The following is a 144,179-nucleotide window of genomic DNA, read 5'->3' as shown; positions in this document are numbered from 1 at the left end:
TATTGGGAAAGCACTTTATTAACTGTAGCTGTTGTTATTCTTTTACAAATGACTGAACTTATTGTACCCATACTTATATTTGCATGACTTTGCATAAATTCAATAAATATTAAAGTTCAGCGAAGTTATGGTCTGAATCGAATCAGTTAAAGGAAATAATTAGTGTGAACCCTAGTCTCAGTTATAGAATATTTCAAACAAGCCGTCAAATTGCAGGTGGTACCAACAGACACAGTTTTAGTCTGGTTTAGACCACATAGTTGAACATGCATAAGCGTTTTGTAGCTTTGGATTGTTAATACGTGTAGCGAAAATAACATTATTCCTTAATTGCATTTAACATAACGATAAGTGGGTGTTATAGAGCATGTAAATGTTATTGTAGTGAAAGAGGTGTGTGTCCAGATTGCAAGTGAATTTACAAACACAACAACATATTCATTAAAGTACGTAATAATTTCACCTATTTCTACACAAGCAACTTGTCTACCATTCGGTGGTTTTCTGATTAGCATGTTATCTCATGCATTTCAGCTTTATAATCTAACTTTCCTTTAGGAGAAATGACTAAATCTTTCCATGCTGGCCGATACTGACAAATGAGGAAACACTGACCTAGAAATCCATGCATATATATATATATTTCCTCTTGTGTCTTCATAATGGTGCATAAATAGCTTCCATACTTCGTACTTTCAGATGTCAAAAACATACACATATGGAGAAGAACAAGTATGAATACATTTTTGAAACATTTCTCTATAATTCTAGTACTGATTTGTATACCGCCTCTTCTTTTAAACCACCTATAAATGGACAATTTTTTTATATTAGTCTTAGAGCTAAAATTTTATGCTTTACCTAACAGTAATATATTTCAGGTGTACATCATGACGCATAAGAAATTTAGCAAGTATCACAACTAAAATACTTTCAGTTTTATACATATACATATTCTCTACGCAGTTTTTGTTTAGCTTTAATAGTAAATAGGAGAAAATCAAAACAATTTTCAACGAGTCCAGGAAGTTAGACGTTATTCTAAATGCTTTTTGCGGTGCTGTATAGTTATCTCTGATCTCACATGAAAAGCCTCAAAGAAGTATTCATCCTTGAAGTTCATGTTGGTTCGTAATGTTTTATAGATAATTTGAAATATTGAAATAACAAGTCATTCAAAATAATCACTTTTTTCTAACCTGCTACATCTGCAGAATTCGTAGAAATAAACTCAGTATATAAATAGAGAGACGTAGATAAATGTAAAATATATACATAGAAAACTAACACGTAAATACATAGTTCAATATTTAGGTAGTAAAAGTAAAAAAAAAAAAACCTAGACGGAAATATTATGCAAAATATTGGAAGAAAGCTCTAGTTTTAAATATTTTAAATATATACACTGTGGAAGAAAGTTATGGATAGAAATATTGTATGTACACTGTGTGGGTATACATATATATAATAAAATGTTTCTGGTTATATAATTATGTTACAAACAACAATACTTTGGTTTACTACAATATTTTGGTAAAATTAAAAGAAACATGTTCAGAGCCCGTTTTAAGAGCTAACATTATTTAGACTTGCGATAACTTGTATATTTATAATTATTTTGCGGTGCTCGTGGAAAAGTATAGGAGCGTGAAGAAGTTGAAAAAAAAATCTAGAACAGGCTTCTATATTCCTGGTAGGCACTCAATCAAAGAAAAGAATCACACGAGAAAAATGAAGACTATATGAGAATTAGATGTAAATCTAACCCTTAATGTCGCGTTCATTCTCAATTCTAATTCATGTAGTCTGCAGTACCTTAAACAAATGTGTCTTTGGGGCGTACGTCGTTACTATGGCATCAAGTGGGCAGTTATTCACGTCATGATGTATACGAGCAATTAAATATACATAGGTATGTTCAATACTTTTGTCTTATATCCATATGGATATAATATACAAATCTATGTACTAAGCGATACATGTATCTACCGCTCATCTGATTGGTATAGAAATACCAATACTGAAAGGAACATTAACTTTGTAATAGATTCCACAAAGCAATCATTCTTAATTCATAAATATTAATTCGTTTTTGTTTGTTTTTTTAAATCATGGTTGACAAAAGAAAATTTTAGCCATATAAACCGTAGCAGTGAAGGAAATGGTCACATGCTATATAAATATTACATCTCTATCTTTTACGAAACATATTTATAAAATGTTTAGTATATAACTGGTTCGTAAACTATTTTTATTATGTTAGATGTGTATTTGACAGTGTATTAACTTATGTACAAATATGATTTCCACAACCTTACACAACTGTGAATAAATCATTACTTACCTTTGTTCAGTATCAAGTCACAAAACACATAATCTCTTTCGCTACTAGTTATTGTCTTAAGCACTGCCTTATTAGATTACAATATATGCAATCTTCTGGGAGAGTAAACATTAATCAAAACCATGTATTTCAAGTGTAGGGTGTCCGAAAATTACTATATCTAAAATATAGTTTAAAAACTTTATTCTTTCTTGAGATAACAATAAAAATTGAATATAATGACAAGTAGTAGGCTCGTAAGTTATAGTTTTAATAATTAATTAACTTTTACATGTCATGTCTTCCAACATTCATTATAATTAATTTAATTCCGTGTCCAAATTCTGAAAAAATATTTTTCAAGTTTTTTTGACAGCCATGGTAGACTTTTGTTTAAAAAAAAAACCCAGAATGGAAAATTTCAAGGGTTGAAATAGGACGAACGAGGCCCTCCCCTACCAATCCAACGCTCCGAAGAACTTTGGTTTGAAAACTTTAACAATTCGAGTAAAGAGAGATGGTGCTCCATCTTTTGGCATATTCGTTTCCTGACACCCTGTATATTGAATGTAAATCAGTAGGAACATTACCTTAAGTTTCCTAGCATCCTCGTTGATAATATTCTGTGGAGAAATATTACCTTAGAAATCTGAATGTACAACGGTACACTTTGTTGACGAAGCCTTGTAATGTCATATTTGATATGTCCCTAGTTAAGCGCAATCCGTTCTTTGACAGTTGTTTTATCATCTACGTTTACATTTTCAGTAAAGTAAGAGACCTTTACTTTATTCTGAAACATAATGAATTATATTTAAATAATTTTAGTAAACACAGTAGCTTTGACTTGCCAGCTACTGGACTAGAAAATATGACATAGGAATATCGAGTTAGCTCAATTTTAATATTGTTTAATAAGTAAAATTAATTTTAACTTGTTTAACTTGAAAATAACTTGTTAAAACATTATTAGAAGACTGAATTGTGTTTACAGTGATTTATTTACAGATCTCATTGTTGAATTATGTTTCAAAATATTTGTCACTACTCATTGTTTTCTTAGCTATTGATTGAAAACGCATTAGACTGACAAAAATAACATGTTAAAAACATTATTAGAAACTGAGTTGCGTTAACAGGGAATTTTTTTACAGATCTTATTGTTGAATTATATTTCAAAATATTTGTCACTACTCTTGTTTTCTTAGTTATTGATTGAAAACACATTAAACAGAAATTCAACAGAGAAATAAAAAAGTGATATTTAAAATAGCTGACAACACATTAAAGACAAACAAATAGGGCATAAGCATCATTGATTCGGGACCAGTGAATGCCTTTCAGCTATTTTTGTATTAGCTAAATATGGATTTATGAATCTCCCTGTATGTTAACCGTAATCTTTGGAAACTTATTTTAGACAACATAATTAATACCTAAAAGGTTACTTCGGTTTTAGAGGTTTTTATCACTAGTTTAATTGAAAGTCTCAAGATTTCCGACATGGCTACGCTTCACAGCTGGACACGCTATATATCTATCCTCAGTTTTGTTTTTTGCAAAGAAAACAGACAAACAAATGAAACAGTCCAGATATAGTGGATTTTCTAAGACATGAAATGAGCCATCAACTTGTACGCATTCACGATCACGTTACTTATAACTAGTTTCTGATTGTAGGGATGTAATGCCTTTAGCAGACTGTAAACCACGTGATAAAAATTTTGAAATTAATAATTTGATATTTTAGTTTTACACTTCATAGTTTCACACTCCAAAATATTTGAAAATAACTAATGGCTCAGCTGTTGCAAATATGATATTCTTGGAAGTTTAGTTTTTAAAACTAAGGAATTAGGAAAAAAAAAGAATGTTAATAATTACACTATGTAACAAAATTTTTACTTTTTCTTGTTCCTGGGCAAAAAGTGTTATTTCCCAATTGCTTATATCTAAGGTAAATGGAAAAGGATCTTCCAACTTGCTTTTGTGACCTGGGAGCGCATAACGAAAACATGATGAGAGACTATATTTGGAGGCTGATACGTGAAAGTGATTTACATTACAGTCGCAAATCTCGAGAAACTACTCACTTCTAGACATTTTTGTATAACTTTAGTACAAATACATGTAAATCTTTATTCATATGTTGTTTTATTCAGACCTTATGTAAATGAAAATGTGCAAATTTGTCCGTTTTTACATAGAAAATAGGTTAATTTCTAAATTTCATTATTCAGCTCACAAAAGCAAAGTTTGAAGTGAATAATGGCCATTTTCTGTACTGCTAAAACATAAGCATCAAGAAATAACACATACTATCCAGGAACAATATCTGTGTTACATAGTGTTATATTATCAATCAAATATTTCAATTATTTCCACAGATTAAATAAAAACATAAAAATTTCTTATTTTTCTGTTTCAATGCGACCAATACTTACTAACTGTAATGTAATAAACTAATTAGACATAATGTAGACAAACAAGCTAGAAAAAAAACCGGCAGAAAAACCACCACATATTTGAAACTATTATGTTTACCTACTTATTATAGAAACAGCGATTTTATTCATGCTACACAGTTCTATTAATTAAAATCAATATAGTATTTAGGACTATCTTACAAAAGGTACACGTTTGATTTCCTTTGTTTTTACTACATCATTACCTATCCTGGAATCAGTGGAGCGGATAAGAACTAATGTAGATTGAAACCACAACTCTAAGCCGCTGTATTCAGTGTTGTAAGTGGGCAATTAGGTTTCATTGAACAATCATTTTTATTTATTATACCTTTAAAAACACATTGGCATTCTTGATTTTATTTTAGTTTGTGTAGAAACATTGTAGACATTTTAGTAAAAGTGATGCTTCAGGTACAAAAATCAAATATAAAATGGAGTGAAATGTTCAATGAAAGAAATGTGATATCTCTCAAACACTTTTTTTAAATGTGGAAAAGTGCAATGATATAATATCAGTAATAAATGTATCTGAATTACCATAATAAAATTGTCAGGTTTAGGCCTTGTGGTAACACCTGTTACCAAGCAACATCAGAGCATATATATGGTATTCATATATATTGTTGCTCTGTATCCTGTAAAAATTTGAATAATATGTTTGATGGCAATGTTGCAGTACTGTAACACTATTTTATTATGAATCAGTAACAGTTGGTTTTCTTATTACTTACTGCTTTTTCAGCCAGTGTGGAACAAGAAATAACCCAAATTATAATATTTTGTGCTCCATGTTTTAAATCAAATGTGGTCTGGTGCAAGGAGCGACTACACACATGCAAACTGAATGGTTCACTTATGTTAATTAATAATCATACATGTTTTATCTATTTCAATGTTGAAAAAGTCATATTTATATTGTAACCAAGATGAGATTCTCTAAAACAATCATAGTTCATATATGTTAATTAATAATAATACTTGTTTTATCGATTTCACTGTTGAAAAAAGTTATATTTATATTGTACCCTAGAAGAGATTCTCTAAAACAATCACTTTGCTATCTGATATGTGTAACATATTTTGTTTTTATGTTCAAGTAAGATGGCTTCTATACTGGTAATAAGTAGAATGAAGATTAACGTTAAGTAAGGATGACAAGCATCAATCCATAGGTATATAAACAATAGGTGAAACATTCCTAGGTAGACAAATATGTAGTGATCAATTATTATGTAGGCAAATAGATAAGTGAGCAATTTGCACCAAGATAAACAGATAGATGGACAATTCATAAGTATATAAGTAGATAGGATTATATTTTCCAAGTAGATAATTAGATGAAAAGTTCATAATTAGATAAATACAGACAAGATATGCAACAGGCAGACAGAATATTTTATAAATTTTAATCATATATCCTGAAACGTTCAATGGACTTTTTCTTGGGTCTACCAAAAGTATCGTTGATAAAACTGATGAAACAATGCACTGAAATTTTTGTAAGGAAGAAGGTCACAAGAATATATTTAATTAGCTGAACTCATTATCGGGTTATTACTTGGTTCTGAGAACTTGTGTATTGTAAACTAAAGTTAATATGATCTTAGAATGCGTACTAAGACTTAAACTCTTCTCATATTACAGTTTTCTTAACATCAATACCGATATTAAGAATGTTTAAAGTTCAGTCTGAGACACTTGTGCATACTCTAAAGTACAATATCAACAGGTATTTACCCTAATAGCTGGAGTATTATCCTTTATTTATGTACAATAGTCGTAAAATCTATCTAACCATGCGTCAACATTTACGTTTCTTTTATTTATTTATATAGCGATATATATTTTTTTATTTTCATTTGCTTCAAGATGGTTTTCTGTTATATGTTATTTTGTAATGCTAACCACTCGTTCAATAATTTAAACTAGTTTAAGCTAGTGAAAAGCGAAAATATAGCCTTAAATAGCCAAACATATAGCAGGATAACAATTAAATGCAATTTTAACACTGAATATATTCTACAGCAAAAAGTAAATACAATTACGCTGAATAACGAGAGAAAGCAATGGAAGACTGAAATTATGTTTAACACTGACGTTTACGTATTCCATGTAAAGAGGATGTGTGTGTGTTATTGTAGTGTATATTATTGCAAAGTAGGTTTATATGTGACTTCAGCCTGATTGTATGTACTTGAGTGGGGGTGATTATGAAATCCAATATAGCTATGTTTTTAGTTTATTTCTTACAAAACACAGCATAATCTTTTGTTTAAAGATATAGTGTGTAGTAAACAAAATAGGTATAACCATTTGGTATAGATCTTTATAAATATAAGTTTCTTTTAAACACTAGGAATTTTATGGAACAGAAAAAAACCCTCAAAAAATGTTGCATGGTTGAAATACTTACCTAAGATATGTTGAAGATATTAAAATAATTTTAAAATTATGTACTACAGTACCTAGAATAAACTAGTTATCATATACACTACATTTATTGTCTACCAAAATAACTGCTATTCGTTTACAAGCAATGTGCTGAAAGAGATATAACAGATATAAACAGATCATAACTCTTTAGAATTAAATGTATTCTCCATTCTCCATGCAGCCCAGAGGTGGAATTGCAAGGTTTATGAAGTTTAAAATCGAGACTCAATCCACTGGAATGGCACAGGCAAGCCATGGTGCATAACAAAAAAATAAATAAATGAAATGAAATTCACGTATTCTTTATAATTGTAAAATGATCAATTGTTAGCACAGTTTCCTGGATTTAATTTGGTAGATTTCTCTCTTTTATTAGTCATTGTCTACAAATACCTGACTCAATAAATATTTAGGCCGCAATACTATGCACTTTTCTATGAATTTGGGAAATTCACGTTTGATTTGTATTGGACAATATAAGTCTTTGCTCGTTTTATTGAAAATTTTCACAAATCTACTTGAGGGCTATCTGCGTTATCATTCTCTAATTTAAAAGAGATATACGAGAAGGAAGCAGTTAGTTAACATCACTCACCGCCAACGTTTTGGCTACTCTAATTGGCTGATGTGATTGAATGTTATATTTTTATGCAGTCATGGTTAAACTGAGAAAATAGATTCGAACATGCAACATGCAGTTTAGCTTACAACATATAGAAATATTAATTCAGCATATTATAAGATAAATAAAAAATAAACATGTCTTAAAACTGTTTTTGTTTTAGTTTGAAATATTTCATTCGATAGCTAAAATTTCAATAGTATATGTTTAATATAAAATTATATATATGTATTAAATTTAGTAAACCCTGTATATTTATAGATGTAATAACCGAATTAATTTATTTATTACTTAAATGCTTCTCTGTTTTAAGAAAACTCAAATTATTAATTTTGTTAACCCATTAAATCAAAGCTGCTAAGAGCTCGTAGATGTATATCGTTGCTTCTTAATTAATTGCAAGAGTTGGCATAGTAAGAAGGCATTCTGTCATAAATTTATTTATAATTCTACTTTAGCTTAATCAAAAGGTAGAAAATGGAGCCATTAATTTTGAAGAAGAAATCTGTGTTATTGTAAAGCTGTACGTATATCTACACTTTTCCGTATTCCAAAGGCACAATGAGATATCATATAAAAAGTAAGCACGACAAAAACTTAGATTGATTATTATTACTATTAAACCTTCTGATTAGAGTAAGATATTTGCCTAGACTGAAATTAAAAATAAATCTATACACCAGTGTACATAATTAAATATATATATCTTGTGTTTCTATTTAAAAAGATAAACCGTATTCTTTGATAGATTGTTTAGGCAGAGTATTCATGATGAAACTTTGTGGAATGGACGACAACTGCCTGTTGTGGAGACACAAGACTTTCGAAACGTCGTCCAATACACTTGTTGCAGTTGTTGCTGTCCATTCAACAAAGATTCATCATAAACCGTATTAATTCATCTGCTGAGTACCGCCATACGTTCCCGCTGTTAAGGATACTGTTGGCTGAAACCCAACAACTGACCACGATGTTCTGACAGTTTAGAACATGAAGTTTAGTCCTAAATATAAATTCTAAGCTAACAATGCAAAGCAGTTTTTATAATAAAAGTATTATAATAATAATCAACAAATGAAAATAAAAAGTAATTAGATTCGATACATTAAGTATATATATATATGTTATAAACATTTCTTTTTTCATTGTAAAAAACTATTTTTTGTGATATATATTGCATAAACGTCGGTACCATTTGAAGCTAGTATATAAATGTTATATAAGCTATTTCCTCCACGTACACACAGAATAAGAATATTCATTCTGTCTCATTTTACATGAGCTGGGCACTTTGATCACTTTATATTCATTGGAACACAGCTTAATAATAAATGTTTAGTTATTTGTAGTTTCTGTATTGTTGATTTTGCCCATTTAGCACTCTTCATCCCTTGTGGGTGTACAAGGGTTTCTGAAACTTACTGAGGAAATCTGATTATTTCATTCTTATTTACGAAAAAAACCCATGAAGGTTTCCTATTTTCTGAAATATTTTATCATGTGAAAAAGCTAAGATTTTACTATTTGTTTAGTGAGCATTTAAGCTACTGTTTTTCAAGTAAAATTATTGTATATTGACACCAGTTTTATGTTTCACTTTCATTGCGTTTATTCTCATTAATACTCTCTGTGGCAACTATGGTATAGAATTTCTGTAATAAAAATAAAATAACCACAAAAACTAATTTTGCTGTTTCTCAACGATTTATTTACAAAACAAAAGATCCGAACAATATTTACATATGATTTTGGAACATGACTTATTGCTATATATATATATATACATAGAATATATTTAAGAAATTTGCATTAGAATATTCTATCTACTATCATTAGTCCGTGTATTTAACACAAAGTGTGAAACTCAGACTAATTTGCTCCTCACTTTTCTTATTTTTAATTCGAGCCATAACTAGGACAAACCATAATATTTCAACTTACTGTGAGTTCGAAAATTTTAAAATGTTCACAGTGCTTTCTAAACAAGACTTTGTCTAAGCAGTTAACCGTCATATTTGCAATTACGACATTACTGACATGGCACTTAAGATTTGGAATGTTTTCCCTATACTTTGACAAGAGTAGTGAATTCTGCACTTAACAATTAAGCATAAATTAATTTAAACACAGAACCTATACACATTGGTTATTTACAGATAAAGATTACCCGCATTGAATGCAGATTTGCTATCATAATATCAGTTCACAGTACATTTATAGGCTAATATAGCTTTATTAAAGAGCTACGCCTAACACAACAGTATTTAAACAATCATGCAAGCTTATATCATTTTTTTACATTAATATCTAATGGTTCAATATTGTGAATTGCTAGTAAGTTGTGTCTAAAGCCTAACCACGATAACATAGATTTTTTTTGTCAACAAATAGATATAGAAGCATCACACAAAGCCTGAAAACGTTGTATTTTTCTGTAGCTTGTCGGCTTTTCTACATGCACGTGTAATGTTATGAGAGTAGACCATTGAGCGTAATTACGGTTAATTGTTCTGCTCACCTGGAACTTGAATGTTCTTGCTTATTTTGACGAGTCGTCTGAGATGATGTCCAGAGATTTCGCAGAGGTGTCACTGGAGGCAGAATCGATTCTCATCGGAGGTGAGCACGAAGTGTAGGTTACAGCGGGGAAAGAACCGAACACTGCTCGATCTGAATGAAGGCCCGGGAACTGCAGAGCAGGTAGAAGTCCCGGTTTTAGCGAAAGAGACGGCATAGAGAGAGGGATAGTCGTAGACATTGATCCTGACATTGTGGAGATTGTATGGGGTAACGAAAGTGTCCCTGGTGATTTAGGGTGGACTGCCATAGTCATATTGAGAAATGGAGGAAAATTCCTTGAATGGAGTCCACCTGACGCAAAGGTCAAATCCGTGGAGGAGACAGAAGAAGCCCACGACACCGCTGAGACACAAGGTAGAGAGCAAGGAAACGACGGCAGAAAGTTCGGTAAGATGGGTTGATGAACGATTGGTGGGAGACCCTGATGAGGCGAAGGGTGGACAGGAACTTTGTAATCTGGAGCAATCAAATTCTCGATTGTAAACGGCTGTTTGTATGTCGTGGCTGCAGTCCTCGACGAATCTGTACAAAAGTGCTGTAAATGTGACGGCGCTGCAGCCAATGCTGCTAATCGAAGCTTAGCTTGCTCTTGGACTGCGTTGTGCGTGGCACTCTCTAACTGTTTCAGTTCGGCAAACGCAGCTGCTGTTGCATGCCTCAGTCCACGGGGCAACTTGAATCTTTTTCGACGCCGGAGAAAACTTCCGTTCTCAAACATGTCTCCACAGCCAGGGTGGAGAGCCCAGTAGCTTCCCTTACCTGGTCGGTCGGGACGTCTGGGAATCTTGATGAAACAGTCGTTGAATGAGAGGTTGTGTCGCAAAGAGTTCTGCCACCTTTGTGTATTTTTTCGGTAATACGGAAACCTGTCCATAATAAATTTGTAGATATCGCTTAACGTTAGCATCTTTTCTGTCGAGCTTTGAATTGCCATAAAAGTCAGAGAAATGTAAGAATACGGAGGTTTTTGGTCTCCGTAAGTATTTCTGCCGGGTCGAGGCATCGTCACCCTAAACCTACTGGATTTGTAGAGATTTTAAAGTGTAAAGACGATCCAAAACTCAGTATGCTACTTTTGGTCTCTGTTGACCAGTGACTTTCTGATGAAGTGTTCCATTGGTAACATAAATAGGGCTGCTTGCAAAAAGACTTATGCACAAACAAGGGGTGACTCCGACAGCGTATTTTCAGCACCTTACTTAACTACCACGCGCGTTTGGCCCGCTGGCAGACACACGATTGATGCAAGTAAAACAAGTTGGGTAACACCTATCCAAAGACTCGGGTTGTTATAGCCACGCTTCTTTTAATAAAGCCAAGCCTGTAATACAGAGGCGGGTCTATCTTAGCCAATGAGTTTTACTAAAAGACTGTCAATCTATTAGAAAGGCGTTACCCTAGGCACGCACGTTGACTGTGAGGGCGCATCTCACCAATGCACATATCAAAAGAACATGTCTCAAAACGTAAGTACCTCTGTTTATATCTTGTAGCTGTTGTGAGTGCTTTTTGTGTTTTTCAATGTTACACTGAACAATTTCTCTTTACTTCCCTTCCTTCAAATTAGCTGCGGTCTGTGTGTGTCCCCCCACTATTACACAGTTGATAATACTTAGAATGGTAGCCCTTTTTGATTTCAAACTTTCAGATCGGTCTTCTTGTGGGCAGAGTACCCCCATGAGCTAGTCTTTTCATGTCCTAACAAATAATAGGAAATACTAAACATTACAAGAGGCCACAAGCAAAATGTGCAGAGATCTAGAATAGCTCCATTGTTAATCGGTTGGCTTTTTGTTACTTTTCACCACGACACCAAGACCGGTAAAAGATGAATTATATCCTGGGAAATTTTCTGCTGAGAGAACTGGGTGGCTTGGGTCAATGCATATTTGAGTTAGCCCCACCGCAGATTCATCCTGAACTGTAAGCACATGTGTCATATTCACCATACTTTTCAACAAACTCTTGTACGAGAAGTTTCTTACCAGAGGTTATTTACAGATCTTACAGTATTGTGAGAGACTGTTTAACAGCCTCAGTTTTCAAGAGGTTTCCTTTCAATTACGGTTAACCGCGTGACAAACAAATAAGAAGTAGTCGTTCTTATTTTTGTTTTTCTGGGGAGGGAGGAATGCTATTTTAAAAGTAATATCCACATACGAAAATGTCTGTAGTTGTACATTTTTGCTTTCAATAGCTATGACTAAAAAGAAATATATATGTGCATATATAATATGGGTATAAATAATCTATTTATTTTAACAGGTAAACATTAGTAAAATATTGAACACGTCCCACAGCTTTAAATTAACTTGTAAAACAGTGTATCTATCCGCATTTACAATTCTCTACTTAATAATTCATATTTTTATAGTATGGTGCTATGGAGCTTAAACTTTTTATGTAGTGACGATAATAAGCAAATTACGTCAGTAACCAAGTAAATTATTGAGTTATTTTACATTGTGAAAATTGAAAGTTAGCATCTGATACTTTCGAAACTTTCAAGCAAGAAACTGCTCAAAAAATTATAGTTTTTCAAAGATTTATTGTAATATTATAAAAAAACTTAAGTAATTGAAATGCGTAACGTATAAATTAATAAAGTAACCAATCCAAACTTTTTAAAGTTATCCAATTTAAGAAACTTACCAATAAAAATTCAGAAGAACCATTATAGAACACATTTCTACAAAATCATTCCAATTAGAGTTATATAAAACTGGTAAATACATAGTTTAGTACTAGAAAAAACAGTTTAGATTTACTTAAAAATACAACATAAATAATAATATTTTATCAAATTTCATCTTTATTCGGTTGAAAACATATACAGGTATATAAAAAAATTTGACGTTTAACATGATCAGTATTATAACACAGTGAATTATCTGAACTTCTCCTTTTCTCGATAGAGTTCATGTTTTACTCATTTCCATTTATGCATCTTAAATTTTGTGATAATTTTAACATTTCATTAAGAACGATTGTTGTTTTGCGCTATCTGTTTTGCTCAGCTTACTAATGCTGCACCTGTGCCGGTTTGGTTGTTATCTTGGAAATTCTAAAGTAATATATTCAATTATTAAACTTTGTATTTTAATGTTTTAGTTGTATGTAACACTTATAAGATGGAACAGTCTTAACATCTTATTTTAAACAAAGTCAGTAATTTATCATACTTAAAATACCTTTTTTATGTGAACAACTCATGTTTTTAGAAATTAGAATAAACTTTACTTTTAATAACCGAGTTCAACTAGGAAGACTCCGTGTTCATTCATTTTGTAGACATGAATAATCTCAAGTAAACATAAATATTTCACAGTATAATGGAACATTAAGGTCATATTTTCTTTTTTTTAATCACTTAGGGAACCAATCCTTGAAAAAAGTAATATATTGTGAATATTCACCATTTAAAGTAAAAGATCCATTTAGCAATATTATTTTTCTTTACAATTACAGTTTGTTATTAGGCTTCCATTTTGGATTATAGATAAATATAAATACTGTAACTTAAACAATAATTAAATTCCAACAAACTTATTCACCATTTATCCTTTTTTCACAAACACGCGCACACACACACGTTCTTTGAGATTACGAAGAATTCGGTTTTTACACATGCTTCTATAAAGCGTTATAATAATAAAAATAATAAGATGTTATATTAGTATATTATCAAGCAGAATTATAGACTTTATCACACATGTGATGACACCCAACTGTGGTTTAACTATGGTTACAAATCTAAGTATTAGAGTTTAGTCTTGAAACACTACATTACTACTATATTTTATGCAACGGATTTTATACAGCTATCAGTAATTTATGTTTACTTTTATAAAAAGGAAAAAGCTATTTGCACCAGTTTTATTTACCTTTCAAATGAAATAGGTTGCTTTACAGAAATTAACAAAAGGAATCTTTAGATACTATTAATTATATCTTACAGATAGATAAAAACCGTGATATTTGACACCTCCATAGAATCTAATTAACATATGGTATACATTCGTTAATTTTGGCGCTGTAAACTGTGAATGCTATGAATGTTGTTTCACGTTTAATTTGTTTATATATAAAGCTATATACATATAAATGTATAACATATATCCTAACTTGTGTATATATATTGTATTTGTAAGTTGATCTTGCTTTAATACCAAAAATGTTTATTTAATGTATGTTAGAGCTAATCTGTTTTCTTGATATGCCTTGAGAAAATATTAATAAATACGTGGCAAATGCTGCATGTTCCATTATCCTTTGTTTGTTTCCCTTCAAAACTACTTATTATCATTTTATAAACAGCTGTGCACGATTGTAACACTAATTCCAATTGTAAGTGTGAAGTTGACACAACTACAAAAATGAGAAAACTATAAAACGCATTTCCACCATCAGTAAGTTATACCTTAACTAAAGATGAGACAGGTTTGTTTCTTATCGAAATTTGTTCTATATAATTAGTCATAGGTAGCTTTTATAAATCAATATACAAAAATAGCTATTTATGGTTACACGTAATAACAGTGTATACGACAAATACTGAATTATGTATGGAATGAACCGCTGATTAAGGATCTATTATTTCTGTACAAAGCTCTGCCCATGAAAAATATTGAATAATGTATAAAATGAACCGTTGATTAAGGATTTTTTTTTCTGTACAAAGCTCCGTTCACAGTACAGAATTGGAGAATTATCAAAACTAGTTTTTATAAGTAAAATTGGTCTGCAGTGAAATACATTGGACTTAAATCAATTAAATAAAATACGTAATGCATCCAAGAAAGTCATATGTGTATCGGAAAGTCTTACCTTTAGTTCCCAAGCTTAAGAAGCTAAAAGGTTTTTAATTTGTTGATGAAGAAAGAGAAGGCTTCCGATTGGTCTCACCATTCTTTCAATTAGTAAGAACCATAAGTTATACTGCACTTCTATGCAACACTGTTTTTTTTCTCAACCAGCGTACTTTATTTAGTGAAATATATGTACAACTTGATTAGTAGCTGTAGTCTTTGTGTTTGTCATTATAACCTTTTGATAAGCAAAGAGGTTACTCCACGGAATTTATTAATGACATTGTATAAAACTGGCGGAAAATATTGTCTTTTCATATAAACATTCCGCATAAATTGAAAAAAACAAAACAAAGATGGGGTGATCAGAAAACCTGAAATGTTAACGAAAAGAGGATACGGAAGATAGCTAGGTGCATATATATATTGTTGTTTTTTCCCTAATTGTCTTATGCAAACACATACGTATGATTTTCTTATATTTATTTGCTATATATTATATTTAATATTACTTAATATGAGCAAAGTATTCAATGGCCTTTAAAATTTAAAAAAATACGGTTTGTTTGGAAATTTCACTTAAATGTCATTCATCTGAAAATTAGATTTCATAGATTAATTTAACAGAATATTCCCAGTAGAAAGAAAAGGTTTATATTGAACTTACTCAGTCGTAATTTGCAGATATCAAATATCTTTGAAAATCTAACTTTTAATGTATGTGTGTTATATTCGTATCGATCAAGCAAAATGTGAGTAAATGAGATATATTCCTAACAATATCCCACCTCAAGAGACCCAGCGGCATGTCTGTGGACTCACAATGGTGGACTTCTACATAAGTATATTATATATGTATAGATCCATAGAAACACGCAGATATGAAATGTTGGAAACCATCTAAGTACATTATAGTATCTATTTCTAAACACTATGAACAATTATTACTAAATATCCCTCCAAACATGAAGTAAAATTAAAATTCTCAAGAAAACTCAACATTGTTTTACACTACAGTATGAAAAATGTATATAGTATTCACATAATGACCAAATACAAATATTGGTGAGACAATATTTTAATTAAGTTTCTAGAGGTTTGAGTCTACAGACATACCGCTGTGTCACTGGTGATGGGGGAGAGGAAGTCGCAAGTTAAACATGGCGAATATCAAAACTTTTACTTTTTTATTGGGTTACACAAAGATTTATTTACAAGTAAGAAATCAAAAGGTTAAACATGGCGAATATCAAAACTTTTACTTTTTTATTGGGTTACACAAAGATTTATTTACAAGTAAGAAATCAGAAGGTTAAACATAGTAAATATCGAAATCGCAAGTTTAAGCCTTACCAATAAGACATTGATATTTAGACCTGCACATGTGAATAAAAGGCTTTGGATAAACAGTTTTTTTTATTATTATTAACGGCTAGATCACAGATGATGATGATTTATCACAAGACCTAAGAAAAAGTTTAGTGTTGGTCTTATCTTTATATGCTTGTATTTTGTTTATACTTCACCTGGCACATAAGCATATTCAAGCATACCTGCATACTTTACAAACTCTTGAAAGATGCTTACGATGAAATTAGGTTTTCGTTAGGCAATGCTCTCGGTTTCAGACTTTTGACCAAACTTACAACATGCTTGTAGTTCTGTTTGACATGTAGATATTTCTTGTGTGTACATTTGTTTAGCATGTAGGTGTCCATTACTTACTAAAATACTTAGATATAATTATATAAGACGTAATATAAAGCTGGTCTTATCTCAATCACAGTCAGTACTTTCTTATTAAATAGCCACAAGTTTGAATGTTTCTACCTCATAAAGTCCGCACAAAGATAGTCGTTATTGGCAAACTAGTTTAGTACCAAACAGTTGTCAGAAAGCTTTACATTCTCAAATGCAAGTTTGTTTTCGTATGAACATACACTGATTAATTTATATACAAATTATTTCTTTACTATTCAGTAATGGTTGGTCTTTAAACTTTAGTAAATGTAATACGTCCAATGGATTATTAGTTCGAAAACGTGGGAATAACTTCATCCAATATTTAGTACACACAAATTTATTAATCGAATTTTAACATTTTCTTATAATTAAGTATTTGGTAACTAACTGCTTTCCAATAGTACTGACATTTATTCGGCAAAGGTAGACCAGATGTTTCAAACACTTTATTTTATATGTTTTACAGCAATATTTGGTTAATTTTAACGCGTTTATTGCGTGTATTAATATTTGACTAAAGTAAAACGATTTGTATCCAAGTAAAGCCTAAAAAGTAATTTATATAAGACTATTTTGTTTGCTACTTAGTGACTTATTTGTGTATATAAATATATATATATTGGTACTTGTTTGGTATATGTGTAGGTATATATATATATTTATCTTATTGTTACCTAAATTATATATGTAGACTCTATGTTTAACGGACTTATAGAGTTTGTTTTATCAAAGGAAACTAATAGAATATCTAAATACAAAACATTTTCCAAACGTAAGTTACACAAGCATTTTATCTTTAAACTTGCTTTTATTCAACATATTTCGATCAATAGTTGTACGTTTAACGATATGTGAATTTCTATTTTATTCTGTATAAGTTGGTGATTATTGTTCACAATGAAAGCCTCATCTTTGAAGAATATGGTGTGAGATAAATTTACCTTTTTCAAAACGAATCATTCTGCAGCTCCTAATTTCCTGCCATAAGAATCATAAAGCTTTCTCCTTTTGGGAGTTAATCGAGCAATCACTCCACGCACAGCCATAGAACAAAATCATCAACAAATGAGAAATGTTTGGAATTGAAACGAGCTTGAAATCGACGCGATGAATTTGTAGAGTTAGGTGTTTTGCCTCGAGTGACAAATCTAACACAAGAAAGCAAGTGATACAATATATATTACACTCCTACCTAGACTTACATCGTCTTTTGATCTCTGCGTGAACACGAACTCCGACTGAGTCGTGTAGATCTGTTGACAATGAATAAACACACCGCTTGTTTATTCTCGCAGGTGTAGCAGTGCCTCACCTGGCCGACGTCGCCGTTCACGTGTCGCTATTGTTGTCATAATGATCGTCGCGCCTGTATAATTATATCAGACGTGGGAAACAAAACTAGTTTTAATTACAGGCGGTTAATGTAACACAATATTCTTTTAACAGAAAATTGAAGATGTAACAAACTAGTGCAATTAACAAATGAAATTACTTATTCTGTTTGCTTATTGGTAGCACGAATAAGCTTGCACTAATCTGGTTATCTAAACGATTTCGTTATCATTTTAATAAACAACTTCCATATAATGTAATTAAACGTACTACCTCTTAGCCATCCGAATAAATAAACAATATTTTTAACCACTGGAGTAAATAAGCAGATTCACAAACATTTTATTAAACGCAAGTATAAAATGTGCATATGTTAGTCAAGTTGGCACACAATAACAAGCTGAACAGTTCGATTAGAAATGAGAGCACGTAAAATGATAAATGAGCTTTGTCGCAAATCAGTAGCAGATCGCATATTTTGTAAGCGATCGATTATTAAAAAAAAATGATATCCGTATATAGATACTTTCGGTGAAAATACTGTTGCAGAAGGAGTAATACGGTAGTGCAAATAAGGTTAACACATTATTTTTATATGGAACTGTAACGCTGGACACAGTGCAGAGAATTTTAACATAATGTTTGTTTTCCACATAGTGAAAATACTGTTTAATACCGAACTCCGTGCAAAGTGTGTTTACGTACTGTTTTTCGCACCGGTACCGTTAGCAACGAAATGTACGAAAACTAACATGTATAAAAACAAAACTAAACAAAAATAATGATGTTTGTGAATTAGTTGAAGTTTTACACGCTAAACGGTATTATTTGATTTCTATAAAGAGTTAAGTACAAAACCTAACTGCCACTTTCAGTTCCAATGTGTATGTATGTTTACACTTGCAAAGTGAGACCGGTGATTGTTTATATAATTCGAAACTATTTAGTAAATATTACTCCTGTAAAAGTGAACCTTCATTTACAGACACGTATTTCTCAATGCGTTTTAAGTATTAAACTATTTATGTAAAAACTCTGTAATAATTCACTACACTTACTGGTTTGCTATTGTGCCACAACTGTTAAATATAGCAGTATCACTGAGGCAACTCGTATCCTGTAGGCAGTAGACTAAGATCCTTAGGTGTGAAAAAAGGTGCGGCTAGAAAAAGATACTGCGTGCGACTTAAAAAATGAAATAATAACTGGCGGCCAAAATTGTAACTACATTTATAGTTTGATCAGAATGAGACAGGAAACATTCACTCATTAGCTAGCCAAGTCGCATTTTTTGTTGAACTTTGCGCATGATGTTGGGTAAAATAAAACCAATAGTTATGTATCTGCACGTTCTTTTACCTTATAGTCTTACTGCTCCATATTAGACGTTTTTAATCCGAGTGACAAAGACTAGAAATGATCCTCTTTTACTCTCAAGTGAAAGTGTAGTAAAAATGTTAAAGCGATAAGTTACGTGACTTTTATGTAAGCGTGTGCAAAAAATTGCGTTAAATACGAGTGGTTTTTGTTGAATAACTTTGCACGTGTGACTTACATTTAGACCAAATGAGACTCCTAAATGTATGTTGAAGAAACCAGTTGATGTAGCATATTTGAAAAAAAAAATCATAATGGTTAAGTATGTTTTTACATCAAATAGTTTTTGTACTTCTTAATGGATTACCTCGAAACTTAGTATGTGAAGTAAGAGTCCAGTGAAGAACCTCAACTGAAGATATATGATAGTTTGGATTAACACAGTCGGAGCTGCAGAAGTTGGAAAATCACTAAACTATCATTCCCGTTAATAACACACTGTGTCTGTCCTGCAGATTGTTTACTTGTGCGCAAGGCACACAATACTGTGTCTTGATAAAACGTAACTGGTTTTACTGTTTGTTAGATACAGCGGAATTTATTGTTGCGGTATATTATTTCTAAATATTTGGAAATCTCCGAAATAGGGAATTCGTAAGTTTTACACAAATATTTTAGCTTATGCTAAAAAAACCCATTACTCTTAGTATTTTCTGTAGCAAAAATGAACTTTATTTTACGTTTTAACTTTAAGATTAAAACTGTTGTCGAGTTTTCTAAAATTAACGGTTTTTATCTTGTCTTAGTACATCAAATTTAAATATGAAGCAATAGTCATAACGATATAGAAGTAACTTCTTAAGCAGAGATAAATGATAACTGATGAAAACTTAAAGAGCGACAAAAAAGCAAGAGTTTGTTTGTTTGTTTGTTTTTTTAATTTTGCACAAAGCTACTCGAAGGCTATCTGTGCTCGTCGTCCCTAATTTAGCAGTGTAAGACTAGAGGGAAGGCAGCTAGTCATCACCACCCACCGCCAACTCTTGGGCTACTCTTTTACCAACGAATAGTGGGATTGACCGTCACATAATAACGCCCCCTTTCAGCCTTTCAACTACTGCGACTCTCCTTAAGTACATAATTAGGTATGATTAACTCAAGCGACAGAGATATTACCTTGTAAATATAAATATATGATAATAGCATAAGATTTATCGTGTGAATACAGACATGTAATTATTAATGTAAGCAACAGAGATTTTACTATACAAATGTAGATATATGATAATTGTCTTAAGCAGCAAAACTTTTTACTACGTTAATACATATACATGTTAATATACCTAAATAACAGAGGTTTTACTGTGTAAATATCAATATGTGATAATTTAACCCAAGCAACAGAGATTTTAGTGTGTGTACATATTATTATATAGTAATTTAAGTAACAAAAGTTTTACAATGAAAATGTAGATATATGATAATCAACCTAAACAACAAAAAGTTTACTGTATTAATTATCGATACATGGAAGTTTTTATTGTATAAAAACAGATCAATGTTGTTTACGATTCCAGTGACACGCAAACTGTTACAAATCCTGAGACATGTCATATTAGCGAAACTCACTTTAATTAATATGTGTGTAATTAAACATCTGTTCTTGTATATAGAAAACATGTAAGACAATTAAGTAAAAAAAATCGTTTTAAGATTAACCACTATCGTAGTAGTAAACCAAATTATTCTTTCTTAAGCATATGAATGTTATGTTTTTAATGACTGAGTTACGTTAACTTTGAGCGGATTTTATTTTATAACTTTGCACACGTGGCTTATAATCACGCCAAATGAGATGTCAAATTACCTCTAATTATTTAAATTTGAATGTGAATTATGTCACTTCATTTTCTTACATAGAAGATTATAAATGTTCACTTTCAGTATGTTTCGATTCTTTAATTAATTACGCTATGTTTTGCTGGTTTCGTGGAGCTCACTGCACAATCCAGTAAACAAAATTGTCTTTTAAGCGTGTTTTTTAAAGTATAAGTAATGGATAATAAATATTTCTTTATGAACTCATTTGATTTTTATTCATACCATATTCTAAAGGACAGTAAACTTCTATGAAATAATATTCCATTTGAATGAAACTGAAGGAAATCGAATTCAACTTTTATTTATACTTTTAAATAGCGAATAACACTGTCAAACTATAAAATGCAATAATTTTAACAACCAAAAATATCATATCTTTTTGAGTGATATACGCAGCAGAAGTTACATGTATTGAAGGCGAAAGGATGAATGTATTGTTTGCTTATAATTATTTTCAAATGGTTGTTTTGTTTTTCAGCGCATAGCTACACAATGGGCTACATGTGCTCTGATATCAAGGGTATCAAAACTCGATGTTTTGGGTTATACATCTACAGTTTTATCGCTGATCTGCTGAGGCTTAACTTTAATTATAGAACTGTGTAGTAATTCCCGTCACAAATCTTAACCTCCCCTTTTTCTTACACCAAGAATATTCAACATAACATTTTACTTTCTGCGTTAAACTATAAAGCTGTAATGTAGCATTTGAATTATTATGAAAATAAATAATTAGTTTTATAAGACTCAGATATGTATATAAGTGTGTTTGTTTGCCTGAATGCTTTAAAAACCAAAATGAATTTCTCACTAGATGGCATTATAGTATGATAAAAGCGTATGTAGTTGGTTTTGTTTGTTTTGAATTTCGCGCAGCAAAGCTACTCAAGGGCTATCTGCATGAAGTATCAAGTATCTCCATGAAGAACCACGACCAAAATTTGGCCATTACCAGCACAAAAATGGTCCTTCTTGCATTTTCTCTGAAGGTGGCAACAGACTAGCAGCGGGAACGTATGATGAAAACTTGTTAGTAATAAGTATATATAAATTAAAAAGAATTATTAACTAATCACAAGTTAGAATTAGGTAATCGTATATTATACTAACCACGTGTTCTCTTTTAAATTCATGACATCTATAGTTAGGTTTCCGTAACTGATAATTAACGTATAAGTTATTTTTTGTTTATAAGATTTTGAAATAAATATTCTTAATCAACTTTGGATTAGAAAGTTTCCTAGCTGTTTCCAACTATAAACGTAGGTTAACAAGAACAGGAAGTGCCTCTGTACATCTAAAACGTACCTTCGTACATGAATATCAACATTAATAATTGAATAATTATTTATGTTGAAACGTTTTCATACGAGCGTCAGTGATAACTTTAAAATCTCAAGAACATCAAGCATTTTAAAATGCGGTTAAGAAAAAATGGGAAATATATTAATATCAACATATAACTTATCCCGTTCTGCCTTCAACACCAGACATCTCAACATATAACTTATCCCGTTCTGCCTTCAACACCAGACATCTCAACATATAACTTATCCCGTTCTGCCTTCAACATCAGACATGTTATTTGTGAAATTTTATTTATGAAATGTTTTACTATGTTTAAAAAATAATAATTGGGATTTACATAAATGAATATGCACGTTTAGTTGTCATTCATTATTCTAATCAATGTTTACATGTTTATTTTTTATTATTCATCACATGTTTCTATCTAACACCAATCATATGAAATGTTTTTGAAAGTCTAGTAAGAAAACAACTTTGCAATAAAATAAAAACGCTTTAGCATAACAGTACAAACATTATTATTAAACACAGTTTGGCTGTCGATAAATGTTAAGAGAAAAGATCTTTTCAAACTTATAATCCTTTTTTTTTTTGCGAAATATGCCTAAAATTGTTTTCATTTATGCAATTGTGATTGTATAATAGCTTGACATTTATATACAGTCCCAACAAGATTCACAATTTATCATGATACTGTTTTGTTTTTCTTGGCATTATTAGAAAGAATTATAATAACAGTGCGCCGAGGGCGTGATTTATAGACACCGTGCTTTCCTTAACCATTATTGTTATTAATTTTGCCTATTTTTCTTTCCTCTTTTGCACTGAATGATTTTTAAAGTACTTTAGACACGTTATTCCTAGTTAAGGATATTTCAGTATGTGAATAACTTATACAGGTTTTTAGTTTAAAAAATCATGCAAAACTCATAACAGTGTAAAATCCTTTTCGAGAAATTTTGAGTTAACAATAGATTTAATTTTTCATGTGTTATAAATGATACGACTATTAAAATATTATCCGTAACCCCGATTATATTCGAAAGTTATTGCTCACTTTAGTAAAGTAATCGTTAAAAGTAATTACCTAAAAGAAAGACTAAAAATTCCTTCGGTGACACTCACATTATATCATTTTTCTAGAAGTGAGTCCTAGCGAACCCAGTATTTGCGGTGATTAAGGCAACAACCTATTTGTATATGCTAATCTAATCGTTATGAATACAGTTTTAGCTTGACCCAATAGCACAACCATATCGTAAATCTCTGCGATAAACACCAGGAGCGCAACATTGCTTACATGTCACGAGATGTTGTAATTTCCATTTGATTAAGAGGGGAAGTGTACTTCTGTTCCATGTTAAGTTTGCAACTTCATGTAAGCACGTGTATCCGAAAACTTCGTGAAGACAGAAACCCGCTGTTTCCTGTCACCAAAATCAGCAAGGATTCGCGTGACTCGATCCTTAGCATATACATAAAATCATCTACTTAATACACTTCCGTTATGAACTGTTTTGAAGAAACATACCGGCGTTTATGATAAATTGTTTCAATCATCAATATTAGTTTTTACTCAACAAGTCCTGGAGACGCAATCTTGATCATATCGTTTATTTCTCTCTTTAATACGTTGGCCTGTAATACGTTTTAAAGTTAATTAGTGTCTTATCGATGGCGTTCAACAATGGAATACATATAACATAACTAAAGTATGTTATGACTGTTTGAGATAATAATTAATTTATCTTCTTACATGTAATATATATGTGGTTGTATCTCGGTGAAAAATAACACATAAATAGTTTTCGTTAAATCTGTATAATAGTTTAAATGTTTTGTATTGACGTTTAAAGAGCAGTTAAATGATGCTAGAATAAATTAACACGTTTAACTGGATTATAGTGATCTTTAAATATATTTGCAAATCTCAAAGTTTCGAAAAATCATATACAGTAAAACCTGTCTAAGGCGGAATCGCACGGGACCAAGTAAAATTTCCAGCTTAGACAGTGAACATGCATTTCTTTAATTATATATAATTTTTGAGCGGAATGTTATACTTGCTTGAATCAAAGGAAGTAAGATGTTTGTGAACAAAGTTATTGTACTGTTTATGCTATATTTATTAGAATACAAACAAAAATAGACATTCAAAATAAATATAAGTACACAAAATCTTGATCAAATTTATTTCAAGAAGGTGTCCAATTTCAACTGTTTCGTTCTTTTAATGGGCTTTCTCATGCGATTAAAAGAAAATGCCAGTTCTACGGCCTCTTCATAAAACTCATTATTCCCCTTCATTTTTGCATACAATTTGATAGCGTTAATATAACTTAACACTTGTGATGAAGTAGGAATTTCTATTTCCTCACTATCTTTTCCATTTTGTTCATCTTCTGAATCTCTGACACTGTTACCATCTTGCGATTCTGTTATAGATTTTAAATAAATTTTATCAGTTTCTCTTAAAACATTATTTTCAACGTTCGCAAAACTGTCCACGTTCACAGAATCACCTGCATCAATCTTCTCAATCAGAGTTTGGATTTCACTAGAATCGTCATAGCAAACAACTTCTTCACAATCTCCGCCATTGTCAAGAATAAATCCACAGTTTCGAAAGCGCTTTATTACGCATTTGATTGAAGGACTTTAAAAGTTCTACACGTCAATTTTCATGGTAATATCAAATGCTCTTTTACAGCCGTCCATGTTTGCAATAATATGCTGAAGCATCAGTTTTCTGTATTTCAATTTTATACACTGTATAATTCCATTATCTAGTGGCTGTAGAACTGATGTTGTACGTGGATGTAGAAAGACTAAACGAACATCTGAAAATTCAACTTTTGGGTGACAAATTGCATTATCTAGGAAAAGTAGAATATTCCTATTTTCTCGTTTCATTTTCGTTTTAATTTGTTCAAAAATTCCTCGAATATAGCACTTGTCATCTACGTTTTGTTCTTTGCTTTCCATTCCACAGGAAGTTGATTCTTCCTTAAATTTTTGAAACAGCGAGGATTTTCACTTTTACCTGTCATCCATGGTTTCTCTAGTTTTCCATCAGCAATTACGACCAAAAGTAAAGTCAATCGTTCTTTCGGATAACGACTTCCGGAATAATGACAGCAGAAAAAAAGAACAAAATATTTTAACCAATACTTACTGTAACAAAATGTCCAAGAATGTATTAATATTTAAATAAATTATTAATTAAATAAGAAATTAATATTTAATCAAAAACATATTTTACGTCTTACTCAGGTTCTAATCCTACTTGTTGATAGATAAGGTGAGTGAAAGATAAATTTCCAGCTGCGTTAGTCTCCGGCTAGTACAGCGGTATGTCTATGGATTTATAACGCTAAAATGAAGGGTTCGATTTCCCTTAGCGGACTCAGCAGATATTCCAATGTGTTTTTGCTATGAGAAAAAAAACACGCACCCGTCCGCCTTATGCAGTTTCCGGCTTAGACAGGTTTTACTTACATAATTTGCTCTTTTGTATGTATTCAGCAATAGTCCGTAGCTGTTTTGCTTTTACCTAATATTACAGTTTTATTTCATAGTGTGATATTTCTCTACGTAACAAAATTCATTTACCATTGCATAAATGTGTCATGATCAATAGAATTGGCAGCTGGAGACGTTGTGGACTGCGTTGTTATAAAATTGCACTACAGCTTTGTGGACATAGTTTTGATGCTGATATGTTTTATAGCGTGTCTTACAGGGTGGAAAACACAGTTTTTGTTTTGTGAGGTAAAACTTGTAAAAGAAATTGTGGAATATGTGTTACAGCTAATATGTTTAGTGCCTTTCAAAAATAAGGCATCCATTAAGAATAATCATATACGGTATTCTAAGATAATACCTGTAACCAATAGTTAGAGATTCGATACGACATGCTAAGAAGATTTCCAGTTGAGAGTTATTAACATATAAACAAAGTAATTGACACGTGACATTATGGTTTGTACAAATGTTTGAATATTAAATGATATTTTTATTTGTTTTACAGGTCAAATATCTGTGTTGGGCTTCCTAAAATAGTGACAACTTTAATTAAAATTATAAAAACATAAAAACAATTATCACAAACACTAAAATAGTTCATTACTACACAAGATAAAAATGAAGACAAAATTCAGAGTTATATATAGAGTTAAGTTGTAATGTGTAAGTTTTAAATTAGTACACAAACTGGGTTTCTTCTAAAACAGCTGGTACTTTAGAGCACAAGGACATGAATACCAGACCAGCAACGAATACAGCTAACTTAACGAAATATCAATCATAACATTTGCCATAGCAGTTTTTCACCAAGACTATTTAAGGAGTTACCATTAATACTTTCTAGAACAGCAACTCACCCAGGACAGCTTAGAAAACTAATAATAATAACAACTGCCAGACCAACAACTCACCAATGTTATCTTAGGAAATAACCAATAATAACATCTGCCAGGTCCGAATCTCACCCAGGCAAGCTTAAGTTACTATCGTTATAACATTTGTCAGACTATCAAATTACCAAGTCAACTTAGAGGACTATGAATAGACAAGTATTTCTCCCAGGTCAACTTTCAAAACAACCGATAACAACATCTGTCAGACCAGTAACTCATGCACTCAGCGTAGGGAACTGACTATAAATAACATCTACCAGACAAGTATCTCACTTAGAAGACACCCAATCATAACATCTACCAGACCAGCACCTCAACTTACTGAGGCACGTTTATGTAATTACATGCTCTATCATCCGTGTATTAAAAGGTGAATATGTCTTTAAATCATATTTGCAAGTTCCACCCAAAACACAAAGAACTGGTATAAGAGGTCTTACAGTAAAGAAAAACTACATTAAAGTATACCATATAGATAAATGCTGATGTTAGAATTATAGCGAAGTATTTTTTACTATCGATATATGCGGGTGATAATAACAAGATAATAAATAAGGTTTTGAAGTTTACAGTGATTTACAATTTCAATATTTACAAGTAACATCTCAAGATCAGTGTTTATTTTCAGGAGAAAACTTATAATATAATGTGAAAGTAAAAACAGAACAAAAAACAATCAAATTAATAATAAAAAACTGATGATAAAATTTTGTAGAGATGAGTTATAATATTAATTAAAATGATTAAAAGCAGTAACTTACCAACACATATCCTTCACAGATAATGATAACTTAAACATACTGATTCCCACTGCAGTTGTATGATAACATATGTGTGTATATATATATATCAGTTCATAATATAAAATCAGACTGATAAATCTAATTCTTAGTTAAGAATTTACAATGTAATTTTGCATAAAACTTTTATTAGTTCAATGAAATTGCATGTCAAAAGTGTATTTGTATATTTGTTTATTTTAAGAACTTAATAACTGAGTTTAAGAGGAATATGTTATATGTTGTCAACCCAAGTATGTGTCATATCCAGTGTCTGAGTTACCTTCCACCTAATACCAGGGCTCATCAGCCTCGAAGGGATATAATAGAAATAGCAGTATTTATATTATCATATTTTATGAATATTTCTGGTGTAAACTAGATTTAGTAAGTGAATTGTGATTATTATAGGTTTTATATAGGAATAATGTATAGTAAAGCTACTTGACCGCCACCATGCCCCAGCTGTAAGTCTGAGGAATTATGGCGCTAAAACTCAAGTTTGAATGCCCATGGTTGGCACAGCGCAGACGTTTCATGGTGTAGCTTTGCGTTTAATGAAAAACAAACAAACAAAGTTATTTATTATTGCCTTTAATGTTGTGTGTCAGATATATATGTTAATTACGTAGCACAACACAAAATAATGTACGCAGAAGTGTGATAAAACATATATATAGATAAATATATATATGGAAAAAAATATTACCACATTTTCAATCAATATAAATGTCTATAACATATCATAGACTGACCGGTACACCAGAGAACAATGAACTATGGTCACTGTTATTGACTATTATCATCGTTTGTAACAATTTTATCGGCTACCTTAACACCATCTATGAGGCTTAATACCCAAAGCTCTTTGTTTCCTAGTTACCAATCTGGATCATGTTTAACTCATGCTCCAGTCAGATTACAAAAATATTTCCAACTTCATACAGCTTTAACTTCCTTGCACTTTTTAATTGCTGAAGCTTCTTTAATGGTTTGAGATGTCAAAGCATCAGATGAGGTGTAGTCCAATCAGAACCCGGCTGCTTCTGTGCGACAGACATGAATACTAAAGACAAGCCCAATTTTTAAACTGTCATTCTCTTTTTATTTCATCATGTTGTTTTTTTTTCGATTTTTGAACAATTTAGCTAGTTATTGATGTAAATTTATGATAATCAACTAATATAGGTCTTAGCCATTCTAAGTATTCGTAAGAGTATTATGAAACATCTATATTGGGAGTAAACAGACTTAAAACACACCTAGAATGAGCTGTACGTTATATTTGAGCTTTTTGGACTGTATTCGAAAACAACTACATAGTTGTTAAGGCTATCAATTTATTGAGTAATGGTGGTACTGTTAACATTTACTAATTTACGATTGACCTTAATTTACAACAACTCAAATGTTGTTAGAACTAAACCATCAATATAATTAAATGATATTTAATTTAAAAAAATCATATTTTGCTGATTATATACAAAAGTATCCAAAAACGGTAAATTAGGTTCAATACATGTTAACATTAACCTGAAGATGACCTAAAAAGGTCGTAACGTTTTTCACTGCTTATCAATAAAAGAGTTAACACCCATATCAGCCGTTCTGAGATACACTATAAGAGTTTGTTTGGTAAGATCCTGATAAGTTCATGAACAAGAATATTCGCATGATATACAACTGCCATGCAAGGAAAGATAATATCCTTTCTACTTAGAGAATTAGGCCCGGCATGGCCTAGCGCGTAAGGCGTGCGACTCGTAATCCGAGGGTCGCGAGTTCGCGCCCGCGTCGCGCTAAACATGCTCGCCCTCCCAGCCGTGGGGGTGTATAATGTGACAGTCAATCCCACTATTCGTTGGTAAAGAGTAGCCCAAGAGTTGGTGGTGGGTGGTGATGACTAGCTGCCTTCCCTCTAGTCTTACACTGCTAAATTAGGGACGGCTAGCACAGATAGCCCTCGAGTAGCTTTGTGCGAAATTTCCAAACAAACAAACAAAAACAATAGAGAATGCAGTTTACTTGCGTGTATAGCCATAAACACGAGGGTTACACTATCAAGCTTTTAACTTGAGCTCGTAGATGGCGCTATTCTATACCAGATCGAATGTGCATTGTAACTCCACTGTGCCAGGGTCCTTATTGTAGAGTCGGTCCACATCGATATGTTTATTAGCACGAAATTTCAGACCCCCTACGTTTAGAAGCAAATATTCTATTATTTGCAACTAATTTCAAGTGTTTCATGCAATTAATGTCTTGAATTACTCCATACAAGTGTTCAGAGTGTCCTTGAACATCAGTAGATTAGATGCTTTATGTTGTTATGACTGGACGCGACAGTCAAAGCAGAGGATAGGGTATCAATATAATAAAGGGCACCAGCTACTATTGCTATCTAGAAATTCCAGCACTGAGTAAAGTGTGGTGCTTATAGTTTTAGTAGAACATTCAGATGACTACTGGCTTCAAAGGTTACTTATTCTCTTGAAGAGATTCTGGACTGTACCCTTCTCTTCTGAAAAGGTGTATTACGTTACGTAGTAGTGAGGTAGTATTTGGATAACAGGATACATTTTCCAGCCATAATGTTTTTTCTTCACATATGCACTTTATAGTGCCAAGCCTTGGACCCCTTTATAAATATTTCTACAAAATATCTCAGCATGTCCAATTGAACCAACATGGACACCAGCTCGCTCACATGTATGTCAGATACTCATTCTTTATTAGACTTAGTAGAGTATTGAAAATTATTCTAGCTAGCAGAGTTTTGATTTCATGTTTTCTAAGATCTCTGTGTGTGTTTTCTTATAGCAAAGCCACATCGGGCTATCTGCTGTTCTAAGATCTGTCAAACATTTTTCACATCACTTTTCTAGGCATGCATATAGTTTTGACAATGAAAAACTATTCATGTAATGTATGTGCTAAGTTACTTTTACATAGCTAGTTGTTATTTTAGATTATTCCTTTTTATTGTCAAATGCCCCTTCTCGCGGGAGAGCTTTCTTTATATTGGAATATACGTCGTAAATGTGAACATTGATATTTTGAATTAGTGGATCAGGATATATCTTGAGGATATATTCTCTCTACCTTTCTTTTGAAATAACAAAAAGTAATGTAGATAGAATCTGCATACTGAAAGTAAATAACACTTTATAATTTCATATAGAAGGATATATTATTCCAGTTGATGACAGTGGGTGTTGAATAAAGCTTTGCAGTAAAGTTTCACTGCAAACGAATCAATGATAAGGCTGACATGCATAAACTCACTCTTCTTTTTCCCCCAGCACTCATTTTAAAACAGTTCAACTACAGAGACATCCGTAGTTACTACATCTTGTGACTTGACTGATGTGTTTTGGAATAGAATAGCATGCATAACTTGTTACATTTTCAATTGCTTCACGTTCATAGTTGTTGAACAAATAAATCATGGAAGCAGTTTACATATATATCACTCGTGTCACTTCTCTAGACAAAGATCTTGGTTACAGTTTATATTGTTACTTGAGGTACGTGAGCTACTTATGCCACTGACTTTTATGTGTTTAGATTTTCATCTGTTTACTGTCACACTACACTTAAAATAGTTAGGATGAAATATGCTACATGTCTTTTTCTGGATGGTCCTTGTGTTCAGGGCTGATCCATATTAATTTGTTTCTTTCAGCGCCAGATGCCACTAGCTTACCTTTCAACTATTGAACTTTCGTTTGGACCTATATTTTAAATATAAGGAAGATTCTACCTTGTGCAAACTGTAGATTTATGCTTTTTTTTTTTATAACATATAGCTGTCTTCTATTAATTTTCATTGCATTTATTGAAGATTAGGATAAACATATTAGTTTTAACATTTTAAAAATATTCCACTACAGAGTGGTAAGCATAGGTTACTTATTGTTGTGGAATATTTCACTGAAAAGATGGTATGACATGCACTAAAATTGCACACTAAAAAGCGACTTGTTAATGTAATGCTTTTATAGATTCAATGAGGAAGTCAATATATCCTTATACTTTATATTATTTTCAATTACTCATCATCAACTTACTGCAGGAACATAACTAGAGACGCACTTGACAGGTGGAAGTGACGTAATAGAACAAGACAGATCTCCAGATTATCTTACAGTCGATTTTATTTTAAGTCTCGATTTAGTACACAGTTAATGTACTATAGTATAATTTTCACTTCTTTATTTAATTTGCAACATATACTTTTTATAATTATGTTTCTGAAAACGATTGATTTTTCTTGATAACATCTCTAAATAACATGATGTTATATTACCTACAAGTTTATAATTACATTTTATATCGCTCCACAATGGCATAGCGGTATGTCTGGAGACTTACAACGCATGAAAACGGGGGTCGATACCGGTAGTGGGTAGAACCCATATAGCCACTTGTGCAGCTTCGTGCTTAATTTGAAACAAACAAATTATATTTTAGGTATATATATATATATGTATGTGTGTGTGTATATGTCGCATGTTTTATTAGTTATAGTGTTTGGTTTAAATTATTCTAACCATTATACGTGTAATACGTCTTTTTTAATCGCAGTCTCTAATTTTAAGAAATGATTAACAAATTGGGTAGTGAATCATTTCGCTACAACTAAATGTGAAAAATGAGTGTCTTATTGTTTAACCAATCACGTTAGTATTATAGAAACTATTTAAAATAGCAGCACTTACTATTTTAAAATTTGATATAGAACTTTCACTTGAAGTGCAAATTGTAGTATACAACTGAACTTCATAAAACTTTGTGGTTTTAGAGTACACTTTATAAATGAATTTTTTATTAATGCATAAGTCGAAACGTCTGTAACGATTATGTTGGACAGATTTCTAACTTATGCTCTTTAAGAGATCCATGTCCAATGGCACTCATAAGGATTGATTATTAAAAACACAAATGGTCATTTACGGGAACGTTCGTCCCGTGTGCATATAACCTGTTCTTGTGACAGAATAAATGCCGAATGCCAGAAAACTTTGAAAGTTTGTTTGTTTTTGAATTTGCGCTAGCCGTCCCTAATTTAGCAGTGTAAGACTAGAGGGAAGGCAGCTAGTCATTACCACCCACTGCCAACTCTTGGGCTACTCTTTTACCAACGAATAGTGGGATTGATAGTCACATTATAACGCCCCCACGGCTGAAAGGGAGAGCATGTTGGGTGCGGCGGGGATTCGAACCCGCGATCTTCCGATTACCACTCGAACGCCTTAACCCGCCTGGCCATTGCCAACATTGAAAGTAAATCTTTGGAATCATAAACATTTGCAATATAGAGGCATATGCATTTTTGGTATATATGTTATTTCTAGTTTTTCAAATATTTGTTGACAAATCAGAAATTCTATTAAACTATAACATTTAATTTTAATATTTAACCAAAGTATCATGTACATTTTTCACAAATAATTTATAATCGAAAAGAGTTAAAAATCAAAATCTTTAAAATGACTTTTAGTTATGAATCAAGTTATTATTATTTCACGTTTTATACATGCAATTTACTTACTATTTTTAATACGTAATATATTTTATAATAGCAAATAAACATAATAGACTTGACAAGCCTACTGAATGATTTACTAACAAAACATCATCAACGCAACAACGTTATTAATATGATGTATTATGATTGATTTATATTTTATAACAAATCATAATCTCCAGTTATTTCAGTGTCGAAAGAGAAATGGGATATTTTGATGCTTTTGGCAAGGTAGAGTTAACACGAGTTATTGCACGATATCAAGAGCGGAGAATGTGTTATATACTGTGATGTCACATCACTCTATCATGGAACAGTACGTTCTGTGAATACCATAATGGAAGTATCCAGTATGGAGAATGTGTTATATACTATGATGTCACATCACTCTCTCATAGAACAATAAGTCTTTGTGAACACCACAGTGGAGGTTTCCAGTACAATAATATACTTTAAATGTTATTATTTTGTGTTAAAAGGTATAGTTCAAAAGAAAATAAATATCTATACTTTTTTACATGAAATCACTTTACAATGAGTATTCATAGAAATTAATAAAAAAACATGTGAGCCATTCATGAACGTGAATATATTTGTATCCATAAACTTCTTGTCAAATAGTTGCTATAATTAAATGTGTATTACACAGTCATGTGAAAAAGTTAGGACACCCTATGAATGCCTGTGTATTTTTGTAATATTTTTGGATATATAGATATTTAATCTCAATTTTAACAATACTGAGAGATTATAAGAATATAATTAAACAATTAAAACTGAAGAAAAGACTTTTCAAGATCTTCTGTAAATATAATTCTATAAAAATGCATATTCAAACTGAGGGAAAAGTTAGGACACTCCTACATTTATTCCCATTTAAAATGGCTCAACTCGCACACAGGTGTATCACACCAGGTGCACATGATTAGAAGATCGTTAATCAGCATTTTAATGAGGCTTGCCCTATTTAAACCTCAGACATTGAGTTTGGTGTGCTCCTGACTGTTGAAGTGAGAGTGAGCACCATGGTGAGAGCAAAAGAGCTGTCTGAGGCTTTCGGAAAGAAAGTTGTAGCAGCTTATGAGTCTGGTAAGGGATTTAAAAAGATCCCAAAAGATTTTGAAATCAACCATTCCACTGTCCGAAAAATAGTCAACAAGTGGAGGGTTTTCAAAACAACTGCCAACATGCCCAGGTCTGGTCGTCCAAGCAAGTTCACCCCAAGAGCAGACCGCACGATGCTAAAAGAGGTCTCCAAATACCCTAACATGTCACCACGGAACCTACAGCAGGTTTTAGCTGCTGTTGATGTGAAATTGCATGCCTCTACAATCAGAAAGAGACTGCACAAGTTTAACTTGCATGGGAGGTGTGCAAGGAGGAAACCTTTGCTCTCTGCGGTCTTACAATGCTAAACATTAGGTTTCGATACCCGTGGTGGACAGAGCACAAATAGCCCTTTGTGTAGCTTTTTCATTAACTTCAAACAAACAGGTCTGGCATGACGCGTTGTTTAGGGCGCTAGACTCGTAATCCGAGGGTCGCAGATTTAAATTCTCGTCACACCAAACATGTTAGCCCTTTCAACCGTGAAGTCGTTGTAATATTACGGTCAATCCCACTTCTTCTTCTTCTTCATGTGTCAAATCTGCGGCAGACATCGACGACCATGGCATGCCAGACTTCTCTGTGTCAATCCCACTATTCGTTTGTAAAAGAGTAGTCCAAGAGGTGGCAGTCGGTGGTGATGACTAACTGCTTTCTCTCTAGTCGTATACTGCTAAATTAGAACGATTAGAGTAGATAGTTCTCGTGTAGCTTGGCACAACATTCAAAAACAATGTTTCAGGTTAAATATTATGACTATTGAACATATATAAACATATAAAGTGAAACAATAAGTTTATACTTTAAATTTTTCAAGACAATAATTGTAAAAATTATGTTATGCAAATTAAAAAGAGAAGTAAAAACTGTACTGCAATGTGTTAAATGTGTACTAAATCCATACTTAAAAATCACAACCGGAAATAGAATAATAACGTAAGTGTCTGATTCGATATCTATTAAACTAAACGTTAGGTACGATAATTAAGTCAGGACAGATGATTATAATAGGCTATGCAATAATACTTGCTTCGTTGAAATAATGATAAATTAAAATAGTATGTGCAATCAAATTTGATACACCTATTACACTAAGCTATAATATTTGCTTCGTTCAAATAATGTTTTTATTGCAATAAGTTGAAACAAATTGAAATCTGTATGCGATCGTATGGAAATATATAATACTAATCGCCTTAAGAACCTTGGTAACACCTTCCGCCTGTACACTCACTACCCTTAGAGACATATCTTGCCTATAGAACCTTTATAACACTTTATGCTATAGTGAAGACCCTGTAATATCTAACCATGACATCACCACTACCCTAAGGCAGCCACGTCCTCTTCATGGAACTATGACTCTAACTGCACGCTCCCTGTTGATTAACACTCAAAGTACACTCACGTGACATATCCTAGCAACGCGATTTCTGGTTGTAGGCAACTTCCGACGGGATACACTTCTGCCTGTCATGTGTCTTTGCGGCATGACAACTTCCGGCCTCCTGGTGTTACTCCTAGAAACTATGACGTCAAGGGCAACTCTAACTACTCGTGAAAAAACAAATATACAAGCTTGTATTTCACATGTGTGTTCAGCTCCACAACATAAGATCACTAAACATTCTTCCGCTGTTTTGTAAAATATGAACGCAAAGCAGGCTTCAGTTTACACACAACGATCATAAACCTATAGTGGTAATTTTCGACTTGTATAGCGTAAGACATTTCATTTTCAAGCCAAAATTCACGACTTTTTCGTTTACAATTTTATGATGCTCACTTAATTTTTTCCTTATTCCGTTCATAATAGTCCGTTCTTTCAAATTATTCTAGTTTTTTTAGTATACAAGCATTTATCACCAATAAATACCCGCATTCTGACAAAACTTCTTTGTATTATATCTTTGATATAGACTATTATGATATCAATAGCAACAAAACAAACATATATACATATATTGTAAAATCCGTCTTAAATGGCTCGGCATGGCCAGGTGGGTTAAGGCGTTCGACTCGTAAAAGAAAAGTACTAAACACAAAAGTATTTTGAAATTAATGTGTTTTTTCTTTTAATAAAGCCACATCAGGCTATCTGTTGTGTCCACCAAAGGGAATCGAACCCCTTGATTTTAACATTGTAAATTCGAAGACTTACCGCTGTCCCACCAGGAGACTAGAAATAAATTCCACGTAACTTGTCAACAACAAATAACATAATCAATAAACATATTTAATTATAGAAACGTGTTTTAGGAAACAACAAAGGGCATGAGTAAAGCAAGTTTAACAAAAACTTTTACAATATTTTGATTTAACTTAACAGCTAAGATGAAGTAGAAACCATATTTTCCCATTCGGGCATAAAATTCTCAGTTATGAACAGCTTTTTAAAACTTTCATTTCTGCAGTAACCTAATTTAATATGCCAAAGATGTGGAGGTCTAGAGAGTAGATTGCTATGTGAAAACATCTTCCTTACTCATTAGAAAAACTTACCTAATGAAACACTTTTTGAAAAGATTCATCACTGTTTGTTTTGGAATTTCGCACAAAGCTACTCGAGGGCTATCTGTGCTAGCCGTCCCTAATTTAGCAGTGTAAGACTAGAGGGAAGGCAGCTAGTCATCACCACCCACCGCCAACTCTTGGGCTACTTTTTTACCAACGAAAAGTGGGATTGACCGTCACATTATAACGCCCCTACGGCTGGGAGGGCGAGCATGTTTTGGCGCGACTCGGGCGCGAACCCGCGACCCTCAGATTACGAAGTGCACACCTTAACGCGCTAGGCCATGCCAGGCCCCGATTCATCACTGATGCCAAATAACTAAAAACTTATTAAGTTTCTAAAGCTTTTGATCAGAGGAAGAATAGAGAAATGACTGACATAATAGTATCTTTACCTTGAAATTTATATGTTCACTGAACTACTACACTTGAAATTACGTATTATAGGTTAGTGAACATATATAAGTTTGAAGGTAAAAATGATCGAAGTTTTGCGCCAATTTTTTCATTGTTCATTGTGTTTACTTTGACGGATGTGGACTATTGTCCATCATCATAATTTCCGTTTTAACAAACTTCTATGTATGACGGCGAGATCAATCTTGAACACATTTTTCCATACAACATTCACATCGTACGTATGTTAGCTTCGAAAACCATGTATAAACAGATTAAAGACACGAAGGCGTATTTGAGATATTTATAGGAACATGTCTGGTGTGTGATTGAAGAGATTGCTGCGATCTTAGTTTCTTCGTCCATCTTACTCAGAAACACCACTGTTAGCATTCCTCACATTTACGTCTTTTTGTATTATATTGCTAATAGAGCTAAGAGATCTGTCCAGCTTCATCAGAATGGTTTTCTAGACTGAATCATTTTTGAAACAATAACCTCTGCTTTCAAGATAAGTGTTGCTATGGATTGATTTGGAAGTGTAAATATAGATCCAATTCCTTTCCCGAAAATTCGGTTGTGGGAGAAATCCTGCTTTATTTCCGAACATTCAGATCTACTTTCTTCGCATTATTATGCTATTTGTTCTATATCCAATATAAATATTGGCCAGGTGGGTTAAGACGTTTGACTCGTAATCCGAGGGTCGTGTGTTTGCCCTTTCAGCCGTGGGGGCGTTATAAAGTGACAGTCAATTCCACTATTCGTTGGTAAAAGAGTAGCCCCAAAGTTTGTTGTGGGTACTAATGACTAGTTGCTTTCCCTCTAGTCTTACACTGCTAAATTAGAGACAGATAGCGCAGATAGCCCTCATGTAGCTTTGCGCGAAATTTAAAAACAAACAAACATATACATATTTTTTTTTTGAAATTATTGCAACGTAGATATCTACTCAGATATCTTTCGTGGTGTCAATACACGTTATAAAAATTCGCCGTAACGTTAAGTGCCTTGGTGTTAAACATGTTATCCGTAACACAACGGCACACACCATGGTACTCACATATGGAAATATTCTTTTAAAGGAAAGTTTACCCTATAAACTGTGTTTTTAATTAATCAATAGTACTTGAAAACAAAAAAACCATAGGATTAACAGATAAGTAAAATATGAAAATAAGTCTAGGATCGAATTTTTAATAAAGTACCCAGACATTTGTTGAAATGAAAAGTTCATTTCTTTAAACGATATTCATAAGGGTACTGTTAATTTAAGCACATGCAGTATTAAAAAATTATTTATTGGGGCATAGATCGACAGTTGAAGGTTTGTAAAGAGGTTAAGATTCCTTTATATTCGTGTGGTTAATTATACTTCCACATATTTAGTATATTCTACAAGAAAATGTTTAACTGATATTTCATTATTAGTTGTCTGATAAAAGGACCTCATTTAGTTAGAACACGTTTTTCTCCTGAACGTAAACAAATAATAGGTTGTTTGGATTGGTCATCTTTATTGAATTCTTTGTAGTTTTTTGTTGACCAAGTGTTCAAGAGAAAATACTCAAGATACTGATTTATGAGACAGCTGCTTACAACAGTAATAGCTTTAAGTTGATAATTCTGGTTTTAATTTTTGACCACTATGTAGTATTTACTGCCGGTAATTTATTGGGTACGTTACACATGGGCCCGTCATGGCCAGCTGGTTAGGGCACTTGATTCGTAATCCGAGGGTTGCAGGCTTGAATCCCCGTTACACAAAACATGGTCACCCTTTCAGCCGTGGGAGTGTTATGATTTCACGATCAATCCCACTAGTAATTAGTAAACGAGTAGCCCAAGAGTTAGCAGTAGGTGGTGATGACTAGCTGCTTTCCCTCTAGTCTTACACTGTTAAATTAGGGACGGCTAGCTCAAATAGCTCTCATGTAACTTTGCTTGAAATTCAAAAAACAAACAAACAAACGTTACACACAGAGAGTGGCAAACCAGTTAGAAGAACAATATAGTAAAGATTTACGAATCTCTCACATTCCTTTTCTGTTTCCTTCCTATTTTCGGAATTTGTGTAGGTAGGTAATGTTGGGTAAAGTGCCAAAATGCAAGAATGGAAAAGAGAACTTTTACAAGATACCTTAGGAACACCTTAGTAAGTTTTATGTCTGTGAACTAGACAAACAGGTAACTTGTGTAGGTTTTACTGGACTTAATTTTCTTCGTTATTTTAGATTAATGTAGGTGCACTTGCATTGAGTCAATATAACAAATATCATATAAAATGCTGTATTATAAATGTCTTAAATTGTCTTAGGAAGTGTTTTTCGATAAAGATGTCCTCCTAGCGGTATGTTTACGGACTAACAACACTAGAGCCCGTATTTCGATACCCGTGACAGTCAGAGCATAGATAACCATTATATAGCTTTGTCTTTAATTTCAAACACTCAGTTGATAAAGATTAGTGACTGGAGATTATAAATTTAAAAAAATATATTTGTTTGTTTCCTAGAGCAAAGCCATGTTGAGTTATCTTCTGTGTCCACAGCTAGGATTCGAACCATGGATTTTCGCATTTTAAGTCGTGATTTCTAGAATATGAACTATTTACAAGGTAAACTGTTATGGACACTTGCATATAGAGATTTTGAGTGTATAATTATACAAGTTACAAAACTTACGCTCACTTTACATAAAATTGAAGCCTACACACTATACCACAATGAAAGACGCAGTTTTGTTTCTTTATGATTTAAGGGGGATTATTTTAAATATAATAAAAGCATAGATTCCTGTTTCAACCATTGTCTGGTGATTAGGAAACTTGATTCACTATCTGCGGATTCGACATCCTTCACCAAATATGCTCGCCCTTTCAATTGTGAAAATGTTATAATGCTACGCTTAATCCAACTATTCATTGGTAAAAGCATAACCTACGATTGGCAGTTGGTGGCTTTGATATTTATCCCAGCTTATCTCTTTAGATTTAGGGACGGCTAGCATAGGAAGTTCTCGAGTATTTTTTGCAAAATTTAACAACTAACGAGGGTTGTTCTGTTATGGTAAAAACCAAGGAACACCACTAGACAATGTAATTAAAATCTACAAGACATATTTAAGATTAATCATAAAATGTACATGCCCAGCATAGTTAAATATAGCACCTAAACACATAAACAAAACACAGACAATACAAAACTCAATAATTTCTACAGCATACTAAAGTCTCTCGCAACAATTGATCAAAATTTATACACAAATAAGCAAACATACAAACCGTAGCCGATAGACTCTTGCATAATTCTCCAAATTACTTTCAGAAAAACTGGTAGAAAAATGATGTGGGTTTGATCACTACTACATGCATGATTAAAATAGACCTAAGTACCTCTCTTCTCTTAATACCTATTTCACAGATAAAAATGTAATAAGGCCACTTATTAATTATACCATAATACTCACACTAGTTTTAAGGTTGATATTTCAACACTTAAGAAAGGGTTTTACTTCAATAACATTCCTAAAACACTTACTACGACTAACATGTAACTTCACCATCAACATCCCACAGTAAACAAATTAACTAATAACACAAACAGGAGGAAGAAGTCTAAGAGAACCTGATTTTCCCTGGTATATAAGACCGAAAACCCGACAAGGAGCAAGCAAGTAGTTGTATAAAAATTGGAAAATTGTTGTAAGTAGCTGGAGAATACTTTACGATATTTTATAAAATGTTTTACGTGTACAAACCCATTAAAATGGAGTATTTTTGAATTAATTATATATAAATTTGCAATAAATCTATTACATTTTGAGTTGGACCAATAATAAGAAATATCGTAAAGGTTAAACTTTCCTTTAGTAATATAAAATTGTTCTGAGAATAAATAGGTAATTAAGAATATAACGTAATCTAGCTTTTCCCTACAATCAACACGACGAACAAAACGAATAAAATATATTATTTTTACTGGAATCATTATAACATAGATTAGCTTTGCGCGAAATTCAAAACAAACAAACAATATATAAATAAAAAAACAACATGTCTGATTTGCTTTTTCAGTTATACCTAAAAAACGTAAATATCCATTCTCTGTACCATGTACTCCATCAGGAGATAAGCGATACAGACATACATCGTTAAAATCCAAAGATCGATTCTCCGTGATGTAAAGAGCACAAGTAGCTTATTGGGTAGTTTTGCGCTCAAACAAACTCTCCGTGGAGAATGGATTAGCAAATACATTGTTTTCTATAATTATAAAATACCTTAAACGACCAAAATATCTATATAATACAAATTTAATATGGCTACAATAAAAAATTGAATATCTCTATTTTAGAAACAAGCAATTTTTTGTTTAAATACAGAAATCTGAAAACGTTTATACGTATTTACCAATTTATAATACTGGCATTTGGGAATGCAACACTAGAATCTGTACTCTACTGTTTTGAAAAAAAGAGAACATTTATATATTGTCAAACCGAAATCGCTAGGAATTGCAAAAAAAAATTAAAAGCTCGTCATATATTCAGCGATGCCTATATTTACGAATGCTACTAAATTATACGTTCTTGTAAATGAATAAAAATTAAAAGGCTCTACGATTAGTTTACTTGTTTCAGAGTTTCACGTACCGAAAAGAACTCACCACCAACTTTTGAGCTTTTCTTCTCTGATTAAATAGAATGATTTAAACATCGCTATTATAGTGCATTTACAGCCACATAGTGGCTACTGTATTTCTGCGGCAACGCGTCACGAACCATGCTTTCTCGGATTCATAGTGCGAATACTCTCCACAAATAATAATAAATAATTATTCACTAAATACTTAGATCATTATCTTAAATTTGTGAAATTAATTCTTCTAATGAACTTCCCTGTCTAAACTTTTTATTTATTTCTGAGACGACGTTTTGGATTTTAAGCTGAATTCTTCTTTAGATCTAACGTCCAGATTAAGGCACTTTTAAAAGTGACCTTAAAGAAGAATATTATGTTGTTAAAGATATTTATTCTGGGAAAAGACTACTGGCTTCAATATTTTTCACAAAAGTACAGATAATTCAATCACCTGTATAATAGTGAATGCATGGTATTATTTAGGGGCAATAATGCAATGGTGTGGCGCTGAAGATTTGACAAGAAATTTAGAATTTACATACTTGTGTACACCTATTCCGGACCATTCGACAGTATGACCTTATTGCTGCCATTACAACTGATGAAGTACACATTTAAAATGTTTCACGCGACGAAACTGTTAAATAGCGTAGCAATAAATGTTTTTCGTGGTAACAGTGAAACGTCTGGCAGCAAACTGATTAAGACAATACAAATTTCTGTAAAAACCCTCCAAAAACTAATATAAAGTTTCATCCACAAAATAAAAGCTACAGTTCCGAAAGAAAACCTCCCGATTTCAAACTTCATTCCAATGAAGTTCTTCATACATATATCAGGTCATCCCATAAGTAATGCCCGAAAATTTAATACAAAAAATGGATCATCATTTCTCTCTTTGTAGAAGGCTTCATAGCCTAAAATATGTAGTAAGACATGTATAAAAATGTTCAGACAAATAAAACAAACTAACTAAACTCCACGTTTTCATATCATTAATCAAATAAACCCTTATGAAGATGGATGTGTCTGAGAAGCACATTAGGCATTTAATAACTACATGAAATATTCAAGGTGTTTATCGTGCAGAGTCTCTCAGTGAAAGAAAATGTCGAAGATGGTTTCCGAAGTCCAGATCAGGTGCCTACAGCTTAAGTGATGCGCCACGTTCAGGTCGTCCTGTTGAGTTTAATAATGACTTGCTGCTGGCTGCAATTGCCGAAGAATGTGTTGTAACAGTTGAAGAGCTAGCACAGAAGCTTAATTCAACCAATTCAACAGTTTACCGTCATCTGCAACAGGTTGAAAAGGTGTCAAAACGTGGAAAATGGGTCCCCCATGACTTGACAGAAGTCAATCTTAGAGCATGAGTGGACATTTGCACTTCTCTGCACTCTCTTAAACGTAACTCACCTTTTTTGGACAGGTTAGTGACTGGAGATGAAAAATGTATATCTTATAAAAATGTTAAGCGTCGCAGACAATGGCTCAGTGTAGGTAAACTGGCTAAAGCAGAACTCAAGATGAACTTCCTTGTTAAGTGTTTGGTGGGATATATTGTTGGTGTAATTCACTTTGAGTTGCTGCCTCTCAATGTAACGATTACATCAGACTTATATTGTTAACAGTTAGAGCGCTTGAATGTTACACTGAAAGAAAAGAGGCCTGTTTCAATCAATCGTAATGGTGTTGTGTTACATCAGGATAATGCATGGCCCCATACAGCAAGGATCACATCTGCAGAGATTGAATAGCTAGACTAGAAAAACTTCCACATCCTCCTTATTCTTCAAACCTTGCCCCATCTGATTATCATCTATTCCGAAGTTTGCAGAACAATCATGATAGAAAAGAGCTTGGGAAACATGAAGATGTCAAAACTACTCTCTCTACATTATTTTGCTCCAAACCCCAAGAATTTTATAGGAGTGGCATTCAGAAGCTTATGAATCGTTGGCAGGAAGTAATTAATAATAATGGAATATATATTATTGATTAAATAACATTAAAAGCGTTTGAAATTCTTTCTTTTTTCTGAATTTAAAATGGACATTACTAAAGGGATGACCTGATATATTGGTATTGTGACTAAGATTGTAAAGAATATTTGAAGTTCACATCTTTCGTGCACAAGTCAAAATGAGTAGCAATCTTCACGAGAATGATTGCTGTAACTGCATAAAACACCATTCTGTTACGTCCGGTATGTATTAATGTAAAAACAGAAAAATACAGCTGTACATTTTTAAACAAAAATTAAAGTAATTTGAGAGTGTTTTTCTAGTTACACAATTTTTCCCATTTTTAAGGGAATATTCAAAATCAAATCCCATTCAAACATAAACCATTCAATCCACTTATACCTACTATGTTTCTTTTTGTTCTGCTGTTGAAAAATCCCAACAGCAGTTATAATTCAAATGACTCTTCTGATTAAATGTTCAGAAAGTTCTGTGGAAAGTTTCTGAAAATGATTGGTCTAGGATTGATTTAAATGTCTTTTTCATAGTTTTGTTACAGTGGAATTTGCAGTATCAAGGAAAAGTATGTTATTATGTCATGATATCGGAGCTCGTCATTCCAAAGAGAATACAGAATTCGTTATGTCGTTCTAATAAAATGCGAGAAGTTTCAATAATGCTATAGGTAAAATAGAAAGTGTCTATTAATAAAACAATCATTATATGATAATGAAAATATTATATTAAGGTTCTGCTTATATAGTTTCTCAAAATTGAGTTTTAAAAACAATTTATGATTCGTTTATTTTTAAACACAGAACACAGTTTTCTTTCTTTTTTTACAAACAAGCTTTAAAACGTATTTGTCGGCTGAAGCGGGTATGACTTTTTATGTTTCTTCCCTCGGTTAATGATTATTATCATATATTAATGGCGAAACTCACGAAAAGTTTATATTATGGTAGAATGCGTGCAGGGTAAGAAAGTAACTTTCAATCTACGTGCTAGGTGTTGTTTTTTGACAGGTACAAATTAAACTTTCCATCATTTTACAGAGTATTTAATAACCCTCATTATAAGTTCGTAAAGTATACCCTACAATTATTACAAAATAGTAATAAGAATACCAAAATACTTTGATTACTTCATCTTTGTGTTTTTAAATAATTTTGAAGACAACGAGAATAAATATTTTTAGCTGTGAAATGATACGTATTTTTTTATTTAAGTACAAAGATTTACATTTAGATATATATGTACGTTGTCCCCAACATAGGAATCAATCCCGAGTTTAAGTCTTATATATACACCGGCTGTTGGGGCGATATAATATGCATCACTAAGAAGACAGAAAATTTTGTATTATACTTGTAGAGAATGCAAAAAAATGGTTAAATGTGTAAATAATTCGTTAAAAAATTTGTAAATTTAAACAATTTCTCTGTTGTGCTTGGGTCCTTTTCTTGATTTTTTACGTATTTTAACATTTAATAAATGTACTAAATCAAAATAATAACAAAAAAATTTAAAAAACTCAGTCGACTGAACACATTATATTATTTCTTGTTTATGGACGTCCTCGTCATAAAATAGTGAAAATTAACGATGCATAATAATTTGAACTACACACCCTAGTGGCTTATCAGTAAATCTGATACCTTATAACGCAAAAGTAAGCTTCCATACTAGTGGTGGACACAGAACAGATAGCAAAAACCCCGTGTAGGTTTGTGGTTAACAGCTGCCAAGTTGCTGTATGGGCAGGATTCTTTACAGTAGGTGAATGTAGCGTATTGGCGATAGTTTCAACAATAAACAAACAGCATACAATCCTCTTGTTTTGAAATAATATATTAAAATAAGTCAAACGTATAGAGAAATGTTTGTTATACTGTTGATTATTACAGTTGTATTCAGATCTTTAAATAATTGTCTCTTTCTCGTCAAATTGCATTTTAAAGCAACTAAATTAGCAAGTGTGGAGTTTTACAAAAATGTAGACAATTATCCAAAGCTCAAGATACATATATGCATTATTTTAAAACAAGTGAACTTTGTGTTCCCTGTTTATTATTGAAATTTATCACCAACAAGTAACTACTATAAAAAATCCGGCCCATATGTAAAACCTCACAACAGAATAAACATTGAAAACATGTGGTATTATTTGTTATTAATTACTTCCATTGTTTTCTTTTGTCTCTTATAAAAACAATCACAATAAATTCGAGTACATTTTAACGCTGTTCTTGCTAACTGCTGCACCGAGCTTTATATTTATTCTTTGATTTGGTCACACGTATAAAATTAAGAACCAAAAATTTTGAATTTTTTTGTTTATTTACTTAACAGTTATTAATAATTGAAACCTAACAAAACATACAGAACACTTCTGATGTCTCAACTGTATATTATTTCTATTTTCTAGATTTAAAAGATAGTTATATATACTTACATTGCATATTATATATAAAATACTACATCACAAAACCGATTTATTTGTTTGTAATTATGCACAAAACTACACAATAGGCTATCTGTGCTCTGACCATTCGGGTATCGAAAGCAGGTTTCTAGTCTTGAAAGTCCACAGACATGCCGCTGTGCCACTTGGAGGCTGAAAAACCGACCTACTATATGAAAGTATAAGTTATGACTGAAATGATTATTGAATGATTGAGTCCAGTTAAAGAAATTTAACTTAATTACACAATAAGAGAAATTAATTGTTTTCAGTTAGTTTATTTTTTCCATTATCTATTATCAGGTTTACCGTAATGTTTTTAAGTTTAATTAATCAGAGTGATAATTTACAACAACATCTGATAATGAATATAAATTAACAAATACTGATATAAATTATCTAGCCTATTTTTAGACTGGACTCTTCTGTTTCAGTAATAGAGTCTAGTATTATTTTCTGAAGAAACAACAAGTGATGTAAAACCTTTATAGAATGAAATTGTTAAACAGCATAGAAACAGATGTTCCACGTGGAAGCGGTAAAACATCGAGCATCAGACTGATTAACATACCAACAAATTTCTGATTTTCATCAAATCATAGGCGACAAATATATTTTATTAATAAACACATCTTATTCATTTTTAGTATACATACCGTGTGTATTTCAGAGGCTCATAGTTGTTAATAAATAGAGTCTAGTAGCTATAGATCTCATTAGTGGGTCAATAATAATGTAAATGCGTATAAAAATGGTGACCGTCTAGATTCATGAAAACAGAGCATATTCGTATATTAAAGTTAAAATAAGTTTGCAAAAGTTTGCAAAGTACACATTTTTGTAGAAATGCTAATTTGGGTTTAGGCGTTTGCAGTTTGAACGTCGTCCCTATGATATGTTACGTGGGATTAACAGTCAGGTCTGAGATTCCAAGGTTCAGGGTCAGCCTTTCCAAATTACTTAACCTGATAGAGAGACAGCCAATCAGAAACACCCGTAGTGTATACGTTTACGTTTAACCCTGTAATTGGATTAGTTGTCATTTTTTGAAACACAGCCGCAGCTGAATTGAAAGTGCTTGGAGTGTTCATTGGCATATCAAGGGCTTAAGCCTTGGACTTTCTGAGTCTGAGTCTTCACTCTAGCAATTAGATCACACTGAGCTTTTCTTTTTTCTTCTCTTTTAGGAAAAATAACTTAAGACTTTAAGCTTTATGTTTCATTGGTGCAATTGTATCTTATTATAATTGAAACAATTACTGAAGAAGTAATTTTAAGAATTATTTATGATTATTGTTTACCGTTAAGAGTTTACTAAAAATATTAAGATCTTTAAAGGTCTCTTGATCTTCTATTTTGTTATAAGATAACAAGAAAAAAGCATCTGTAATAAACACAGCTGTCAGTCGCGAAATTCGATGTATCATTCTTTTGTATCATTTGTTTCTCTTACAGAAAATCACTTAGAGCCTAAGGCGACAAATATATATTATTTTTAAGTACATTTTATTCAGTTTGAGTGTACATACTGTATTTTAGACGTTCATAGTTAGCAATAGAAATCAGTTATATAGAATAAACGAGTAATATTTCCCCTTAAATCTTAATAACAGTTAAAACATATAATAAGCAATTTTGAATTATAAAAGAAGCTATTTTATTATTGGAACTCTCCCTAGGTCATAAGCAGACCTAACTTTCGTTCGAGTCCAAGTGTTACCATACCTGATGGCGCTTGGATGTCGACCCCCACCCACTTCACACAAACCGACAATACAGTCCACACTGGACTCCTGCGGTGTACCATTGAGGCTTAGCTTGATTGCTTAGGTTCTGGTGCGGGCCATCAAATTTATTTTTGCAAGTAATTTTAAGTTCCTAAAGGAAATTCAGACAACGTTTAAAACTTTTGATTAATCCGCTATCGTGTGACGAATATTTGGGAGAAAGGCATCATAATATACAATCAATTAACGTTGTCGTAGCGTTGTCTTTGTTGGCGGACATACCACGGTTTTTTATTTCCACTGGTGTAACAAAAGAAAACGACATGATTAATCACCAGGGTGAGACGATTAGTCTTAACAAAGAAGGTAATTAAACTCTTCTCGCTAACGTTAGAAGCTATAACCAAATAGTACACATGTATGGAAGTCTTTTGAAACGTCATCATTTCTAGTGTTAAGTGTTTTATATTTTAGTAAAATACGTAAAAAACCTTAAGCTTCGAGGATAAAAAAATATTCCATTTGGATTCTTAGAAGTAGGTACTAGGGTATTTTAACGTCATTATCAAATGAAAATAGTGTATGCTAAGACAAATTATAGAATTCGTGATGACGAGAAACTCACTTTGAGTAAAAATCTCAGGACGTTTGGTATGGATATTAATACTTTTACCAAAATAAATCAGAGAACAACTCTTCGACCGATATTTGGTAAAAGTGTTAATACCCATATCAGCTGTTCTGAGATACATATCATAGAGCTTTTTATTAAAAATAATTGTAACCCTTTGTGCATAAGTTATTACTATATAGAATAAAAAAATTGCGATAATGAAAGTAAAACAGCTATATCCGCACAAAGCGATTTGTTTAACAAAAGTACTTGAAGATTTGAATGTCTATTTGACTGGTGTTTCTATTTTTCTTTTCTTTTCTGGCAATATTCCTAAAGAATGATTTTTATCTCACTACCTTACATCACCACTAATACAGAGGTACAAGCATTTTATATAATATGATTTTGAATATGCAAATTAGCAGATCACGTGACAACCGCAGTCTATATAAAAATAACGATGAGACACCATGTATTAGAAGTTTAGAACTAAATTTTGCTATTATTTGAAGTTTTGTAGATAGTTTGATGCCACAGAAAAGTTATCACTTTGGAGAACAGTATACAACAAGAAAACGAACTACAACAAGTGTACTCCAGCGTTTTGTAACCGTCAAAACACGCAAACAAATTCCAGATAACAGTAATACAGTAAGCGACACATGTAACGTTTACATGAGTTGCTTCTACGTATTACTATTTTATTTTTAGAAGTTTCTAATATTATTATAAAATGAGTTTTGATCATTCCGTGGCTGTAATGACATTCTCAACAATGTCTTAAGTCTAAGGCAGTGAAAGTTGTTTGATATCGCAAGAACGTTTCCGATAGATCCTTCTTCAGGTTTTTAGCATCGATGTCAGTTACAACAATATAACATCTCTTTCAAAGCATTCGCTGTTGAGAAAATTCCCGCTCGACTAACGTTGTCGTTTTTATATCCATAATAGGAAAAGACGTCTGCGTTAATTTTTAATCCTTTTTTTTAAAATAAGGTTTGGATCTAAAGTTCAACTGGTTCAAAGTGATATTTGATACGTAAATTGAAAGTTAAAGTTTTTCAGGGTGCTATAAAAAGTAATGTGACATGATTATAACTTCAGGATGATTTTTTTTCCGATAAAATTGTTTACGGATTATATCATGATTTCTATTTGCTTTTTTGCAAATTTTCAATTGATTTTATGTCGAATACAAATGTAATATTGCGAGACAATTCTAATTAATTGTCTTACGAAATTCTTCAAAAGACATTTTATTTGGAAAAGCTATTCTGTGTCATATTTTTGAGTTGTTGAGAATAATACTCTGAAAGAACAGGCTATTCTGGGTTATATATTTTATTTCGTGAGAGTAATAATCTGTAAAGAACATTTTATTTGAGTACACTGTTTGTTTCTCCTGGACGGTCAAAAATATATTATGTCTCTTCATCCATTCAGGGAGGCTAAGCCTTCCCAAGTTTCTTGTACACGTTGCCCTTTATATGACACTTTAGAATTTTTCAGACCAAGTTTAATTCGAATAAATGATAATATAATTATGTATATACAGATACATTATTGTTTGAAGTATGTTTACATGTTGAAACCAGTCATGTAAAGGGAAAACAATATCAAAGAAATCAAAATAGTACATAAGGACTGTTTTTATGTGTTTTCGATAACACCTTTACTAAGTTTAATATATTTTGGATCTTTATACGATCTCTCTAACTAAAGTTGCAGAGATTAAACTTAATTTACTTGTTCTAAGACTCACAGGAGGCATGTAATTATGTGACTTGATACGCCGCCCTAATTTACACTTCATTTTTTTTTACTCAATATATCGTGTAAAGTAGTTATATCTCGTGCTAAAACCGTAAATGGTTGCTTGTAGTTTTTTTTTTTTTTTTTTGGCTTGCTATCTAGATCAGCTTTTCGCTATTAGCTTATTAGAAACAGATCTCGTGTGTGAGCAAGAGGCTCTCCTGGAACAATAGCGGGAAAAGTCTCGTGCAGGGAGTTTGGAAGTGTCGCGTGACTTGTGTAAAATCACGATGCTGTTCATTATTCACCTTGACGTATGGGATGGCGGAACCGATCGGTATCCATTCTGAAATGTACGGAAATGAATTCATCTCCATACACCTGAACTCCTTTCCTAACAACCATTAACCCTCATGTTTGTTCTTTTTGGCCGCCTGGTTTGTGGTGTATAAAAAAAGGAACAAACTTTATCGAGATTCTTTGTATTGACTAATGAAAATGCTAAGAGAAGCTCATGAATGGTAAATGTTTTCATATTTTTCTTAATTTGATTTATTGAAAAGTAGTTTATTATGTTACGAAAGAAAAATATTATTTTTTTTCTGTTGTTTTATGAAGATATTTTTTTCTACACAGTAGTATTCAGATACAATGATATTCAAAACACGAATTCTGGAAATTGCATGCAGAGAATTATTTCAAACACAGAAAGCAAAGGAAAGCAAAACGCACACAAGAAGAAACTAAATAATGTATTTATTCCATATTCACACACTCTATGTGAACTGAAGATGTTTACTAACTGACCAGCTTCTACTTCTTTGTATACTCCTAGCTGCTGGGGCAGATAGAAGGCTCAAAAAGTATATCAAAGCCATTTTTCTTAAGGTAGGTTAAAGCACCCCATAATATACATGTATATAATAATGTCAATGGTTTGAATGGTGTGACATTTTAACAAGAGTTTTGTTACTTCCACATCTTGCTTTTGAATTATTAAATGTTTACGTTCTCCATGTTGGTTAGTAGAAATTCGAGTATCTAAAAATATGAATGGAATAGTTAGCAGCTAGAAATAAATTAAATACACGGGTCTAAGTTGTGGATGTGGCCTTAATGATCAGTGCTGTTTGTTTTTTCGTAGTCTATGTCTTAATTCTATCAAAAACAATGTTTATTTTGTTCATACTACAGTCTCTCCTTTGTGGATCAGAGATAAGTTTATGGACTTGCGACACTAAATCTGGGATTCTATTCCCAGGGACGAACTGACTGCAGAAAGCTACGGTATAGCTTTATCCTAATGAAACAACAACAATTATACACCACTCAGTTTGAAAAGAAAAAAAAATGTAAATATATTTGTGTTTGGCATTTAGGTAAGAAATATCCATTGAAATAGTTGTGTTCTTGGGAGATAGGAAGGAAGTATTCATTAAAATGGTTACTGCTGCTTAGCATTTAAGGTAGAATTAATTATAAAAAAAATAACTCATTTTAGGGCATAAAAATATGTTACATTAATAATTGTTTTCAAAATTTGATTTGAACAAATAAAATAATCATGTGCTCAATTTCTGTTCAGAACTCCTAAAACATTAACATATTTCCTTTGATCCGTTTATATCGTATCTTAAATATATTGTAAAAAGAATAGCACGATAAACAGTAGAGATATAAGTTAAACAACCAAAGCGTTCTCTGATAGGACAACGGTAAGCATACGCAACACTAAAATCCAAGTTTCTATTCTCCGCGGGGGATACAGCAGATGCCCAAATTTGGCTTTGCTCTAAAAGCAAACAAAATAACACAAAAAATCAAGGCAGTTATGTCTAGTACGTTTATTTAAATGAAATTATTATTGAGTTTAAGTTGAAATATTAATTACGAGACATTTTCAGATATTACTGAGAGCTCTAAACAGTTAACAGTTTGGGTAAAAAGTTTTGAGATCATAATTCATAAATATGTGTTGTAACATTTAGGCTACCTTGAAAAACAGCTGATGATTAGCTTGTTTAATTAAAAACGTAGAAACTATCGTTGTCAGAATGTAAATGTATTTAAAATAAATTACAATTTCTTATATCAAGCCGAAGTGTATGTGAGTTTTAGCAAAATGAAAAATGAATAATACTATGTAACAAAAGTTTTACTTTTTTTTGTTCCTGGGCAGAAATTATTTTCCAATTGCTTATGCCTAAAGTAAATGGAAAAGACCTATTTTTCTCTAACTTTGCTTTTGTGACCTGAGTAATGAAATTTTAAAATTTCCTAATTTTCAAGAACATTCCAGGAAGATTCAATGCTGAGTAGCTGACAGAGAATTTTCTCGAACTTACAAGAACTTTCTAGAATATTGTAGAACTTACAAGAACGTTTTAAAATGTTGTAAGACTTACGAGAATTTTCAAGAACCTTTTATAATTTTTTAGAACTTTCCATAGTTTGGTTCTAGCTGCCTAAGTGAACACATAGACCTATCTGATTTTATCAGATATGGCATCAAAAAGCTGCAAGCATTCTCCAGACGCATTCTGCTACGTATTGGTTGATTTATCAAGACAAAATAGAAAACATACTCTGTGATAGCATCTGTTAAAATGGGTGAAGCCTACAAGGCATATTTCGGCATGCCTGTTGGAGATCAAGACAAATCCTGGGCACCTCATTTTACTTGCGAGCACTGCAGAAAAACTCTAGTTGCTTGCTTGAATACTAAGATTTTATATTTTACAAATTTTAGACTTTTTTAAAATATAAATATTTTTCGTGCACCTCAAAGAGGAATATAACAGTGTCAAGACCTTGCTAGAAACCTTGAAGTATGATGAGTGTGGCTAGGAGGTTATCGTTGACTTCAAAATGGTGGCATTCCTGACGGGTCTCCAGGAAGGCTTTTCCAAGTTTCCCTGTTATCTTTGACTTTGGGACAACAAGAACACCGCAGCGCTCTAAAACAAGAAGCACTGGCCACAACGGACTGAGTTCTATGTGGGGAGACACATTGTCAAGTGTGAGCCACTAGTGGACCTCCAAAAGGTGTTGTTCCCACTATTGCACATAAAATTGGGTCTTATGAAACAATTTGTCACAGTCTTGATAAGGAGTCTGCAATCTTCAAGTACCTTTGATACTTCTTCCCTAAGCTGTCTGATGTAAAGCAAAGGTCAAAGCTGGTATCTTCGTTGAACCACAAATAAAGAAGATCCTGGAGTGCACAGAATTCCTCAAGAAGCTTAGTAGGAAAGAAATTAAAAGCTTAGGACAGCTTTGTGTCAGTGGTTTGGAGCTTCTTGGACAATCACAAGATCGAAAATTATGTGGAACTAGTTGAGGCTCTGGTGAAGAACTACGGCAAAATGTGCTGCAGGGTGTCCCTGAAAGTTCGTATTCTTAAGGCCCGTCTCGATAAATTCAAGGAGAACATAGACCATGCTCAGAGGAGCAAGGCGAATGATTCCACCAAAATATACTGGACTTTGAACACGGCTACCAAGGAGCGTATAATGAAAACATGATGGGAGACTATATTTGGGGGCTGATACGTGAAAGTGATTTAGTTACACTCGCAAATCTCGAGAAACTAACCACTTATAAACATTTTTGTTCATTTTTGCATAAATTTAGTATAAATATATGTAAATCTTTATTCATATGTTGTTTTATTCAGACCTTATGTAAATGAAAATGTGCAAATTTGCCCGTTTTTACATAGAAAATAGGTTAATTTTCTAAATTTCATTATTTAGTTCACAAAAGCAAAGTTTGAAGGGAATAATGGCCATATTCTGTACTTTTACAACATAAGCAATTAAAAAATAAAATATACCAGGAAAAAATTGTGTTACATAGTGTTATTGTTAAACGTAAACAATACTAAAACAATTAATATTAGGCATACAAATTCTCTTATAACAATGTGATTAAGCCTATAAGAAAATAATCTATGACGAACATATATTGCTACATATCTGTAGAATATAGGTTATGTACAATGTAAATAAAAGTATGAAAATGTGTATCTATCTCACTGATCGCATTTGAATTTTTGTAAGTTCTATTGAGACGGGAATTTTATCAAGTTAAATAAAATACCAATCTACACTGGTTGCTCCTTTGTAATTTTACTTAGGTATCAGTTTCTTGAAATAGTATTCTATTCATCAGCAAGGGGTTATTGTGGTTTTATAGCAGTTACAAAATATCAAGTAGCTGTAAATGTGGAGGGATAAAAAACTTATTCAACTTATTTATTGAAGGCTATACTCGTAGTATGCAAAAAAAAAAAAAAATTATGTCATTCGATTACTTTAAATCCATTTCAAAGGTGCAACGTATATATATGAATAAACAAACAGATACCTCGTATAATTGTGCTATGTTATGGCATCATAAAATTTATTATTTACATATTTACGTCACGATAGAAACGTATACACATTAAGGTCCCAGTATCAAATAATAAAATGCACTGTTCTCTTTACGACAGCAGTACCTATAAGACGGCCTTACTTGACCGTAGTGTTAAAATTAATTGTTAGAGAAAGAAGTCTGGAAACATTCGCTAAATATGAATCGAATACTTTAAGAAACGAACAATGTAACAAAAGTTAATTTTTCACATAAAGAGTAATGTTTTGAAATAGATTAATCGAGAGTGTAAACTAATTACTTCTTACATCAAACTAAGCACATAGCACGTATTTAACGATTAATTGGCTGTTCTGATGTGGACGTTTAAAAGATGTATTTCCGTAATTACGTTACACGCGTTTTTCTACTTTCAGAACGGAAAGAAGAGTTAAGAAATAGGATTCTTTCCACAGGAAGACGAAGGGTCTTTTATGGGTGTCAACTGCTGATGAATGTATTTCATATCTTATCTGTTTATGTTCAAACTTTTTATACAAAAAAAGACTGAAAATAAAGTTTTGCACTGTTCATTTTCCTGATTTCCTATCCATTCAAGCAGAACATAAAACATATTATGCAATATGACTCATGCTTCTAGACTGGTTATAAAACAGCATGCAGTGCAAGTCATTAGTTTCCAGAAAATATTAATGCATAGTGTTGCCATAGTGACAGAGAAAGCTTACTTCTATTTATTTCTTCCGGATCGGGCATATTATAAAGAACAAAGAAAAGTGTCGTTTTTTTAGCATCTCGACTCTTTTATTTAAGTAATTATTATCAGCATTTATTATGATTAGCTTTGAATATTTAAGATTAAATTAAATTACAATCAATAAAATATTTCACTATATTCATCATGTTCCAATTAGACTTGCTTAAAACATTGTAACTTGAATTGTTCACTTCAAACTAAGTTTTCTGTTTTTACTCGTACCTGATAGTGTTGACGGACAGATAGGGAATGCCGGCATTTGTAAAATTACATCGTAGTTATCTTTCGATTTAGATAGAGTCATTCATGTGTAAATAATATGTCAAATATTAAAAACTGACTTATTTCTCTTTCCATGCGTCGTGATTTATAGAGTTACTGTGGTCGGTCTGTCATATGAGAGTAAAACGATTGCTTCATTTGGGCGTGATGACTCTACTCTTTTTGGTCAATATAACTTTGGCAATACTGTATTCGGAAGCGGTGAACAAGACTCTAGTCGCCACGGTACATCAATCATCTAGAAGTTATGGCGCACTCATGCACGTGCTGTTCGTGGTCATGTAACCATGGATGCAGATCAGTGAGGCGTTAGATTAGAATCTGTGTGATCGGAGGGAAGAATGCCTTGCTATTGTTAAGATGAGAGAGCCCGTAAAATCGATATTGTCGTTCGGATCATCAAATTAGTTTTATTACTCGCAGTAAGACAACATTTATGATAAATTTATTGTTCAAGAATTATACAAGGATACGCTTAATTTTATACCATTGTCGTCAAAATACTGCTTTTGGACGAGCTTCGCAAAGTCATCAGAGGCCGAAAGCAAAGTGTAGTTGTTAGACTGCCATCTTTTGCGTCAGGAAAGTATAGAAACGAGAAATGATAAAGCAACCAAAAACAACAACAACTAAATTTGTAATTTTAAAAAGGAAAGTTATTAATACATATTGTTATAGGTAAACTTAAATAAAGGTAAACAGTATTTTTGATTGTTTTAAAATTTAGTTAAATGTAAGAGTTATTTAGAAATTAGAAGTTATGAATTATATAAATGTTATACAAACTAAACAGATTTTTCAAATGTTTGAGTGAGAATGAGCGAGATGTTAAGGTAGAATTAACTTTTGAAATAACCTTATGAATATCAAGAGCAACCGAATTCTGTCTAAAGAGACTTGTAGTTTGATTAATAACAGCATATTAGATTTTACTGTCATTCATTTTAGTAATGCAGTGAAACATGACTATGACGACCAAAATTACACACAATTTGAACTACGTAATTTTACCACTTTAATATAATTATCGTATTATATGTAAAAATATATTTTCTATGTGAGGTGACTAGAAAGAAAATGAACAACTATAAAATATAACTAATATTTCACTGTTCTAAAGCCGTAAATTAACACAGTTTTCAGGCCAATGTCTTTTTTTTCAGATTTATTGAACACTGTTTGATAATTAGATGATTAAAGGTTGAATTGTAATATTCTAAACTAATTAGTGCATATTTACAAAACTTTCATTAGTTTGAAGGTACTAATGTTTCCCTTATTACTCAGTTACAGTTTAATTTTTCTCGCGAAATGGAGCTATGCAAAAAACATAAACTTGTCTTTGAGTTTTGCCTGTTATGATTCTAATGAAGGTTGCTCAAGCTAGTACTTAATTGTTAAGCCTTAAAGTACTCAGATCAAGACAATGTTTAGGCGAAACAACACTATTGTTGCAAAATGCTGAAACAAAATAACTTGTGTGTATACGAAGACTGATTTCTTTTAAACTGTTGGTAACCTAGGCGATGATTACGTGAATAAACAGTACTGTTCAATTATTATAACATATTAATATTAGGTCTGTTATAATTTTAAACATTGTATTTTTGTCTAGTTCTTGGAGGGTTTTTAAGAATTAGAAGGGTAATAATAGTATTATTCCACATACACTATATATATACATTCGTCGTATCTAATACCAACGACTTGCTGATATACAACAAATATAGTAGTGTAAAATGGCAATATTCTAATCACGCTAAATTTGTCAAATCCATTGCAGGCGACGTATTTCGCTCAATACAGAGAGTTCTTCAGGCTGAATGGGATGAACAATATATAAGCCATTAGCTCATAGTTCGTAAAAAATGACGGGACAAGTACTACCACGCTGACTCTATAATATAACCCTAACCTCACACTCCATAACTGAAATAAATAAATTTTGCAAAATAAAGCCTGACCAACAAAGAAGCAGAAAAGTGCAGTAGAGACAGTTAAACGTCGAAAAATTACTTTCTGAAGCCTCAAAATTAAAATAATTCATGAAATGAATTCGGGGCGTATTTGTTGAATAATAACTGGTAAAAAATCAATTAAATTCACTCTAACATAAAGAAAACTTGGTGCCTTTTGGTAACACTATGTTCTAATAATGACTTTTATTTCATGTCGCTCAGCAATAAAAGTGTAACCGAATATATATTGTTGTCAGATTAGGTGATGAAAATATAGAACGAAGTGTATTGACTATAGACAACAAAACTGAAAAATATATTTGTTTATTTCTCAATTTAGTCTCCGTTGGTTAAAGATACTTTTTTTTTTATATTTAAAACGTTGGTGTTATAACCGAAAATAGCTTAATTCACAAACGATTTAAGTTTAAAATTGAATCGATATTTTTTACTTTCATGATAAATTTTATACACTTGTGTCTAGGTTAGATGATCCCAAGCTACGTCTTCACTTCATACTTACTCTAACAACATTCATTACACCCTTTTTACGCCTCACTTGTACTCCCATCACTAAAATCGTAATAGGCATACAGTAGTTGAACCATAAGATTTGTAAAAATGCATTTTGGCTTTTATGACTCCTCTTATTTCGAGAAATCTAGTGTAACGCGATGTGACCCACGCTAGTTTTTATATAAGTTGGAATATTATACACTTTAATATTCTTGAAAATTCCCAAATGGACTAGATTAAGAATATAGTGTTTAAAAAATTAATAAGTCTGATGATAATTGTAATTATTTTTCACCTGTTTGTAAAAGGCGTACACACTAAAACACATCAGTGGTTGGAATACTGTTTATATAAAGCATTTGTTACAACAACATTTGTACAATCTGGTAAACAATGATTTTTATTATGTTTGTCATAAAACAATAGTATTAGGGCTGTTATATTTTTAAACATTGTGTTTCTTACCTAGTCTCTTAGGGAGTTTTAAGAACTAGAAGAGTGAATAATAATAATAATATTATTACTACAACACTACATTATGCGTATAGTAAAGATGTCTTTAGTCTGAATTACTGGTAAGATATAAATATAACAATACTATGCTGCTTTATATAATTTTTATGAAATGTTTAATTAGATTGAAATAAAAAATAAGTGATTATTCTAGTTATAAAAGGTTAGGATTAGGTCTGCAATATGTTTTATACCCATTCTTTAATCAGTCTTTTAGGTTTTTTTGCAAGATGAAGAACGTATTCCACAATATATCCTCCATACATATTACTGACGACATAGTTCACTCAGTATAGAGGTAATCAGGCCAGCTAGAATACAGTAAACACAGTATTGGTTGGGAAACTGTTATTAAAGCCATTCTTTACAGTATGATGTGGCTGAAATACTACTTACTATACACTTATCTTCTTGAAACACCGTAAATGACTAAATAAAGAAGTCAGTATTAAATAAATGTAAATAGGCCTAATAGTGATACTTTATGACAAATACAATTAATTAGAACAAAGCCTTACTACTAAGAAATACTTTTTTAAATACTCGTTCAATTTCTTTAAAATTAAAGTTCACCCACGATGACATATAACCCCATGCAATTATTTCAAATCTAAATGATAACAAATTAAACCAGATAACTTAAGCAGTATCTGTCTATTTTATTACTTATAAAAGAAAAATATTATAAATATTTGACAAATTATGTAGGCGAGATATATAAATAAAATTGACAAAATGTTTGATTTCTACAGTTAAAAGCAATTGAATCCTAATTAAAGATATTATTATGCCTATTGAAAAACTTAACTGTATTAACGTCAATCAAATATTCAAACAGTAATTCATAAAACTTTGCAATATGTGGACTTATAAACGTTTGCACTATGAAAACTCAAATTCCAAACAAAGTAAAATTCTTTGAAGATTGTTTGTTTCTTTGAAGTTAAGCTTAAAACTACGCAATGTGCTGTCTGGTTTCTAGCGTTGTAAGTTCACAGGCATTCCACTGTGCCACTGGGAGGCTTCTTTAAGGAACAAATAGAAATAATCATTTTCTCAAATTACACGCATAATGATACGAATACATCTGTCTTACCTATTTTTTATTCACTGTTACTTTCAGCAATAGTATAGAATAGAATGTTTAATATACTCAAGTTTGACATTTTGTATTCTTTATTATTATTATACTTTTATTATAAAGATTATTTTGTACTAATAGCTTAGTATACAGATTCTGAACTAACCTAAATCTTCTAAACTAGACGCACCTAATGAGATATTATTAGGTTTACTCCTGAAAGTGTTATTACAAACGAAGGTACCTAACTCATGAAGCAATGTATTTAAATTTTTATAGCTATAAACGTAAGAACGAAACGTTTAAGAAACGTGTATTGAATTAGCTATACTCATCATTTGATTGGTAATAATTTTGATCTAAGTAATTGTAATTAAATAGACAATCATTCGAGAAAAGTTTGACTTTTACAACGTATTTGATCATATGTCATTTTTATCTGACTAACAACTGTTAGAAATAAAATATTGCAATAACGTGCTTTCATTTTATTTATAATTTATCTGTAGCATGTAATTTTCTGTTTATTACCACGCTAAACAGATCAATTCAAAATCAACTTAACTCATTTCACGTTATTTTAAATTCCCCTTGATACTTCTATAATCTTAGATTACCTTTGAAAGTATCGATAACAGCAAGTATACTTAAAAAATAGTGTATTATGATCATTATAAGAACAACTTACTGAATTATCTGTATTTATTACTGAGATGAATTTGGTTCTGACGTAGGTAGGTAGTTTGTTTCAATGAAAAGTTAATATTTATTGCTTTAGTTTAAAACTTTGTTCACTCATTGTAGGTGGCGTGAGAGAACAAGGAGATTGACAAGATTACTATGGATTTATAAGGTTAAAATCAAGGGTTCGATTTCCCTCGGTGAACTCAGCAGATAGCCTGTTGTAGCTTTACTATGAGAAAAACACAAACACAGACAAGATCACTAAATTATGAGAGGGATGCTACACTAGGGACATCTTTATATTAACTTTAAAAAAGAGCTTTATGTGTTTATTTGAAAATTAAAACCTCGTAGCTTTCTTTTCGCTTCTGAATGTTTGTTAGTATATTCGTATTAAATCACTTGATGAAATATACGTATTTGTCTTATAACGTATTAATTTATTTTATTTTTCTTTAATCTCATGGAAAACGTTAATATGCAAATATTATTTCGCTATGTTGTAAACAGCCAGGATTTTTTTTTTTCACGAAATATTCAGTCTCACATCTAAAACCGACTTTATTTTAGTTTATACTTGAATATGGTTAGCCGTTTATCATTCCCAGTTTAACATTAATTTTTTAATTATTTAACATATCCGATAAGAAATGTTAAAATATATTTTGGTATTAGCATTCATTTTAATGCTGCTTGTTTGCTTGTATTTTACAGACCTATTTGCAATTATTTTCAATGAACTCTCTGCGTTTTTTTCATTTTTCTGAGCTGCTTGTTTGTTTGTTTTGAATTTTGCGCAAAGCTACTCAAGGACTATCTGCGCTAGCCGTCCCTAATTTAGCAGTGTAAGTCGAGAGGGAAGGCAGCTAGTCATCACCATCCACCACCAACTCTTGAGCTACTCTTTTGCCAACGAATAGTGGGAATGACCGTAACATTATAACGTTCTCACGGCTGAAAGGGCGAGCATGTTTGGTATGACGAGGATTCAAACCCGCGACCATCAGATTACGAGTCGATCGCTCTAACCCACTTGGACATGCCGGGCCGTTTTCTGAGCTCAAATAAATTTAATTTACCTATATGCTTTTGAATTATTTGTGATCCTATAGTTTTATCTTCTATCTCATAGGTCACCAAAATTTTTTTACAGGGGGTCAGATTACTTGGGGAATAAGAAGCGCAGGCCGCATGATCGTTATGTTCAATACTTATAAGCTACAACGAAAGCTTAAAAAATACTTAACACCAAGTTTAGGATGCCACATTAGCTATGTGGAATAAGCATGCAATACACACATATAATAAAAAACAAATAGAAATAGAACCAATATTTTTATTTACCGAAAGGTTATCAAAGAAGGTGACATTAGCAAAAACAATTGTCACATCGCACATAGTGAGTACATATCTGAATTGTACTAAGACACAAAAACATTAGTGAGATTGATGAAATTGGTGTTTGGCTTTCAAAATATCTTCAATGTTCGGTTTTGAATTGCTGCATCCAATCATTAGAATTGCTTTCAAATGTTTATCAGTCAACCTTGATCGATGTACCGACTTCATATACTTCATTTTTAAAAATGCTTGTTCACAGACATAAGTTGTTCCGAACACTGATGCCATACCAGATGCGAACTGCTTCAGCTTTGGAAAATCATCTTCAGGTATGCAGCTGTAAAATTCAATAAGTTGCCCCTATCTATGTTTTGCTTTCAACAAGTCATTTCCTTGCAAATCGATGACCTCCAGCTGAAGTTCCAATGGCACGTCATCAGTGACATAATCAAAAGGATTCTAAAAGAGGAGAATGTCACTTTTGATTCTGTGGAGATCCGAAAATCTCTCTAAAAATGCTTATTTAAATCACCAATAACCTTTTTCTGAAACTCCAGGTTGACATCTTCTGTGATTCCAGCATGAAACTCATTGAAAAACTGAAAATGAGAGAGGGTTCCTCCTTCCAAATGTGCTTCAAACAATGACAGCTTTCTCCTAAATCCTTTAATGATTGTATAGAGATCACAGACAAGGTTATTCTTCCCCTTTTCAAGTTCAATTTATTCATGTGGGATGTGATGTCAACCAAAAATGACAACTTTGACAACTAGGTTGGATCCGACAGAAGTGGATCGGCTCTATATTTCTCGATAAGAAATATATATATTTCTCTTCTCAGCTTATAAAAATGAGACAAGACTTTACCGCAGCTGAGCCACCTCACCGCCGTGTGATAAGGCAAGTCACACAAATCCGAATCAATTTCTTGAAGAAACGCCTTGAACTGGCGATGATTAAGTGCATGACCCCGAATGAAGTTCACTGCAGAAATGACTGGTTTCAGTACGCAAGAAATATCTAAGTCTTTTTCCACAGAGCGCTTGAGAGTTGAAGATCTTCCAACTGTTTCCTGATCAGCCCCACCAGACCCTTCTTTACTCCAGCCATGTTTTTTCTTTATCAACTGTTACACTTCTAAGCTGATTCCACTGAAGGTTATAGTCTTGCAAAGTTTTATTCACTTCCATGAAAATGTTTTCTCCAGTTGTTCTTCCGTGCATGCTACAAACTGATGCCAACTCTTCTGTGATCTGTAAGTCCAACTTAACTCCACGAATGAACACGAGAAGTTGTGACGTATTCGAGAGATCAGTAGACTCATCCAGTGCCAGAGAATGCCATTGGAAGTTTCTAGCTTTTTGGCCTATCTGTAATGCGATGTTCTCTCCTAGTTCTTCTGTTCTCCGTACAACTGAAGTTGCTGAAAGGCTGATACTTTCAAATAAATTGTCTTTTTTAGGACACAGCTCATTTGCTGCTTCCAGCATACACTCTTTGATTAAGTTGTCGTCAGTAAAAGTACGAGTGACAGATTTATTTTCAGCAAACTTTCTCATGAAGAGATTCTTTTGAGATTGAAAAACACGTTTCATGGATTCAAATTTCTCAGAACGGAACTTTCCTGAAACTTCTAAATATGTTGATAGATGTTTTGTTTTATAGTGATGCCGAAGATTGTACTCTTTCAAAACGGCAACACTTTCGGTGCATATCACACAAGTAGCTTTCTGGTTTTTTGTTTCCACAAAGAAGTACTTTTCTCCCCATTCTTCATTGAAAGCACGACACTCAGAGTCCACTTTTCTCCTTTTAAAAGCAGCCATAACGATGGGTGAAAAACACAGGATCTGAAAATGAAAAACACAGAACGCTGTGAGAAAAGTATTTTACTGGTCCAAGAACGCACAAACAAAATATATTGAAACGTACGTTTGCCACGACACTTACCTAAGAACGAGTTACGAAAAGCGCATAACCCGACTACTAAGAGAAGTGAGCTTGCTGAAGCGGTAACCCTAGCCCGTTAAATTTACAAGACGAGTCGATAGGACGAGGGTTAAGTCTGCACTTGTTTTCGAAATCCTATTGCTTTCATAGATACGTGCCTCGATATGAATAAACGGGCAGCAAGGACGAAAGAAGAATTTTACTATTGGTTAAAAATGCGCGTGACAGCCTTGTTTCTTTTTATCATAATGTCTTGTATTTGCCAGCTTAAAGCGACCATCGGTGTGATTTATTTTGTTATGACAGTCGGACATTTGATGAAATGTCACTTTTTATTTCCAAGCGGCTAGCTGCTGGCGGGATGGACAAAATGACCTCGAGGGCCGTAGTTTGGTGACTCCTGTTCTATCTATACCCCTTATTTTTGATAAAAGTTTATTTTGTTTAATTAAACGGATTGGTATGACTTGGTGGTTAGGGAGATGGACTTTCAATTCGCAATCGCGGGATGGAAACCTAACTAACCTATTTAGACTTTTAGGGGCATTATTACGTGACGGCCTGTCCCTCTACTCTTTGATAAAGAATAGTCTAAGAGGTAGGAATAGGTGACTGTCTTTCGTGGAATCGACAGTTCAAAATTAGGAAAAGCGGAATATAGTCTTAATAGGTTTGTTATGAACAAACAAATTAGATTCCTATAATTGCTTTTTACTTATTTTCTGTATTTTACTTTGTCTATAATCCTATCCTTTTGATTCAATTGTAATTCTATACTTTTTATTCACCTTTGCTTATATTGTTTGATCCACCTGTACGCGTACATTTTTGAGTTACCTGTATTTTTATAGTGTTAGTTTATCTATACTCTTACAAGTTTTATTTGCCTTTCCTCTTATAGTTTTAATTCGCGTGTTTTCTATACCTGCTAGGTTTGCCTTAATTCTTCATAGTTGAATTTCATTCTTGAGTGAAATAACCCCCAACAGTAAATTTGGAAAGGTTGCACAGTATCTCACATTTTCTGTAATTTTGCATTAATGAAAATAGTGAACCTAAAAATAAATTAATAACTTTACATCACGTTTTTAACCTAAGATTTTTAGGAAGACTCGTATAAGAAAAAAACAACAATCTTAAAACATAAATTAGATGCGTATAAAATTCTAGCCTTTTTGCATTTAGATTATTTGTATTTATCTAACACATACATAAACATTATCTATTTGTAATTCTTAATTGTTTACCTATTAATTGACTCCGTGTAAACTATAAAATTGTTTTCAATATTTTAGTTGACCACATTACAAGAATAATTGGTTTGAAGGAGTGTTTATCTGATGGAAACTTTAAAATAACCATCATGTTTCAGGTAAAATTTACTGATCTTGCCTGATAAAAAAATCAAAATAAGATGAATATTGTAAACCTAGACCTTGGAAAAGCGTACCATTGTTTATATAAAAGGTCATTTTAGTTTTTCACGATTGTTATCAAATATCATTGAGGTTTGAACTTTTAGATAACACACATATGAAACCTGATGTGTCTTTAGCATTGGATAAACATTTTAAATGTGAGTCATAGCAAGGTAACCAAATTATTAAATTGCTTAATTCATAGAAACATCCTCGAAAATTCTCTTTGGTCATAAGATTGAAAAATTCAAGATTCTTTAAAATAGTTTAACTCGTTAGTTCTGGAATAAGTCATGACCAGTAAATCTGGATATTCTAACACATCGACTTAAAATTAACAGATTAAACAGAATAAAATTATGTGTTTTTAAGAAGGGAATTTTAAATTTCTTTTCTAACTTATTCAATGGCTATTTACTTCAGATTTTTCTAGTGTATTTTTCTCACTGATTGTTATCGTTACAAGTCTTTTGTGGCTATGATGCATTGATATACTTCTAATGGATAAAATAGACACATTACCGTGATTTTATTCAAGTGCACTTGTACGTTAGAAAACTGATAACCAAAAACGAAATACTTCTGAATTTTTTCCAAATACGTTGTTATATTGTGAACGTTTATATTCTTATTCAAGATTAACTGACAATATTGATCTCTTTATTTTCCTTCTAAGGCTCGAAATAAATGTAAAATAAAAAATACCTCTTTTTTTACTTCAGTAAAATAATGTTTATTTTATCTACGTTATTGAGAGTTCTACTAAACAAAACACCAAGAAAGCAACAAAATAGTTTTTTAATCTAAATATACACAATTAAAATGTATAACATGTTTACTTAATACAATTAGTAAAGAATTTTCGTTAATGTTTGGTATTTTGTACCAGATGAGATACGTAAGGCTAAATCAGCAACTATAAGGTTCAGTCATAGCTATCCACAACTTGAAATGTGAAAAGAAAAATAACATCCAGGCAGTAGCATCATCGATAGTCTTAACCTAATTCATTTGTTGTATTTTATAAATGTTTGGTATTTTTTCTTTAAGTGTAGTGAACTAAAAAAATAACACAAGGCTCATCCATAATTTGTTTACTGAGAAACAGTAATGGAAGAATATTCTTGCTAAATTTTCATGGTCAAAAGTGGAAAGTGACAAATATCTTGCTCATTTAATAAGATATTAATGCATCAAAGAAATAACTGGGTTATTTTAATTTTGTGATAGTACAATCATAAACTTCAATATTACTTTTTCTTGTAACCAGGGTTAATGAAACACACATTTATGAGATTTAGTTTTATTTTAGCTATATTTGTTCAGATTAAAGAGAATATCAAAAGATATATTATCTATGCAAGTACTCTTGATGTTAGATTGACTGCATGAATAAATTAGGTTAAAGACCTTTTCAAATAATTTATAGTTAATTCATTCGATTGTTCGGAAAATGGTGTTCTTATGTTAATAAAGAAGAAAATGGTTGTCTATGTTTTAAAACTCTACTTCTTTTTATAACAATACTACTTTCGTTATTTAAAACCGCGGTTTTAATTTCACGTCAAGTTGTGTATAGGTGTTTGGTTACTAATTGAAAAGCCCCTCACTAATACAGTGGTATGTCGCCGGATCTACAACGCTAAAAGCAGCGGTTCGATTTCCATCGGTGGGCTGAGCAGAGAGTTCTATGTGGCTTTGCTATAAGAAAACGCACATACTAAATGAAAATAACTACACGTGCTTGCTTGTCTGTCATTGCAGTTTACTGTTTTACAATTTACTGCCTCTTCCACGATCTTATCTTATTGTTTTAGATTGCGCAAGATAAAACCCTAAACGTTTCAAAACAGACTACTTTGGTTTATCTGTTTGTTTATGATACATTAGGACGATTTTAAATATTTCATATTATGAAGATAGGTTGTAATAATATAAAATGTTACACTATGATAAACTACTTTCTGTTAAAGAGTTATTTTTAATTAAAAACAACAATAAATGACATTCACATATTTGTTTTTCTTCTTCTGGTTATTCTTGTTAATCAGTAAAGTTCAAGTTAAAAGGAAAAAAATAGTGACAAAATAAGGGGTACATTTGATCACATTAAAACTTTTTTCACTTAAATTATCTGTCGAGCCTTCATAAGTGAATTTATTGCGCAATTTACCACTCAAGTGACTAATTTGAGAAAACTTTTATGGTATAGTATACAGATGGCTTCAAGACTGTAATATTAACACTATTTGATTTGTTCAAATTATATATTTTGAAAAAAGTGATTTTCTATAATAGGTGCGAGAACTTGTTATCCTATACGACTGCAGTGAAATGTGGTAGAATGATGTTAAAGTTCTAGAAACCGATAACAAGTTATTGGAGTTCTTTCTATATTTTAGTTATGGTGGCGTTCTTACCAGGTTTCACAACTAAAGCTTGTATGCAATATCTATTTAGTTTCAATGAAAATTCGCGCGTGTACCACTTTCGTAAATAGCTGGTTTATTATTGTGCTTTAACTCACGCGATACAAAGAAGTTTCAATCAAAACTGTTAAAAGAATTCGTTATTTTTTTGTCATTTAAGGATAATAGACTAACAGCAAAGATAATGACAGTTTTGTAACAAAAATAAGTCGTTTGTAATAAAATATTCATGGTAAAATTCATCTTTAAAACTGTTACATTCAATACTTTGTTTAATCAAGACCTAGTAGAAACCATAAGTGTTTGTCTACATGTATTCCGTAGATATATTACTCAAGGGTTTGTTTTTCTTATAGTTTCACTTAGTCTGTCGCTTTCATGATTTCTATTAGATATAGAAATGTATCACGCCTTCCACCTAGTATTCATTGTAACCCACAATCAACAGTCCATTTTAGTGTCAAGTAACCGTAGCGTATCACAGCTCCAGCTATGTAATGTGTTATTTTTATTAGAGACAATTTCTGTGTGCAACTAGTGCAATCAATAGATATAGAGTAACGTTGTTTTCAGACTAAGTAGAATAATGGTAGTTAAATTACACCTTACATTCGGGTAAGAATGAGTAACATAATATTTTTATATGAAGTTTTACACAAAACATTTTACTATTCAGGTGCTAAGAAAGTAAAATTATGCTGTTTATGGGAGAGGCACTTTGTATTGTATGCACTACAAATAGACATACATACACTGTATGTTTTATTTTGTTAATATAAGTTTCTTTCAAGTACACCAACTCGCCTTTATATAACGAAATGAGCGTTCAAATCAAAGTAACCTTCTGAATATCACATGAATAAATACAGAAATTTCTTCTTTCCGCGTTACCTAGTACATTAACAAAAGGTGCTGTTTGCAAATATCTTTAGAAACAAAACCTCATGCAAACCACTTTTGAAAAAGGAGTGATTTCACTGTCGTATAGATGTTAGCCCTGTAGTTATCGTAGATGTGACGTTTAACTAATGGGATAGGGCTCTTCAAAAGGACGTAATAATATTAAATTGCTACACATGGAGGAAGATGGTAACCACTATTTAGCACATGAAAAAAGATCATTATATAAAAAAAAGTTTAATAAATGTGCATGGTATTGTGTTCTCTAGTTTATGAAATGTCTGAAGTTTTCTCAGACCCAAACACTTTTGTATTTTCATTCTTAAACATTTGAAATGTAATAAGTCGTAAAAGTTGTAATTTAAGAAATCAATAAAAAATTGCAGTTCTGCTAATGATTTGACAGAATTGTTAACCTAAAATATTACACGATATAAGGACTTGCATTATATATATATATACATAAATTAATGAAGATGTTACAAAGTTCTACTGCTGCGTTCTATACACGCCATATTTTACATACATATTAGGACGTCAATGTTTTCTGGTTGTATTTACAGTAATCGACATTATTATGAAAACATATAAACAGTGAACGTAAATGGCAAGTAATGGTGAACTTAGTAATAGTACAAATGCTGCCAAAGAAAATTTAACATAAAAATGAATAAGCTGTACAATGCACTGTAGAATTTTAAATGTGATTTTACTGCGTTACATGTTAACATACAAGTTATCGTTTTATGATTATTGGATATTGCTTCAATTACCAAGTATTACTCTTCACATTTCAACCATGATATTTTATTTTCTTTTGCTCTTTCCAGTTTTGCTCTTCTAGATTATAGAGTCTCAAGAATGCTCATATCAGGACATTGGCTTTTTTATTACGCTGTATACTTGAGATCCTTGTTTTGTTTGAAGGTTAATTCCTCCCAACTGAGTCGTGTCCTAAAGGATTTACGTGATTTATCAGATTTTACTGCATTCGTCAGCGAATACGTTACCATTCAGTTTTGTATATACAAATGATACCACTAGTTGAAATTGAGCCACAAACTTGTGCTTAAACCCCGCCATACCTTACTGTAGATGTTGCACATTCACTTCAAAGTACATTGAAGCTCCTCCATTATCACCAATTTCCTAGAAAACAAACCCTATCAGGACACTCGTTCTTCACACCTGAGCATGAACTATTGTTGGACACTGCATAAACGAAACAAGTCCTTTTTTAATGTTTTAGTATATTTCATTTAACGAATACAAATTATTTGTTTGGAATTTTATTTTATTTACGAAGTTACAAGTACTAACCCAATACAAATCTAAACATATATTCATTAATATAATTTTTTCTTTAGTTCTTTAGTTCTTATAATATAATTTTAGTTTTTATTTGTTATCTCTTACTACTTTTGACTTGAACTTTCCAATTATAGGTTTCATTATTTTTTTAGCATAGCTTGTGCGTCACCTTCATCGATGCTTATATGAATTTTAATAACAATTATTTTGTACAATTTTGTACATTCATGTATATTTTTTCTTCATTCTTCTGGTACTTCCAATTATATTTCAATTATTAAAAATAAACAATTGATGTTTATATAAATCAACAATATGGGATCTATATGTTAATACACGAACGAAAAACGTTAATCTAATAAACACAATGAAATTATTTCTTGTTCTCAAAATTAAGAATTATGTTTAGTTGAATGGTATGTTTCCAGTTTCGTACATAGCTACACAAGGAATAGGTGCTCCAGCCATTCCTAATTTAGCAGTGAAAGATTAGAGAGAATCGCCAACTTTTGGGTTACTTCCTTACCAGCGAATAATGGGATTGATCATAACTTTATAACGACCCCACGGTTGAAAGGACAAGCATGATTTGGTGAAACTGGATTTCAATCCGCGACTCTCAGATTATGAATTGAGCGTCCTAACCACCTGACAATGCTGGGTCAAATTTAGTTGCCAATTACGTGCGTATAAAGAAACAGTATTACATTCATTGTTTAGATTTGATATGGGTTATTATACTCTTGAAAAATATATTTTTTGAAAATATTAAAAATAAACAGCGTATTGACATTATTGTTCTTTGAACTGTTTATATTTACGGTTGTGGAGAAAAACATTTTCATAAACAGTACTGATGAGGAGGAATCTTAATTACAACCAGAAGGCATAGCATTGTTTTCAAACGTCGTGAGTTTCGACAACTGAAGTATTACAAGGTTTTGTATCTGTAGACGTGTACGTATATATTAATTTCTTGCGGTCTTGGACAAACTGACAAGAAATTGTGCTTAACAATAACTATAATATGACAAAATGTTGCAGTAAATTACTGCTTTAATCTGACTCTTTACAAATACCTTCTCCTCCTAGCTTTTTATTTTTATCTTTTACCTTTAGATATAGCTAATACTTGGATGAGTTTCATATTCGAAGATCAGTGTATGTGTCTGTACAGGTTTACTTTACGATGTAGGGTCGTGGTTGTAACGCTGGCCAGGCACGAAGAACGAAAGGCACCAATTGTTTCACAGTACATGCTTCGTTAAAAGACCCTGCTGTGACTGTTATTATATGCGCCTTATTATTAGGCGATCTTCACCCTGCGATTACAACCTATGCAGTCGACGAGTGATCATACGAAACATGGATTTAAGATGCCATTAAGACGAATAGGAGAAACATAGTGGTGACTGGTTTGATTCTTTTTGCAGATGTTGTATAGATATGTTATTTACATCATAGTCTCCCATAGATCCGCTCTGTATTCATGAATTGTATCAGAAACAAAACGGTAGCTTTAAACTTATACATCATGCCTCTAACGTGACGTCGTTTTACAAAACATGCGACAATGTAAGTTATTATTTAGCGATCGAACGTTTGTCTCTCATGAAGATAGCCGGATCTAGTAATAAAATTCGTAACGTAGGCCAGAGTGTAAATTGAAATGATGTGTCAGCAGGCCTTAATCATGTGTATTATATGACCAAAAACTGTGTATAGGTAAGTGTTAGATTTAGAAATGTATTCTGTGTAAATGCAACTTTATATATATATATATATTTAGTCTTATCACTTTCGTATCCAATTTAAGTCAGCAGAAAAATGATAAAGAACCTACGATTTTCCATTCCGATATCATTAAATTCAAGGGAATAACATTGCTATTTCAATGTCTAAGTGTTTTAAAATGAGTTTTTGGTGTAAGTGTCCACCTGTGTGAAGTAATGTAATATTCGAACACTGTTGCCTTGACCTTAAATTCAATAAATTAATTTCACTCAAAGCGCATGTTTACTATTCCATGTAAACATTCAAATTGTTGATAAATAACAACGAAAATATCGTTTACGTGAAAAGTTGTTTCTGATTTATTGAAAGTGTAAAATCTTATATTTTCATTAAATTGAAGGTTATTTTGGTACATCTTCATAGTATACTTTTAGAACAAAATTTAACGTATTATGATTACATACAAAAATGTGTAGTCGTATTACTAAAATAACAAGTATATGATTCTAATTTATTTTTGAATATAAATGTCTTGTTGAAAGTTCACAATAAATTATCAATCATTTCTTGCATTATTTCTAAGTTTATGTATGTCATAATATTCACTTAATTGTTTTATGACATCGCTTGAGGTTGTTGACACTTTATATAAGAACGATCTTTAAGGTTCTGTTCCACTAATTTCTTCCAACATCATATGTGTTTTATCTGATATTCTTGGTTATGTACAATTCTCCTATTTTGTAACATCCATTACAACAAACTTTTTACATACCATTTACTTAATGTGGTCATCGATTTTCAAAAATTTTTCATGTAGACCAAACATACTAAAACTCATTAGAGGATCGCGGACATATGGTTAAATGGAATTGTTGTGAATCCTACTCGTGAAAATAGTAGCTTTGTTTTAGTTATGGTTCATTACTTATATCACTTTACAAGGAAATAAATCTATAAGTTTTTTCAATGTTTATTTTGGGTTGGAAGATTCTCTTTCGAAACTATAACCTTCGCTTTATGGATAAAGCCGGTGCCTTAGCCGACTTGTGGTTTGGATTTGGGACCTTCTGATGTCGTCAGCGTTCTCTTGTGCAAATATTTCTACTTTCAATATCAATAGGCCACTTTATACTCTGGTTCTATGTCGCTTAACAACTTCTTTGTGTTAATGTTTATTTTCTGAAGGAGTTTTTACAGTCTTTAGCCATTAGTCTACCTGCAACTGCCTTACTTCTCGAACAGTCTGGGTTTCACAGTGACCTATAAACATACACACTAATCTTATCTCCAGTAACCATTATAAGCAACGAAATTCCATTTCAATATAAAAATAGTTTCTGTCAAGTGAGATAAAACTCCTGAATTCTTATATAAATGTTACATGGATGTAGAATGTCGTAAACTTAAATACAATTTATCTTGTATGAAAACAAAAGAAATTGCTTTGATGCATCATTACATGCAGATATAACGTCACATGTTCGAAGCAAATTACTTTACATAATTGCAGGGTAAAAAGCATATTACTATAATGTTTGGAACATTGAGAATAAGAAAAATAGATAATGTTTTTTTTCAATAATCCTACTCCGCTTGTGAAACTAAGTTGTGCAATTAGAATTGAGTTATTATCAATTATAAACTTAAAACAATGTTGTTGTTTATTCCTTTTTATTCAATACATTATTAGAACCTACAGTATTAGAATAATTTATTTATATCTTCATTCAATAGCTGCATGAAACTTTCATTATATGATTCTAATGTCAGGCCCGGCATGGCCAAGTGTGTTAAGGCGTTCGACTCGTAATCTGAGGGTCGCGGGTTCGAATCCTGGTCGCACCAAGCATGCTCGCTCTTTCAGCCGTGGGGGCGTTATAATGTTACGGTCAATCCCACTATTCGTTGGTAAAAGAATAGTTCAAGAGTTGGCTTCCACTGTCTTACAGTGCTAAATTAGGGACGCCTAGCGCAGATAGCCCTCGAGTAACTTTGCGCGAAAGTAAAAAAACAATTCCGATTTTAATGTTTAAGATAGTTTCATAACTATATACTTATAAGAAATGATACTTGAATCAAGAGCCTCCAGGTGGAAAAGAAGTGGGCTTATAATGCGGAAAACCAGAGTTTGATTTTCGAAGTGGGGCTAAGTATGTAACCCATTGTATAGTCACAAAAGTAAATATCATGAATAGTGTTTACTCTACATTTTATGAGTCATGTAAAAAGGTATACGCTCCTAATAATTTTTTAATTGCGTCAACTTCTCTTCCTTATGAGGTTGTCTTATGATATTAATATGTTAAAAAGAGGTTTTTATGGGCTTATTGTAAAGAACTACTTACATATTTTGTAGTTTACACATACAAACATATGAGTTTGTATATATACATGTATACATTAAAGAAAGAAGCATTTTGGAAGTATAACAAACTGGCATTTTAAACTAGTGCAAAAAAGTAAAGATATCTCTTATGTACTTATAAGTCTTGTATAATATCGAGGCCATATCTATAATTTTAATTTCAATACGTTTTGTAAGTTAAATAAATTTGTTAAAATGACTAAACAATTTTGTACTTTTTACATCGTTTAAAAACTGAGTTAAAACCAAGGTAAATATAACTAATTACTGATTTATTGAACTGCCCTGAAAATATGAGTAGCTGTAAATTAAGATACATGTAATTAGTAACAGACAGTTAATTATCCCTAAACATTCTTCCATAGTAAGAGCATGCTACTAAATATTGTGTCTTCAGCTAGGTTAGTCATCTTTGTTCATTTAGTTTCTCCACATGTATTGTTTGGACAAAGAGTTTAAATCTAGACGCAACTGGGCAATAAATCACTAATATGTTATTGAAAGTAAAAGACAAAACATCTTAACTTGTAAAATATATATTTTAACCATGTTATCCACACAAAAGAGGAAAATACTTGTGTTGTTTATTTTGATGCTCTCCAAATTCCCCACACCCTTCACATTGGCAGACGTTATACATAATATATCTACACTAGTGAGAATAATACTTATGTTACTTTAATGTTTTCTACATTAACTACAGTTTCATCATTATTTGTACGTTAATAACAACAGATCTGAACAATAACCTATCTGTATTACGCCATGTGTGGGTATCCAAACTTGAATTTTAAAGTGCTAAACCCTTAGACCTACGTTGATCCGCCGATATGCACGATAAAGGTAGTACTTGTGTTAGTTTAACATGTTTCCATTTGCGAAATACTTTCAATACGATACTCACACTTTATCGGTAAATCTTCAGTGTTTAAAAAACAAACAAACTTGCGCGTCAAAGCCAAGGTCATTGACATTTATTATGGGAAGCATTCACCTCGCAGATGGCCTGATCTTGTTTATCAACTGGCACATAACGTTGGTGGTTTGAACCAAAGCAGATTATTTTGTTTGATGCTAGAACTCATACAACTGCCTAGATGGTTCTTTCTCCAGTGAAGTTTGCTCATTATGTACTTTCTATCACCACAGTTTGGTGTCGTTTGTTTGAATTTGCGCAAAGCTACACGAGGGGTATCTGCGCTAGCCGTCCATATTATTGCAGTGTAAGTCTATAGGGAAATAAGCTCGTCATCACCACCTACCGCCAACTCTTGGGCTACTCTTTTTATAACAAATAGTGGTATTAACCGTCACATTACAACGCCTCCACGGATGAAAGGGTGAACGTGATTGGTGTGACGGGGATTCGAACTCTCGACCCTCAGATTACGAGTCGAATGCCTTAACCACTTGGCCATATCGGGCCATCTATAAAGGAAAAATATAATTTGTAAACACTGAAATACTTTATAAATAGTATTCAGTTTGCACTTTTTACAAAGATTCACTTAATGCAGTTTGGATACGAAGGGCGTTCATTTCTGTGTCAAATTCATCACTACGCTCTTAAATTATAGTAGCCTGTGCAGTTCAAAATGCTACAGAATTTTATGATCTTTCAAAAGTTTCTTGACCATACCTTAATTTATATATATATATAAAAATATGAGTCGAGTGCCTTAACCACTTGATCATGCCGGGCCCACATTAGGTTTCAAAACGTCTTTGAAAAGTACAATAAACTAAGTGTTGTTTTGAAGTTAACATTTTAAAAAAAAAAGCGAAAATTGATATACTGACATGCTGTATATTCTGCATTAGCTAAGTTTTGGTGTAGTGTTTCTAGGTAAAATATGTTAACAGATTTTGAGACAATAAAGGTAATACTATATCAAAGATATATAGTGAAAAAATTAATTTATCTTATGTAGAAAAACCATAACAACTGTTTCTACAATGTTTTGCAAAAGTGCTCACGCTCTGTGAAGTTTTCACATTTTGTTTGTGCTGAGCTTACAGTGATAAAACTTTCAAATGGGTCTTTATATTTATAATCTATAGAATCCACTTCAAAGTGAGAAAGCTAGAAAACGCTGATATTAAGTAAGTATACTAAATTTTCAAAGAAAATCAGAAAATTTGACACTATTAATAGAGACGAATACTTTTGCAAGGCACTGTATATGAATTTAGCAGACACTTCTAAATTATTACTCCTGCCATGTAGATGTAATGAACAAGTTTCATTAAAAAGTGAATGCAGCTTTTTATACACAAAACGAACACATGATTCAAATGATTGTCAAAGTCAACTTTTCCAGAAAGTGAAAACCCTTAACATTTTTTGAAAAAACTAATGCAGCTAAGAAAGTAAGCTTTTCTCCTTAAAGAAACTTATCTGAAATGATCATACTTTTTTAACACGTTGACAACTGCATGTTACAAAATGAGAATAATATATTTTCACAGGCTGCTTACTACACAGGAGAGCAATTTATGATTGTAAAACGAAAAGCTCTCTTTAAGCCATCTCATATTTTAAAAAAAAATATTTTTATTACTAATTAATTCATTGTGTGTATCTTTCGACAACGTAGAGTAATTACTTTTCTATTCTCTGTACTAAAAGATTATACGCTATAAACTAGAATCACCAGCACCCCTTAAAATGCTATTAATAACCTGGTGATTAAAAAAACGACATAAAGTGAAGATATTAGGATATTTCTTTAGGTAATGCCATTATATCATAGGAACGTGCCTAGATCTTGTGTTCTTACACATTTTATGAACTTTGATTTCAAAAACCCCAAAAAACTCGGACTTGAGACAATTTAAACCCATTTCGTTTACAATATAAGGAGAAACCGTTAAATTTAGTAGCGTTATGTCACATATTACCATTTATTAATACTATACTCTGCATACTGTAAAATACTATTTTGATGAATTAGACGAAAGTGAGATGTTTTAGAAAAAAAACGTTCTTAAAAACAGCATTTGTTTGTTTTACTTCGTACGTTTTGAAGTTACTTTACTATGACGAACATGAAAATTAAGTTATCTGTGTGAGAAATATCAGTTTAAAGGATATTATTTTTGTGACATCAGTTTTTTGTTAGATTTTTTTGCAATGCTATCGCTTTTATAAACACATCATGAGAAAACTTATTACGTAATTTATTTCGTGTTCGTCCAGACCATATTTCAGGGCAAAAAAAAAACAACCTGTAAGTGGCACTCTAAATTATATTTCTGTTCTTAATCAGCCAGTTAAGTCGATAGAAAAGCTAACCACTGAACAGAAATCTCTATATTAAAATGTAGAGTTGGTAAAATTAAAAGTTGGTAAATTTTATCTATTTGAGCTTTTATAATACTTGCGTTTTAATGATGAAATAATATTAAGGTCGAAGTATGAACAAAGAAGCATAGCCACTTTCAATAGAAGTTTTTACAGAAGTTCTTAATAAGTTAAAGAGATTAAAGTTAAATATCCTCTGAGTTCATCAGTTATTGTTTTGCCTTGCGATTGCCGAAAATTATTTGGATATATTTTCTGTTCGTAAAATGACTCGAATTAAAGATACTTCATTTAATACATCGTAGCATAAAATTGCTTTGTTATATATGTGTATGTTATTATCCATCTTTCAGAGTTGGCTGACTTGATTACAGTAATCTTTGGTATGGTAATTAGAAACTGTCCGTTTGTGCAACAAGGCTATTTTGTTCAGGATTTTTTACTAGAATACAGGGAGAAAAAAATAAGAGGACACTTTCTTGCTTTTTTTAAAAATAGATTTATAGCTTTCAACATACTTATTTAATTTAATTTTAGACAATTATTATCTTCCTTAAAGCAGGGTGTGGAATTATCATTTAATGAGGTCTTATAACAAAAGAAAGAAGGAAAGGGGACATTATTTAACATTATTGATGACTAGAAACCCACTTGAAATAAAAATGTATCTCAGAACGGCTGACATGAGTATTAACACTTTATTGATAAGGAGAAAACAACGTTTCGACCTTTCTATGTCATCTTTAGGTTAATAGAGAGAGAGAGTTTGCAACTGATCGTTGCTGGGCACGTCTGAGGGACGAGAGTATAAACAGGTACCGGATTGTAGGGGGCATTGCAGCGTATATCTTATGTATTGGTATAAATATGTTCCTTTATATTGGTTTAATTTTGGTTTTAGTTGTTGATTAAGTAGGGCTCCTTTATATTCTTTAAAGAATGCCACGGGTATATTCTCTTTACCACATGAATCTTGGCTCGGCATGGCCAGCTGGTTAAGGTATTCGACTCGTAACCTGAAGGTCGTGGGTTCGAAACCCTATGACCTCAAACATGCTCTTTCTGCCGTGGCAGCGTTATAAGTTATTGGTCAATTCCACTACTTGTTGGTTAAAGGTAGCCCAAGAGTTGGCGGTGAGTGGTGATGATTAGCTGCCTTTCATCTAGTTTTACACTGTTACTTTAATAACGGTTAGTTCAGATAGCTCTCGTGTAGCATTGCGCGAATTTCAAAAAACAAACAAACATGAATCTTATATACATTTGAAGTTGTATAGCAGTATTTGAGTTCTATATATACTGCACGATGTAAAGATTAAAAACCAAAATGATTATTTTGTCATAAATTTTATTCCATTTCCCTGGCATTTGTTAGAAGTTAAAAAAAAGCTGTTATAGATGTCCTCAGAGACAAAATTGAATGATTTACTTAAAAGTTAATAAAAAGTTAAGATACGTTTCAGTAATAATTTAACTATTATATGCACACTCTCTGTTTATTGTATTTTAACATGTCAAGTATAAACAGACACCACAAATGTGTATGATTATTGAATAATAATTTGATTCAGCAGCTTGGACTTCTTTACATGCGAACGCTTTAATGCACTGTTCTTATTTCCATATTTGATTAACATTTTGAAATAATTTTATTTACCAAATAATAAAATACGAAGGCACATTTGTAATACAAATGTCTTATCGACAAAATGCCAGCAATAAATATTTGGTAGAAAGAATACTGTTACGAATATTTATAAACGAAGAGCTGGAAAAGCCTGCAGTTCATTTATTCTCAGTATAAATTACTTACATTATATAAGATATATTTTGTTATGATATACATCGTACAATATCAATCAAAAGTGATGGCCAAATACGAGTAAGTACTTATATTTATGATTTTCCTTACAAGAATGATTTTTTTCTTTGTGTTAGATAAATTTTCTGTCATCAACTTATGCCAAACGTAGGCTTATTTAGCGTGTTCGTGCTTGCAAATATTTTACTCTTGTCATGACAGAGCTGTTAAATTAGTTGCCATAGTGACCATTACAGCACTATAATCTAGAAGTACATGATTTTATTTTATTAAAGGATATGATAAACTTCTACGTTTCCGGTTTTGGGGGGACAATATCGTGACCAGAAAACTTAACAAATGTTAGTACATTAATGATTATAGGAAGTACTTTTATACAACTTAAAATATTTTAAAACATGTTTATACACAATCAGTCATACACCCAGTTCTAGTCCCGTTGAAATATATTGTTGATTCTTTGAGTAAAATAGAATCTTATGATATTACATGAACAGCTTCTTCCCTCAGTTTACATAAACTTGGGGCGTTGTAGATCTTTTTCAATGGTAGTGTACATAAAAGATCGAAAGAGTGAGAGGGAGATGGCACTAAGGCTTCAAGACACGTATATTAGTTTACGTTTCATAAAAAGAAAATTAGGAATAGTTAGGATTTATAATGCTTTGGTTGGAGAAAGCAAGAACCACTGTTGTTTAATTAACAATTAGCTAACCAGTAATCTGGTAACTCATAATGTAATTTAAAACGAAAAATATTAGTTTTGGAAATGAATCTTTGGCAGTTACGGAATTTCACTTTACTTTGGAATTTGATCATTACGAACTCAGAGACAGTTTGGATACTTAAAATCAGAGTTGATAACGTCCCGAGCCACTGCAAACACTCTGAAGGAGCTATTTATAGTGCTTAATTAAGCTGTGGAGTCAACTAGCATGATGTTATGCAACTTTTTAGAATATCTCATAAATTAAAGTCAGAATGTTGCGGACATTATCATCTATTAGGATTAAGTCAGGAACAATTTTACTACCAGGATATACGTATTATGTTCATTTACGCGAATGAGGTTGGGCCAGGTTTCTTATGTTCTCCCCAACCTGGCTGTAGGCTGAAAAGCGCAATGCACCTGTAGAAAAAATATTACTCCAAATATTTTTTGTATGTTGGAGATATTTTAACATCCATTGCAGGAGAGCTGCATTGTATTCTCAAGACAATTGGTATGGGTATTAAAACTTTAATCAAAATAATATACAGAATAACGTTAACCTTTGTCAATCTGAAGATGACTTAAGAAGGGCGAAACGTTGTTCTATACTTTATTTTAATTAATGTTTTAATACCCGTACCAGCCGTCTTGAAAATACATTTTAACTTTTAGTGGGTTTTTCGTCATTACAGAGCTGTATTATGAAATTCTGTGAACGGAGTGCACTTCACTGGGTGTCCAGTAGGCATGCATGTTGGCTCTTTATAACTGTCTTCAGATGAAAATGTGGGTTCAGTATTCCATTCCAACTGTGAACATATTTTTTATCTCAAAGCAAGCATCCTATAACTGGGGCGAATTAGAATCAACCGGTAGCAGTTGCCTGCTACTTCTGTGGTTGATATTGTTTCGGGTCAGATGTCCAATAAACCTTCACCACCTTGGTAGTGGTTCTTTATTCCGTTAAAATACTTTAGGACACTGGTAGTGAACTTGCGTTTCTTAGATTTAGCCATAATTCAGAAACAGTTTGGATCACTTTATATTCTGAAAGACTACATAATGAACCATCACATGCATAGTTCTCCCAAAATGATTAAGTCACTCGACTCGTAATACGAGCGTCGCGGGTTCGAATCCCCGTCGCGCTAAACATGCTCTCTCTTTCAACCGCGGGGGCGTTATAATATCACGGTCAATCCCACTATTCGTTGAAAAAGTAGCCCAAGAGTTGGCGATGGGTGGTGATGACTAGCTGTCTTCCCTATATTCTGCAAAAGTAGGAACGGCTAGTACAGATAGCCTTCTTGTAGCTTTGCGCGAAATTCAAAATCAAACAAATTCTCCTTCCCCAGAAAAAAAAAACACGAATAAGAATATTTTTTTCGTAATTCTGTTACTAGTTGTTTTTTGTTATAGATATGATAGTACAAATTATGATTACCCTTTAATATTTTACACAGTATAATTAAACAATATATTTAGAGACACGCAAAAGTAACCAATCCTTCACGTTCTAAGGTAACATAGTGATCCTTGCGTTATTTAAAAAAAACCCAACAACATTAATGTTACACAATGTAATGAAGGAACTGTGGTTTTATTTATTAAGAATTCAATTTACTGTGACTCTTCAAATGACATTTATGTCTTAATATAAACAACTTGCAATACTTTCTGCGTATGGTAAACTGGGAAGTTAAGGCAAAGATTTAATTTACGTAAATCACAAGCAGCAAACTGTATGCTAAGCATTTTAATGCGTGCATAAGTAAGAAACAGTCATATTAAATGATTTTTGTTTTTCTTTGCTTATTTTGGGATTGTAAAAACACCAAAAATGAAACTCCTCTACGAAAAAACCCTTTATATACACGCTTAAGGTAACATTAAGTAATTAAAATGATTCAAAAAGCTATTTATATTATTGTAGGATTTACTGATGATCTTCTCAAATGTTATTAATCTATCACTTTGAGCTCTTAAATCATCTTTTTTACCTCATGTATATCTTTTCCTTTTTTTGCTTGTTTTTACTAAATTTTGAAAGGCTGATAGACAATTATAAACCATTTCTCTTGATGTTAATTACAGTCTAAAGATACAAGCTTTCTTTTACGGATACAATAACAGGAAACACCTTTATGTAAAATACTTTAAAAATATACGTGAGTGGATGTACTGGGAATAACCTCATACTAAAACATATTCATTTGTGTAGACAAATTCGTGAAGTCCAGCATGGCCAGGTGGTTAGGGTCGTCTGCAAGAAAAGTTCCAGAAGGGCAAAAACATATTGTTTGTATAGCTTTTGTTTCAAGAGCATTTAGTGTTTTATACGTGTTCATTTTTCAATATTATTTACCTGTTAACTGTGCAGAGAGAGTTAGATAAAGACAAAACAAATACCTTAAATACATATTTACATCCAAGTTAAACATGAATAATTAAAGTGGCCTGGCATGGCCTAACGCGTTAAGGCGTGCACTTCGTAATCTAAGGGTCGCGGGTTCGCGCCCGAGTCGCGCCAAACATGCTCGTCCTCCCAGCCGTGGGGGCGTTATAATGTGACGGTCAATCCCACTATTCGTTGGTAAAAGAGTAGCCCAAGAGTTGGCGGTGGGTGGTGATGACTAGCTGCCTTCCCTCTGGTCTTACACTGCTAAATTAGGGACGGCTAGCACAGATAGCCCTCGAGTAGCTTTGTGCGAAATTCCAAAACAAACAAACAAATAATTAAAGCCTCAGTGTGAGGACTAAATTTTATAATAAAAGGAAATCGTTATGTATGAAACTCAAGGAGTGTAATAATGTAATGTAACTTAAATCATTTCATCTTGAGCCTGATGTGTCTAGGTAGTTAGGGCGCTCGACTCGTAATCTTAGGGTTCGAATCCTTGTCACACCAAACATGCGCTCTCTTTCAACTGTTGAGTCGTTATATAGTAACAATCAATCTCACTATTTGTTGGTAAAGGAATAGCCCAAAAGTTGGCGGTGGGTTGTGATGACTTTATGCTTCCCCTCTCTTCTTACACTGCTAAATTAGGGATGGCTGGCGTCGATAGTCCTCGTGTATCTTTGCGCGAAATAAAAAACAACAAACTAAATTACGTAACAACATTTGTGAAAAAAGATAGTTATTTACTTGCAATACCAGTTTACCATCTTTAAAACAAATACACAAAAGTTTTTTTTTAAATTATGTTTCCTTTAACTGTTTTTGAAATTTGAAATTGTTTACATAAATAAAGAACAATTTTATGATTAATGGTAAATAATGTAATTTTGTTGCGACAAACAAGAAATAAGTGTTTGATAACATATTTTTTTGTAAAAAAATCATTTTAATCATGTTGTTTAGAATCTATATTCAGTTTCTAGTCACACAATACGGTTCAATAAAATGTGAAATTCTTAATGTTATTATTATACGTATTATTATTTATTTCGGATGAGTCTTCGATTTATTATATTACGTACTAATGCTTAAAATAACCGGAAATTTGGATTTGAATTTGATAGTTAATGAAATGTTAATATGTATTAAATTTATGTTATTTGCTAACAAAGATTGATACACACTATTTCCTTTTTTTTAACCTCAAATATATTTAATGTGCGAACATAAAAACAATAGAATTCATAATAACTGTTATTATTAATAGTTATTACAAATAATGGCTTATATACAGGAGTTTTACAAACTCATAGACAACACATGGTCTTATCCAGTCTATAACGAGATATTGTATCGACGAACCAGATCCACGACGAACAAATTTATTCTATGTTGACATTGTTGCACCTCACTTAAACTAGCTAGCTAACTTGGTTGGTCTCACGTTGCTACAAGCTCAATTCTTATCGATAAAGATGTTTAATGTTCTCGTAGAAATTATAACATCCGAAGTAATTCCCTGAAGTTGAACGTTTTTTTATGTTTGAAATCTATTAACGTTCCTGGTCTAAATTTTATAGTTTTCCAATTAATAGGCGTTAAACACAATTATAACTGCCTACGCTTATAGCGTATTGACCATAACTGTCCAATAATATTCTCCTTTTTGTACGTTACTTTTATACAAATCAAGCGCGTCTCTAGAACCTTCGCCAATATTCTCATGTGCTTTCGCAAACAAGTAGTGTTGATTTTTACACTTTCAGGAATCCCTATAACTTTCGAAAACAGGTGGGACTTGCGCATTACACAGTCAAGAATATAAATTACATTAAAAAAAAAAGAAGAAGAAAACTGTACAGAAACAAGCGTAGGCATTAAAATAAATGTACAACAGTAAATCCTTCACAATGTTTAGGACTGTAAATCCGATAAGTCGTACTTCGCAACTCGTTGTTATAAAAAGTGCTTCGCATTTTAATGTTGTGTATGATGACACTATAAGAATGACAGTCATGTTCCGCCGTTCGATCATACAAGAGTATCTTATCCAAAGATCTTACATGGTGAGTACTGTTAAGTAGTTGTCTATCATTTCAAAATAATAGAGAACGCTATAACCCATTGGCTAACGAGCCAGATACTGGAGCTGTCATGTATTTAGTTTTATTTTATTTAATATGAAATGTATTTGTTCTATAAATCTAGAAGAAAAATGATTAAATAGCTTGTTTTAGAATTTTCCTGTAAAGCTATACATAGGCCTATCGACACAAATTATTAAACACTTAGAAAAATAGCATAAAATCTAAAAGATAAGTCAAATACTTTGGAATTAAAGTAAGAGGCAGGTAAAGTTAGCTTTTAACGAGTTCTGGTATTATACGAAAGAGTATCTAAATATTTTATATAACTAAATATTTATGAAGTATCTGGATGAAAATGTTAAGTGGTAGATGACTGTAAAATAATGTCCTTTTAAATGCAATAGTCTAATGTTTGGATACAATATATTACAAGAAGTATACAAAAAGGAACGTGTAGCGGGAGCAAAACCTTTGGGTTAAGTCTAACCTTTTTTTTTTTTTTTTGTCAATTAGACCTTACTGTCCCCTGCTGGCTAACCAGCAGGGATTAACTGAATGAAGTCATATAAGCCATATAAATGAAGTCATATACGTCTCTTAGGAGAGTGAATTCTTCGGTTAATTTTTCAGAAATTCGCACACGATTGGTCTATTATAATCGTTACAAATACTTTCAGGACTGTAAAGCTCTAGACAATATGTAAAGAGAAGAACTAACATTTCCTGACAGTATGTGTAGAAAGATGTGAAATCACTGATCTTAGTAAGTTGGTGACGAGGCAGAGCAAGAAGAAAAATTAGTGATCAGAAATATGTAACCGTTCAAAGTTATTTTCAGAAATCTAAAGTGAATATCACTCGGCCAGGAAAAAGTTGTTAACAATTAACTCACTCGTGATATTTTCCAACAACAACTCTACTTTTAACACTTTAGATGATGAACTTAGAACATATGAGGACATAAAGTGTTTTATCAAGCGTGAAGTTTGTCACAACTAGCATCTGTTCAAACGATTTGCTCCCCAGTGGCTCAGCGGTATGTCTGCGGACGTGCAGCGCTAAAAACTGGGTTTTGATACCCGTGGTGGGCAGAGCACAAATAGCCCATTGTGTAACTTTGTGCTTAATTAAAAACAACAACAACAACATCAAACGATCTGAATTTTGATGACATTCCTCGAATCGTCATACCATCATAAGCTGTTTATTATCTCCTTTCTATCTTCTCTTCTATCACGCATAAACTTAATGATATTAAAAAAAACGCGAAGCTACAAAAAGTCTTGATAGAAATGAATCAAAATCTTTTAACCCGCTTTGCTTCCGAGAGAGTTATATCTGAAAGATATGCTGGAAGTGTTCATCGTTATGTGTACATTTTATAAGGGTACTGTTATTTTCAACAGATTTGTTAGTTTGAAAAAACTTATGCGTATCAATATGAAGTGTTATTAAACGCCTTTTTTAGGCTCTTCATTGTGAGATAAAGGAATTTTATTAGTTTCTGGTAGAGTGCTGAATGTTATGGTCGTTTCTTTGTGACGGTTATAGGGTTTCTATTCATTTGTATCATGTATAAAGTGATACTTAAATTAATCGTTAATCGAAACTCCACAACTGTTTGACTCTAAACAGTTCTTTATGGTTTTTTCATGTTTAAGTTTGAAACAAATACACAAAACATAGTTAAATCCATTGTGTCGATAAGATGTGTTGATGATATGTGTCTCGTGTGGGGCATTGCAATGATATATGGATAGATTTCAACAAACTTGAATTCACTAAATCATGCGATACAGTTTAGCTTAGAAATAGAATAAAAAAGAAACTCAAACTATTTAGATATTTTAATTAAAGCAACAAATATATATTTAACTTGAACTCCAGTTTGCAGAAAACAGTTTCCGTTTTATATTGCCACGAATACGGTCGTGTCACCCATATTCTCTAAAAATGTTAGCTGTTACGACATGTATATACAGCTTTAGGTATTTGTCTGTATAGAGACTATCTTGCACTATAATTAAATTTATTTAAACTGGTTATTTACCAAAGATTCAATTGTAATATGATTCATAGAACTTAAAATAAGTTTTGTGATAAATTAGTGATTTCACAGTATACTCAACTTTCCATTACTAACGTTGATAAGAAATTTACTAATATGTAGCTAATAGTATAAAGAAATATATTAATTGTGGAGTAACTTTTACACCACATATGATTTAATACTATTTAAATATCTTTGTTTATTTCAGTTTAATATATATTTAGAAATGCGTGTAACTTTTATTCTTAAATGTGTATTGAGAAATTCCAGGATGTTCTCTAAATTTGTAGAAGATTCTCGAGTGTAAAATTCAATAACAAGTTTTATGAAACTACTAACGTATCTTCGAATTTTGTTGCCAACCGAACTTTAGAGAACCTCACCATAAAAGTTTATCAGTTGACGCTCCAAGAGACAGTTCAACATTGCTGAGTTGCTACAGTCAGTATACTATAAACTTCAGAAGCTACAGTTGTGAAAAATGCTTATTTATAAGTAACATAATGTGTGTGTGTTTTCTTATAGCAAAGCCACATCGGGCTTTCTGCTGAGCCCACCGAGGGGTATCGAACCCCTGATTTTAGCTTGTAAATCCGTAGACATACCGCTGTACTAGCGGGGGCAGTAAATGAGAGACTCGCCTGAGATCAATGGTAATACGTAACACATCTCAAACCTGGTCATTTCGCTGCTAGTCTTAAACATAAAATCCACTTTATATATAAATGTGATTTATCAAACTTTTTGTAATTGTGCATTGACCAAACACGTAGAAATCTAAAATCAAACTTAATAAAGTATAAATTGGTAATAGAAAAACAGAAAATGAATCTGTTTTAGCTGAACGTATGCGAGAAACTCTCTTTCTCACAGTGTTAAATAAAATAATGTTAAATTTACTACATATTTAATAATTCGAAGTTGCCTTAATCTAGAAATTCTGGTTGCAAAAATTTATTTCTGGTAGTCGATTTTAAGAGACGAAAGTAGCAACACAGTTTATACTAATTATTATATTAAGACGTTTTGTGTTTTGCAAGATATGAAAGGTATATAAACTTAGTTTTATTGCTCTTCGTTTTCTCATGATCGTGGGTCGCATGGACACACGGCGGTAGTGCTTTCATTAGAACTTTTATATTATATAATATTAACCGTTGTGCAATGCAATTTTCAATAAACATTTTCCACAAAATCGTTTCCAGCTTATTAGAAGCAGCATAAACAGTACTTTCTTAAAACAATTAATAAGAGTAGTATAGCGCCATATGTTATAAAGCAATTGATAAAAGCAGTTTAGTGCCGTTTCTTATCAAACAGTTAATAAAAACTATATACACGGTACAACTTCTTCAACAATTAACTAATTCAATTTACATAAGTCACTGAAATAAAATAATTATTCATAGCTTGTTAGTTTATTTTGCAAGCAAAATAGATGTTTCAAAGTGTAAAGAGTAAAGCTCGAAGTCTGAAATAGGGTATCGAGTCCCGGATTTTAGCACTGTAAGTCCGCCGATCCATGGAGGACTATAATCGAAACTCAACTGTAACAGATATAGCTGCAGAAAGAGTCTGTGAAGAGTAACACAATATGTTGTTTTAATCTTCAAGTATAATTTACATATATATCTAAGCCCGCCTTCTATTCACCGGGTAAATCATCATTGGTTTATATGAATGTGTAGGTTGGCCTACAAGCTGTGTAGGCGTTCTCACAGTCTGTCATTCATACAAAATTGTTATTTTTTGTAGTCTATACGTTCGATATAGCTAAAGCATTTGTATTGGTTTACTCACATATCGGCCCGGCATGGCCAAGCGTGTTAATCTGAGGGTCGCGGGTTCGCACCAAACATGCTCGCTCTTTCACCGTGTGGACGTTATAATGTTACGGTCAATCCCACTATTCGTTGGTAAAAGAGTAGCCCAAGAGTTGGCGGTGGGTGGTGATGACTAGCTGCCTTCCCTCTAGTCTTACAGTGCTAAATTAGGGACGGCTAGCACAGATAGCCCTCGAGTAGCTTTGTGCGAAATTCAAAAACAAACAAACAAACACACTCACATATCCATCCTACTATATGTAATTTTCGTTTATTTTTTTATTTTGATTAAAGAAGAGGGGCAGTTGATTTGACTCTAGTGATATAAAAAATACAAAAATCAAAACTCTTTAAATAACATCTAATTACAAAGAGATATCAAGACACAGATATTTGGTGACACAAGACAATTATAGCCAAGGTAAAGGAAAATACGAGAGAGCTTGATTGATTCTGCTCCACTATATTAGAGAATATTGTCCAATAATTGAATCCATTTACACAAAATATTTCTTCAGATATGTTTTCCAAAGTTATATACTTATTTCCCCTAACATCTGTTGTTTTTTTCAGAAAGTTATTGTTATACTATTTTCCAAAACGCATTTTTGACGAGGTTAAAGTAGGTAGAATAAAATAAGAATTATTAATTAATAAATTTCCAGAGAGAAGATATTAAAAGGTTTGGGAAAGGGAAGTATTTCGTTCTATAATAATTTATAAAGTATTTTTTTTATTTTCATTGATTTAAGCACGTAACAGAATTTTGACGTTATATAAAAACCTACAGTTTTTCACTCTATTGCTGATTTAACACTTTTACATCAGTTTTATTAACTTGAAATTTCTTTTAAAAATAGCTATCACTACCCCTTTCTTATTTATATTTATGCTATTAAACATTGTTATTGCTTTAACAAATGTGCTTTTCTGTACTTATGATTCGAATAATATAGTAATATAACATAAAGAATAGCTGGTTGGGAACAAAAATAAAATAAGTACAGGATGGTTATTTACTACGAAATTTATGTATATTTATTACAGAAAGGTTTCGCGATATAAAACATGACCTCAAAGCCTGCGCACAGGACTTGCGCACAGGATTTGGAAACTTCATATTCGATTTGTTTGTTTTTGAATTTCGCACAAAGCTACACGAGGGCTATTTGCGCTAGCCGTCCCTAATTTAGCAGTGTAAGATTAGAGAAAAGGCAGCTAGTCATCATCATCTATCGCCAACTCTTGGGCTACTCTTTTCCCAACAAATAATGGAATGATCGTAACATCATAATGCCACCGCAGCTGAAAGGAGGAGCATGTTTGGTGTGACGCGGATTTGAACCTGCAAACCTCAGGTTAAGAGGCGAGCACTTTAACCATCTGTCCATGTCGATTTTCCGTCATATTCCAAACAATCATAATAGCTCCCTATTTCAGAATATTAATTACTACTAGAATTGTAGGATGAAAATAGAATAAATCCAAAATTAACACTAAATTACAAGTTTTCGCAATAACACAAGTTGGTCTTTCTAAGTGTGTTAAAACTGTATGCCATTCTATGTCACCATCTTGTTGTGAGATTATTTTTTTTCCAATAAACATTAACTGTCAGTATTAACTTGTGTTCAAATTGTTGTTATGTTCATTTGTAGATGCAGAAGTATGATTTGAAGCTTAAACTAAAAACATCGTGAACTATGCTAATGCCATATAGGATTGATTAACTTTTTATTGTGTAAAGTACTTCTGCTTATCACTTAATGATAACAAGTTCAATTTAATGTACGTGTTAGATTTCGTTTGCAAATTTTACGCCTTCAAATGTCCCTTCATAATTAAGTTAAGCTTGAAGTCAAGGAAGAATCAGACGTGAACATTTATACTTTGCTGTCCACACATACACCCTTTTTTAATATGGCTTTTACCTTTAGTACTTAACTAACTTCAATATATTCTTAAAAGAAAGAAAGCAAGAAAATGCAAAGGAAGTTAGCGCAAATTTAGTTAGTTTAATTGTCAACACTTTTCCTTATTGGTAAGAATGTCTAGAGATAAACCAACCCCAAATTATGGTTGAGATTAAATACTCATCCCGTAAATATTTATTGCCAGAAAATTATACGTGAAAGTACTATAGTGGTAGTAAAAGAGCAACACGAACAAAATCTTTGGTAAATCACATTCTCCTGTACAAGTAAGATATGTTCACATGTTAATAGTGCTTGTTTCGTTTGTTTGTTTTAGAATGGGTATGGGTAATAAATGGTTTTCAGATTTGAATAAATAACTCAGATATTTTGTTGGGTTGTTAAACCAAATTTCTTTCAGATAGAATTTTAGATATAACTCCGTTTTAGGGAGAAGCGATTAATTCCCTTACAAAAATAACCATTGTATTAAACGACATAAATGATTCTCTCTTTCATTATTATTAACAACTATTTTTTTTTTGTAAAGTTGACTTACTCGTTTCGTTTTTTTAGTTCCATCCAATAGAAACAAGATACGAAAATGACTTACATTTTATTTACTCCGGTTCTTTCTTTAGAAATGAACTGAAATACTGAAAAATCAAAGTATAGAGAAAATGTTGCTCTAAAGTAAGGACTTCTGTAACATGGCTGTAATTTCAATATCTGATTGTTCTATGTCTGTAAGTTGTCTTACTATTATAAGGTAAAAGGGAAGGATGGTTGTATTTTGGACTGGAGTTAGCAATACAGATGAAAAATGTTTATTACAATTGACATTTTGGATTAGAACATACTGGCTATAATGTTTAGTACTGTTCACAGACTGGATACAGAATACACAAGTCAAGCATGTTTAGTACTGTTTATAGACTGGATACCAAACATACAGATCTAACATGTTTAATACTGTTCACAGACTGGAGACAGGACACACAGCTTAAGAATATTTAACAAAATTCATAGATTGGAGATACAAAACTGTTTTTGCTTTGAAGACATATCTATATCTTAAAATGATGAAAAGACGAATTATATCTTGACTGAAACATGAAAATACAGTAAGTTTCAAAATATATTCTGCTTATATAATTTTACTACATTAGTTCTCGCAGTTTATATTTTAATAAGATATTGAAATGCAGTCAGACAGCGATTAGAAAAGCTTAGGTAGTAAAAGTGTGTTTACATTACACGAGAAGAAACACGTATACGTAAAATGTTACTATTAACTAATTTTAGATGGAATTTACCCTATGTGTTATAGGTTTTATCTAGAATCAATACAAAATTAAAAAAAAAATTATATAGTGTTAAACCTGCGCTGCTCGTGTTTGATCTAAACTGGGTAGAGCTCAAGCTGTTGTATCACGGCTGAAGGTACGTATAAGAGCTGATGGATAAAAAACAGCTTATTTTGAAAAATATCCTCAATACCAATATATATATATATATATATACAAGCTATTAAAAGAAGTGCTTCCTTACTCCTCTGGGTCTCACATGATATGAAATGTCAGGGATGTTAGAAATCTTCCAGTGTTGTCTTTCCAGTTGTCCATAATGGAGGAAGATACTTAGTAATATCTGATAGTAAAGAATGTACAAACTTGTGGATATAACCTACTTCATGACAGACTTTAAGACAGTAATTTCTGCTATATGTATATAGATGAAGTGAAAAAGTACACGTACAATAGTTACAAGATTTAATTTTTCTGAATAGATTCAGAAACATTTTCACATTACATGTATTATGTGCATATTATGATAAATTTCACATCATTCACTGTGTGTAATGTAACGTTAACCTCTTATGTATAGGGCCTCTCCTTTTAAAGGTTGAGGACTTTTACACTAAAATTTAGGGTTCAATCCCGTGATAAATGTAGCACAGGGAGCAGCCCATTTTGAGGCTTTGCGCTTAACAACAGAGAAGAGTTACAACTGAAGGGAATATGTATGATGCTCAAAATGGGCTGCTTCCTGTGCTGCATTTATCACATGGATTGGATATAGTATTTACATTTATAAAAGTAATTAATAGATTAATATTAATTTACAGTCACAGCAAAGTACATGCTCATGTTAAAATAAAATAATTAATTGTTTTTACTTTATTTTAGTAGCTGATACTACGTCATCATACAAGGCTCAAAATATTTTATTTACTTATTCCAGTAATATCCGATAGTGACGTAAATAAGCCAATCTGCACATAAAAACAAATAAAAAACAGTTGCTACATAATAAAACGTATTTATATTTAATGTGTTGTACCCAGTGTGAAAGACATAAAAGGAAATGTGTTAAATAAGAGTAGTATATTTCGAGAACGTATAAACGATTGTAACCATAATGACCAAAGAAAATACTTTTGCCCTCTAGAATCTCCAAGTTACTTCATCATTATGAAATCAAAACCCACACCTTTGTAAATACTTCCCAATTTTTAAGTAAAAAAAATTATTAAGCCTTTTCTCTGTCATTCCTCTCTCATTAGGTGAATCAGATCAAGAGGTGACTGGCAAATACACTCAACTGAAGGATAACTGCGAAAATGTCTGTTCATTTTAGTCTTGTCATAGTTACAAAAACCGCACTCCGTATTTGAGCCCATGGATAACTTACAACTTGTAAAACAATCAAATCACTCCAACTTGACAGACAAAATTACTCAAAGAGTTGGTGGTTGACTAGTTCATTAGTTTAAAATTACGAACGGCTAGCAAAGAAAAACCCTGCGGTAGCTTTTCTCGATAATTCGAAAATAAACAAATACATTCGTGACATGAGCATAACTTTTTTTATCCAAGGAATTGTTATTATATCTTTGACTTAAAAAAAAAAGGAAGCATATATCCTGCTTATCCAATTTTTTTTGGGATATTTTCAAGTATAACAGTGTTGGTCAAATATTTTAGATTATATCAATTTTCTTTAGGTGAACAGTTAAGATATGACCAACGGAGGATATAACTGTTTTTTTTTTTTAAATCGACGTTAAAACAATAACAACAAATATCAATGTATTCAGAAGAACGTCGATGTAATTGTCTCTGTAAGATTAATGATTATATAAAAAGTGATCAGGAAAACCTCAATATAACTTTATCTGTAAGAATGGTTATTACTGTATATAAGAGGTGGTCAGGATAACTTTAACATAACTCTCTCTATAAGAACAGTTATTATGCAAGAAGTGATCCGGATAACTTCAACGAATGCTTTGCAGTAGCAATAGATCTTAACTTGTTCTAAAAATCTAAAGATAACCTATATAATTTGTGAGATTCAAGATACAATAATGTATATACTTAAACCAAAAAAATGTTTGATTGAAATTAAAATTATCCAGAAAATTTGAGCAAATATGTATAGTTAATGTACAAGATTAAAGTAAAATAAAAATATTTTTTTTCAGACGATTCAGTCAAAAAATATATGCTCAATGGAAAAGATTCAAGTTAAAAGAATTAAAGAGTATTTGTATGACTGAGCCAATTGAACAAAGTTATTGAATATAATTCAGGCATTACTTTAATGCCTATGTCATCCAAAATATTTTAATAAAGACACTGTTCTTCGTCAAGAGAATTTAAGGAAAGAAATGATAATTTATTTAGAATATTTTGGCTGAGAATATGTGAATTAATCAAAAGTAACACTTGAATGACAAGCCTTAAGTGAAGTTTGGTTTTGAATGTTGTACAAAGCTACACGAGGCCTATTTGTGCTATTTGTTCTTAATTTAGCAATAATAGACAAAAGGGAATGCAGCTAGTTAACACCACCCTGCCGAATCTTGGATTACATTTTACTACCCCCCCATCCCCCGGCTGAAAGGAGCATGTTTGGTAATAGGAATTAGAACCCGCGAACCTCAGATTACGAGTTGAGCACCCTAACCACCCTGCTCTTGAATGGAGTGGACACCTTAAGATATATCTTATTTAGCCTGAAAGACGACGATGGTATAAAAATATTTTATTCCTAACAAAAAAACGTAATTCTAGGAACAGATGGCAAGATATTTTTTATCAGTGCCTTTATACTTACTCCTTGATTCTGTTTAAAATACATTTATAAATAATTAAATGAATACTTGTGCAAAAAAGTAATAGCACAGTTTGTAAATATACTTGCATATATACAATACTCTGTTTTCTCATTTACATCTATCTTTCTATCAAAGTTAAAAATACCATCAATTAAGATAGCCGTATTATGTTCATACCTGAAGAATTCCTATCAACAATATTGATATATTGCTTCTGTCGCATTATCTTTATCTGGGCACAGCACCAAATTTTACTGGATAGTGCAGTCCATTAAAATTGGCAGAAGACCATAATTTCATTGGTCCCAGGGTTCGGATAAAAAATTCAAGGTTATGATGAACAAAAGAGCCACATAATGGCAAACAACGCCGTTATTGATGAAGATTTGCTTTACGCTTATTCAAGTAAACTTTTATCGTCGGTTAGCTATTTGCTCACTAAGTCACACTGAACAACCAAAATTATGACATATTAAACGTCATTCTGCAGATAAATAAAATTCAACCCGGCCTACATCCTCACACCTGTGCCCGGCCTCAGCGGGCAAGTTGGCCCATTACTGGTCGGCCCAATTTAGTTCTCAGCAGGATGTCTAGTGGTCTGGCCGTGTCGGCAGGACTCACAGAGAAAACCCTTCATCCCCACACCTGTGGGTAGAAGTTCTGTCTCTCTACACCCAGGGGCAGTCCCAACAGAGGTGTGAAGTAGGCTGCAGCTTTTTGCACCTGGCTAATTTTCTACTAGAACATCGCTGGTATGCCATCATTTCTCCGCCCATTTCTTGTCTCTTGTTCTACCTCTCATCTCCTAGACAACCATTCAGTTCTCAATTTTATTTAACACTCATCGTCTAGAAATTTTTCTATAGGTCATATTTTAAAACTAAACGAAGATATATTACAAGTAAGCTCCTTAGAAATACGAATATGTATACCAATTACTATCTTACCAACAACGGACATTAAAAAGAACGTTGCAAATTAATGATAATTATATATATATATATATATATATATCAGTGATGTGAGACATTTAGAATCACCACAAACGCTGAAAAATACTATTTTGTAAGCCTATTCTTGATCATTGGGTATCAGACTGATATCACCTAAAATTTACTGAAATAAAATTTGTTAGTTATTTATCTGTAATCTTCGAATGTCTGTTTCGTTACTTCATATAAAGCAAAGAAATAACTAGACATCATGCTATATGCATTCGTTTTCATCAAAAATGAGAAATATTCAAGCCACGTGTCTAAAATGTTGGGTTTTTTAAAGCAAACTGCTACGTCTTAATAAATTATACAGAGTCGCATTGTATTGCTCAACTTAGCGGTTTAATACCTTTAACTTTTCAAAACATGGTGGTCTTTCTTTGGTTCAAGAGAAATAGAATTTTTCTATGTAAACATATCCTTTCTCTACCACAAGGAAACCTCTTGTAGAAAGAATACATCTAAGCCTGCAGGAAACACCAGTACTGTTTCTTTGACAACGGCATTTTCTCCACACAATGTTCTGTCGCAGAGGACCGTGTCGAATTAGCTAAGCTATTGAAAAGGGTCTCATAGGTTCGGAATGCATTACCGGGTGTGCCGTTTCACTGGAATGTATTTTATGAAGCTTTTCTTATAAACAGCCTGCAAAGCTATATGTTCTCAGTAAAATACAAAAAGCAAAGGGTCTGGAGTTACTGAACAAATAAATTATTGTCGTTTTAGAAAATTGTGAACTCTTGGGGTTAGAGAATATATAAAACCTCGATCAATCATGGACTTAACGGACACTGTAATGATATAAGGCCTCGGCAGCTCAATTGGTATGACAATAGCGCCGAGTTGAAAAGCTAAGCTTACATGGAAATAAACAAAAGTTCTGAGATGTTGGACCCAAGTTCTTTTCTACTCATCCCACAGGAGAGGGAAACCAGTAGCTTTCTTATTGCAAGTTTGGCGGTTGACGCAAAAAAAGTAAAAACAAAATAAAACAACAACAAGAAAAAACCATACGTCAGGTGTTTTGCCAACGGCCGTTTCAGCTCTATTCAGCAAATTCAGGTGTTTAAATCCAATACTTCTTTTGGAAACATGCTTGTCTCGAAGTCAGCAAATCTCTGTAGGGAGTTACTAGTCCCTGTTGTGACGAACAATCTTCTCCCTATCAAATTCTGTTTTGTATCAGTTTTCTGTATAGCGAAACATGCCTCCACTTGTGTGGTTGGTTGATTCTCTTGAATATTTGTTTACTTTACAAAAGGCGGTTTAAGATGAGGGTATCAAAACTATTCACTAAAACCTGTAGTAAAAAACTTGCACAATTCTTTAGAAATGCCAAGGGATTGTAAGTCTACTCTTAAGTAAACAAACTGAGAGCTTCTTGTTTTAAAAATATTAAGAAGAAAATATATGCTATAAGAACCACTTACTCTTTCCTCATTTAAAAACAATTACAATTTCAATGAAACTTTTGGACAGTTAGGTAAATATCATATTCATAATGAAGAACAAGTATTCAAATTAAAATTTAAAAAAAGTTTACACTTTTGAATTGTAATTGAAACGTTTAACTAAGATATCTTAGAATAAGTCCTCCGCTGGGACAGCGGTAAGTCTTCGGAGTTACAACGCTAAAGAGAAAGAGAGCTGAATTTTTGAAAAGTGGCGTTGGGGTCCAAGTTGAAAGACCCATATAATGACAGAAGACGTACAACGTCTGATATGTACAATGTCTGATAGTACAACGTCTGATATGTACAACGTCTGATATGTACAATGTCTGATAGTACAACGTCTGATATGTACAATGTCTGATAGTACAACGTCTGATATGTACAACGTCTAATAGTACAACGTCTGATAGTACAATGTCTGATAGTACAACGTCTGATACTATATGTCTTGATGATAACACTATTGCGGGTTGGTATAAGTTATGAATATTGGTTCAGAGGCAATATTTGTTAACGGAGAACAGTCGGGAAGAATAATATTTAAGATCCATTTGAGAAAGAACAGTCATCAAAATTGATCAAGGAAAAAGTTTTATCTATACAAATATATTTCCGAGGACGGTCTACTTAAGAAGGAAAGAAAGCATAGCGGTCAAAATGATAGAAAGAACAAAAAAGAAACAACATCCGCAAAATTCAGCGACACCCTAGGCGCAAAAGACACAAATGGAAGAAAAGGAAAGTCTGAGATCATATCAGGATGTTTAGAATAAGAGTTTGGGGGATGTGAATCAGGTCTGTCATACAACTTAGCACGACGACTACTAGGTGGAGAACAATCACCTCATACATTTTTGGGTGCTCCATCAGAGTGGAATGACAGTGTACATCTAGATTTACATTTGGCACAATCACAAACAACGAAAATACAACTAGTGGAAAATAAATGAGTAAACAATATTAATTTAGCGTAACTCATCAAAACGTAATAACTGTAATAGTATACCGAAAGCTTTCTTGAAGAAAACCAATCAATCAAATTCCCTCAATCCAAAAGAAATATCCGAATTCCAAAATATGTAAAGTATTCCTTTGAAGTGTCTTTTACTCACGGTACTAAGCGTTTATTTACATAGGATTTCCACACTATGTAGTATCATTTTATATTTTTTTTCTTTTGAAGTACTTAGCTGACAAACTATTTAAAATATTAAAAATAAATATGAAGCCCGATTTATATCGGTTTCGGTAAACTTCTTTTCCCATCAGTAGCCCTGGAGAAAATAAACAAAATGAATAAGACTATGCATCGTATAGTATTAAAATATTATATGTATGGTATTTTAATATATTTTTCATTCGCCAAAGTGGGTACCCAGCTGGTATAGCGGTAAATCTATGGATATACAAGGCTAAAATCAGGGGATCGATTCCCCTCGGTAAATTCAGGAGACAGCTCGATGTGACTTTACTATAAGAAACACACACACACACATACCAAAGTGCAGCTACAGTTATGTATGATTTCAAGAAAATGAGAAATTATTGCTACTAATTTAAAATACCATGTAAAAAAATACTGAAAAATAAAACCGAACGCTAGATTGGGCTTCTAATATGATCTTATTTATGTATAATATTTCTCCCAACTTATAGATGAAAATAAGGCTGGTTATCTTTTACGGCATTATACTCAAGTATCAGATATTCTATATAAGCTACTTCGCTTTAGTTTAAAGTTTTCATCTTGTTAACAATTATCTTTAAATGTTGGGGAACGTAATCTTAACGCATTAATTCATTTTCCCTTTTTTGAAATCTAACAATTCTAGAAGGTTTTCTCTAAGCATATTTAATCATGCAATGTGTTTTTCGTTTTGCTTTCGTAATGATGACAAATGCCGTTTATGTGTGCTTTATTCGTATGTTGTAAGGGCTCAATATGTTTCATGAACAATTTGTTCAGGTTGCGGAACCGGATGGAGTATGTTTTTGTTGTTCATGTCTGCCGCGCATTCGATAATGTTTAGTGGTAAATCATCTAAAGAAGTAAAAACTAAATCTGAATTAACTTGCTACTGACTATGTTATTAACTTAATATTAGGTATGTTCATACAAAAAACATAATAGGAATTATCGTGACAATATTATAATTTTAGGCATCATGTGTTACTTAAATTTTTGATATGAATATTCTGGATGTAAAATAAATATAAAATGCGATTTCCTTTAAATATAAAAATATTCTATATTGGTAGATCTTATTGAAATATCTATTTTCAAATAATATTTTTCAGGTACTGACATGCTTGTTTGTAGGATGATTTATTTAGGAACGAATAAAATTTTAACAAGTTAGGATGAACATATTTTATCAAACTCTATACTTTAAAAGTTGAGAGCCACTGGAAAGGTTTAAGAACCTTAAACAGTAAACTTATATTATTTTCAACATTCAACCGAACATTCAGCAAAATATTGATTGGTAATCTGTGTTTGTGTTTTTTCTTACAGCAAAACCAGATGGGGCTATTTGCTGTGTCCACCCAAAGAAACCGAATTCCGACTAAAATAATTCATATTGATAACAAAAATTGTAAAAAAAAAAAAATAAATTCAAATTACATTTGCTTATATATTAAAACTGGTGACTTTAATAAAAGTATAAACTATTACGTCACTTGGATATTTTTGAAAAGTCTGATGAAGAATTTTAGGATTATAAGTTCTAGTCCTACTGTTGACCTACAGCATAACATAAATGTATGACTTGTTTGTTGCTAAGCATAAAACTACTAAATATATTATCTATATCGTGCCCACCGCGAGTATCAAAACCTTATGTTTAGCGCTATAAGCCCTCAGACGTGTTGACAAGCCAATGTGGGGCAGAATTATACAGATTACAGATTGTTAGGTGCTAAGATTGCATAACAAACACAAAAACGGATCGAATGTTTTTATTTGAAAGAAAAAAACATCGCAGATATTTTTGAATGAGAAATAATTTTCTTAATTAAAAACTCTTGTACGAAACGTAAGATTATGAAAATAAACATACTCATACGAAAATGTATATCTTTTACCTTATAACAGACAATTTTATATTTATATTAATAGTGTAGAGTATATCAAAGGCGTAAAAAACGTTTTTATTTTACACTTAAGCTATTTTGGTAAAAGTAATCACTAAATAGAGTGAATTAACTTATATGTATCGTGTAGAGTCAGTAAACATTATTCTTGATATGAAATGTGCTCTCAAACCAGAAGTGTCGCTAGTGAAATCAAAATAAGTTACAAATTTACCAATCTGTCTTTCTCTTTGTCTGTGCATCAAACTAAACCGTCTTCTTACCCATTTGTTTGACTGTCTATATATCATTTAACTATTTATCTATCTATCTACACCCTTGTGCAAATTAATTGAAACAAATGGTCATTTTACAATATTTTCAGCATGGCGGTCGGTGTAGGCTCGTTGGACCTGCTGATTTCCTTTAATAGTCTTTTTTTCACACAGATGGCGTCATTAGCTGTGTTTTGCAGTACGGTCGATCTATTTTTGGGATATATGACGAAATTTTGAGGAATATTACGTCATTCGAAATTGCGTTAGAAGGGCAAGGAGACCAGTCAAAAAACAACTTTTTACCAACTCAATGAAGAAAAAACGGTATCAATGGGGTCTAAAATACAAGAACTGGACGCAAGAACAATGGAAGAAGGTGTTATTCAGTAACGAGATTCATTTCTTCGTACAGGGTCAAAAGAGTCTGCATATTCGCAGATCTCCAGGTGAGAAACTTCGATAATCTCACATCAATCAGTTCGTAAGACATCCGTTGAAGAAGATGTTTTGGGGTTTTTCGGCTACTATGGCATCGAAGGCTTACATATCGTAGAAGGTATGATGCGAGGACCACAGTATATCGAAGTTTTGCAGAGAAGAGTCGTTCCAGAATTGAAAAAGACATTTCTAGATGGATCTGGCATTTTCAGCAAGATCTGATTCCGTGCCACACATCGAAACTTGTGAGGAATATTATGACTACAACGTGAATAAAGGTGCTGGACTGGCCTGGAAACTCTTCGGACTTAAATCATATTTAAAATTTTTAGGCGATTTGTAAAGAAAGACTTTGGGGCAAAGACTGTACTACGAAGGATAATCTAATTGAGGCCATAATTGAGGTGTGGTACTCGATCAAAAAATTAGTAAAGATTGCAGTCAACTCGTGGACTCGATGCCAAAGCGGATTAATGATATTCTGAAAAATAAAGGCGGTCATATCATGTATTAATTTGTGAGAAATTTTTGAATTCTCAGAAATATAACGCAAAAAATGGAAAAAATTGTAATTTTGCATCTTGTTTCAATTAATTTGCACAAGGGTGTACATACACATGTGTATGGTGCCAATTTTACTGCCAAACCTGTCATCTCGGCAGTACCTTTCACCTATCAACTGATTTAAGGTAACAACTGATTACATTCAGTCCGACTGTGAAACTAAAAAATAAAAGTATTTAACTAATATGAGCTTCTATCTAAACAAAAATCAAGAAAGAAGTAAATAAAAAAATGAATTACATAACTACAGGTTTGGAAGAATAAGTTTCTCAACGAATTTAGAATTAGAACATTTTAGTTAGTTCATCACATCATATTATTATTGGTGTTTCTTTACCATGTATAATGTTTGTAGTCAAGCTGCACGTGGCTATGCTACGAAGAATAACCAACGAGTACCTTAAAAACATAAGATAGAAATGACTAGGATTAATGCGAAATTTTCTTCTATATCAAATAAATAGCCTTACAGTATAGTTCACTGGCACGTTACTCAACAGGAGCACTCATATATGGTGCTCAGATTGTCAAGTTATAAAACCAAGAAACACTTAAATTTTTCGTATCTTAAAACTGAGACTTTCAATTATGGAGAATAATTTTAAACGCTCAGAACTACATATATCAATTATCACCAACTGAGAAGTGCTATATTTATACATACATTACTGCTGCTACACTTTCTGACGAGTAACTGTTTTAGGAGAAATTCTTTTTGGCCAGAAGTTTATCATAAATTCTGATCAACTGTCACTCACGTTAATTCTCGACTTACTTTATATAATTATACCCCACGACTTGAAAATTAAGCACCAGTTATTTTTTGTGAAGTATCTTTTCTGCTTTGGAGGGTATGTTTGTTTGTTTGTTTTTGATTTTTTGCACAAAGGTACAGGAGGGGTATCTGCTCTACCCGTATCTAATTTAGCAGTGTAAGACAACAGGGAAGGTAGCTAGTCATCACCACCCACCGCCAATTCTTGGGGTTACTCCTTTACCAACGAATAGTAGGATTGGCTGTACATTATAACGCTTCCATGGCTAAAAGGGCGAACATGTTTGGTGTGACGGGGATTCGAGCCCCCATTTTCAGATTACAAGTCGAGCACCCTAATCAACTGGCCATGCCGGGCATGTGGCGGGTGTGAGCTCATGTGCTTAGTGACATATTTAATAATAATGTTGCCTACTGAAGCCTGCATTATAGCCAACTTAGAACAAGCAGAAACGGGTATATCATCATTATGAGCTATGTGATAATTTCTCTAATCGGGAAAATAATCGTGTTTGTAGATTCATGGTTTGAAGAGGTTCCAAGCACCAAATATAATATAAAAATATTTAAAGATTATTGTGAAAAGTAAAAACTGGCACTTTAGGCATCCTAAAACAAGGTTATTTAAAGACATCAAAGCAATTATTCAAAAACAGACATTACTACAGCAAAATCAAGACATCGGGTTTCCCTATACGTATGAGGGTTCAAAACTACACTAAAAGTGATAGTAATGTTATGTAATTACTTAGTTTCATATATCCTTTTGTACGTATTATTTTTATTGTTTAATATAAATTGTGTGCATTTCTTTACTGTTTATGTGATATCTGAGTATACAATATTTTTCTACTTACTTGCAATATTATAGTATTTATTCTGAATCTATTCTTTATTTGTACATATGTAGGTTTCACATAACACGTGGTTGAGAAAGTCAGTAATCTGATCTTGTTTTGAGTCACCTTTCTACGTTCGTTGTTCCCAAGATAAATAACACATAATACCGCTTAGAAAGGATATTGCTCAACACTTTACTTCGTGTAAGGATCTTCTTCAAAGGTTGATCAGGTCACATCTAGAGGTTATCACCTCACCTATGCTATAATAAGAATAACCAGCATGTGAAGGCACCAGTTGCTCCGGGTAAATGGGATGTTTATTGCGGTATCAGGAACAAGATGGTTTGGATGCCTATCGAAGTAAGCACACCCACTGTTTCTTTGTTTAATATTTTTTATCGAGAATCTTTATAAATGTTACATTTATTCAGTTAATAGGAGGTTTAGTATTATTTTGAAATGGATGTCTCGTCCGAATGTCTTGTTATTTAGCAGACTTATCACATACTGTTGAATAGCTTGGCCATTTTCACCTAGATATGCCACAGAGTGGACAGGCAAGCGAAACATTTGATGTTATAACAACAGAATATCATTATTGCAAAGTCTGCTATATCTGCGGACGTGTATACCATCCTCCATTTGTACTCTTGTGCAGTAAGTTTAAAAATATTTTTAGTTATAAAAACAATGTTTCACATGACGTGTGCACAAGAGGAATAGTCAATTACCAAGGGAATATGGTTATCTAAGACAGTTGTTTAGTCTAGGAGAAGTTTCTGGCTAATGTACGGCACATAGGCAGTGTACAGTTCTTAGAGGCTCTAGTTATAATGTTAAACTGTTCTAAGATTAAGTTTTAGGCGATGATCTATTAAATGAGTTTATATATATACATAAAAACAAATTTTTCAATGTGGTGGAATTTCTAGAGGGCTTGTGTTCAAATTCATGCCAAGTTATACAGTGTGAAATAAATAAATGTGAAATTGTATATCTGGAAAGTAAATTACTGTATTTTCCCGGGTAATTACGAGGAAGATAAAGCACTTAAAGAATACTTTCAAATTTACTGAGAAATACACTTCTGTAATAAAAGACGAATTTAATTTTGTAATTAAAGTCATTTCAACTATATGTTGTTGCTTTTTACTTTGTCTTGATCTGTCCATTTTGGATATCAAACCTAAAGTGCTAAAAAATAACTTTTCTCTCAGAAATATTAGACTTTTTGCATTATAATACTTAGCCACTTGGACTTATTACTTCTCTCCCTCAAATACTAGGCATATCGTATTTCACTACTTAGCCATTCAGATTCATTTTTTGTCTCCCTCAAATATTAGACGCATTAAATTATAGTTTTCCTAGTAAAATTTTAGAGGCAAGTCCGCCCCTATAACTAATCAACATCTACCTTTATCATTTGGGAAATAAACTTTATTTAACAATAATGTGTCCTCAGTTGTTATAGAAATTATGATGAAAGTTATAAGAATTACAATATACTTCTACAAAAATGTTTATAGAAAAAAGCAAGCAACTTACAACAAGAATATTCTTATTTTTCAAAGTTATCAGAATAATGACATAACGTACTGTCATGACTATTAGCATAAATACCATCTAAGTGTAATTATTAATTAGTTACGTTTTATTTCTATTAAACAAACTAATTTATGTCATACGTTTCGGCCGGTATTCTGGCTGTCTCTTTAGGAAAGCTCTAGGTAGAATCATGTCTTATAGTCGGAATTTGATCCTGGGTCTTTGTGATTGAAGTACTGGTATCCATAACAAAATTAGGCCTACGGGATTCAGATGCTTTGCCAATTTTGGAGTGATATACAAGAGGAAATGCAGCAAGGAAAACCGCCCACCACAATTCTTGTACCACTCTTTATCAAGGAATAATAGGGGCGACCGTCAATTTATAACGTCTCTACAGCTGCAAGAGAGAATGTGTTCAGTGAAGAGATTTCAGTCCCTGCCCCGCAGATTGCAAGACGAATGTCCGAACCACCAGACTATGCCAGGCCCCCTTTAAACAGTAATCTTATATATAAATATTTTTGTTATGGGCCATAAAGGTTTTTGTATTTCAGTGTTATTAACAATTGGATAGATAACTGACATGTGTAAATTGTACATGAATCATAGACTTTTATAATATTCACAGTATTTGTGATCTCTTACCTACTTTTAATTGGAAATATAGAAACTTAATTTCTGTAAAATATGATTTGAAAAAAAAGGATTTTGATCATATTGATAATCAATATTTTGCAGAATGTTATTCCAGTGTTTGAATCATTTAGCAACTTAAAAACACCAAAACTCGACACTGTAATATTTCCTTTTATTCAATGTATGGTTGTATACTTGCAATGGAAGTTAACTTTCAGCCAGGAATGCGATAAGGTGTTTCTGTTAATGGTTTACTCTTTACTTTAGTAACGATTTTTTTTAAATAAACCTCACTGCATTTTTTATATTAGACCTCTCGCTTTCTATTTGGTTATAGACAACATTCCATTTCAACTTACGCTAGCAATATTAGACATATCATTATCCAAAACTCCGATGTTTCAATTACTAAACGTGAAGCTAATGCTTGATATCTATTTAACGGTTTCAGAAGATGTGACATCCTATAAAAACGAAGATATTGTGTAGATTACCCATATAATTTAAACTGAAAACAACTAATACGGAATTACTGGGAATTTTTTGAGGTGATTAAAAAAATGGATTGACTTAACTGTAATATTTCAAAATATTGTCTATAGATAGAACCCTCTGCGTATTCACACATTTATTCGTAATAAAAAATAATACTTGATCACGTTATAGCTAGTATTCTCACCTCTGTTGCAGATATGAAATAAACTGTACTGGTTAAAGGCTGGTCACCTTTCTTTGCCTTTTGATAGAGGTTGTCTTAATTTAGTTTTATAAGATTAGAAGTTTTTGAGTTTTTGAGTTTTTGTCTGTAAATAAATTCAAAAGCATCTGTTACTTGCTAATTATGTAATTGCTTGTACTATTATACATTATAATTTAAAATATATTGTAACATATTAAATATATTTTAAAAAATAGGTTTATCCTTAATTTCCTGCTTTAGCCTTCGTTCTACCCATGAACTCTTAGAAAATAGACAAGTGATGTAACCATTCAAAGATACAAATAGATGCTCAACGAATCTGCCCTTGTTGACTGTTTTCTCTCTTTTTCTTTAATTCGCACTTGATAAATAGATATGACATGGCCTGTTGATTAGGGCGTTTGACTAGCAATCTGCGAGTGATACTTCGAACCTCTTCACTGAACGTTTTCGTTCTTTTAGCTGTGAGGGCTTTGTGAATAAAGGTCAATCCCACTATTCGTTGGCAAAAAAGTAGCCGAAGAGTTTGCGGTAGATGATTTGACTAGCTGCTTTCCTTCTAGTCCATCACTGCTAAATTAGGGACGGCTAGTGGAGACAGCCCTCTAGTAGTTTTGCACGAAATTTAAAACAAAACAAAACAAAAGCATTTCATTGAATAATAAAACAAAGCGATTCTTTAATTAGCCTTAAAGACATTTATTTATTCACATCAACCACGTGACCTTGTAGATGATAATACAGCAGAAAACAAACGAACTGTTCATATTTTACTTGCACAACGAATTTCAATTCAACACTTCTACTCCTACAGAACATTGTTTTCCATTTCTCATAGGAAAAAGTTGTTTGTACATTGCTACGACTGAATAGAAATGAGCGTAGCCATTCACTAAATACTACTTTTTGATACCCTACTTTCTCCAATTTGGATGCTGATACTCAGTTGAGATTACTTTATGATGCTCTAAGTTCTTCAGTTTGGATGTTGATACTCAGATGAAAATACATCGTGATGCTCTAAATTCTCTAGTTTGGATACTGATATTCAGTTGAGATTATTTCATGATGCTCTAAGTTCTCCAGTTTGGATGCTGATACTTAGTTGAGATTGCTTCACTTTGCCTTCTAAACTCTGGTTGCTGATACTCAGTGGAGAACATTTCATAACCTTTTGCCTTTTTCAGTTTACTCTTAGTAATATGTGTAGCAAACATAGTGGATCACGTGTACATATTCATTTAAAATATTCAGGGAATAACCACTTAACGCATTGTGTGGTTGAAATATGTACCTTTAGTTTAGGATATAACTGCGTTAGGTTTGATTATTGTAATTTATTTTATTTAGCTATAAGTGTCACAATAAACAGTTATATAATTTCATTTTCGTATCAGTTAAATAGTTATTTGTAATAAATGGTTTAAACTTCAAGTAAATTAAAACCAAACTTATTTCTTTATAAATTAATGTTTGCTCCTTAAAACAAGGTTATTTGATCTATTTTCTTTAAATATAGCCTGTCAAAAGACCACAGCAGAAAATTGCAAGTGAAAATATATTTGACTTAACTTGCTAATTATAATTTTATTTTTATGTTCGTGAGATTTTTATTTAGTAAATTTGATTGGCACTTAAATATGACTGCTTAGTATTTTCGTTGCTGAGATTTTTATTGTAGTAAGAGTAAATATTGTTTCGTTATTCTACATCCTGTGTTACGCTTTATAAACATTTATATGAACTATCTACATTTCGGTTGCAACTATTTGCTAAATGAGATTGTAACACTAATATCTATTACTTTAATGTAGCTTGTTTTATAATTATCTGAACATATTTATGTTGTGGTTACTATTCTAATGAAAAATTGGAAAAATATTCTCATACCATAAAACAGCTTTGCCATTTAGTAACAGTAATGAAAAACGATCGCTTATAAATATAGTTTGTTTGGTGTAAAATAATAAGCTGCTCAATAGGTTATCTGTGCTCTGTTCACAGAGGGTATTAGAAACCTAGTTTTAGCATTATAAGTCCACTGACTTACCGCTGAGACATTCGGGCACCTGAAAAGAATAGTTTGATCCATAAATAAGAATAATTGAAGCGACAACATCACTACATTGGTACTTGTAAAATGTAAAATTTATGTTTGTAAATGTTGAACATAAAAATATGAAGTTATAACAAGTAATACTGATCTTTTGTTAACCGTTTGGTTAATGATTTATTTTGGTGAAGATTATTTTCAGAATATATATATATGTTACCATGATGAAACCAACTATTTGCTTGGTATTGAACACTGTACCTAGTTTAGGTTACCAGTAAAAAAAAAAGACAGTTTGATGAATCTTCAGAAACTATTGTCATTAGGACGATCCAAGCGATTTGTTGTCAAGGGTAGGTTTCTTTGTCAAAATTCACAGCTAGGATAATCATCTTAGCAGTCCTCGTCCCGATAACGGATGCATGCTCAGCGTTGTGGAAGCGTTACATGGAAGCAAAGAATGTCATCTTTGACAAGTTCTCGCTATGACTTATTCTGTGTCTCTATTTTCTTTCGTGAAAAATTGCATCATTTTCCGTTTACACATGTGGTTTGAAAACCACTAATATTATTGTAATATATGACAACAAAGCCCTTACTGTACAATAATGTGTCATCTTGATGTTCCTATAACAGAAACTGAATTATCAGAGCAGAAGTCGCAAGCTTCAAAAAAGAAAATCTGAAATAATATGACTTGAAAAACAACTCCTCAGTCATCGTTAATGGGGCAAAGCTGGAAGAAGTTTTGTTCCATCCTCATTGTCTGATTATCTTCCTTTAACATCACAATAAAACAGAGATAACATCACATTTTTTTGTTTTTAAGAATCTGTTCACTTTTAAAGTCCTTCTTAGTCTATTTTCGCTTGTCTCAGTGATTTGCAAAAGACGCGACCACTAATGAAATAAGTCATTATATCATATTTTCTTTGTCTGAAACAACTTTTATTTATGAGAAGAACATTAAAATTATGTGTTTCTTTTGCTCTTTTTGTCATTAAAAGCTGTTTACTGCTTTCACAGAACCCTTGGATACTTTCACACAATCTTCTACTTTGTAATATTTTTGTTAGAATGAAAGAAAAATAATAAAAAAGGAATTAAAGAAAAAAAAGGTAACATGAGTAAAAAGCTGAAATGACCCTTGAACACAACATGACCATTATGACATTAGAAGGATAAAACTCTCTACTTGATGTACCATTCACCTCACAGTATTTATTACTGAAGACAATGCTTTGTACCAGTAATGAATTAGTGAAAATTAAAATGTATTATGCTCAAGATTGGATAAGTTATTAAAAAGAGTTCTGACAATAAAGCAGGGACCTAACAAGAGCGAAATGAGAAACAACGGAATGAGATTAATTCTGTTGATAGTTAGGTATCTGTTTTATTTCTTGGTAATCTCAGATAACTTATTTGAGATTGCCAGCGGCCTTTAGTAACAGAAATAAAATAAAACTGGTAATGCACTAATTTAATTCTTAAGTCTAAGACTATTTTCCTTTAATAACTTATTTTAGAATTACGCTACTCTAAAACAGAAGACCAAAATTATAGTTAAATTAATCTCATTTAAATAAACTAGCTTAAACAACAACGTTTTAAAAGCATCGCTTATTTACTGAATGCAATGAATTCACCAGCTTTGGAAAATACAGCATTAGTTACAATACGATTTGAATCAAAATATGTGATTAGAGTTAATGCCTGAACTGAATCAAGAATGGTGAAAAGATATCCTTGGTGTTGGTTCTTCATAGCGGGTTGAATAATAACAAACATACTTCCGATCACTACCCATTTGACGCTATGGGGAATCGTATCACAATCTTCAGTCCAAGAATGTTTTTATTTCCAACATTTCGTTTTTGGTTAATGTCCTACGTAACATCCTTAGGACTTTTTGTTCTATGTGTCTTTACAACTTGTGCAATGTAGTCCATCCCAGATTTGTCACTATAACATCACTGATTATTATGAATCAAGACAAAGCCTGACTTTTTATATTTCAGTTAGGTTGTACAACTGTTTTTAACACCACACGAGTATACTGAGTGTATTATTCACCTTAGGCTCTTTGCAACATTACCTGGGCATAGTTGTCTTCTCAGTTGTGATGTAATAAATTCTGGTGATTTCTTTTATATTTTTCATTTTTACAGCAAAGCCAAATTTGGATATCTGTTGTGTCTACAGCGAAGAATCTGACCTTGGATCTTAGTGTTGTAACCGTAAACTTACCGCCGTCAGATAGAGTGCTGAATATATTTAGGAAGGAAATTATTTCATCACCTAGAGAAAACAAGAGAATGTTACAAATATTAAGTTACAGGCAATTTATTTTCTCCTTTGTAAGTAAAAAAAACCCAAAAAACTATATTGTTTAAAATGTTTTAATTGATTTAATTTAACTAAAATATTATGTAAAGCTTTTAAATTACGTTGTTACTCAGAAGGTAAACAGGAGTGGAGAGTAGGAAGTAGTTATCAAAAGCTAATGATATTGCGTTTGTTTCAGGTCTATTTAGAGTTAATTGCATTATCGTCCAGAAGATGGTTGCTCTGGTATTTATAGCCTAACCGTGTAGATGCAAAATTTCAGTGCTATTGAATCATGAAACTGAAAAATATATTTTTGTTTCGGTGATTTATACAAAAAGTTAAGGCACATAAAAATTCAATACGAATAAAATGACTAAAATACAATTGTCATTTGCTAATTTCATGGGTAGAATTCCTAAACTTTTTAAATACAAAGAAAAATAATGTGTGCTGTCTACCTTTCCCTGTTTATTTTTTCATTGTAACTGAAGTGTCAGAATTTGCACAATGATTTTAAAAGTGTCATTTAAATATGTGGATATTTTGTGCTGTTTCAAAGCATAAAAAACATTAATATATACAAGTAGATATGTAAATTAATGTTGGTGCACTTACAGCATTTTCTTAAACTAATGATAGCATTGAGAATAGATTTTAGTTGATATCGGTACAGTTTACACTTAAGTTTTTCCGCTGAAGTTATACAATATTTTAGTAGAATTATTAACTCTGAAGTTAATCTGCTGAAATTTAATGGTTTGTGATGTTCGAAACCTATATACGTTCCTGGTTAAATATCCATAGTTTTCAGAATAATAAGCGTTTATTACAGTTAAAAATTCCGAGGTTTATAATATATTAACTGAAGTAAACTAATCTCATAAATCTGTCTCTCCGTGTTGCATTGGTTACTTTGTATAAGATCGGGAGGAGAGTTTTATAGAAATTTCCAATAAGGCAACATTACTTTTATATACATACATATATATACTTTGTTGACTCTTAATCACCTCTAGATTTTGAGTTGTTGTGCAATCTAAATATTTTACTCTCAGTACATAAAATATCATGCAATAAACTCAGTAAAATCCAATCATACTGCCCCCAGTGGCTCAGCGGTATGTCTGCGGACTTCCAACGCTAAAAATCAGGTTTTAATACCCGTGGTGGATAGAGCACATATAGTCCATTGTGTAGTTTTGTGCTTAATTCAAAACAAAAAAAATCTAATCATGCTGTAAAATTAAGTTTTCTTGACATTTTAATGGGTAAAAGGCATATAATTTTTATGACCTCAAACATTGGCTGTATTGCATTAGTATAAGATTCCAAACGTATTGTCTGTATATGCTATTAGTTTTTGATACAATTGTCGTGTAACTTTTATGCGTTCAATTTTCTAGAACATGCGAGAAGTCTCTGGAATAAGTATAAAATGGACGAAGTTAAACGCCTCTTTCTCAGTTGTCTCTCACTCACTCAGTTGATCATTGCACTTCCCTGTGTGCACAGTCGAAACAAATTTCGATTTTTATTTGCATTGTACCCACGATATGATCAAATTCTGCAAAATTTTGTTTTTGAAGTGTTTTAATTTCTCCACATAAATTATGTAGTTTTAGAAGATCCTTTCAAACCCTAGCTTCTTCCACTTCAAGTAAAGTCCAAAAGTACAAAAGTTCTGCTACATTTGTGTAAAATGTATAAGAGTTTCACGAAGGAAAAACTACCGTACACAAGGCAAATTCAGCTTACTACCACTATTTTGAGCGTAAAATTGATGACAAAGAAAACATTGGGCTCCACATGTGTGTTGTACAGTTTGCTCATCTTGTTTGACACAATGGCTAAATAAGAAGAAATATGGTGTTAGCTTAAACATAATGTAAGTAACTGTAGTTTCTGGATATTAAGGCAAAACTAAACAACACGTTAAATATCCAGACATTGCTCCTGCGATAAAACCAGTACCTCATGGGGATGGTCTTCCAGTACTATATTCGTCAATGAATTGGGAAACAAAAGAATTTCCTGCAAATAAGACAATGAATAAGTTTCAAACTCTTTATTTAGTAATTTTATCTTGTGGCTCCTCAGCATAAACTACCTCATTTTATCACATAAGAAGAGCCAAATGATCTGATTCGTGACTTGTCTATCAGACCAACATCTGGAAATTTATTAACTCCAGGAAAAATGCTTCAGTTTAATAAAGCCACCATCAAAGTCTTGCTTCTCACTACAGGATGCAAGACACTTTGTATTTCTCTACAAATGTTGATGCACAAATGGAAGAATTAGATACTGAACCTCGTCCTCAAGAATGGGTACTTTTTTTGATTCTTCTGAAATTAGTATAAAAGCTGTACTTTTGTACAATGAAAACATTAAGCCTTTGATTCTTGTTTTTCATCCTGTGAACATGAAAGTAAGCATGCAGATTGTACTTAAGACCATCAAATATGATCACAATAAGTGATCTAAAAGTTTTAGCACTCCTGCTAGGCCTGCAGAGTGGCCATACCAAACATTATTGTTTTTTGTGTTTCTATTTCTAAAAAGAAGGAATGGTCAGTGAGAGAGAATTACATATCATAAAAAACAAACAAACATTGAGTATCAATCTTCAGTGAATTATGAAAATGTCTTTCTGCCCTGCTTCATATTAAATCAGGACTCATGAAGAATGAAATGACAAGTTTTCCAAACTCAGTGAAGTAAAAATAAAAGAAAGTATCTTTATTTGGGAAGTTCTGACGGAATACGATTTTGGAACAGTAGTCAGTCAGAGAAGAATTTCCTGCTTGGAAATTATTCAAACCTGTTGTCAAAATTTTTTTAGTAAATCATAGAGATGAAAACTATGCTGTGATGACTGATAATATGCTCAAGAACTACAGAAAAATAGGGTATAGTATGTCACTAAAGATACACTTATTACACTCTCATTTAGATTTCTTTTCGAATTACTTATGTATAGTGAGTGCTTCCACTAAAATATTTCTATAACAGAATATATGTGGATAGATATATAACGGTAAGATAAACCTGAGGGGTCGTTTGAAGTTTCTCCGGGGGTCACGTAAGGTTTGGGAATTATTAGAAAAATCACGGAGCAGTTTATAGTTTTTGTGGCAAGTGCATGTAACTGTCCACCAATGAGAAACACGCTAAAGTGCGGCAGTTGAACCGCGTCGAGATTCTTGTTGCGCAACCACCTGTCTAATTTTGAGTAAACTTTTCATATATTACAACGTTTTGAATTGCCTAAATCTTTTAACTATATAATATTAATACATCGAACTTAAAATTTAAATATCAAAGTTTCCATCGTATTTAGTATATTTTCTCATTATATATATGTATATATTATATCAACCCTCACACTGAGTGAATAAGTAGGTTTTGTATGATGTTTAGTAATTCCATAGATTTTGCATTTGTTTAGCACTTGTAGCATTTCTCAAGGTTATTTATTTGTAACATTTTCAATAAATTAGGATCTTTATATAGTTTTGTTTTATTTTACCTTTACGCAAAGTTCACCATTACAAAAAATTATTATAGGGGTCACGGTAATACCGTGGAGAGTCTCAGGGGATAAGACGATGAAAAAGGTTAAAAACCACTGAGTTAGACAGATGTGAAGGCGAACCCTGAATACAATCAGGCTAATGTGATCATATAATTACAATATGAGGAAGTATCAGCTTTGTGTTGACTTGAAATTAATAGAGCATGAATCTATCACAACAAAGCCGAAGTATAAACAGGAATTAATGATACCCTGTTCGTAAAAGTTAATTTTAAGATTACCAAGAATGTCCACATTGAATTTTATTGACTTTATAGATATATTTTCTGAACTACTTATGCATCAAACAATTTGTGGTTCGAAGATTTTATTGGCTCTATGATCTATAAATAATAATAAAAAAGAAAAACCAACAAATTTTGTAATTAACCTCATTGATTACATTTCGAGGTTCTCTATGTATCCTTAACTAGAAAATGAATAAATAGAAAGTTTACTCAATATTTTAATCGATTCTTTAAACTGTATATTGTAACAGACAGAACTTAAAATTACTTAATATGTGAATAGAACACTGAATAGGGTACTCGACTCGTAGTCTGAGGGTTGCGGGTTCAAATCTCCATCATATCAAACAAACAAACCTTTCAGCCGTGGTAAATCCTACTATTCGTTGGTTAAAGATTATCCCAAAGGTTTGGCAGTTGGTGACGATGACGAGCGGCTTTCCTTATATGCTAAATTAGGGACACCTAGCGCAGATACCTCTCGTGTAGCTTTGCATGAAATTAGCAATATATGAGAAAATAATAAAAAAGAGATGATATAAACCTTCTATATCCATCTCACTGATAATAGAGTCAGTAAACGTAGCACAGAAGTCTGCAAGGCTTGGGTGTTAAAATATTCAAATAGTTAATTAATTCAGTTTATAATGGGAATAGAGAGATAATACAATCGAGTGGATAACGTAGCAGACTTCCATAAATGAGACCAATGACTGAATGTCGTCCACTACTAACACAGAAACAGTTCGAAATGGACGTTAAAATTTAGCAACCAGAACACAGGGTAAAAATAAAAATGTTAGCAATAGATATCTATTTATAACAAAATAAAATAATTAGACATATATGATTCTTTACACTACTAAACATGGAGGCCCGGTTACGGCATTCGACTCGTAATCTTAGGGTCGCGGGCTTGAATCTCCATCGCGCCAAACATGCTCGCCCTTTCAGCCATGGGAGTGTTATAATGTGACGATCAACCCCACTATTCGTTGGTAAAAGAGTATCCCAAGAGTTGGCGGTGGGTGGTAATTATTAGTTGCCTTCCCTTTAGCCTCACACTGCTAAGTTACGAACGACTAGCGCAGACAGTTCTCGTGTAGTTTTTCTCGAAATTCAAAAACCAAACTTGTGTTTTGTGCGATGATTTTATTTGCGGACTATTGTTCTGCAATACAGTTTCTAATGCAAGTTTTTTACGTAGTAGTCGGTATTCAATGTTGTAAGCGAAGAAATAATAATAAATAATAAGATTTAGATAAGCGTATGAGCGAGCATTGATGTTGATCGACAGAACCTTGCCACAAGTACTTGAGAACGTAGGTAGTTAAAGTGCTTGATTTACATAATGCAAGTCGAATACCATAATTTTTACATGAACAAGGATGTATTTAAGACTTATATTCTCTTAGAAGGAGAGAACGGGAACTTCAGAAAAATATATTTTAGGCGATTGCTCAGTTGCAATAAACGAAAATTAGAATATTTTTTCGAAACGTGAAACTTTTCTATGTTTAACTCTAATATTAAGTTTAAGGGTAATTTTTCTTTAAGTGTTGTTAGCTTTTCAATCTATTTCTCAGTTTCGATTTCCTTACAACCGCTACTACTAATTTTTATCAAGATGTAATGGTTTTAGAAAGAAACAAACATTACTAGAATGTGAAGTATACTATGAAGCCCATTGATAACCAGGTCAATGAAGTATATATAGTACCGATTATACTGATTACCAGAAAAGTGAAGTGTAATACGGAGTTTATCCATTGATGACCATGTAAGTGGTGCGTAGAAACAAATCCACTGGTAGGTAAGTCAGTGAAGTATAATATCAAATCCATTAAACCTTTTATTTAATAAATAACTTTCACGTCAATATTTTCTGTATTTGCATGAAATGTAATAAGGAATTTATTATTTAACACTTTATGATATACCTAGTATCTCTAACGATATGTTAAATACGTAGTTTAAGCTATTTTCAATGCAGAACTGTGTTGTCTGTATTTTTAAATTTCTATGAGTTTATTTTTAACCCATAATTTCGAAGTATTTACCCGTTAAAATCACGTATTTTGTGCTAATATTTCAGGAATGCTATTGGTGTCGCCAGGTACTGCCTTTCAGTTACACTAAAACTGACATAAACAGTAAAAGATAATAAATAGTGAATTAGCGATGTTAAATTACTATTTACAACAAGAATCAGTGACAAAATAAAAATTGAATAATCCATGACTTTCTATACTTTTTTCTAAAACTGTATCATCCACTAACTATCAATATTTTTTGTATAGCACATTTTAATTTTCTAAAATAACCTTCAAACATTTATTCAAATCTACAGATCAAGTAATGATAACTATATAAAACAAACCGTACTCTATTTGTTCGCTTTTACAGAATGTGTTTGAAGAGATCTGCAAATACTTTTGATTTCTGAATCATGGTTGGAACACAGATAAGAAGACAATAATGCTGTTGAAATGTAATTAAGGGTCACGAAATAATAAAAAAATTATAAATAACTATGACATTAAACACAAAGTTTGTCATGAAGCGAAACACACACAAAATAACTCATTTAAGAATTCCTAAGTCTCTTCACTGTAAACTTCCAACATCCATTGCAAACTATGATTAGGGTATCAGGAGAAAGTCACAGACCTTGAACACATTCAACTTAAACATTCCACTATACACTCTACCAAATAGTTTTTACGTCGAAAGAAGTTTCAACTTGTTACAAATTGTCAATAGTGGAGTGTTTTTACAAATCATGGATAAAAACTTTAACATCTCTGAAATTACTACTAAAAATGACAAATAAATAAATTACAAAGGCTTCTCTTGTGAATGAAAATATCTCAGCACTGTTGTGACTTAGTTTGCTATCCGATCTAGAAACTCTCCATTAGTTGAATGCAAGGCTAAGCTTGAAAATACAATTCGCACTTTTGCAGAACAACAACAATAACGAAAAGTAAATTAAAATACGAGAAGTGACTGACGATCGCTGTGAGGAAGCTGAAATTAACATTAAACACAGTTGTTTCATGTTCTTTCTTATAATTTTTAGGTTTCTTGAGGTTACGAAATATTGTGAACTCAATGGCTCAGTTAGATAAATTTTGTTAGATCTTCGATATTATTAATTAGAAAAAGAGTATCCGAGTCTTACTTAACTTCGTAAATCTTATGAACACTTCGATCAGATGGTGATAGTGTTGTTATGGTTTTTGACGAAAACACTTATCATAAAAATGATATAAATTATTTGCTACTGATCTTGTTCTAACAAAGGAAAAAAAAGTTAAATATTTGTTCAACTTAAAGAAGAAAGATCAAATAAATGGTAATTTGTATCAGTTTTCAAGGCGTACGGTTTACTTTATGAAACAAAGTAGTCTTAGATATTGTGCTCTGAGTATCCAATAATAAATATATTTCAAATTAACTACTTTAATAATGCAATTCGATGCATAAATTACCAACCATACTGTCGCTTATATAACTTCTTTAAGCCCTTTAAACATTTTAATCATCCAATGCTTTCTTATTTCTTAAACTTGTTATTACTGGATTCTTTTAGTTGTTTTTCTTATTAATAGAGCACACTAATTTACTTTTTCTACAACAGAGTTATTTATAAAATGACTAATGTTTTATTATGTTGTGGCTTATTTGCCAAAAGATACTGTGTTAAGTAAATGAAACTAATCATTTTCTCCTGAACTCTGAATTTTAAACGTAATTAAATTTCAGTTTGTGGACAGGGCACCTCTGTTACCTACTGTGTAATTTGGTTAGTATATTATTCCCTATTTCTTTTAGGAATAGATAACTTGTGAATTAAATGAAACTCTTAAAAATATTAATTTCCTGTTTTATAAAAAAAATAAATAATAGACCTCTTTGTTGCATACATCTTTACACAAAATGTTGTTGCATAAGAGAGAAATAAATGGTCTTAAATTGAAATATTAAATAACCAAAACAAAAATGGTTAGTGAAAAAATGGAAACACAATTTCTTAAATAACATTTATTTGTTTGTTGTTAAGCACAATGAACTATCTGTGCTATGCCAACAGATAGTATAAGTAACCCGGCTGTCTAAAGGTTTTTAAGTCCTAATACTTCATGCTAAACCATTAGGAGTGGGACAATATCATTAGCGATTTACATCTGTAAGTTCAAATTAATTTTAAATTATTTCGAGCAAGATACAATAGCTCAATGATCAATACTTTTACTTTCTGTTAAACACAATAAACTATACTTTTAATTCTGTTCAGTACCAGAAGTTATTTCTTTACATTTTGTTCATCACAATGAACTGTACTTTTCCACTTGGCCCGGCATCTCCAAGTGTGTTAAGGTGTTCGACTCGTAATCTGAGGGTCGCGGGTTCGAATCCCGGTCGCACCAAACATGCTCGCCCTTTCAGCCGTGGGGCATTATAATGTGATGGTCAATCCCACTATTAGTTGATAAAAGAGCAGCTCAAGAGTTGGCGGTGAGTGGTGATGACTAGCTGTCTTCCCTCTAGTTTTACACTGCTAAACTAGGGATGGCTAGCGCGGATAGCCCTCGAGTAGCTTTGTGCGAAATTTAGATCAAACAAACTTTCCCATTTTGTTCAATCTGGTATTCTGATACAAATCTAGTGCAAATATTTCTGCATAAAATTTATTTGTTGGTAACCGTTGTAAAAATTCTGAACAAACACCTGAATGCATTTTTGTTTGTTAATTTAGTGCTAATATTGAAGACTGTATTTATGTCAGAGGGTTAATACAAAACGACTAATAAGCACTACTAATCTTAACAAAGGTATTAATGTTTCTGGGAGAAACATTTATGTCAGAGGGTTAATACAAAACGACTAATAAGCACTACTAATCTTAACAAAGGTATTAATGTTTCTGGGACTTGAGGAAGAGAAGATTAAATGTGATGAAAGTCTTTCCTATTTTTCCTGAATACAACCAAAGTATACATTTATGAGCCTAAAGAAAGGTGGACAAAAAAATGCACTATAGTTGCTACAAGAATTATTATGTTTTATTATTTATTTCGATATTATTTATTTGTTTGAATTTAAGTACAAAGCTATACAAAGAGCTATTTGTGTTCTGCGCACCACAGGTATCGAAACCTGGTTTTTACCTCTGTAACACTACAGAGATGCCGCTGTACCACTGGAGAATCAATCGCCTTCAACATACCAAACTGCCTTTGTAATGCAGCGCCATCTGTTAATCTTTTTTTTCATAAGATAAATCAGCGATTAACTTCTTGGCATTATATTCTATTCATCTTCATAGAAAGGAAATATTAATTAACACAAATGGTCATTGTATTTTCTTGGACCAAATTAAGTGGCTGATGACAACCAAATGTTAATAAAAAATAAAAAATAGGATGACGGGAACTAGAAAATACATAGCGTTTCTCATTTTAGGTTTAAATATTTTAAATCGTTAGTTACTGTGAAAACAATGCGTGATATAAAGAATATGAAGACGAAGATTTTCCAAACGTCATCCACCATACCAGTATTTCTACAACACACAGTTATTGCCCATTAACTAAATTTTATTCAAGGTAAATAGCTCTTAAAACTAATAGATGGCGCTACGATACATTGTTATTCTTGATATCATAGTAGCAAAAATTACGTACAGTTACCATCTAACAGTCTTCCTTGTACAGTGGAAGTTCCTTAACCTCTACACTAATATTCCACATTATTAAAGAACTAGAAACTCTAAAACCTTTCTCACCCATTAAAATCTTGATTAGTAACTGATCTTGTTAGCCTTGTCTTAACTTTGAATTAATAACGAACATTACCTTCAGGTTAACGGTACTACAGTGGGTAACGAAACTATTCCCAATTATGCCATTATTTTATGAGTCACATTAAAAGCCAACCTGAACAGTTAAGCTGTGTGACACCTCATACACTGAAACGTTAAATAGATAACGTACTTTTTAATTTGGACAGCTGGTTTCCAACCACTTAAAGAATTTATCTCATATATAAACTTTTACAAAACAATCAAGTTTACCTATGATTACTTCCTTACCTAAATTAACGTTATTAACATCACTGTCTTTATAGATGACGGAACTTACATGCCAACGTGTTCAAAACTCTTGAAACAAATCACAATAGCTTCAATAATAAAGTCCCCCGCTGGTACAGTGGTAAGTCTACCGAGTTACAACACCAAAATCAGGGGCTTCGATTTCCCTCGGTGGACTAGCAGATATCCCGATGTGGCTTTGTTATAAAAAAACGCACCACACTTAATAATAAAAGCTGTCACACCGCTCTGAACATCCCCAAGTCATTTTTGTACCCAAGCTTTTGTTTGAGGACAAATAGTTTCAAACCGAAATTCTTATTACAGTATTTTATTTCCAGTAAACGGAACATTACCTATAATCAAGTTCTTAGAATTAAAAAAAATGCAGATAAAACAGACATAAAACATACGAAGCTGATGCTCGGAAACCGGTAGCAATAAAAACAGGAATTCGTGATTATAGGACATCATTTTGTTTCTATATATATTCTGTTTGATTAATCCTCTATTCTAATAAATGGCCAATGTCTGCCCCTTTGTGTTTCTTTATAGTCAAAGTTTATCAATCCTATTTGAGTTGGACCTCTCAGACAATATTACTGTGAGTTAGGAATCTGTGCAAGATAGTCATTGATTTACGTATAGATAAAGTTTGTTTATAACCTATACTCCAAAACCACAAAGCTTTATTAATTTTAATTGTATGATATGTTTTGTACTTCAAGTTAATGTACTATAGAAAATCATCAACGGTAAGAGTGACTATTTTATATAATTTTTTCTTTGTATTTGAGTTGTTTTATGATGAGCATTTAGAAAAGGACAAAAATATTTTCCGCCTTACTCAGGTTTTAATCCTACTTGTTGATAGATGAGATAGGTGAAAGATAGTTTTCCGTCCGCGTTACGAAGTTTCCGCCATATAGAGGGCCTTTTTATAAGAGAAATCTTAAGATAATGCTGCAAAATTTTAATATTTCCGTCTTGTTCAGGTTTTCGCCCTATGCAGTTTCCGGCTTACAAAGGTTTTACTGGTATAATTTTTATTAACAATAAGAAAAATGCATCGTCACTGGTATATGTGTGTTTTTCTTATAACAAAGCCACATCAAACTATCTGCCGAGTCCGCCGTCATCACATATATACGGAAGAAAACTTTTAAATTCATTTCACAACGAAAGACAGTCCTATACAGATTATAATTAACATTTACAGTAACATTTACATGTTTCCTGGATGTGTAGCTGTTGTTACAGTACTTTAGTCTTATAGATTCAGAGTTCACCTTGGCAGTTTAACTTACCATTATAACTGTAATTTACATCCACCATTTAATCCAATGAAAAAGTGTAAGGAATGCTCTGTATTATTTCTGAAATGTTTTACAACTGACAATACGTAACTAAATCGTCCTTATTTTTACATTCAGTTGAATAATTACATGATCTGTTCATTGCCATAACCTATTTCCGTTTGTTACATTATAGTATATTTCGTACAGCTTTCGATAGCTTGCGTTCCGTTCACATTTGTGTAAATTATGCTGTTTACAATTTCAAAACAAGAAGTTCTAACTTAAGTGGCAATGAACCACTGCGTGTTCTTGTGTTTTTTCCGGTTACAAGTTATTTAAATTTATTCAATACGTAGTAGTAGCCGGTTGTAGGATAACATGTATTTCTTCTCCAGGAATTACGCCAACCCTTAATTTTCTGATACATTTCAACGTTACAAATATATTTTATAATTGCAGAACAGGAAAACTGCGTTCCAAAAGTGCCGTAAACAAACATTCCAGAAGGGGTCACTTTTAGGTGCCATCTGAACGTGAATCACACCTCTTCATGTGATTTGCAACAAATCGGTCAAGACTTTAATACATAGACACAAGCCACAGATGATGACCACAGGCAAGGAGAATGAACATGCAAGTTTGATATAAGATGTGTTTGTGTAAGGTGAAATTAAAAGACCTGTAGTTTGTATTATATTAAGATGACGGAAAAAAACCCTGAACATATTGTATTTTTGAATAAATTTTAAAACTGACCTTGCATGATCTCAATGATAAAATATCAAGGTAGGCCCACGATACCTCTTTTCATATAATTTACAAGTACTTTTGCTTATCTTTCCAGTTTGTGAGTTATTTGTCTTTGATGGATTTCTGAACTTCCTGGCATAAGTTGCTCTTCAGATTACATCGATTCGTTCAATTTCTAACTACGAAAAATTATGGTAAAATGTTCATATTAAAGTTAAGAAGAATAGTATACGTTCAAAATCACTGAACTTATTTATAAAAAATTCATATATACTTGTATCTTTCACTGCTAATAAAAGCACTTACGTTTATTTGTCATATTTTGTAAAGTTATTTTCGTTATAGGTATGGATTTAATATATAGCATGGTTTGTGCAGAACTCTGCCGTTTGCCCCCCGCTAGTACAGCGGTATATCTCTGGATTTACAACGCTAAAATCAGGGGTTCGATTCCCCTCGGTGGGCTGAGCAGATAGCCCGATGTGGCTTTGCTATAAGAAAAACAAAAACAAACAAACTGTGCCGTTGTATTTAAGAAACGTTTTCAAATTGTATTAGGGGACTCAGTAAAATTGTTTTTTTTAATTTTAAAACAATATATTATACTTTTATAATTGAATTGTAGTTAAATTCTATGTGTAAGGTAGTCATTTGAATTAGTTTGTTACAAAAACGTATTAAAGACCTGTTATATGTGCAAATAAAAACACTGTAACTTTATATCTAATTAAATAAATTTGATTGATAAACATATTAAAATGAATACAACTTGGGTACTTGATAATTAAGGCATAATTTTTACAGTTATTTTAAAACACTATTTTTTTGCAAAGAATAATATACAGATATCATATTAAAAAACAAATTTGATTACTTATGTAAAGTATCCATTTGTTTGATAGATCATTGGGGTAGATTTTCAACCAGAAACTCCGTGTGATAAACTGGCTTAGAATATATTTTTGTTCTACAAGTTTATCGAAAAAGAATGCTAACATACTACACGATGACGAGAAACCCATTTGAAGTGAAAATATATTCTCAAGACGGCTGGTATGGGTATTAAAATTTTATTAAAATAAAGTACCGAACAACTTTTCGACCTTCTTAACTCAACTTCAGGTTTAAAGAGAGGGTTGCAAAAGTTTTAATACCATTACCATTTTTGTTGTATATTTCAACATATACGAATTAATTTAGGATAGAAATATACATGTCAGCCATTAACTGGTTCGGTAATAGTAGTTCCTTGCACTGTTAACAAACCTAACAGGTTGACATGAAACAGAATGAGCACTTTTCATCTGTGCTGTATAAATGAGCTATGATGTACTGAATGTCACGTTACATGTTGCAGGTGGCTTAAGAGTTTTCTTTGAAATTCCTAAAATAATTATTTTGGTTAAAAACCACTTACGCATATTCTCTGACTGGTTGCAACATCACAATTACTGCACTCAAGGAACTTTCTCAGTGATATATGAGAGGGAATGTGTGTGTGTGTGTGTAGCTTTGCGCGAAATTCCGGAAAACCATCAAATAAGCATGTATATGTGTGTATGTTTTTCTTATAGCAAGGCCACATCGGGTTATCTGTTAAGTTCACCGAGAGGAATCGAACCACGATTTTAGCCTTGTAAGTCCGTAGATTTACTGCTTTACCAGCGTGAGACATGTGAGAGGGGACTGGCAAATATAAATGGGGGTGGAGTACATATACTTAATTAGTAATATAAAAAAATATAATAAGGATTAAAGTATGTTGACAAATAAATTACTATTATTAATTACGTTTTATGTTTTGCTTTTCTTGTCTCATTTCTTATCAAAAAAATAATTTTATGTCCTGCTGCTACTATTAAAGCCCGGCATGGCCAGGTGGGTTAAGACGTTCGACTAGTAATCCGAGGGTCGCGTGTACGAATCCCCGCCGCATCAAACATGCTCACTCTTTCAGCCGTGGGGGCGTTATAAAGTGACGGTCAATCACGCTATTCGTTGGTAAAAGAGTAGCCCAAGAGTTGGTGGTGGGTGGTGATGACTAGCTGCCTTCCCTCTAGTCTTACATTGCTAAATTAGGGACGGCTAGCGCAGATAGCCCTCTAGTAGCTTTGCGCGAAATCCATAAAAACAAACAAACAAACAAACAAGCTACTATTAAGCAAGTATTTAATATCAACATTAGTGGATTTGTAAGTTATTACCCTCTTAATTATCACAAGCTCTATATCGTTTTGATTAAAAAATGCTTTCAAAATATACTTTGCCAAAATAAAAAAATGTGAACATAACAATACATGATTTATATATTTTATAAAAGAGACAAGTACAAACTATATGGCCCGGTACGGCCAGGTGGTTAAGGCACTCGATCCATAATCTGAGGGTTGCAGGTTCGAATCCATATCATACCAAACATGCTCGCCCTTTCAGTCATGAGGACGTTATAATGTAACGACCAATCTCACTGATCGTTGGTAAGATAATAGCCCAAGAGTTGGCGGTGGGTATTGATGACTAACTGTAGTCTTACACTGCACAATTAGGGACGGCTAGCCCAGATAGTCCTAGTGTATCTTTGCGCGAAATTAAAGAAACAACAACAATCAAACAAACTATACATATTTCGAAACTTAAAGACATGTAATCTTGTTGATTGCCTTGTTTTCCACTGCCTATAGTATTGTGGCTTGTATGAAGTTGTCTTACTTTTATTTATTTTATATCGATATTATAATACTTCGTACATGGAAGTTATATTGTGAGCGACGTTTACTTGAATAATTTCCAGAAGTTTTCTCTTTGCTTTTATTTATGTGCTGAGCCATCCAGTATCTTATTATGTACCATATACTAGCAGAACACACATAGTTTACACTGTTGCCCTCTGTAGTTGAATATTTTCTTTCAGCACGCAACACTGTTTAGTGTGTATTAATATAGCTCACAAAAGTTTATTGTATTTTACGGCTTCTTTTTATTTAATTACTTAACTACCTAGCTTACCTTATCTGCATCAGCAGAAATATTTGATACAAAGGGTATTTACTTTGTACTCCTAGTTCGACACTGTTTTCTATACGTAAAGCTAAGCAAGAATGGAAAAGAATAAAATAAAATAGGTGTTTTCGTCGTCTGAATCTGTGTCTTCAATTTTTATTGTAGAGGTAAAGCCCGATCTGGGAATGGTCTCTCATTTCTCCTGTACGACCGGGTTTCCTATTACGATTCTCGGGTCACTGCTTCATAATTAGATTTAAGAGGTCAACTTGTATAGGCGCACATGTATACATACAAGCTAGGTTATGTGGGGTAGTTTGTAACTTGCTTTCGTGCTTCAACACCCGTTTTTCCAGCTGCGAATATGATTTTTCATGTATATAAAAGGATATCCTAACCCAGTAATGCCAGTTTTTCATATATAGAAAAGGATATCCTAACGCAGTAATGCCAGTGATAAAGCGTTATTATCGTATGATGCTAGGGAGAATATAATGTACTAAAGCGATGTTAACTATGATAACAGCACCTTTATTTGGTAACAAAACTATTAAATATAGGTTATTTCATTTATTGCAGTGAATTAAAATGTAAACATTAGGGATAAATCTAGTAATAAATAAATCCTAAAAAACGGCGTTAACCATTAACAATAGTTCTGCTAAACGTCGAAATATTGTGATATTATGTTTTCATTTAACTGGTTTTATTTGTAATGAGTGATAGACTTTCGGTTCTTACGTTATAGAAACTGAGATATCTTCCAGTCAGAAGACTTAATTTCAGAAGTATTAATTTTAAAATACATTTGAAGCACCTAATTAAAACCTTAAATTTCGTTATCAAGTCACACTTAATGAACACATTCCTTATAAAATCATTACTACCACAATCCAATTTGTGTATATACAGCTGAAGTAATAGTGAACAGCTTTTGCTCTTATTTCCCTTTTTCTTGTGCAGCGTATAGTAGATGTAGGACAGAGGATATTTATTTAGTATATTACGTTTAGATTTTCCTCATAATACTTTATGAGATTTTTCATTTTTCAGAACATAAGAATGACCTATAAATGTTAGCCCGGAAAACATAAATGTAATTTAAAATGTTTAATAAGTTTGCGAGACTCGTGACGAGTAATAACGTCGTTTTTTTTTTTTCTTTTGGGTTTAACTTTTCAAAAATATTTATCACCATTTCTGCCTTAACCTCTCTTAAAGTTTTATTAAGAATATTGATACAACTTATAAAATAGACGTATTAAAATTTAAACGTCGAAAATTATAACATCTTATAATTACAAATTTTATATTTGCATTAGAATTTAGCAGAATGTTGGAAAGTTTCACAAAGTGTTTCGATCAGTTGAGATGAAGAAATGCTCGAGGAGGTACAAGCCGCTTCTATATGAAAGTATTAATTGATAATACAGTTTATTAATTAATTACAATTACGAAACATTTCATCAGGTATTTCTATTCATGATGGTAATTAGACACAAATAGTAATAAATGCAAGTATATTTTAAGTACTTTTCCCAAATACAATACTCAGACAATTTTAAATATATTAAATGACGTATTTTATATAGCAATATCTATAGATATCATGTGCTAATATAAGGAAATATCTTACAATAATAAGTTTAAAAGTTTAATTTAAAATATAACACATATATTTAATTTTCAAAACTTTTTTGCTCAAACTTTTGTTGTTTGGAAAAAAAAATAAATATGTAATATATATTTTATTTTCAAGGTCTATAAATCTTAACTTTATTACATTTTATTACTTTATTGTTAACAAAAAGACAAACAAAACTGTCAAAGTACACCTTATCTTCCAAGGCCCGAGATGGCCTTGTGAATTGGGTGATCGACCTACAATGTGCGGGTCGTCGGTTCGAAACCTCGTCAGTGAACATGCTTGCCTTTTCAGCAGTGCAGGCGTTATCATTTAACGGTCGCTTCCATTATTCGTTAGTAAAGAGCAGTCTAAGAGTTGACGGTTGGTGATCTAATTAGCTGCCTTTCTTTCTTCTAATTTATCACTTCAGACTTAGGAACGGCTAGTGCAGATAACCCTTGAGTAGCTTTGAGTGAAATTCCAAACAGACCAGATAAACTTATCATCAGAAAGCGATTTACCTGGTTTCTTTAATCGTATTTTAACTGCTGCTGTGAGTTTACACGTTTCACAAGTGTTGTTATTGTTATGTCAAAGTGTCTATTGTTCTAAAGTGTCATATCCACTCAGATTCGTTTGATAAAAATTATTTATATTCTGAAAACTTTCAGGTTTGATGTAATTTAAAATCAATAATGTAAAATCAAAGTCGTGAAAAAGAGAATAACATGACATCTATTTTTCTACACTGTTGGGGTGGTTTGATTTTTAGATGGGTTATTAAGCATTATCGATGTGTGTTTCTTTAAATTACCTCTGATATATCAAATTTATTCATGAAATTTATGAAAGGTAATATGTCTTCTATTTCCATTAAAATTTGATTCACGAATTACGGGACCTTTTATTTGTAATATGTGGACATAATATCATCAACATACCTCAAATAAAACCTGCAGCCGTTGCAGGTGTTATCTTTGAAATATTTCTTGTAAGGATGACGAGGGTTACAAGTTGCTAGAATGTTGGAAATAAATTGTGTTCGTTAAAGAGTTACGAGTTCTATTATCGTGAAATTGCCAATCGACTAAGTTATTTGCGAGTCTTATCCATTTCAAGCTGTTGAGGGATTATCTCTGGTATTTCAAGGTTTTCAGCGGAGTGACTAGGTTGGACACATCTAAATTTAAATTTTTTTTTAAAGGTTATCGTATATTTTACAATTTCTACAGAACGAACTGAGTCAATAACACTCGAATTTCATGTGTTTGTGTATATTGCAGATTCTACAAGGGAGAAAATATATTTTATAAATTGTAGACATACATAGCTGTAATCCATATAATGTTATTTATGCATTACCTAGTATTTCTTGGAAAACCAAAATAGGTTATTTTTAAAATATTATGTTATTAATAAACTTTAAAACCACATTTAATGCTACATAATTTAAGAAACAGAAAATTTAAAAATATATACATCGAAAGGTAAAAACGCAGAAAATTTTTCTTTGTTAAGTTAGTTTGAGAAAGTTTTGTATCAGAAATTGAAGAGTATCATTAAAGATATGAAACCAGCAATAATAATAAGCATTTAATGTAGTTTTATATTGTTTCATTTTCGTTAGTCTCTTCTCTGAGCAAAATATACGTGCTTCCATGGTATAGTGTTTATTTATATATACATATATTTACATGCACATATATATTCACCTTCTCGGCTTGATTTTATCTTTGCGTTTTACATATACAATAGGAAAATAAAATTGACAAAAAGAAAAAAACAAAAACAAACCAAAACACTACTTCAGCTGTACGCTCTCCTCCATAACCCGCTTAAATAAGACTTTACTGTTTAATACAAAACTTACCAACTACACCCTTAAACGTCATGCACACTGTGTAACTTACATCTTTAAAATAATAATGTTTTACCTATTGTGCTGACGAGGTTAAATAAATTTATTTCTAATGTAAGAAATAAGTTTGTTCTTCTGTAAACTGTAAATTTATGGGTGTTTTGACTTTTGTAGAACTATAACTAAAATATTAAATACAAAAACTTAGAGTGTAAGAAGTTAAGTCAAATAAGATTTAATTTTAAATTAGACAGAAGGCAAACTTTAATCATAATTAAATGTTAAAATTAGGCAAGGCTATCTATAGTTTAATTTATATTTAAAATTTGTTTTAATTCTATCTTTATCCATGCAACCTGATCTGAGAGAGACACTGACAGAGTGCGAAGGATTGGCTATTTTCTCAACGCTAGATTTTTGTTTTATATTAAATTTCAGATATTTTTGAATAATTGTCTAAATAGTTTTAAATTCTTGACTAAGAAGGAAAATTTAATCATGCTATTACTTAATACGCATACTATCATTAAAATTGTAATAAAGTTTTGTATTACTGTTTAAGTCTTTACTTTTATGCATATAAGAGTGGGTGTGCAAAGACAAACTAGGAAGTCGTTTGAAAGATTGACCAACAAACACTCAAAAATATAAACGGAAAAGCTTTATCCAGATTTAAGTTTGTTTATGATTTTTATTACTTTATTTAACAAAAATCGCAAACCCGTGACATATCTTTTATTCATTCCAAATTTACACTGCAATGAAGCATTTTAAATCTGCTATGTTGGCTTCACTGCAATACATATTTACTCTGTAGAGAAGCTGCTTGTAAGAAGTGTGATGTTTGTTCAATTTATATTGCAGTGAAGGCGGTTGTAACTATTGTGCTAATTAAGTTACAATGTCAATAGAGCAGTAAGAAATGTTTTTTTATATCGTTTTAAAAATATTTATCTTTCATTTCATTTTGTCTTCTATATTTAAATATATTTAATCAGATTTATCAACTTAAGTGTCCGTTATGATATTTTAATTAACCGTAACACATGACCCTAACATAGGATAGAGGAAGGAGTTGCCTGTTCACAGGTGTTGTTACATTGGTTATAAACCAATTAGGAATATTGATAAGCAAATGTAAGTCATTTTTTTATCTGTTATGGTCCTATACATCTCATGCTATTAAGAATTTCCTTAATGTTGGCGACGAATATTTAAAGTGTTAACATACTTTTAAGTTAAGTATTTTGTCTGTTATGATAAATGTTTGTCATTATCAATAAAGTTGGCTTGTTTTATGAATTTCTATTAAGTGATATATATATAAACTTTTTGTTCCATTATTATCATGAATTTTTCGGTTCTCAAGTTTTATTTATTTATTTTTTCTTTACACGGCACATTTAACAGATTTATTGTTATTCTCTCCACCGCTGGTGTGCAGTCCTTGGTGAAGTTAGTCAGAATTTAAAGGAAACTATAGAGTTTTTGATTTGGTATACTCATAAGAATAAACTTCATAATGGGCTATCAATTTATTGTCAACCGCGGTATCGAAACCCAATTTTTTTATGGTTAGAGACCCAGGGAGTTACCCGTTACCCTGAACCATCGCATATTTGAAGAAATGTAATCCTCTTAATAAGTTTAATGAAAAAATGGATTATTCTGATTGTTGTCTTAGCTAATATAATAGTTTCGCTAAACTTCCCATTATCTTCCATCTCTGAAGTGTAACAAATTAGTGGAAGCTCTTTTTAGAACAACCAGCGACATACTGTTCATCAAAGCACCATTTTTACTTTTAGCGTGACAAATTATTTCGTTTACTGCTGAGTTGTCTAGGAGCTTACTATATATTTAAATAAATAAATAAATAGTAGTTTGCAAACCTTCTGTCACTTCGTTATTTTTAAAAATCTTGAGGTGCAGCACTGAGGAATCAAAACACTGACTGAAGTAGTAAAGTCACTTAGGTTAACTTGTAACATAGGTTTACTTTATGGCTGAGTAATCCAACTCAAAACAAACCAATGTTAAATATTTGATTGTTGTATAGTTAAATAACTTCGTTACTCATAAGAACCATTGAATATAACCTATGAATAGATAATCTCTCAACTATTACACCCGCGCTGCATGAATAGTTTTGTCTCTACTTTATACTGTGATACCATGACTTAGGCTTAACACCATAACAGTATTATTTTACAATAGTTAATATTACTGACTTAAAATATTTTAAAACACCAAAAATTCTAGTAATTTATCGTCTAATTAATTAAAGAAAAAAATAAGGAACTTTCATTTAGTTCTGGCTTAAATTATGTAATCAGTTAAGACTCCTTTATCGGAAGAGTCATTTTTCTTCCTTTATAGGAGAAAATATCGAAACCTGTTTCATTTAGTTGTTCCATCATGCATGTTGTTGCAACATAGGTAAATGCTGGACTGACTTCTCTCATTCGTCTTAAGATGTTCTTTAATTCATGCCGTTAAGTGATGTATTTTGGGATTAAAAAAGACCTTTCTAAAACAGGTTCGTGTGAACTTGTAAACGAAGAATGATCACCATAGCACTAGAAGTTAATATTTCACCTTCACAGGAAGTTAATATAATGAGTAACCTGTAACTCCGATCGATTCTTCTTTTCTTCTACAATATTTTGTAGCTGTCTTTCAGTTCAGAAGATAACCCAATGTGACTTTGCTTAAAATAAAATAAAAATAAATTATACTTCATTCGGAGTAAAGTGACTAACAACGACTGAGATTTTAAGCACTTTCACTTAAGATTTATCTTCTTGTTTTAGACTTTCAACCAAGGCAGATATATGTTTACATATATTTTCACACAAGCATTACTTTGTCATGCATGAATGTTCTTATGTTTGTGAAATATATGTCAGAAATTTGACATAGATTAAAACGAACATTTCTTATGGTGTATTGAAATACATCATCGTTCAAAGTAAAGCGGAAAGGAAATGCAACATAACATTTCTCTACTGCTTTTAAACAACCTGCGGGTTTCCAGTTGGTATCATGATATTATCAAACCTTCGACGTGTTGCTTGTTTCATTGACCTTTTACCATAGTATAGCTACCAAACGTTGTTCATAGTTATATGATAGCCAAACATGCCACATGTAATCCTCCAGCAGCACAGCGGAATGTCTGTGGACTTATAGCTATTGAAACCATGTTTCGATACCCATGATGAGTAAAGCACAGATAGCTCTTTGTGTGGCTTTGTGCTTAATTTCAAACAAAGAAATACCACCTTAATGTAAAATATTTACCAGTTTCTATGTTGCAAACATTCTGGAAGTATCTGAATGTCTGGCCAACAAACCTCCAATAACTTTGTTTGCATAACTGTATAATCTGGCTTATCTAATTTTAATCTTCATTTGCGTATACGTATAACACTAATCACGCGAACTTCATAACGATGACACATTTCACAATACAACTTACAGTAAAAACAACAAACAAACTTTCACATGCATAAACCATGAGTGTAATACATGTCTTCTACTTTTGCCATAGAACAAAAATAAGTCTTCACTTATGTTAGTTGAGTGTGAGAGTCACCTATTTCAGTATCGGTATTAAAACGTTCCTACAGGAAATTGTGCCATAACGATAGCTATATGATTTTAAAATAAACGTTTTTTGATCTCTGTATTCGTCCTTTTTTTCATATAGAGGTCCATTAACATCTATCATTATTAGCTAGACAAATTAATACGTCAGTTATCCAAGGATTCAGCCTGCGTCTCCCAATCAAGTCAATATGGAAGCAGTTAATAGCTGCTTGGGCCTGGCATGGCCTAGCGCGTAAGGCGTCCGACTCGTAATCTGAGGGTCGCGGGTTCGCGCCCGCGTCGCGCCAAACATGCTCGCCCTATCAGCCGTTGGGGCGTTATAATGTGACGGTCAATCCCACTATTCGTTGGTACAAGAGTAGCCCAAGAGTTGGCGGTGGGTGGTGATGACTAGATGCCTTCCCTCTAGTCTTACACTGCTAAATTAGGAACGGCTCGGTGCAGTGGGCTAACAATCTACTCACTTAAATACTTGTTGAAGAATCCACAAGCGATTGCGGCCCTATGTTCCTAGATGGATTCTAATGGTGATAACTAACTAATGGCCGCTTATTAGTTATATCGCTCTTCCATATTTATCCATTTCATGCAATTTTGATTTTTTAACACATTTCTGTATTCCACTTGTCATTGTTTTAAATACATCATTCCATGTTTGTTCCCAAAATCATAAGTTAGAGAGATCTTAGAAACCATATATTTAAGTTACTTTATTAAAATTCATTATGCATACACAGACAGATAACAAAATCAAGGTTTTATACGGCTCGGCATGGCCAGATGGTTAAAGCCCTCGACTTGTAATCTGAAGGTCGGAGTTTCGAATCCCCCTATCACCAAACATGCTTTCCCTTTCAACTGTGGGGGTGTTATAATGTGACGGTTAAATACATTATTCGCTGGTAAAAGAGTAGCCCAAAGGTTCACTGTGAGCGGTGATAACTAGTGTCTTCTTTCTAGTCTTACACTGCTAAATTAAGGACAGCTAGCGCAGATAGCTTTCGTGTAGCTTTGCGAAAAACATTAACCTTATTCCAGACATATTGTTATACGAAAGAAAAGCCTATAGTTTTTGGGAAAAGAAGGAACTTTCTGAACTTTAGCTATTTATATGTTTAATGTAGAAGGAGTTTTGGAAGCTAGAAATGCATGGAATAAATATAATTCAAGTAAGATAGTTTGTGTTTTTTATAACAAAGACACATCGGGTTATCTACTGTATCCGCCGATGGAAATTAACCCTGTGATTTTAGAGTTCTAAATTCGAAGACTTACTGCTGTCCCAACAGTAGACGGGCAATTCAGATGCTGTCGTGCATTTGCTACTTTAAGCATTAGCTATTCGCACTAAATGAAACCATTTTAGAAAAAAAAAATCTAATTAAGTTTCACTGATGTAAATTTGGGATTTAATCTCATAATCGTCAACGTGTTCCTTATATCTTGTGATATATTCTAATAGGTGTCTGTTTTTTGAGCCTGTGTTTACGAGAGTTTAGTGAGTTTTTATCTGAACAAGACCCTTAGGCAGTCTCTTTGTTCGTTGTGTTTGCACGATTCCTGGAACGTCCAAATGTCAACAGTAATCTGTTAGGCCAAATAGAAGTATTGAAATTGGTCATATGTAATTTGTTTTAGTTAACAAAGGCTAATGAATTTCATACTGACATGTTAATTGTTGACGAAGTGGGTCAGCCCTGAGGATCATTTTGCAACGAGAATCTTAAGATATATTTAAGTTACACTAGTAGCAGGAACGTTACAACAAGCGTGTGTTTGTGTAAACCTGAAGTGTAGGTGTACTTGTTAAAAACATACATATTTTTATTACAGTTGGCTGGTACAGTAAAATATATGAAATATTTAAAACTTTAACGTTAAAAACGATAAATCAATTGTTGAATTATATATCATTTTATATAAAACTGAACACATTTTCACTGATTAAATAATCGAAGTTGTGCTAACAAAAAATTAAAAAAAAATATTTTTATGACCTTAAGCAACTCCTCTTTCTTTAAAATAACTTGTTTTGCTAATGTGGATATTATATAAGAAGAAAATAGCAACACATACTAATATTCATTAGGTATGGTCGTGGGATAATGCGAGCACGAAAACGCACTGAGGGTCACTGCCTACTAGTGAACTAACAAAACAATTGTTAAATAAAATAATTTGGTGGCTTAGCAAACAAAATGTACACTGACAAACATTTAAGATGTTTATATTTGATCTTTGTAAAAGAAGAGCAAGTTCCAGATATGCTTTTCGATTCAATTAAAGGTTTAACGCTTTTCAGCCGTTCATACGGAACAGCATTAGGTCAATGCCACTTGGAGCCATCTGATGTGTCTGCTTTCTATGTTTCTCATTTTATTTATTTTTCAAGTACGTGTGTGAATATATCTTTCTCATTTATAAGTCGATAAAATAAATATGAATATATATTTGTGCTCATTTTGCTGTGCAATTGCTAATATGTAAATAAGTGATAGAAGAAATGTCAAACTCTGGTTTACCAGAAAATATAAGTATTAAAACGTTGAAATCAACATGGAACATTAGTGGTTTTGTTGAACAAAAGAATATTACTACAGTACTACATCTACACTAAGAGTTATCACACCTCCTTGTTGTGAAATATATTATGTTTTATTTGTGTATGTGTTTTATAGGAACATAATTTTCTTCTGGTGCTACAAAATTGGGAAAAGTATTCCTCTCTAGAAACTAATGTATAATTATGAAAAAGTTGAAAATATGTACAGTTGAATGTTTCAAGCTGTGATAAAACAAAAGGAATTCTCAGTAGCGGTGGCTTTAATTAGATCTTAAATCCTTCAAGAGATAGAGCTATGTACTTTATACTTGAAAAAAGGAAACAAGTTAGAAACAAAACAAACTAGGAGCCATTCCTTGAGCTGTTATGCCGCAGCTAATAATATCAGGACAGCTTTTTTTTAGGTTCAGGATACTGTCCACTAAGCTGAGGCTTTCGTATTTCGGGGGAATTTGTATTAGTCACAATAAAGAAAAATGTTTAAATTGTTTGTGGCTATGATGGAAAAAACCGTTTTCAACTGCGGATAAGAAAGGTTTGTGTTTGGCATAGAATGAATAACATTTGCTTTTATTAGGTCAACAAAAATGTTACAAATAATGAAAGGACGTAGTAATACGTATTCAAAAAACAACAACACCTGAAATAATTGTTTCAAACCGGGTCACAAGGCACGTTTTATATATAGAACATTATAATTTAGAAAATGGCATACAGTCACATGTGTACAGGCTGAGGGTGTTTGAAGCTGAATACATAATACCAGCTGAAGCTTTGAATGGATTGAAAATACCTTCTATCTGTTTGTTATTCGTATATTGTTATATATAATAAACACTAATCAAATATTTAAGGAAAAGATTGTTGGGAGGCAAAATCTGCTAATCTAATTAAGCACTGTGTATACATGCTTAACTAAAAGTTATTTGAATATGTAATATGCATTTATCATACTTTATAAAAGCGATATATGAAAATTAAGTAATTTGCATTTCATTGTGAATTCCATAGTTTTAATGCTATTAAATGTAAAGATGTAAAATATTCTATTGCATGACGGGATATATATATATGTGCCTTTTTATTTTGCTTATTAATGCAAACACATGTATGAGTTTTCACAAAATCGTGGGGCAGTAATAGATTTATTCAGTTCAGGAATTTATTTACCAAAAAAATCACGAATGATGTAATTTAAATCAATAAATAATCGTTTTCTCGTACTTCGTGACATTAAGGCCCCTACAAAGCGTGTCAATGATACTGTAAAAATAAATTATTATACAATCTGTGCATCACTTTGGTTATCCTTCTCTATATCCTATAAACGTGTGCACGCTATATTTGTGTGCATGCGTTCAAACTGCATCTTTTTTTTTCCGCGTAGTAGAGTGCATTTACACAATATTTACCTTTTTGGAATCGTGTCTAACCAGACCCCCTAAAAAAACAAAAAATAACAACAAGAAACAAGAACCAATACTTTCTTTGTATGAAGAAGTATGTATATTGTTTTATGCATGTAACTTGCTTATTTTCATTGACTCAGTTATCATTTCCTGCATTCCTCAATTAAAGATTTATAGTTTAGTCGTATCGAGAGCAGATGTAGATATCTTATGTGTATGCTGTTAAGCTGGTTCAGCGCAGACGAGTGTGGTTAGAAGTGCTAACGCCACGTAATAATTTGGGTTAATAAACACCTTTTAGTTATGTAATCTTATTATAAAAGGTAGTTCTGCAGGTTTAGCAGGTTTATATGTCTTATTTCTCATTAGTACTCATTTGTTAATTATCCATTTATATGTATTACAGGCGTTTTACGCTGTGAGAGAGTTTCACGTGTAAAACAATATTTTGCGAAGATGTGGCATTCCAATGATGAAAAGGCTGTTTCAAACTTTTGTCACTAATTTAAGCTAAGTGATAGTTGATTTAAAACACTATATTAACTCTACATTCAATCTTTACTGCGCCGTTCATGTCTTTAGGTTTTATCAATTTTATCTGATGACCATGCATCTTAACTTAAGTCAGCAAAATAATGTCCATTACAGAAAACAAACAAAAAAATCTCCATCTCAACGCTGTCATGTTCAAAGCATAACACGCTTTTCCCATTTATTTCAAAATCCACCAAGTGTAAAAGTGCAATGGTTTCTCAGCCTCCATTTCAACAGTACGATTAAATAGGAATCCCTTTGTAATGCAATCGTCTACTTTACCTGCATGTCTTCATATCGAAGAGCATAAACTGATATTTTTTATATTCTCTAGCTTATTGATGCATTCAACATATAAGAGAGAACGATAACAAGAACGTTTATATTATTTTCACCTTGTTGACTTCGTTTACAATTATATCCTATTTTATTATGATTTGAACCATTGCCTGGGACACGTAGATGACTTTCGCCACTGACTCTGGTGTCTTTGAATTCTTACTACACCTTGCTAACCACAACTACGTTTGGACTTTTTGTAGCTCTCTTCTTGATTAACCTAATTCCTCAGGTTGATTTACTGCTTTGTTTTCGAAAATATTAAGTAAAAAGAAAACTTCATCTTGAAAGTTCTAAATCCACGATTTGAAGATATCTTTATAACCTCGGTGTATGAACATTTTGATTTTTAAATACATGTTATACAACTTAATAAAAGTAATAAATTTTCTGCTATCATGTTCAGGGAAGTCTTGAAAACGACTATGCTGTGATAGAGTGGTCGGGATTTGATCCTGGATCTTCTTGCTACAGAAATTAGTGTATTATTGTCTCTTGAGTTTTCCCCTATTTGGATTTGCACCAGGTATCTGTTTGAAATGTTTGAAAAACCTGAAATTTATCCAAGGTGTTTTTTTTATTTCTATGCTAGGTTAACTGAATATGTTATCAGTTAGATGTATGGATAAGTTACTTTTATTTTTTATTTCTCGTATGTGGCTCATGTCTTATTAATTTAGTATTATTACACATTAATATCTCGTCTGCTAGTCAAAAGCATATTTTTGTGAGTTTTTTCACAAATAAGCTTTCACCAACTTATTCTTTTCTCAATTTTGAATAGAAAGTTGAACTAATTTCGACATTTGAAATCTAAATTGTATACTAATGTGGCCAAATTTACATTAGTTTCGAGGTAATAAATGAGTGCCTTTCATACCCTCAATCCAAAATTCCACAAAATGCATAACAGGGACCTCACGTGTTGTGCAATACAAGATCTAGTTTTTCAGCTCTACAAAGCTGTTTCTTCTGTAGTTTTTGCGGGTTTTGTCAATAGACAAAACCAAAAGCTCAAAAACGATTACTTGTCACTTTTATCTGGCTTAATGCAGTACCTGTATTTAAAGTAAAAACTTTACTATTTTTTCTGAAGGAACACTTTTCGGCCAATTCCTGAACTCTGTATCTTTGTTGCCAAACAATACTAAGTGGTAAATTCTTTGGCAGTAAAGTGTGTCTTTTTGAGGTTAACAAATCAAACTCTTTATCAGAGTAAATGTTTTGATTCTAGATGGAATATCTGAAAACATGACATAATTCCGTAGTCTAACTAGTCCCCTAAATTTGATTTCATATTATTTTTACACTAATTTGATAATATAAGATCTTCATTGACACAATGGTGTGTTGCAGATAGATCGGTATTATAGTCTTAGTTACAGATTTCTTTGACACCTCTTTATAATAATGTTATTCTCACACTTTGCTTTATCCTACTTATATCATATTTATAAATAGGATTTGTTTCTTACTAGTAATATGTTACTTTCTACCTTCTCACTCGTTTTACTCATTCTATCTTACATTTTCCGGTATTTTCTTTTTTGTTTTATTGAACTTCTGTGTTTTATATTCATTTCTCAAACTCATTCTGAACAGATCCCCTATTTCCCTTATATTGGTTTATAATGTATCATAATCATAGTGGATTTTAGAATATACACACATGCTGGAAGAGGTCGCTTGTTCTAATAATTTACTGATGAATTAGTGTGCTGTTATCATTTAATTCCTTATAAACTGATCAAAATCGATTGCTTTATCACTTCCATCTGATGTTCCTTAAACCTAAGTTCATAACAATTTTTGTATGCTTCTCATGTTCTTAAATTTATACTTTTATCGATTTTTACTGACATCTACATTTACAAAGACATATCTTTAAGTAGTGTACAATTACGTCATTTGATTTATTGCATTACTTTTGTTATTTTTCATAGTTACTATTTTTCTTACCTTTATACTTAAACCTTATAGTTATTGTGTTCTTTCTCGTATCTTAACAAGCGTTCTTTGACTCAACAGCTGTAGAAATGATAGGGTACTTTGTAGAAACTACATTTGGGATTTCGGCTTTTGTATCTGAACACTGCAGGAACGTGAACTATTTTATGAGGATTCTATTTGTGTACACTGACCTATAACTGGATAACACCCAAAGAAGTTACAACTGGTTTTTGTCAGTAGAGTTGATTGATTTTTTTTGTAAATTTTACTTCGGACAATGGTCACGGCATTGTTGTAGTAAGTCATCTTGGAATATCGACTACTTACGGACAGTTTCTGAAACTTGTGAAGAGCTACTGAGACCAGGAGCCAGGATCTCTGAGTGTTAGTTCTTGCTAAGATGGAATTGAGGTTGGATTGAATGTAAAGTAATGAAACGTCAGAGGTATTACAAGTGTAACATGTGTGAACGCGATTAAGATGGCATAGCAGTTGCTCATAAAGGTTGCCATATGAGAAACTTCAGAGGAGGAGATACTGTCAAGCGTTCAAAGAGAAGTACGTCTGTGTACAGACGGTAAACACATGGATGTATCCGAAGACGTAACCTTAAATGGTCACGAGACCGAAAACGATCAGACATGGTGCGAATCTTGATGACACAGAGAAGAAAAACGATTTAAGATCAGGTAAGTAACGTATAATACAAATACTTTTCATGAGTGAAGTGCAAAAATATTACAAGGATAAGAGGAAAGAGAAATTCTAAACTAATGGTAAAATAGCACCACAATGGTTTGATAGAAACACAAAGAAAACCAAATAAAACAGTAAGATAAAATGATCCATTGGTCCAGCCTTGTAAAGCACTCTTAAACTTTCGGATTCCAGGATGTGCTAGGACACTATATCATCCACTAAAGTATTTATATTTTCTGCCGTTGGGTTAGAGATTATTTGTTAATATTGCTTATGTATTGCTGATAGTTCTTAGGACCTAACCTGATTTATATCTTCCAACTGCTCACTCTGTAAATTGAACATTGTATCAGGAAGAGTCAAAGTCGGATTAGATGCATTAGATATATCTAACACTACATTCAGCTTTGTAAAATAGGATAATAATATCTTACTATTTAATACACAATTTTGCTATTTATTTAATTTGTTATACATTATTATTGTTTCCTCTATAACGTTATTTGTTTGTTTTTCTGTGTACTGTGTATCATCCTATTATCAATCTCTGTAGTTAAATGGTAACATTTGTCGTTGGAAGGGAAGGTGGTGATAGTGGGCGAAGGAAAAATCTTGTGTTTATGTTTTGTAAACAAGTTATATCATTTTGTTAACCTTAGTTTCATTAATACTGTTGGTTAAAATGTTATATACATATATATATATATATATTAAACTAAACCACTTTAGCTAGCCGAAGGTAATGAGATGTTGGAATTATGTCCAAATATTATTAACAGAGACGATATTGAACTGATGAATAAATGCGCTGTAATTATAATAAGTCAAAACAGTATTAAATTATTTATTTTCATCACTGTATTATTTTTGAACTATTAGGTTCTGATCTGTTTAGGTGGTTTGGTTGATCATATGCCACTAATGACATGTAATTAAATGTATAGGTAGTTTTGGTATGTACTAATTGTGACCGTATTGACTTGAGGCTTGTGAATAACGTCCTGACTTTGTGCTGCTTGCATAAAGATATATTGCTGCCCGTCAATAATGTTTTCGTTTTCTTTTTATTCTTGGTTTTTATCATATTTGTCAAGTTTTCATGATACATATTTCCAAGGAGGAATGTTGCAATGTTTTTTATGTTTGTTTGTTTTACTAGGAGACTATACTTTTAATGTAGCTGTCTTTACACCATTGGGTTGATTTAATCTATAATCAAGGTACTTACAATTGTCCGTGGGTTTGTGTAAATTCGTGTGATTTATAAATTATGTGTCTTGGTAATGACAAAGCTTAGAAATGGGAGCTTATCTAATGTTTCTGTTGTGAACTGTATCACTGAATTTTGTTTCTTTGGGGTCAAGCTTAAAGCTCCACATTTTTTGTCATATAAAAATCACGGTTTGTATTTAGTTGCTATTACGCATAAAATACACAATGGACTATCTGTGTTCAGCACACCGTGGGTATCGAATCCCAGTTTCTAGCGTCGTAAGGCCAAAGACATACTGCAGCACCACCAAAGAGCAAATTTTGTCACTTCAGGTTATTCATGAATTGGTAAATAGTCAATAATTAGACTTAGATGATCGTATAGGTTACTAACCATGAAAATAATTGATATTCAATCACCGCAAACTTACTGCAAGTAATTATTTCTTAGATGTGTTTTGGAAAAAATATTAATGTTTTTTTTTTGGTGAGTAATGGTAAAATAATATAGTTAATACTAGCTCAAAAATGTTAATATTTATTTGATAACTCATTCTCTCTTTCTTCTCTTTAATTTTCTAAAACAAGTTAAGAGTCCATCAACTTTATATATCGACCTAATTTTCATGAATTTGTATAAATTGTTTTATACCAATAAGCTTCTATCTTTCTCTTTCTCTCAACGAAAACGCTTTTTGAGTAGGCAGACTTGATTGTAAGAATTCAATTCAAGTATGTTTTGGTTTCTAAGTGATTTTGTTGGATATATTATATCTTATGCAAAATATTTGGTCATATTACGATGAAGTTCTATATTTATTAAATAGGACTGTATGTTCATAAAAGTTGTTTGCGGTAAAAAATAATTTTATTACGTTTAAGCATTCAATATTCATTTTCAACATATATACATTTTCATCTAAAAAATCAACAACAAAAACGAACAACACCATCAAGGAAAAAGAAACTTATGATTTAGTAGAGATTCGATACTCCATTACATCCAAGTTGTCTTTTAATGCTCGTTATAAAACGATCTTTCCTTATAGATAATGAATCCCAATAGTTTTTTTTTTAATTTCGCGAAAGCTACACAAGGGCTAACTACGCCAGCTGTCCCTACTTAAGCACTGTAAGACTAGAGAGAAGACAGTAGGATTAACCCTCACTTTATAACGTATCCATGGCTGAAAGGGCGAGCATGTTTGGTGAGGCAGGAATTTTGATCTGCAACCCTCAGATTACGAGACGAGCGCCTTAACCATCTGGTCATGTCGTTCAGTCCCAGTAGAAACGTTTCATTAAGTGACACAGAAATCCTTTGCACAAAGTTTTAATAAATAGTCAAGGAAGCAAAATGGAATGAGTGATTAGGATATTTACTTGGGACATTTATTTATTTCAGATTTATGGTTACAGTATGATAAGGGCTGATTTTTTTTTACGTTATTATCTCTTATTGAAAATATTACGATATATTAGGATAATCATTTATATATATATTCTAAGCGATTGAGATTGACTATGGAATCGTGATTTGAATTTTCATTAAAGACAGCTATGAAATGAATTAAACAGTTCCAGTTCTAACACATAAAAAACATTTTAGATAACACGTTCAATTTACTTTCCTTCAACCTCTATTGTTTTAAAACATATAATGCTAGCATTTCATCCTTATTTTTAAGTACCCTGATCCAACTGGATGATTCATACCGCGAGCACTTTCAACTTAACAAACAACTTTCTAACTGAAACGTTGAAGGAAATAAGGTTATATTTTACACATATACTTACCTCACACTACATAACGATCATACCCATCACTTATAATACAGATGGAAACAAACTCACGTGCAGCTCGCTGCTATGCATTCTAGGCCTCGCCTGTATTACGAATGACGTGATCTCGAACAGCTGGGAAACCGCCAATCAGAGTAGGTTATAATATCAGTATTTTGCACCTGTATCTAAAAGAGTCAGCTATAAATCTGAGTTAAACTCATTTTAAGATTATTCAGCAACGAGATTTTGAGTGTGAACTTTCTCAACATAACACACTTCTGTGGAATTACCATCTAATAGTAATTTAGTAGTAAGATGATGGAAAACTCAGGATATCTTGGACACATTCGAATCAAGAGTGATCTCCTACGACAGTGCTTATCCGAATTCATTGGGACCCTTATACTAGTAGTAAGTTTACTGGTTAAACCTCAATAATATTTTTCTTAAATTAATTATAGAGAAACAAATTTTGTATGTATCGTTTTAGTGAAAATAAGAATTACAGAACTATATTTCGGATATTCCGCGAAACTATTCATGGGCTATCTGAATATATTCGTCCCTAATTTATACGCTACAGGGAAAGGAGCTAGTCAACACCATCCAGCGTTAACTGTTGGATTATTTCAATCAAAAAGAAGATTTGACTGTTCTTATTATATAACACACCTATTGTTCCAAAGTGCGGAACGTGATTTTGAGGTAATGGGACATTAACCATAATACTTCAGATTAATAGACCACACCATGCCGTTTGATCAGTGGAAAGTAATTATTTGAAAATATATACATTAAACAGTAAACACAAAATGTACTGATACAATTATTTTTAGCCATTAATTTATTTATATTTTCAACTAAAATTTAAGATTTCAACATTGTATATTTCTTCCCTAGAATACTTTGAATATATACATATTTATCTTCGATAACTGTGCTGTAGAGCATTGAGTGAACAGCTACGTCCATCCTTATGTTATTTAAAAAACTTCTGTTGCTAATAGGTTTTAGTATTGATTTTAGCAAGTGATGGCAACGTCTCTTCAATTGTCACTGGTTTATTATATAGTTTGTCAAAATTTAATTTTGAATGCTTTCTTTGATATATTTTAAATGTGTCTATTGTCCCAAAAGTGTTTTTACCAACTATATAAACACAACTAATACATTTTCTGTAAAGAAAAGAAAACAGAATAATTGTATAGCAACGTTTCACTTCCTGAATAATACGAAAAAACTTACTGCTTTTACCGGTTTTACTTCTTCCTTAAGTTTTAGTCTTTTTATCAAGTATTTCCAGGAACTCTGTATTTGATAAAAAAAATACTATGAAAACAAAAGTTTAGTTAGA

At 32.1% G+C, this 144,179-nt stretch overlaps 2 protein-coding genes and 1 long non-coding RNA gene across 4 annotated transcripts in view; 2 read left to right on the top strand and 1 right to left on the bottom strand.

The window, feature by feature from the left end:
- Positions 1–9,556: 9,556 nt before the first annotated feature.
- On the bottom strand, positions 9,557–11,863 carry LOC143249185 (forkhead box protein B1-like). Its single transcript, XM_076498644.1, has one exon. The coding sequence runs from the start codon at positions 11,427–11,429 to the stop codon at positions 10,386–10,388; it is 1,044 nt and encodes a 347-aa protein (XP_076354759.1). The 5' UTR covers positions 11,430–11,863; the 3' UTR covers positions 9,557–10,385.
- Positions 11,864–71,520: 59,657 nt separating this feature from the next.
- On the top strand, positions 71,521–122,475 carry LOC143248342 (uncharacterized). Of its 2 annotated transcripts, none has more exons than XR_013026924.1 (3): positions 71,521–71,963; positions 103,068–103,359; positions 121,947–122,475. It is a non-coding gene; the product is annotated as an uncharacterized LOC143248342 (long non-coding RNA). The 2 variants fall into 2 exon arrangements; XR_013026925.1 differs by lacking the exon at positions 121,947–122,475 and adding an exon at positions 104,719–105,470.
- A 20,558-nt stretch (positions 122,476–143,033) lies between these two features.
- LOC143249184 (aquaporin-9-like) overlaps positions 143,034–144,179 on the top strand; it is a 36,668-nt gene continuing 35,522 nt past the window's right edge. Inside the window, exon 1 of the mRNA XM_076498643.1 lies at positions 143,034–143,236. Within this exon, the coding sequence (XP_076354758.1) occupies positions 143,141–143,236 (96 nt within the window). The 5' untranslated portion in view covers positions 143,034–143,140. The remainder of the gene's footprint in view (positions 143,237–144,179) is intronic.

The sequence above is a fragment of the Tachypleus tridentatus genome, chromosome 4 (genome assembly GCF_004210375.1).
Source record: "Tachypleus tridentatus isolate NWPU-2018 chromosome 4, ASM421037v1, whole genome shotgun sequence".
Lineage (NCBI taxonomy): Eukaryota > Metazoa > Arthropoda > Merostomata > Xiphosura > Limulidae > Tachypleus > Tachypleus tridentatus.
This window is presented reverse-complemented; position numbering and strand designations above follow the sequence as displayed.

Coding starts and splice junctions, on each gene's coding strand:
- LOC143249185 (XM_076498644.1), bottom strand. CDS start 11,429: ATGCCTCGACCCGGCAGAAATACTTACGGAGACCAAAAACCTCCGTAT.